Below are 144,179 nucleotides of genomic sequence, written 5' to 3' on the forward strand. Positions count from 1 at the left end.
GGAACTTTAAACCTGATTTCACCCAGCAAGTTTACATGGTTGTAAAGTGGCTATAATATGGATGTTACAGCAAAGCACCCAATTACATGAGAATAAATTTGCTACACTCTCTTTGTTAATGACTCCAGAAGGAAGTGGTTCCTTTATATGGGGAAATATTACGTTATAAAAATGCAAATCTCTATGACAATTACCATCCTGACGCCCTCAACGACACCCTGTCTCAACGCCGTAAACCGACTTAGTGCTGCACTTTACGACACCCGGTCTGAACGCCGTAAACCGACTTAGTGCTGCACTTTACGACACTCGGTCTGAACGCCGTAAACCGACAGTCCCGCACTTTACGACAGCTCCCAGCGACCCCCCAGTCTGAACGCCGTAAACCGACATAGTCCCACACTTTACGACGGCTCCCCGTCGCAGAGAGCGAGCGGAACGGTTTACGGCAACAGCTGAGGGACGGACGTGGAAGAGGGGAGTGGGATGGCGGCGGCGGAGGCGGAGGATGAGCGGTTGACGGTGGAAGGCGGCGGGAGCAGCAGTGGCAGCTGGTGAGGAGGGCGAATGAGTTACCGGGCCTTGGGAACGTGCCTGGAGATCAAAGGGGAGGGGGGGTCAGCGGCTGCTGGCCAACGAGCCCAGGGAGAGGGCTGGAAGCGGGTTGCGGGGCCGGCCCAATGTGACAGTCTCTTGGTTTAGTTCTGCGGGCCTTACTCCACGTCTAGGTCTCTTGGTTTAGATCTGCGGGCCTTACTCCACGTCTAGGTCTCTTGGTTTAGTTCTGCGGGCTTTACTCCACGTCTAGCTCTCTTGGTTTAGTTCTGCGGGCTTTACTCCACGTCTAGGTCTCTTGGTTTAGATCTGCGGGCCTTACTCCACGTCTAGGTCTCTTGGTTTAGTTCTGCGGGCCTTACTCCACGTCTAGGTCTCTTGGTTTAGTTCTGCGGGCCTTACTCCACGTCTAGGTCTCTTGGTTTAGATCTGCGGGCCTTACTCCACGTCTAGGTCTCTTGGTTTAGTTCTGCGGGCCTTACTCCACGTCTAGGTCTCTTGGTTTAGTTCTGCGGGCCTTACTCCACGTCTAGGTCTCTTGGTTTAGTTCTGCGGGCCTTACTCCACGTCTAGGTCTCTTGGTTTAGTTCTGCGGGCCTTACTCCACGTCTAGGTCTCTTGGTTTTGTTCTGCAGGCTTTACTCCACGTCTAGGTCTCTTGGTTTAGTTCTGCAGGCTTTACTCCACGTCTAGGTCTCTTGGTTTAGTTTTGCGGGCCTTACTCCACATCTAGGTCTCTTGGTTTAGTTCTGCAGGCTTTACTCCACGTCTAGCTCTCTTGGTTTAGTTCTGCGGGCTTTACTCCACGTCTAGGTCTCTTGGTTTAGATCTGCGGGCCTTACTCCACGTCTAGGTCTCTTGGTTTAGTTCTGCGGGCCTTACTCCACGTCTAGGTCTCTTGGTTTAGTTCTGCGGGCCTTACTCCACGTCTAGGTCTCTTGGTTTAGTTCTGCGGGCTTTACTCCACGTCTAGGTCTCTTGGTTTAGTTCTGCGGGCTTTACTCCACGTCTAGCTCTCTTGGTTTAGTTCTGCGGGCTTTACTCCACGTCTAGGTCTCTTGGTTTAGATCTGCGGGCCTTACTCCACGTCTAGGTCTCTTGGTTTAGTTCTGCGGGCCTTACTCCACGTCTAGGTCTCTTGGTTTAGTTCTGCGGGCCTTACTCCACGTCTAGGTCTCTTGGTTTAGATCTGCGGGCCTTACTCCACGTCTAGGTCTCTTGGTTTAGTTCTGCGGGCCTTACTCCACGTCTAGGTCTCTTGGTTTAGTTCTGCGGGCCTTACTCCACGTCTAGGTCTCTTGGTTTAGTTCTGCGGGCCTTACTCCACGTCTAGGTCTCTTGGTTTAGTTCTGCGGGCCTTACTCCACGTCTAGGTCTCTTGGTTTTGTTCTGCAGGCTTTACTCCACGTCTAGGTCTCTTGGTTTAGTTCTGCAGGCTTTACTCCACGTCTAGGTCTCTTGGTTTAGTTTTGCGGGCCTTACTCCACATCTAGGTCTCTTGGTTTAGTTCTGCAGGCTTTACTCCACGTCTAGCTCTCTTGGTTTAGTTCTGCGGGCTTTACTCCACGTCTAGGTCTCTTGGTTTAGATCTGCGGGCCTTACTCCACGTCTAGGTCTCTTGGTTTAGTTCTGCGGGCCTTACTCCACGTCTAGGTCTCTTGGTTTAGTTCTGCGGGCCTTACTCCACGTCTAGGTCTCTTGGTTTAGTTCTGCGGGCTTTACTCCACGTCTAGGTCTCTTGGTTTAGTTCTGCGGGCTTTACTCCACGTCTAGCTCTCTTGGTTTAGTTCTGCGGGCTTTACTCCACGTCTAGGTCTCTTGGTTTAGATCTGCGGGCCTTACTCCACGTCTAGGTCTCTTGGTTTAGTTCTGCGGGCCTTACTCCACGTCTAGGTCTCTTGGTTTAGTTCTGCGGGCCTTACTCCACGTCTAGGTCTCTTGGTTTAGTTCTGCGGGCCTTACTCCACGTCTAGGTCTCTTGGTTTAGTTCTGCGGGCCTTACTCCACGTCTAGGTCTCTTGGTTTAGTTCTGCGGGCCTTACTCCACGTCTAGGTCTCTTGGTTTAGTTCTGCGGGCTTTACTCCACGTCTAGCTCTCTTGGTTTAGTTCTGCGGGCTTTACTCCACGTCTAGGTCTCTTGGTTTAGATCTGCGGGCCTTACTCCACGTCTAGGTCTCTTGGTTTAGTTCTGCGGGCCTTACTCCACGTCTAGGTCTCTTGGTTTAGTTCTGCGGGCCTTACTCCACGTCTAGGTCTCTTGGTTTAGTTCTGCGGGCCTTACTCCACGTCTAGGTCTCTTGGTTTAGTTCTGCGGGCCTTACTCCACGTCTAGGTCTCTTGGTTTAGTTCTGCAGGCTTTACTCCACGTCTAGGTCTCTTGGTTTAGTTCTGCGGGCCTTACTCCACGTCTAGGTCTCTTGGTTTAGTTCTGCAGGCTTTACTCCACGTCTAGGTCTCTTGGTTTAGTTCTGCGGGCCTTACTCCACGTCTAGGTCTCTTGGTTTAGTTCTGCGGGCCTTACTCCACGTCTAGGTCTCTTGGTTTAGTTCTGCAGGCTTTACTCCACGTCTAGGTCTCTTGGTTTAGTTCTGCAGGCTTTACTCCACGTCTAGGTCTCTTGGTTTAGTTCTGCGGGCTTTACTCCACGTCTAGGTCTCTTGGTTTAGTTCTGCGGGCCTTACTCCACGTCTAGGTCTCTTGGTTTAGTTCTGCGGGCCTTACTCCACGTCTAGGTCTCTTGGTTGAGTTCTGCGGGCTTTATTCCACGTCTTGGTCTCTTGGTTTAGTTCTGCGGGCCTTACTCCACGTCTTGGTCTAGTTCTGCGGGCCTTACTCCACATCTAGGTCTCTTGGTTTAGTTCTGCAGGCCTTACTCCACGTCTAGGTCTCTTGGTTTAGTTCTACGGGCCTTACTCCACGTCTTGGTCTCTTGGTTTAGTTCTGCGGGCCTTACTCCACGTCTAGGTCTCTTGGTTTAGTTCTGCGGGCCTTACTCCACGTCTAGGTCTCTTGGTTTAGTTCTGCGGGCTTTACTCCACGTCTAGGTCTCTTGGTTTAGTTCTGCGGGCCTTACTCCACGTCTAGGTCTCTTGGTTTAGTTCTGCGGGCTTTACTCCACGTCTAGGTCTCTTGGTTTAGTTCTGCAGGCTTTACTCCGCGTCTAGGTCTCTTGGTTTAGTTCTGCGGGCTTTACTCCACGTCTTGGTCTCTTGGTTTAGTTCTGCAGGCTTTACTCCACGTCTAGGTCTCTTGGTTTAGTTCTGCGGGCCTTACTCCGCGTCTAGGTCTCTTGGTTTAGTTCTGCGGGCTTTACTCCACGTCTTGGTCTCTTGGTTTAGTTCTGCAGGCTTTACTCCACGTCTAGGTCTCTTGGTTTAGTTCTGCGGGCCTTACTCCACGTCTAGGTCTCTTGGTTTAGTTCTGCGGGCCTTACTCCACGTCTAGGTCTCATGGTTTGGTGCTGTGGACCTTACTTCATGTCTAAGTCTCTTCCTGTGTGGCAAATCATTCGTAAAAGTATTTTGTGGAAATTAAGAGTTAACAATCCAACAACATTTCAATATTTTGAAAGTACTGCCCGAACACAGTCTCAATGACTTCACAATTAGTGTTTTTCAGCACTTTTAAGAGTAATGAAGAACAAGTATTTAAATATTATTACATTTAAAGGATTCCTTCTTAAATTCAAGCCGTTTGAAGCATTTTAATAAATTGAGACAGAGGAGGTGTTTATATTTTGCTGACCTTGAATTTCTTTCTCAAAAATACTTTGAAAGGTATTTGATATGAGGAAGCATCGCTCCAGTCCATTTTTTTCTCGCATGCCATGTAAATTAGGTAGAAATAATTTGAATGAGCACATTGTGATAAGGAGCACAGAGTTAAGTGATGTTACACTTCCTTGAACCTACCATTTAATGTTGTACAAGAATGGATAAGTAATTATCTTATTTTTTTTTTGTTTTTTAAGAATTTCACAGTGATTGATTGTGAGAGAACGGTCATGTTGAGTGAGCACTGATGGACTGAAGTACTTTTTTTTCATGTCTGGGTAATATGCAGGGTTTTCTGCATGCACTTATGGGTTAATAATATTGCAGTTACTTTCCAGTGTGTCATCCATTGGTTGATCCCTGACCTTGTTATTCTGAAAACTTTGGTTTCTGCTGCTGTCAAGTATTTTAAACGCATTTGTCTGTGTTGGGTGAGAAAGAAGTGGGCTGCAAGACTCGTTAAATTGAGAAAAGATATTGCCAATGTTGTTTGCAATTGCATTTAGAGAGTGGTCATTTGAGAAGAAAAATTTCAAATCTCCAAAATTATGAAAGAATGAAATTTGAGGAAGTGGCAGAGAGAATTCAATGACATAAAAAGTCAAAAGTTGTTTGGATATTAGACTGTTTTGGCATGTTGCAGATTTTGCAGCGGTAAAGAACCGTGACACAGTCTACAGGTTGTTTGCATTTGTCTACATCTAATTTGATTAGTTTAAAACTGGTGTCATATTCTAATTTCATATCAATATGAAGAGGAATCTGTTTCAAATTGGATTGAATAATTGTGCAATTCCAATGGCATTCTTGACTGGTGATTGAACTTAAGACTTTACACCTATGCAATTTTTTGTCCCGTTTTATCTGCAAGTATCAAAGCATTTCACCAGCCTGCATCTTCCCAAAGTATGATACTGTCTTCCTCATTGTACTCTGTAATTGCAAGTTTTGTGATTTTTAAACCCACAATTAATATAAAGATTGTTAATTTACTGAATAGCTGTGTTCCCAGTCTTCTGGGGAGTTCCAGGTACACTTCTTTCAAATTTAAAAATCAACCATTTACTCTTATTGCTGATCACTGAGTCATTTTTCTATCCATTATCCCTGCTGTCACTTTTATTTCATGGACATCAATCTTGATAAACCTATCACTTCATCAAGCACCTTTTGAAAGTATGTATATATCTTTTTAATCAAATTTTCCTCAATCCATGGGATGAGCTGAAAATGAGTAGATGTCATACTGAAAAATTGAGAACGCTTCAGTGGAAGTCACCTGGACCATCTACAAGGGAATTGAGGATGTTAGGAAAGCATGGCAAAGTGGAATTGAGGTCAAAAATGGATTAAACCTGGTCATATTGATTGGCAGGCTAGGAATATTCCTTGTCTTGTTCTCTTTTTAACATTATTAAAGCCAAATTATCTTTAATGAAATCTATGCTGCCCTTCCCTAATAAATCTATCCATAACCAAGTTACTGCTAAAACTGGCCTTGATTATTGTTCCCTAAAATGGCATATTCGGAATCTTTTTCCGACTTCTGCTTGGTTTCAACCGATTCACAAATCTGAGGAAGGAGGCCCAAAATACTTTTCAAGTCCTTGACAAGTGATAAACATCTCCCATCACAATGCTTGAAGGTGATCAGCACTCTTGAAATGAGAATCTTGGTTACTTTTTAGAACCAATTGCATGAAATTTTGGATTTTATTTGTTTTTACTTCATCTGCAATTGCTTTTGGGTGTGCACTGCAAAGATGCACACTGAATATGGTTATTTCCTCTCACTTCCTCTTCAGCTCAAATATTCTATGATGCCTTGTGAACTTGTCACATGCGGTCTCTCACAATATTGAACAAATGTACCCATGTTCTGATTCTTCTATAACCAACAGGATTCTATTTCCATTAGTTATGATTTGTGACATTAACCAGTTATGCCAGTGGTCTATGTTCAGCACAGCAGATGGTCTGGTCCATGGCCATCTTTGTTGACGAGGTTGCGCTTATAATAACAATTGCTATTGTCGTTCATACATTGGAATGAAATTAATGAGGGAACCACACTAAGGGTCAATGAAAGCTGCTATAGGCTGTAGGGCATTACAGTTAAGAACACTGTTCTCATCGCCACATCTTTTACTATTTGTTTAGATGTGAAAATAATATTTTTGAATGTGCAATCACAGTTTATTTTTGCTGCTTTTGGTTCCACTTTTAGTTTCCTTCTGAACTTTCTATAATCAGCCTCGTTTCAATACGATATCAATATCTCTTAAAGTCTGCCTGCACTGCAAACTTACTCATGGATAAAGAAAGCAGCAGGGAACTACAGAACCGTCTTTAAAATACAAACAGTTTTAATACTTCATTTGTAACACTGATGGGATGGAGGGTGGCAACACTATGAAATATCAGCGATAGTCCTGATTCCCTTCCTCAAAGTTCAGACAGAAATGGGTCAGTTTATATAGTAAATTAGATCAAAGTCTACATATTGACTTCACATGTTCTAACTAATTGGAAACGGCTTTCACATTTGTTCACGGACTTCGAATTTCTTTGTTCATTTAGTGATGTCTCCAAAAACCTTTAATTACTTCTTACCTTCAATTACTCATTCAACACTGTCACAACTAATGTCTCCTACAGATGTAGACTGTTGCTCTTTCTTGAAATGAAAGCCATCATGACTGATTTATGTGACAGACTTTCTGGGGAAATGTAAACCTTGTGTTTTTTTTCCAGAAAGTTCACTCTTAGTTTAAAAAGTTCATCTATAGTTACAATCCCATAATCCTTAGCAATTAGAGTTGGCCACATACAATGTAAAAACTCTCAGAATTCTTTACATTGTCACAAAATAATGCTTAATTAACCACAAATCTTTTACCTATCTATGACTTTATATGTTTTACTTTGAATCTTTTTACTGTTTAAGGAACACTGGCTTTAATTCCCCAACTTTTCCTTCTCATAACAGTCCAGTGATACAGTATTTGGACCATTTGTGGTTTCATGTTTTCTAACCAGTCTTTGATTCTATATTACCTGAATGAGATCTGTTTTCATTCCATTGTAATTGGGTCTTTTTTGAATGAACTACTTTGTGGACCATTCTTTCCCATCTTTCAATGCTATATCTTAGTGCCTGTTCCCCCCTGCCAAATTTGTTTTGGCTCCACCCTCCACTTTGCTCTCATCTCCCCAGCACCACTCTAGAAAATCTTCCGATAGACACTTGTTGCCCATCAATTGCGCTCTCTCCATTCAGGGAGCGATCCACTTCCTCTATCACCAGACTTTAGTTCATTTTACTTTTTAATTAGAGGGTAATACTACTACTTGTAGGTTCCCCTAATAGACCCTCATGCTGACTTTAAGATATATTGTTCTTCCTTGATGGTAGCTAGGTTTGGAACATCCTTCCCAGAAACATCTAAAAGAGCTTCCTGCAGAAGAACTGTAGTGGTTCAATAAAGCGTCTAATTTAAGGGTAATTAAAGATGGCTAATATATGGCAAGGGGGAGGGGTGCTTAACCAATGATCTCAAAACTAGTGGATAAAACAACTGCAGTCAAATGAACCCTTTGTTTAATATTTCATCAAAAATACAATATCTCCAGCAATATCACACGTGATTCTACAAGGAGTGTCACCATTATTTATTAGTCATGTCGCAAGTGATGTTTAAATTACGCCCATCTAATTTTCATCAGGGTTCTGCCACAAAGGGAGTGCAAAAGCATTCACTCTGAATCACCATTGAGAATCATGCCTCTGGTCCCACATTTTAAGACTTTGAATATAATGAAGCAAAGGACTTCAGATATTTCCTTTGTGAATTCATCACAATTGCACCTGTCATTCTTGATTTACCTTGTGCCAGAACAATTGATGGGTTTGTGTGCAAAATAAATTCAGCGGTGGTACTTCAGAATCAGAATTTATTGATATGAACACGTCACAAAATTTGTTATTTTGCTGCAGCATCACAGTACAAATATTGCTATAAAATTATATTTAAAAATAAATAAATTAGTGCAGAAAAAGAGAAAGTAAGGTCGTGTCTGTGGTTTATTGTCCGTTCAGAAATCTGATGGCAGAGGGAAAGAAGATGTCCTTGTGCCATTGCATGTTCATCCTCTGACTCCTGTCTTCCCGATGGTAGCGGTGTGAAGAGGGCATGGCCTGAGTGTTGAGGCTCCTTTTGGATAGAGGCTGCTTTCTTAAGACACCACCTCTTGTAGGTATCCTTGATGGAATGGTGACTGAAGCCTGTGATGGTGCTGGTCACGTTCACAACTCTAAGTTTTTCTTTCTTATTCTGTGCTTTGTCACCTCCATACCAGAATGCTCTCCACCTGTAGAAATTTGCAAGTCTTTGGTGACATACCAAATATCCTTAAACTCCTCTTGAAGTATAGCTGCTGGTGAGCTTTCCTTGTGATTGTATTGAAATTATTTGGATAGCCATGGAATGATTAGACATAGTCATCGTGGCTTGGTGCGTGGTAGGTTGTGTTTAACCAATCTTGGTGTTTTTCCAGGAGGTTACCAGGAAAGGCTGTGGATGTTGTCTAGGTAGACTTTAGTAAGGTCTTTGACAAGGTCCCGCACGTGAGCTTCGCCAGGAAGGTTCGGACACCTGGTATTCATGGTGAAGTAGCTTTTTTCCAAGAGCTGAATTGGATAACACTAAGTACAGGGTGTTGTAAGAGGTGTTTTTCCAAACACAGGGTGGTGGATGCATGGAATGAGCTATCAGCAATGGTAGTTAAGGCAAAAACCATAGGATCTTTAAAGAGACTATTAGTTCATAACTAAGGAAAAATGGAAGTTATGCAGTTGGGAAATTCTAGGTATTTGCAATGTCAGCACAACACTGGGCCAGAAGGCCTGCTCTGTGCAGTAGATATATATGTGCCATGTCATTCTTATCTTGGGAGGCTGTCAGCAGTGGATTACCAAAGGAATTGGTGTGTGGAGCGTAGCTATTCATATTCAATTCAATTATTTAGATGAGGGGAACATGTAATACGGACATACCTTGTATAACACAGTTTTGAACAATGCAGGTTTTGATATAACATGGTCAGTCCCCGTCCCCAGGCAGTCGCCCCTCCCAAGCTGTCACCTTGACGTCGTCTTGAAACTTCAGGCCAAAGGCCTGATGATTTCCTGGCTATGTGCCTCTGTAGCCCCAAGACCGCCTTCACCCCCCACCCCCTCCTCACCTGATGGATCGCGCACGATGAGGGTTGCAGGCGGGGTTTGCCAGAGACAGGCGGAGGGAGCTGGAACTCAAGAAGTGCAAACTACATGAGACATTTTCTTCTACTTTTTATTTTTATTTTATTTTAAACTATATTTTCTTCAATAAACAATCTTCACTTATCGCCAATAGAGATCTTTGTCATTTTTCAGTTTTCTAGATCCCTTTTAAATATTTTACGTACATGTTTGCATGAGAATGCTAGGTAAAAGAATAAATAATTATAGGATTGGAATGTATCACATTAAAGTACTTTGTGATAGTGCTTTGAACAGTGCAGTTTTCCATCCCACTGAACTATTTTTTGGAAAGTATTAACCGTGTTATGCAAGGATCCCTGGACATTGAAGTTTACTGATGATGCAAAGCTGTATGGCAATGTGTTGTTGGAGTAAACAAAAAGTATTTGGGAGATCTGGACAGGCTATGTCTATTGGTAAATAGCTGGTTGATGAATATCTGAACAGAATGCAAGAATATTTCACTTTTTCCTAAACAAATAGATAGATGGGGTTTTGAGAGATTGAAAACGGTTTTGGAGAGTATCACCATAAAAATTAATGTGCATTCAGAGGAATGGTTAATATTTCATTTTTTTTGTGATTATTTATCGCACTATGAACCATATCAACCAATATATTTACAGATGTATCTCTTTAAATATTCACAGTGACATTTTCTCTTTTTTCCCCATCCCTCCCTTCCCCCTTCCCACCCCCCTCCAAACACAGTAAATATTGAACATATAAAATACAATAAAACAATATCTTTATACAAAAGAAAAACAAACAAAAAAGACGTATCATCTACTTATACACATTAAATCTGATCGTGTTATCTTCTTATCATTTTAGGTGGTGGTGGTCCGAGGTCTGCTCTTTCTGTTATGTTCCATATATGGTTCCCAGGTTTTTTCAAACATTTTCCTATACTTATAACAAAGTTCTCTTTTTTCTCCTTCTTCCCCTTCTCTTATCCATCTTTAAATCTTTATATATACATTATCTTTACTTTATATTTTTACATATTTTTGTATATTTTCTTGCCAGTCATCCTTCTTGTCACTCCTCCTCCTCTCTTCTCCTGTCCTGCAAATGTTCAGCAAATTCTTCGGCTTTCTTTGGGTCCGAGAACAGTCTATTCCATTCCCCAGGAATAAATACTTTGAGTACTGCTAGATTAAAGTTATACCCTTTCTTCCATAAGATTGTTTTCACCGTGTTGAATTCCTTCCTCTTCTTTAAAAGTTCGAAGCTTATGTCCGGGTAAAAAAATATTTTTTGTCCCTATATTCTAATGGCTTATTGTCTTCTCTAACCTTCTTTCTTGCCTGCTCCAGTATGTTTTCCCTTGTCGTATGTCTTAGAAATTTTACCAATATGGATCTCGGTTTTTAATGTAGTGGCGGTTTCAGTACTAGTGCTCGATGCACCCTTTCGATTTCTATTTTTTCATGTGAATCTGTCGTTCCCAGCACCTTCGGGATCCATCCTTTTATAAATTCCTTCATATCTGACCCTTCTTTGCCTTCTTTCAGGCCCACTATTTTTATGTTGTTTCACCTACTGTAGTTTTTCAATTTTTTGTGACAATAAATCTTGTCTCTAATTTTTTTTCACTCTCTTCCAACTTCCCTCTTAAATCATTTATCTCAATTTCTACAGCAGCTTCTTGTTCCTCCACATTTTCTACTCTTCCTTATTTCAGTCATGACCAACTCTAAGCTTTGCATTCTGTCTTCAGCTCTTTTCATTTTTCTTTTGATTGAACAAAGTTCTAATGATGGCCATTCATTTGTTCTTCGAAAAAGGCTTTATCTAAACTTTGTCCTTCTATTTTACCTTCTTTCCTTTGAAATTCTTGGTCTTCTTCCTCCTCTTCTTCTGTGTCTATCTATGTCTGTGTCATCTTCTTCGCTTCTCTGTATCTGTGTATCTTCATCCTTCTCTGGTGAGCTGCTTCTGTATCCTTGCTGGGCCTCCAGCTGCTGCGTCTCCTGTTGTTGGGCCTCCTGCTGCAGGTCGAACCATTGTTGGGCCTCCAGCTGCTGTATCTCCTGTTGTTGGGCCTCCAGCTGCTGTGTCTCCTGTTGTTGGGCCTCCAGCTGCTGTGTCTCCTGTTGTTGGGCCTCCAGCTGCTGTGTCTCCTGTTGTTGGGCCTCCTGCTGCAGGTCGACCTCTTTTGGGGCCTCCCGCTGCAGGTCGATCCGCTGCTGGACCTCCTGCCACAGATTGTTGCCCCTGCCAGTTGCCCCGTTGCCGCTCACCCTCTTCCAGCCCTTCATTCTCTTTCTCACCACTCATCTTCTTTCTTGCTTACTTCCCCCAGCCAAACGCCCCGATACTGGGCATCTCTCAGCTGGCCGCTCCTCAGCTGAGTCCCCCTCCCACTGGCGTTAACCTTTTCTTTTACTTGCACCCTGCGCATGCGCAACTCTTCACGCATGCGCAGCTGCACGACTCTTCTTGGCTCTGAGAGCCATTTTTGAAGTCCGCCAGTCGGGAGGACACCGCTCCTCTGGGGACTCACCAACTCCGGAGATCAGTCGCTCCTCTCCACGTTGGCTCTCTGCTCCGACGTGCAGGTAAGGCCTTCTTCTTTCTTCTCCAGTGATTTTCCTTCTTCCCTTTTCACTGTTATTCTTACTTTTCTCTTTTGGGACCCATCTTCTGTCTCTTCTCTATAACTTTATCTTTCTCTTCCTGTATTTTATGTTTATTGAGCTCTGTTTTTTCACACTTTTTTCTTTTCTCTGGAGAGGGTTGGTTCCACCTGACCAGCCACTACTCCATCACGTGACTCCCCATGTTAATATTTCAAGTTGAGAACTATAGAAATAACATTTATAGATACTGGCTGCTTCTGCATTTCTACTAAAACAAAATAAAAATTCTGTGGATCCAAGAAATATGATTTTAAAAATAATTCTGACAAACTTTCAATGCAATCAGGCAGTAGCTATAGAAATTACCTTCATATTTTCAATCTCTAATACTACTTCCACCTCTGGTTATCACACAATTATTATAGCTTTTCAAACTTCTACATGAAGAATTTGGCTTTGCATTAGGGCGGCACGGTTGACATTGCTGTTGGTGCAATGCCTTTACAGCGCCAGCGATCAGAACTGGGGTTTAAATCCCACACTGTCTGTAAGGAGTTTGTACATTCTCCCTGTATCTTCATGAGATTCCTCCGGCGGCTCTGGTTTCCTCCCACCGTTAGAAACCTACCAGGCATAAATTGGGCAGGCATAGTCTTGTGGGCTGAAATGGCCTATTACCATGCTGTACATTTAAATTTGTTTAAAAATTAAAATATTACAGTCACTGTTATAAGTGACATGAATATTGGACTAAATTCAGGACAAGAAAAAGGTCCAGAGAATTGTTAGCTTGACAATCACGGGCACCAGACTTAACTCCATTGAGGACATCTACAAGACATGGTATCTTAAGAAAGCAGTCTCTATCCTCAAGGACCCCACCACCCAAGCCATGCCCTCTCCACTTTGTAACCATCGGGGGCAAAAGGTCCAGGAGTCTGAAGACGAGCGCTCAATGGCACAAGGACAACTTCTTGCCTGCTGCCATTAGATTCCTGAATGATCAATGAACCAAAGAACTTTAACTTTTAATGCACTATTTTTAAAAATTATTTTTGAGAGTTTGTGTATATGGATGTTTGCTCTGTGATGACGCTGCTGCAAAACAATCAATTTCATGACTTGTTTGTGACAATAAATCCTGATTCTGAATTATTTTCTGGTACTTGTACTCCAAGGTAGTAGCATGGTTAGCGCAGCAGCCAGCACAATGCTGTTAGAGAGTCAGGGGTTCAAATCTGGCAGTGTCTGTACGTTCTCCCAGTGTCTGCATGGGTGCCCTGTTTTCCTCCCACCTTCACAACATACCAGGTTGTAGGTCAATTAGGTGTAATTGGGTTTAACAGCCAAAAGAGCCTGATACCAAACTGTATGTCTAAATTCAAATTAAAAAATTTTTTGTCATAAGTATTTTAACATGAGCCTACTGACAGCAAGATGTATTTTCACATTCAAAGATCAATTGTTGAGTTGCAGGTAAAAGTGTTCTGAATTCTATAAATAAATTCTTCAATTGATGATCAGCGAATTAGCAAGTTTCTATCTTTCACTTCTGCCTTAGGGATAAAGATCTTGCTGAAGCATTGGATGAAGGAGGCTGTGACTTGGAGACGCTTAGAAGCATAATTCAAGGGCGATGCATACCAGATGACCAAAGGGCGAAAGTGTGGAAGGTAAAAAAAAATAGTGTAGAGGTACTGCATTTTTAAGCTCATGCATTGGGATTTTTAATGCAGTTTGACTAAATTACTTCTGCAATTCATCTGGGGAAATAGTTGCTGTTTTCTTAGCTAAAACTACTGTTGAAATTTGGTGATAAGTAAAAACCAAAAGGTTAATTAGCTCTATTGTATCCTTGCGAACATTGGGCCCCAGTTCTTCTGCGCAAATTTAAAAAAATAGTGTAGAGGTACTGCATTTTTAAGCTCATGCATTGGGATTTTTAATGCAGTTTGACTAAATTACTTCTGCAATTCATCTGGGGAAATAGTTGCTGTTTTCTTAGCTAAAACTACTGTTGAAATTTGGTGATAAGTAAAAACCAATAGGTTAATTAGCTCTATTGTATCCTTGCGAACATTGGGCCCCAGTTCTTCTGCGCAAATTTTCTGCATGGTTTTCTACTACGTTATACAGACCAGAAGAAAATACTTTTAATTCCCAAGATGTGTAGATTCAGCCAGTCTCAGAAAGTGTGATGCTTCAGTGAGTCTCTGTTTAATGGATTACAAAAGGAGTAATAAGAATTTGTAATCAGTAGTTCATGTGAATGGACAAGAATACACCAAAGAGCCCAAGTAGATTGGCATATAAAGAACAGATGCATGGATGAGGTAGCTGATCATTTCCAACTGACCAGTTTGGTTAAACTTTGCTGTTTGTACACCACTTTTAGAGAGAACTGACACTCATTCGCTGCATTTTATACTCAAATACAAATGTTTTTGTTAATTTCATATTTAAATGCAATAAGTTTAATTGTTTTGAAGGGCTAAAACATGCTTTTTACTGGATGCATTAAATAGCGCTGAATCCCAAAAACTGTCATGTGTATTATCACAATGGTGATTTAATATGTAATATTTCTCCTCTTTTTGGAGAGGATGACTCGAGTTAATATCTCGTATGATTCTCATGACTTGTTTCTAACCTATGGACGCATTGTTCTTGTGCAAATTTGAGCAGCGACTGGAGAGAATTGCAGTTGGGAAAAAAAATACGACCCAAAAGAAGTGCGGCACGTTACCAAGACTCAATAGACTTATGAGGAAAGGTTGCAAAAAAATAGGATTTTCTCCCTTCTCAGTTGTTAGGGATTCTTGAAAGAAATTGGAAAAAAAAAGAGCCAAACATTCTTGAATAACCTGAAAAGGTTTGCCATTCAAGAGCAACATCAAGAAATATGTCTTGACTTAGGGTCTAGAAATAAAGAGGAACAGGGTTTGGGTTTTGAATTTATTACAGTAGAGAAGAAGAACATTCAGCCCCTGGATTTTACAGAGCTAGTAATCCCTTACTTTCATCCTGTAATCGGTGATCATATCTACTTTGATTCTCCATGTAGCAAGATCTAGGCAATTACCATCCACTGTATAAAAAGTCCTCCCTCGCCACCTATAGCTCAAAACTTAAATCTGTATTCCCATTGTCTTTCTGCCATCAAGAGAATGGGACAGATTTTCTCTCTCTACTTTACCCAAGCCTGTCATGATCAAAATGTCTCTGTCAAATCTCAGTTCAACCTCTTTTGCTCAAAGAAAGAACGTCTGCGTTTACTGACCAAGCTTGTTGCTAAACTACCTTATCCTTGGAACCATTCTGATAATTCTTTCCTACACTCTCACAAGAACCCTCAGACTTTTCTCAAACAGTAGAAACAAGATGTGTTTGCATTGCTATTGATTGTGACTGAACAGGATCTTAAGAAAGGTTCAATATAAACACCAATTTTGTCATCATCTTGTCCTATTATCCTTTCCCTATTATTCTCTCAATGCCCTGTCACCTTAAAAAGCTACGCACAGAAGAGTCAGAGATATATTGCGGAAATAGGCCTCAAACCAACCATCTGCCATTCATTCACACTAATCCTACATTATTCTCCCCACAATTTTATCACATCTGCCTAGATTCACCACTCATCCACAAATGGGGAAATTTACAGTGATCACTTAATTGACCAATTTCATTGACTTTGGGATAAAACCATAAAATATTACTGCACAGAAAACAGGCCCTGTATTGGTCCCTTTCCAGTTCAGATGCCAATCATCCCCCTGATCAGTACAGGTCCTACCTTCCCTGGAAGAGAGCCCAATGATCCAGAAATCTGAATCCTTCCCTTTTGCACCAGCTCTTTAGCCACATATTAAGATGCATTATCCTTCCATTTGTAACCTCATTAGCATGTGGCATGGGTAATCCTGAGATTGCAAACCTGAGGTCCTGTACTTCAACTTCACATCTGACTCCCTGGAATTCTCTTTGCAGGTCCTCATCACCCTTCCTGCCCACTTCAAAATACAAGATTCCTTTATTGTCATGTAATTAAACAGGTGTAATGTCTGTGGATTCACCTCCAGCACTTCGGCAACCACACAGACTTCGGCCTAAACCAAAGCTCCAGATCCAAACCTCCAACACGGACAGGAACCTTCAGCATTTGAGGACCTTCGGGGGGCCCTTCTTACCCTCAGCACCTTCTCGAATCATGGCTCTGGGAACTGGTTCCCATAAGCCAGTCTTCTGCAGCCTGTAGTCCCTGCGGGTCTCCTGACCACAATTCACTCGCAGACTGTGGGTCTCCCATCCACTGAGCCCCTTGCTGGTTCGCTGCCGTGATCATTTTCCTTGTTGTTTCCTCGACTTCTCCTTCTCAATGGGTTGTGTCCTTCCCATTACAGCAGCTGCCATTTTTTAAAATCGATGTAAAAAAGGCTTCCATTGAAACCCATGTGGATCTATTTAATTGTGGGATCTTGAACATTCATTGCTCAGCTCAAGACATATGTTCCATCCCTTGCCTTGTTTCTCTTTGATTAATTAATTTAGCATCACTTTCACTTTCACTTGACCTTTACTGTCTTTTCTAAAATTCCAACAGGATTGGCAAACTTTTAATAACTAACAGAAGGCTACTAATAACAGCTATAAGGGGAGTAAAGATGAAGTATGAAGGTAGCTCGTCAATAATATAAAGGAGTATATCAAAAGAATGCTTTTAGATTTAGAGTACTTTGGATCTGCCTTCACTGGAATACGTCAGCGACGTGGTGGAAATTTGAGAGATTCCGGGGCAGAAGTAATGTAGTCACTATTATTAAGAAGGTGGTTGAGGAGCTAAGGGTCGGGAGCTAAATAAGTCACCTGGATCGGATGGAATACATCTGAGGATTCTGAAAAAGGTTGCTGAAGAGTTTATTGAGGCATTAGTGATGATCTTTCAAGAATTACTGGAGTCAGGTATGGTTCCAGGGGACTAAAAAATTACAAATGTCAATTAACTCTTCAAGGGCAAGAAGCAAAAGACAGGAAATTTTAGGTTGGCTTTAGAGTATTATTAAGGATGAAAGTTTGCTGTACTTGGAAGCACAAGCTCAAATAGGCCAAAGTCAGCATTATTTCCTTCAGGGGAGATGCCCTAACCACTGTTTCTTGCCCAGGCCCGAGCCGCCATCCTTTGGAGTTCCCGGCGCCCTGACCGCAAACTCTCACCTAGGCTGCCTGCCCATCGGAACCCCTGACACCCCAACCACGGACTCTCACCTAGGCCTAGTCAACCCTCTAAATTTTACCCTAAAAATTGATCCACAAAATTCAACTATTACACAAGAATGTACAGTATGTGTACTGTTTGATTACTAAAACTAATACAAATTAGCAGTTTAAAAATTACACACACATATAAATATTATTATGTACATCTACTTCTTGTTATTTATATAAAAATTTTGTAACAAAATGTGCATGGAAGAGTGAAAACGAGTATGTAATTTTTTTTGTTTTGCAACTCTCAAACATCTGATGTTTATCTTATGTGTCTCTTGCATTAAGCAAGTTTGGCCACTCCTGACCTAGAGCATCTATATTCCATTTTCCCAGCTTCCCACCTCATCATTTTTACTTCAGATAATGCTACCTTCAATACCAATGCTTTCAAGATGTCTTCCTTCTTCTCAGTTACTAAATTAAAATGCAAATGTTAACTGTCTCCATAAATGCTGACTGTCCTCCTGAGTATTTCCAGCATATTTTGTTGCTTAAGTCTGCAGAATAATGATCTGGTTATTTGTCTCGATGTTTTTTTTAAAGTCTGCCATGTGTGCAATTTGTCTGTGTTTGCCGAGATTACAACTGCTACTGCATTCCAAAAGCAGTGCTAAATGAATCAAAAAAAAATTGTTTTCTGTGATGCTTTTAAATTTTAACTGGTTCTGCTTTTCAGATTTCACTTAATGTAGCGGGGAAAGTAGGTAGCCTGGGATCATGGGATGGATCTCTGGATCTGCCAGAACAAACATTAATTCAAGAAGATTGCCAAAACCTCATAGGTAATTAAGAAAATCCTATGATGTGCAGAATGTTTGTCTTTGCTCAAACTATTATAATAATTCTTACTGAGCATGGTTACAGGATGGAGATGGGAAAGTTGAGGTTTGATACTGGATGTCAGCAAAGCTGAAAGGAATTAAAACATTATTGATTGTGTTAATCTTGAGTTTTAAAGCCACAAGGATAGAGAAGAAAACAAAATATACAACACAAAACTCATTCAGAGCTATTCTTATATATGCAATAGAGTTCTGAATTTCATTTGTACTGTTTCCTAAATCTTTTTTTTTAATTTTTGGAAAGTTGGAGAAAGACTTTGTTGCCTTTGTTAGATTCCCTTGCCACTGAATTTTCTCTCATTCCCTGACAAGTTTCTAAAATGAAATCTGATCACTTCACCCAGCTGTATTCATGTGTTATTGAAGCCCTGTGCTTTGTTTTAACAGACTTGGCTATTACAATGGACTCTTCACTGCCTTGCATCTTTTAAATGTTTATCTGCAAGATTATCCAAAACTTCTGTCAATATTTAACTTTCAGCAGATCCCATTCTTCTGTTTTCCATGCAATTGGTGACTGACATTGCTTCATAACAGTCAGTGGCTCAATGTAAAAAATTTTCCTCCTTGTTTTCAAACCTTTTCATGGCATCTAATTATTCACTGTGGTATCTGCTCTAATTTCATGACCCTCTGAGATATTGGCCCTCAAATTAAGGCCTCTTGATTATTCCTATATTTAATTTCTTCCCCCATTTGTCAATGCCTTCAGATCCCAAAACCTTGGCCTTGATTTCCTGCTCTAAACTTCTACACTTTTTTAAGATCTGTCAAATAAAAATAAACTAGGTATGCTTAAATTCTGAAATAAAAATGGTAGATGCTGGAATTACTTAAGACACCATGTTGCATCTATGTAGAGAGAAACAGCTTGTTTTCATATTGACCTTGCACTGTTATATTTAGGTGCTTGCATTTCCTGTCTTTCAGAATCTTAACTCTTTCATTCACTAAAGGTCCTATTGTCTGGTCATAAATGCTCTATTTCTTGAATAGGAAGTAGAAATTGTTTCAGGATGTAAATAACCACAGATGATTTGTAGCTAGCAACATAACCAAAATATGTCATCCAGATTGTCCATTGATGAGATGCATGTGCTTGATGTTCTGTTTGACACATTGTACATCTTCTCTGTATCTGTTATGCATGCGACTATACTCGTTGAGAATCCAGTCCCAAATGTATTGAAATTAGCTCAGCACACCGACATTTCAGCTTGAAAATGATCTGTTCATTTCCATTGGCTCAGTCCACCAACATTTCAGTTTGAAAATGATCTGTTCATTTCCATTCTAAGAATCTTCTCATAATTCTCCATTCCCCCAGTTTTGTCTTTCCTTATGATGAAGCTTCAGCCGTCTAGCAGCTGAAAATTTTTTCCTTAACCTCTTGTGTCTTCGAGTTTTCAAGGTTCCTAAAAAAATGATTCTTTGGCCGATTCTTTATCCTAAGATTTTTATTTCTTGGCTCAGTGTCAATTTCAGTCTGTTTACACTTCTGTAAAGTCCACTTAGGTGATTTATTGCATTAGGTGTATTTTTAGTGTGTATTAGTTGATGATGATGATGTTTATTGTCCTACACATTATATAATCCACTGAGATTCTTATTTGCTGCAGCCTAACATGTAAAGAAAATCTATGTTAGTAAACTAATTAAATTAAAAGAAACAATACACACGATAATTTTTACAAATTAAAAATATGACGAGCGCTGTCAGATTAATGTATCAAAAGGAAGTTGAAGAATCTGATAGCTCTCCATGATGGTTTTCAGGCTTCGGTACCTTCTGCCCAAAGGTAGCAGTGAGAATAAATTGTGACCACGTTGGGGGGGGAGGGTGTCCTCTATGATGTTGGCTGTCTCCAAACAATTGAAAGGCTATAATGACAAAGCTAAAAGATCAAGTAATATCAATGTTATTAAGCTTTGTGCATTAATTTGCTTTCAGGAGAAAAATGTATCAACATTAAAATCAATGCAGATGTATCTTTCTCCTATACTTTCAGCTTTGAAATAACTATTTAATGCCCAATATAATAGTAAAGGGATCTTCATATGGAGCAATTGCCATCCTGTTAGATCCACTGGTTATTAACTCCATTGTTTATTTTAAATAGTTTTAAATGTGTTTTTTAAAGAGTAGATACTTTACAAATATTTAAATTTCAGGCAACCCAGCGGAATGATGTCTAAAATGTGATATATTTCTTCACATATATAGATCGTGTTTCAATGCCAGATGAGGAAAAGGCGCAGTTACTTTCAGATGTTGAATCTATAATCACATTTTACTGCAAATCCAGAAATGTCATCTATACCCAGAGTCTTGGCTGGACTGACTTACTTAAACCTCTTGTTCCACTTCGATTGCCACGCAATGATTTATACAATTGCTTTTATGCTATCATGAATAAATACATACCTAGGTAAGGAAATGCAGATGATGACTGAATTAATTTCCATGTATTGTGGCTTAAAGATACGATATCTCCTTTCTCTGAAAGCAATAAACTATAGATGCTGGAAATGTGAAATAAAAACAAGATGTTGGAAATACTCAGCAGGTTAGACATCTGTGGAAAGAGAAACAGTGTTGACTTGCAGATGATGCTCTTCATCAGAACCAAAAAAGTTATGAATCCAAATATTGTTTAGCAGAGAAGAGCAACGGTGGTGAGAACTCAGGCAGTATCTCAAATAAAATGGAGACCAGGAGGGATAGATAGGAAAAAACTCAAACTAGTCAGGTAGCATCTGTGTGGACAGAAATTGAGTTATGGTTACAAGTTCATTGTTGTTTTGTTTGTGAAAACTGGCCAGTTCTGATACTAACTGAAAGGCTGGTTATCTGATGTGGAGTCCCGAACTCTGTAACTCGCTTGGTTGGAAAACTGAGGTCATTTCTGTTTTCATGGATCAATATAAACACAAAATTGGATGTAAAATTAAAGTTACAGGCAACTGGAAGTTCAGTCATCCTTGTAGATTCAAATCAAGATATTCTGCAAAACCAATCTGGGTTTGATATCCCCAATATAGAAGGGTCCACATGAAAGGAATGTATTGAAGATGCTAAATTGGAAGAAATGTTAGTGAATTGTTGCTTCACCTGAGTATTTGGCTCTCTAAATGGTGGGAAGAGAAAAGTTTAAAAAGACAGTTGTTATACTGGAGTTGTGTGGGAAGGAGCTGTGGTGAGGAGAATGGACATTGATGGAGATGAAAATGTGAACTAGTGAGTCGTGAAGGGAAATTTCCCTTTAGAATCTGAAACCTCAGGGAAGGATATACAGTGCTCTACATAAAGTTTGGGACAAAGACATTTCTTTTCCTTGCCCATGCTCCACATTTGTCATCAAACAATTCACGTGTAATTGAAGTGCACATTCCAGATTTTATTTATGGTTGTTTGTAGACATTTTGGTTTGACCCTGTAGAAATTGCAGCACTTTTTTACATATTCCCCCCCCCCCCCCCCCCCCCACTTCATTTTCGGGCACCATAGTGTTTTTGAGCACTCAAGTATGTTTAATTGCCTCATAAGAGAGCTTGGCTTACCTCTAAGCTTTTGACCACCTTTGGAGTCTGTAGTTGCCATTTTTCAACATGAGGACCAGAGAAGCCTTTATGAGGCTAGAAACAAAAACCAGTGAGATACATTACCCAAAATGTTGCCACAATTGACAGTTTGGAACATCATTAAGAAGCAAGAGTGCACTGGTGAGCTCAGTAACCACATAGGGAATGGTATTCCAAGGAAGATCTCCACTGCTGATGAGAGAAGAATTCTCATGATAATGAGGAAAAATCTCCAAAAGTATGTCTGATAGATCAGAAACTCTCTTCAGGAGGCTGGTGTGGCTACGTCAATGACTACTCTCCACAGAAGACTTCATGAACAGAAATATAGAGGCTACACTGCAGGATACAAACCACAATAAAAGATGGCCATATTACAGTTTGCCAAGAAGTATTTAAGAGCCTGCAGAATTCTGGGAAAAGGTCCTGTTGGCAAATGAGACCAAGATTAACCTGCGATTGCAAGAGCAAAGTGAGGAGGCTTAAAGGAACTGAACAAGATCCAAAGCACACCACCTTTGGCATGGGTTGCATCTTGCAGTGTAGCCTCTATATTTCTGTTCATGAAGTCTTCTGTGGAGAGTAGTCATTGACGTAGGCACACCAGCCTCCTGAAGAGTATTTTTGTTCTGTCGGACATTCATTTAGAGATTTTTCTTCATTATAATGAGAATTTTCCGTCTTCAGCAATGGAGATCTTCCTTGGAATACCAGACCCTTTGCAATTACTGAGCTCACCACTATGCTCTTTCTTCTTAATGATGCTCCATATAGTTGATTTTGGTCATCCTAAGGTTCAGGTGATGTCTCTTACTGCGTCCTTCTCGCTTTTCAGCCTCATAATGTCTTTGACTTTCAATGCCAGAACTCTGGTCCTCATGTTGAGAAAATGGCAACTACAGACTCCATAAATGATCAGAAACTTGTAAGCAAGTTTAGCTCTCATATACCTGCAGCAATGAACCAATTAAACATACCCGAGTACTCACAAACACTTATAAAGTCCTAGGGCTCTATGTATTTAAAAAGAGCTGTAATTTCTACATGGTCAAACCAAAATGTATACAAATAACCTTGAATAAAGTTTGGAATATGCACTTTAATTACATATGAATTGTTTGATTACACATGTAAAATTGTGGAGCACAGGGGCAAATAAAGGAAAAATGTATCTTTGACCCAAACATGTTGGAGGATACTCTTATCTGTGATGGTGGCACCGGATTGAAAGTGGTGAAACATTTTTGGTGGACAGCTGCATTTTGAATGTGGAGGCTGGTGGTGTCACCAAAGGGAACCAGATTATATGGGAGAAGGAGGGATTGGAGCAGAAGTCGAATGCACAGTTGAAGGTATAATCAACTGCACTTGGAGAACCACGCTTCAGGAAAAAGAAAGTCATCCTGGAAGTGCTAATGTGGAAAGTTTCATCATCCAAACGGATACAATCAAGCTGGAGAAATTCCAACAGAATTTTTATGCAAAGCAAGGTGGGTGGAGCTGCAGACTGGATAGCTTGTTAACCTTCATCCCGGATGAAAAAAGATCATAAGTGGGAAGGACAGATGGAGGATGTGGAAGTGAGAGTATGATGCAATTATCAATGGGCATGATAAAACTTTCAGTTTCTGCACAAGTGCTGAGGCAGCACCAATACCGTCATCCCTGTCTGAAAATGCTGATCATTTTTGTAGCATCTTACCAATTTCTTTGTTTAGGATTAAAAAGATCCCACCTTGTGTACTTTCAGAAATGCCAGCTGGCACGATTAGCTGTGTGCCGAGTTGTGGTTTCGATTTAATTTTGAAACTAAAATGCCTTTTTTTTTTTGTTGCAGGGATTTTGTCCCCAATGGGCGACCGTTCCACCTCTTTAGGCTTCTCCTGCAGTATCACGAACCAGAACTTTGCTCTTTTCTTGACACAAAGAAGATTACTCCAGACTCCTATGCAATAAGCTGGGTAAATAGTATTTTAAAACTTGAGCAGCAGTAACACATTTGATATCCGTTTCAGTTATCTCAGTATCGTAATTACTGAAATCCATTGAAGGTAGTTCCACAAAAAGCTAGTTTTTGATAGAATTGAAATAATTGACTTTTCTTTCAATCTTACTTCTTGATATCATAGAATCTTAAAACCATACAGCACATAACAGGCCTTTATGTCCCACTAATTCCATTTGCCTGCATTAGGCCTGTTTTCCTCTTTTCCTTTCCAAGTACCTAGAAAAATACCTTTTAACAAATATACAGTAATGACAATTTCATTAAATAAATGTTAATGGTGACTTGAAGTAATTTTATATTTTTGGTGGAGTATTTGTAAAAAGTCTCTATTTTTATCCTTTTTCGAGCTTCCGTGGCTCGGCTACATTACTTTCACAGACTACTCTAAAACTGGTTAGTTAATATCGCATACAGGTCTTCCCACTGACACTCATAACTAAAATAGTGCAATTTACTTCCATAAACGGCATTATCATTATTAGTATAGAGTGATCTTTAAAGTTCAAAGTTCACATTTATCGTCAGAGTTCATGCATGACATCACATACAACCCTGAGATTGATTTTCCCGCGGGCCAGGCAGAACTTCTACTTATCAGAAGACCAAACTGTACTCAAGACAAAGATGCGTATATAAAAGAAAAAAGTATAAACAAACTGTGAAAAATAAATAAATACTTAGTAATAAATAATGTACAAAGTAAGAGTCCTTAAATGAGTCTCTGATTGAGTCTATTGTTTGGAAGAGTCTGATGCGGAGGGAATAGCAACTGTTCCTGAACATGGAGGTACAAGTCTTGTGGCACCTATACCTCTTTCCTGAGGCCAGTAGCAAGAACAGAGCATGTTCTGGGTTGTGTAGATCCTGGATGATTGCTGCTGTTCTCAAACAACAGCGTTCCATGTGGCTTTTCTCGATGGTACCTTTGCTGTGTATTGGGCTGTGCCCACTCCCTTTTGTAGGGCTTTCTGCTCAGAGTATTGGTGCCCCCATGCTAGGCTGTGATGCAGCCAGTCAACATACTTTCCATTATACATCTGTATTGTTACACCAAATGTTTGCAAACTCCTGAGAAAATAAAGGCATTGAAATGCTTTCCTCACGACAACATTAGTGTGTTGGGTCCAGGAAAGATCCTTTGAAGCAGTGACTCCCAGGTATTTAAATTTGCTCTACCTCTTGATTTCCCCAACAATCACTGGATTGTGCACCACTGCTTTTCCTTTCCTAAAATCTACAATTAGTTCCTTGATTTTTGGTGATATTGAGTGAGTGATTGTTGTTAGTACTCCATTCAGCCAAGTTTTCAATCTCCCTCCTTTATGCCGACTCGGTGCCCGTTTTTATGCAGTCCACTACTGTGGTATCACCAGCAAATTTGTAAGTGGTTGTTTGTACCAAGCCACACAGTTGTAGGTGGAAAGCAAGTACAGCGGGGATCTAAGTACGCAATCCTGTGGTGCTCCTGTACTGATGGAGATTGTGGAGATGTTCTTGTCAATCTGCACTGAATAGAGTCTACAGGTTTGGAAATCCAAATCAAGTTGCACACTGGGGCATTGAGTCCCAGGTCTTAGAGTTTGCTGATGTTTTGAGGGGATGATGATGTTGAATGCATTGTTTTTTAATTGAAAAATAATGTCAATAGAGAGCACGTTTATGTATGCATATTTACTGTCCAGTTGTTCTAGATTTTTGTGTAGAGCCAGTGAGATAGTATCTGCTGTAGACCTGTTGCTGCAGGAGACCAATTGGAATGAATTCATGTCGCCACTCAAGAGCTGATAGGTTTCAACACCAGTCTCTAAAAACACTTCATCATTGTGGATATGAGTCCAACTGGTTAGTAGTCATTTCGGCAGTTTAACACACTCTTGGGCACTGGTATGATTGAGGCCAATTTGAAATAGATGGGAACAAAGCCCTGTCAGAATGAGATATTGATGATGTTCATGAAAACATTGGCTAATTGTTCAGTACAGGTTTTTCAGTACTCAGCCGGATACTCCATCCTTGGAAGGAATATTGGTTATACCTGATGGTATGGCTTAAAATACTGCATTCATATTTTTACAGAAACTGTCAAATCTGGCTACATTATTTTTAAAATTTTTCACACTATGAACCATACTGACCAAAATACACACAAACATTCCCCTCTTGAATATATAGTGTCATTTTCTCCACTTTTCCCCCCTCCCTTCCCTCCCCCCTTCCCACCCCCCTCCAAACCCATTAAATGTTCAACATATACAATAAACCCATTAAACGATGTCATCACACAATGAAAATAAACAAGAAAATTGTGTCATCTACTTTTACACACTGGGTCAGTTCATTTCGTCTTCTTCTCATTCTATCATTTTAGGGGGTGGGGTCCGCAGTAGGCCCTCTCTGTTGTGTTCCATATACGGTTCCCAAATTTGTTGAAATAATGTGACTTTATTTTTTAAATTATATGTTATTTTTTCCAATAGAATACATTTATTCATTTCTATATACCATTGCTGTACTCTCAGGCTTTCTTCTGATTTCCAAGTTGACATTATACATTATTTTGCTACAGCTAAGGCTATCATAATAAATATTTTTTGCGCTTCATCTAGTTTGAGGCTTAATTCTTCACTTCTTATATTACTTAGAAGAAAGATCTCTGGATTTTTTGGTATGTTGCTTTTTGTGATTTTATTTAATATCTGATTTAGATCTTCCCAAAACTTTTTCACTTTCTCACATGCCCAAATTGCATGTACTGTTGTTCCCGTTTCCTTCTTACAGCGAAAACATCTATCTGATACTGTTGGGTCCCATTTATTTAACTTTTGGTGTGTGATATATAGCCTGTGTAACCAATTATATTGTATCATGTGTAACCTCGTGTTTATTATATTTCTCATAGTTCTGGAGCATAGCTTTTCCCATATTTCATTTTTTATCTTTATGTTTAGATCTCGTTCCCACTTTTGTTTGGGTTTATAGCTTATTTCATCATTTTCTTTCTCTTGCAGCTTGATGTACATGTTTGTTATAAATCTTAATTATCATTGTGTCTCTAATCATATATTCAAAGCTGCTTCCTTCTGGTAATCTCAGTCTGCTTCTCAGTTTGTCCTTTAAGTAGGTTTTCAGTTGGTGGTATGCAAACATTGTATCGTGAGTTATTCCATATTTGCACTTCATTTGTTCAAATGATAATAAATTATTTCCCAAAAAATTTTATATTTTTTTAATCCCTTTTCTCTCCCATTCTCTGAAGGAAAGGTTATCTTTTGTGAAAGGGATTAGTTGATTTTGCGTCAATAATAATTTTGGTAGTTGGTAATTTGTTTTTTTCCTTTCTACGTGAATCTTCTTCCAAATGTTGAGCAGATGGTGCAGTACTGGTGAACTTCTATGTTGCACCAGTTTTTCATCCCACTTATAAAGTATATGTTCAGGTACCTTCTCCCCTATTTTATCTAGCTCTATCTTGGTCCAATCTGGTTTTTCCCTTGTTTGATTAAAAATTGATAGATATTTTAATTGTGCTGCTCTATAATAATTCTTAAAGTTTGGTAGCTGCAAGCCCCCTTGTTTGTACCATTCTGTTAATTTATCTAGCGCTATCCTCAGTTTCCCCCCTTTCCATAAGAATTTCCTTATTATTTTCTTTAGCTCATTGAAGAATTCCTCTGTTAAGGGAATTGATAATGATTGAAATAGGTTATGTATCCTTGGGAAGATATTCATTTTAATGCAGTTTACTCTTCCTATCAGTGTTAGTGGTAAATCTTTCCAATGTTCTAAGTCATCTTGTAATTTCTTCATTAATGGCTGATAATTTAATTTGTATAGATGGCCTAGATTATTATCTAGTCTAATACCTAGGTATCGGATTGCTTGTGTTTGCCATTTAAATGGTGATTCTTTCTTAAACTTTGTGAAATCCACATTATTCATTGGTATCGCTTCACTTTTATTTGCATTGATCTTGTACCCTGATATTTCTCCATATTCCTTCAATTTCTTATGTAATTCTTTTATTGATAATTCTGGTTCTGTTAAGTATACTATGATGTCATCTGCAAATAGACTGATTTTATATTCCTTCTCTTTTATTTTTATCCCTTTTATTTTCTGTTCTTATCAGTCCTGCCAATGGTTCTATTGCTAAAGCGAACAGTGAGGGAGATAGTGGACATCCCTACCTAGTTGACCTGCTTAATTTAAATTGGTTCGATTATATATCCATTTACTGTCACCTTCGTCATTGGACCCTTATATAATGCTTTAATCCAATTAATATATTTCTCTGGTAGGTTGAACCTCTGTAATACTTTGAATAAATCCATTCTACCCTCAAGGCTTTCTCTGCATCTAAAGCAACAGCCACTGTTGGCATCTTATTTCCTTGTACTGCATGTATTAAGTTAATGAACTTACAAACATTGTCCGTTGTTCGTCTTTCTTAATAAATCCAGTTTGATCTAGTTTTACTATTTTTGGTCCACAGTCGACCAATCTGTTTGCTAATAGTTTAGCTATTATCTTATAATCTGTGTTAAGTAGAGATATTGGTCTATACGATGCTGGTGTTAGTGGCATGTTTTGTGTTTCTTCTCTCTGGTTCATTACTTCCAGGAGAGGAGGAATTAGTAACTCTTTAAATGTTTTATAGAATTCTACTGGGAGTCTGTCCTCCCCAGGCGTTTTATTGTTCAGTAGCTTTTTTAATATGTATTTCCTCTATTTCAAATGGTTTTATCAATTTGTTATGCAATTTCTTGCAATTTCAGTAGTTCAATTTTAGCAAGAAACTCATCTATCTTGTCTATCTGGCTACATTAATGCAGCAATCAAAAATGGGATCATTTCTCTCATTAGTAGTGGTATGGAGTATCGCAATGTTGTAATCCAGTTTAGAGCCAAATTAGTTAGAAATGCTATAAATGGAATTTACTTTATTCATGGACAAAGTACAAGACATTATTTTCTTTGATGAACTTTTTAAATTTGTAACCCTGAAATCTGACCAATAAGCTGTGGATTTGAAATTTTAATTTCATTTATGGAACACTCTTTTTCTTTTTAATTTGTTCTGAAGGGAGCAAGCCTCTTTGCAAGTTGCTGTAGCGAAGATGTTGCCCAAGTGATATGGGATGTGTATCTACAGCAAGCGGATCCTTTCCTCATTTTTTTCCTCATGCTGGTCATTCTAGTTAATGCAAAGTAAGTATTCCTGAATCCTTTGAAGTCTTGTTCACTTAACATTTAGATATATGTAGCACTATAGTGATTTTAAAAATGCCTGGTTCGAATTGATTAACTCCATCTATTTTAATTTGAACCTTAAACTTGTTTATTTAAAAGTAATGTATGTAAATTTCTTGAACTTCACATTAAATTCCATTAAAAAAACAATATATACAATGCATGATCCATTTGTTGTCACTTAATTTATTAAAAGTTATGGACTGATTTCAAATTTGATTATTCTCAGACCTAATTTGTCCGCACTTGAGTCTTCTTATTTATTTCACCTCCATGCCCTTGTCAATGGCATATCTTTTCAATTTTCTGCTCACCTGCACTGAATGTACTTTGCACAATCCATTCTCTTTCCCTTTCATGCCTGTACAACTCCTGACCACTCATTACTTTTGCCTGATGCTAATGCAATGTTTCACACGATAGTACTCCATTCACCTCTCCTCAGAAGAAAATGTGTAATGGTGTGGATCCTTTCCCCACCTGTCATTCCATATCTAACATTCCTTTCTTCCAGTATTTCAACAGTTCCCAATTTCATAACACTTTTTTAAACAAAGACCTGTTGGAACCTTTCCAGTCCACCTTTTGCCATACCTACAACACTTTCATCATTCTGGCATCCTTTGCAACCACAGTGAATTATCCCTGTTGCCAATTGATGATGTTACTGTGCAAGTCTTTGCCTTTCTTCTATTTCTGTGGAACTGACCTCCCACTCGTAACTGTCTCGATGTAGCCAGAATGTTGCATATTGCAAGTTCAGAATTAGCTCTTTTGGTGGCTGATTTCAAGTTTACTTCATTATTTTTAGCTTCATCCCTTCATTTATTCACATTATAGGAAACATCAGTGTTCAATTGGACCAAAAGCTGAGTTTTCAAACCCAAATTCCATCATTCCACTATGTTTGCAAGAAAAGCTTGAAGACATCAAATTTGTCACAGGAGATTTATTTCTGGTCATAGATCCCGCCGCCTTCATCTTTGTTCCTGCATTTTCTTTATTTGTATTTTGTTTGATGATGCAGTGTATTTCAATACTCACTCTTTAATTTCTTTCTCCATTCCAGTCTGTCATTTTATAAAGCTGTTAACAACCCTCTCTCGTTTTTTTGTTTTTACTTTGATTCTTCAAATTATACGGTGCTGTTAAGTTTTCTACGTTAAAGAAGGTATATTAAAGAAAGTGGGTTTTATATACATGAATTTCATTGCTGCGCCGTTGGTAGCCATCTATGTGCCTGCCTTGGCCAAAGTTGTAAAATTCTCTAAATATCTTTGCATATCTCTTTCCACATTCACCCCACCACTGAATTCCCACAATGTTCCATTAATATATCATCCTTTTCTTCCCCCTCAGAGAGATTGTTTTGTCGCAAGAAACAGAATGCAAAGAGGAACTCATTCGTAAGTGTGCCAAAATAGGCAATTTTTCTCTGACTTGAACTTGGAACTTAGAAATCAGTGATTCTCTGCATAAATCTACAATATACTGTCATTTAAAAAAAATTATGCCTACAATATTCATCTGAAAATTAATTTGTGTGATGTTTAGAAAAAGCCTTTTATTAGTAAAAGACATTAGAAAAGCAATCTAAAGCTGGGATTCTCTGTTACCGAGAATTTAAACAGAGAAAATCTGTGAGGTTGTTAGAATTTGGAATGCGCTACTACAGAAAATACCTAAAGAAAATACCATTGGTATATTTTGGGGCAAGCGATAATGGGGAGAAAGAAACAATATGTGGGTATAGTTAGAATAGGTGATAGGTGTGTTACACAATATGGAGGTTATATATGCACCAGTGGGAGTCAATTAGGCTAAATGATCTTTTACTGTAATTTTTGCAAAAAAAAAACCGGACTCTTCATCAACACTTCCAAATGGACAAGTGTAAATGGACTTCTTTCAGCCAGTTAATTAATTCTTGTTTTTATCCCATGTGCATCCATTTATTGTAACTTTTGTGGAAGTTGATGCACGTTTACCCTTATTGCACTGTAAAATTCTATAGAACATAGAACAGTACGGCACAAGAATACTTCCTTGAGCTTATATTGTCTGTGCCATACACATGTCCAAATCAAAAATCTCTGCTTTAATCTGGTAAATATCTCTCTCCCCACCTGCCCACTCCTGACTGTCTGCTTCATCTGTCTAATTAGAAGCCTCTTCAATGCTTCAATTGTATCTGCTTGCACAGCTGTTCCTGATAGCCTATTTCAGGCATCTACCACTCTCTGTGTAAAATATTTGCCCCTCTGTTTCATCGTTAAACTTTCTCCCCCTCACTTTAAACACCTATACTCGAGTTACTAGAGTCTAATATCTGATGCTTTTGCACCAGGCAAAAAATTCTGACAATCCAAGTTATCAATGCCTCTCATAATTTTATACACCTCTTTCAGGTCTCTCCTCAGTTTCCTATGCTCCCGAGAAAAGAATCCAATTTTGTTCAAATACTTCCCATCACTCGTACCCTAAATCAGGCAACTTCCTGGTAAACCTATTCTGTACCTCTTCCAAACTCTCCACATCTTCCTGTTATTGTACGACCAGAATTGCACTCAGTATTTCAAGTGCAGCTTTAATCAAAGTTTTTGTTCATCTGCAATGTGACCTCCTCACACATGTTTTGCAGTCAGGTTTTTCTATTAAACTCTTTTACTTCTTTTACTTCTCTTTCTCCTAACCCTAACATTTAGGGGCTCCGGGCAATACTCACAGCGACTCTGTTTGCGTTATGGCAGACATCAGTTGAAGTATATATGTATATTACATTTTCAAAGGAACCGATGAAATAACTTCAGTTTTTCACAAGCTTAATCTTTATAAATCATTTACAGCAATTGAAACATGAAGAAGAAAACAACACCAGTTTAAAAAATACATCAATTGCCTTTTCTCCAATGAATCTTACTTTATTTGTCGGTACCATCAGATAGTTCACTGCCAGCAAATGAAGTGCTGCTCACTTGGGGACCTGATTATTAGACTCAAGGTTGCCTCAGTAAGAGCGGCACATTCAGATGATAGGAGTAAATTGTCTTTTGCTTTATTTCAATTACGTGTTTTACTCCAGTCAAAAAAAAATAACATTGCACTATTTATAGGCATAGGATTTGATTTTGTTTTTCTCTACCGGTCAAGTACACTGTTATCTTCATTTAAAACAGGTGAAATGCCAGTGTTGTTTGCAGATCATATGAAACTGATTTTTTTGTGACTTTGGTATGTTGGTTGGGCAGAGCCACACCTTTGCCTCATTGTGAAATTGTAAAAGGTGCATGTGTGGAGCTCACAAGGGCCTAGCTTTTGACCTTCTCCAGTCACCAAAGTCCAAAGGCATTCTTGGATCAAGCTTGAAAAAAGCAGATGCTGGAAATATAAAATAATATTATTGTCTATTCATTTAATTGCTTTACACGTTATGGTCACTTTTTCCATGAACCCATCCTATTCAAGGTTTGGAATCAGTTGGGTTGCTCAGTGTGGTAATTAGATAATAATACGAAAACAAGAAAGGATACACATTTTGTGACAAAATGAGAGAATTTTCTGATAAATGTCTCCTTCATGCCCAAGATTAGGAGTATGTAGCTAAAATATTACATTTCTACTTAAAACTTTATTCCTGCAGTTGGCTGATTTGTCTTTCTTGCCGACTATTTTTAGATTGATGACAAACTGGTTCCTTTAAGTTGTATTGATCAGCTAATTGGTAAGGGATGTAGTTATGTTCATGATGCAGACCTGTTATATGGGCTGACTGCAAAATACAGGTTTAACTCTTAAACTGGGAGACTTTGAAAGTAGCTTTTTTTTTAAAATTATTGTGAGTGGATGATACAAATTTCCTGTGATGCAGTTGGAATAAACCCAACGTTTTTCTTTGGTGGGCCGTCTCGCTGTGGAATTGTGATTAAAATCACTTTGATTTTAATTGTAGATGCTGCTAAATCCACATTTTTCATAATTTGCAAGGATTCAAGACACATTGACAATATGTATATTTAATTCATTTGGATTTAGTTTGGCTCTTTCATCCTGTATTAATCCTTGAATGTATACCATCATTTAGATTGCGATATACACGTTACACAGATCTGTTTACTGTATAGACTATAACTAGCCATTCTAAACATGCCACTGTCTCACTGTACAAGTGAATATAAAAATACATGCATCAATCAATAGACCTGGACCAGGCTAAGTTTTGCCCAATGCAAATAATTGTTGACCCAAGCCATTCTATTCTATCAGTTTGTTTGTATTTCTTTCCTTAACTTAATTGACTGTTCCTTTTGGGGACATCCACAAGTAAAGGAACAAGAACACATTGCTTTATGAAATGAGATTCGATTTGCAAAAAATGTTCCACTGCCAAGATTGTTCTTCCTATTGTCCAAAATTGCTAGTCTACAGGTACCTGCCCTCCCTATTACCATCACTCACTGAGAAACATTGTGTCTGAGAACAATAGTTGAATTATTATCACTTTGCTTTGCTAAATTTCTCGAGCTGTTTGGAATGAAAAGGGCATTGTTAGCCAAAGTTTGTTTTTGGTAAGAACTATCACCAAAGCAGAAAGTCATTAGACCAAAGCAAATTAGCGATTATACTAGAAATCGGAAATAAAAGGAAATATTGACAGCTCAGACAAGCTCCATGAAGAAATATGTTGCTCTCTTCACCGCTAAGTTTTCCCCAATGCAGCAAATTTTCTCTATTATTAGAAAGGATGCAAAAGATATTGAATTGAATGATTCCTATGGAGAGAGACTTTAGTATGTTTGTAGATTGGAGAAGCAAATAAGTGATTTATTGACACAAGGGACGCTGGGTGCTGCAGTCTAGAACAGAAATGAGCTACTGGAGGAACTCGGCAAGACAGTCAATATCTGTTGAGGCAAAGGGGTGGCCATTATTTTGGGTCAAGGCCTTTCATCAGGACTGAGAATGTAAAGAGCCAATAACCAGAACAAGGATCTGAGGAGGAGGTGTGAGGCAGGAGCTGGCAAGTTATGGGTGGATCCATGTTAGGAGAGGCTGATGCAGCTTGGTTGGGAAGAGTGGAGATTGCAACAGAGACTGGGAGATAAGTGAGGCATCATAGGGATGGAATCTGATAAGAAAGGAAGGTGACAAGTGAAGCCAGATTAGGGAGTAAGGTGGGCAGATGGGTACAGTGAGGGGAGGGCATAAGGGTCCCATTTGGTTGAGCGGATGGAGCCAAATGGGGGAGGGGAAGGAAACTGGGTCTTGATGCCAGAAGGAAGAATTTGGTAAGAAAGGATTGTGTAGGAGGACCAGGGTGCATCAAAAGGTGAGAGGTTCTGGGTTTCCTGAAATTGGAGAATTAAGTATTTATGCTGTTGGGTTGGAGACCATTTAATGGAATATGAGGCAATATTCCCTTGCATTTTGCCTCACCTTGGCATTAGAGGAAGCAGAGGAAAGATCTCAGTGTGGGAATGGAGTGGATGAGGGGTGTAGGGAAGTTTGATGTCATGTAGGCAATTAGAAAAATAGAGCTTGAAATATAAAAAGGTCAGAAGAGGTTGTCCAAGAGGAGATTGGTGGAGTTGTGGACAATGTAGATGGTTATCAAAGAATACAACAGGATATGGATCAGTTACAGATACAGGCAGAGAAATTCCAGATGGAGTTTAATCCAGATGAGTGCAAGATCAATTGTAAGGGAAGGTATTCAGTTAATGGCAGAACTCTTAAAAGAATTGATGTGTACAGCAACCTAGGAATCCAGGTCAATAATTCATTTAAAGTAGCCACACAAGTATATAGGGTATTAAAGGAGGTGTATGGTATGCTTGGCTTCATTGGGTGAGGCATTAAATATAAAAGTACAAATTGGAAACAACATCTCCTCCCCACTGACTATCAACACAGGTGCTCCTCGAGGATGCATGCTTAGCCCACTGCTCTACTCACTCTCCCCCCATAACAATTCAAATGCTATCTGCAAAGTTAGCGATGACAGCAGAATCACCAATGGCAATGAGGGAGTGTACAGGAGGTATATAGGTCAGCTCGTTGAGTGGTGTCACAGCAACCTTGTACTCACCATTAGCAAACCCATGGAGATGAACGTGGGCTTCAGGAGGAAATCAGAAGGACACAAACCAGTCCTCGTCGAGGGGTCAGCAGTGGAGAGGATCAACAACTTCAAATTCCTGGGTGTCAGTATCTCTGAGGGTCTGTCTTGGAGCCTCCATGCTGATGCAATCACGAAAAAGGCTCGCCAGCGGCTACACTTTGTGAGGATTTTGAGAAGATTCAGTATGTCATCAAAGACTCTCGAAAACTTCTGCAGATGTACAGTAGAGAGCATTCTGGCGTTCTGCTCAGGACAGGAAAAATACTCCAGAGGGTTGATAACTCTGCTTGCAACATCACAGACACCATTCTTCACTCTATCGAGGACAAGAGTAAGAAAGCCACGTCTATCCTCAAGGACCCCCACACCCAGACCACGCCTTCTTCACTCTGGTACCATTAGAGAAAAAAATACAGGAGCCTGAAGACGAGCATTTAGCTTCTTCCCCTCTGCCATCAGATTTCTGAATGAACAATGAAACAGACACTGCCCCACTTTGTCTCTTTCTTGCCCTATTATTTTGAAATGTAGTTTATAGAAATGTTTATCCTGTGATGCTGCCACAAAACAATGAATTTTTTGACACGTCCAGGGCAATAAATTCTCATTCTGAAAGTAAGGAACTCGTGTTACAACTATATAAACTTTGGTTTGAACTTGAAATGCAGTTCTGGTCGCCGCATTACAGGAAAGGTATGGGGCCTTTGGAAAGGGAAGAAGTTTTCCGGGATGTTGCCTGGTTTAGAGGGTATGAATTATGGGGAGAGATTGGACAAACTTGTGATTTTTTTGTTTTTCTCTCGAGCTTAAGGAGGGTGAGGGGTGGCCTGATGGAAGAGTTTAAAATCATGAGATGTTGATAGAGATGACATTCAGAATCTTTTCCACAGAACAAAGGCATCACAAACTAAAGGATATCCATTTAAAGTGAAGAAGAGGAAGTTTAAGGGAGATGTGCAGGGCAAATATTTTACACAGAGAGTGGTAAGTGCTTGGAATGGGCTGCCAAGATTAGTGATGGAAGCAGATACAATACGTGTTTTAAGAGGATTCTAGATAGAGCCATGATCATGAAGGGGCTATAGGGATATCTTCCAAGTCCAAGCAGTAAAATTTTAGTTTGTTTTGGATATAATGTTCAAAACTGGCACTTGGGCTGAATGGCCTGTTCTTGTGTTGTGCTATGGTCTATTGTTGGTTGTCCTTAATCATGAAGTTTTATTAATTTCTAGCAATGTTAAATAAATCAGCAAAAACTGCATCTGCAGTGATATGCATCATATTTTTCATTGTCAGGCATTTGGCTATTAACTCAAATGGGAAACTTGCTACAGAGTAAGGACAGGTGTGTATGTGATTACCGTATATACTCGTGTAATAACTGATCCCGTCTAATAGTTGACCCCACTTTTTTTCTCCCAAAAAGTACATATTTTCTGTATGACCGCTGTAGAAGTCAAACCCCCACCCTATATCTTTGGCCTTGACCACCGCCCATCCGAGCTCTTGACATCCTGACCGCAAACCCTTGCCGTAGCCACCTGCCCATCTGAACTCCAAACCACCCGCCCATCCAAGTTCCCGACACCCCAACTGCTTACCTTTTCCTTGGCTGCCTGCCCACTCAGAGCTCCCGACATTGTTGCGGTCAAGTACTTAGCCTTGTCGGGAACATTGCCAGTCACCGCTATTGACGTAAGTGATGCAATGTCCTTGAGTAATAGAGCACATGTGTGGGTGTATGGGTGATGGTCAGGATCACCAGTGTGGCAGTGAGCCAATGAGAAGGTCAGAGGAGTTTGGCTGGGTGGTGTTGGGGAGTTGAAGAATGCAATGTGTCTAGTGAATAATAAAGAAAGTTGACTTCATGGTGTTTTGAAAGAAATGAGTATATTCTTTATTTTTTAGTAAGCTGTGATAATTCAGTGCCATTACAAGTCCTGACCCCGTGAGTTCACAGTACCATCTAATTTAAAATAGTTAGCAATGAGGATAAACCCCTGATAGGAGCAGTTGGGGAGGTCAAACTGAACATTCCCCCTTTTTTTTGCACCAGCATAACTCACGATCCTCGAAGTGTGTTTCTCTGGCCTCCCTGTGACAAGTCAGAAGATGAAGTGCAGTTTTCCTGTGGAGCGTCTTCCAGAGCAGATTGCCTGTAAAGAATCTCAGTGGATCTGGATGGTAATCTCCCATATGACATGTTTAAGGCGGCTATTCTGCGGAGTACTCAGCCATAAAGGGAGACTCGTATTTCCTAATTACCAATGGACGACAGCCTAGGCAATAGGCAACCATCACAGATGTTGAGGGGCTGGCACAAGCTAGCTGGAATAGACCCTGTCGAAGGTGATTTTTGGAAATAGAGGTTCCTTTGATGTTTACCTCGTCACGTTCAAGAGCATTTGGTGAGTGTATTTTGAATGTCCACCCTCGGTCAGTTGATGGATCATGCCGCCCTTGTTATGTCCACAACTTCCGCATTGAAGATGGAAGGATTGGCTTCTTCCCCTAGTCAATAGGAGCAAATGGAACGAGAATAACTGTTTACTGTGCCTCGTGAAGCACCAGCACCTTATGAATCATAGATGTTGGAGTAGCAAATGGTAGCACTGACTATGCAGGTCCAGACTTTGGACACGCAGCGGAATTTCCTTCCATCGACCTGGTAGGAGTTGTGGTGGTCAAGGATGTAGTAGAGGCGATGGACAGTATAATTGTTGGAAGCACTAGAGACTTGGAGGCAGAAGAGACAACGGCTGCCAATGGGCTTTATGAGTTTGACAATGTGATCGATCCCAGTAAACATGTTTTTGGGGCTGCTGATCTTATATTTTTGAGATATAGAGTTAAATAACATGGAATTTTTCCTGATGAATTGAAAGTGCGAGAGATTCAAGAATTTCCTACACCCGTCATGTTTGGCCAATTACGGTATTTTTTTGGCCATAATGAATTTTTATTGCCAATTCCTGCCAAATGCTGCGGTATCTCTATCACCCTTTACTGAACTACTAAAAAGATCCGATGTCCATGTTCAAGATATTAACTTTGGGAGATGATGTCGTATGTGCTTTCAGCGATGTTAAGACTGCGCTTGCGAATGCCACAATGTGTGTACTGTACATCAAAAGCCCAATGTCTTGCTCTCTCTTACTACAGATGCATCTGTCAGTGCTGTGGGACCAGCTAGAACAATGAGGAATTGAAACCTCTCGAATTTTTTTTTTCAGCCAAGCTGTCACGAGCTCAGGCAAACTACAGTACATTTGGTCGAGAACTCTTGGCAATCTCTCTTGCATTGAAACATTTCTGCTTTTTATTGGAAGGTCGTCCTTTCACCATTTATACAGACCATCAGCCTCTTGTGCACACTGCGAGTACATGCACACATTTCTATTCGCTCAGAGAAATTTGACACTCAGACTTCATCTTACAATTTTCATCAGACATATGGGACATCTGAAGAAAAGCAAATGCCGTGGCCAAATTCCCTATCTAGGCACGACATTGATGTCTTACATTCAACTACTGCCATCGATTTCACCACCATGGTTCATGCACAGCGCACTGATCCTAATCTCATCCGGTATCACTGGATCAATTCTGGTCTCCATCTTCAAGATGTGACCCTGGATGAATCGGTGAAAAATTAGTCTGAAGTTTTTCCACAGGAAGGCCTAGGCCTTTTATGCTGGCAGCTATGAGGCAGGAGATTTTTGAGTCTCATTGCATCCTGATGGAAGAGCATCAGTCAAATTAATTACAGAATATTTTACCTGGCCTCATGTTAAATGGGATGTTGGATTATGGGCAAGGACCAGCTTGCCATATCAATGCTGGTCTCCAGACATACAAAATTCAAGCTGGGGGATTTTGTTATTCTGGATTCCCATTTTCACTACATGCATCTCGACCTGATAAGTACTCTTCCACTATTTTAGGGATATACTTATCTGTTCACATGTGAAGACAGATCTACCAGGTGGCAGGAGGGCATTCCTATTACTGATATCTCTGCGGAGATGGTCACTAGGGCTTTTGTGGATCGTTGAATTTCATCTTTTGGCGTTCCAGTCACTATTATAATGGATCAAAGGTCTCAGTTCAAGTCAGCATTATTCCATGCTCTCACTAATCTTCGGGGCACTACCCGTATTCACACTCTGACTTACCATCTGCAGGCCAACGGCCTCATTGAGTGTTTCCATCAACAATTGAAGGCAGTATTAACAGCAGGTGATGATGCATCTACGTGGAACAAACGCTTGCCCATTTTCTCCTTGATGTGGTGATGCTATTAATGCAGATATTGGATCTTCAGCAGAGCTAGTATATGGCATTATGTTAACTTTGCCAGGCAAGTTTGTGAATCCAAATCCAAACAAAATGCTCTATGATCCAGCTAGTCATGTTGATCATCTTCGGGAAATCATGAGATTACTCCAACCTTCTCCTACACAGCAAGCGTCACCTGCAGTGTATGTGCTGAATGATTTACAACACTGTTCTCGTGTTCCTTTGGCATGATGCTGTTCACAAACCAATTCAGCCCATTTACAATGGTCCTTTTCAGGTCTTATGATGCTACCTGAAGACTTTTATGATCGATAAGAATTGAAAAGCTGACACAGTTTCCATCAACAGGTTGAAACTGGTCTATGTTCTGCGTTGGAGCCAATCAGAGGATCTGTCGCACCCTTGCCAGTCAGACCATGCAATGCCTGTTTGTCGGGCCGAACTGGAAGCCCTTTGGACTGTAACTTAATGGGACAATTCCATTCAGTCACCTTGCATGGCTCGGAGTCTGAGGAGGATGATGTCGCAGTCATGTACTTACCTTCGTTGGGAACAGTGCCAGTCGCCACTGATGACATAAACAAGGCGCCAAGTATGAGTAATAGAGTGCATGCACGGTGTGTTAAGCACCAGTATATGGGTGATGGATCTTCGACACAGGAGGAGGAGGAGGAGAATGAGAGCATCAGAATCACCCATGTGGCAGTGAGCAAACGAGAAGGTCCGAGGAGTTTGGATAGTTGGTGTTTGGAGAGTTGAAGAATGCAATGTTGTATCTAGTGAACAATAAAGTCGACTTCATGGTGTACTGAATGAGTTTTATCTTTATTTGTAAGCTGTTACAGTGTCACAACCGCGGACTAGAGCTCCAGATGCCCCAGTCACAGATTCTATCCAAGCCTCTGGCTGCCTGCCATCTGAGCTCCCGATGCTCTGGCCACAGACCGTCTCCTAGGTCCCAGCCGTCCGCCCATCTGAGCTCCCAACACTTAGCACCTGGTCCCGGCCATCTGTGCTCCTGACGCCACGAACGGCGCAAGTACTTACCATGGTCAAAAATAATAACCTTGTAAAAATTGACCCCGGCCTCCCCCCAAATTTGACCTGAAAAATTGGTCCCCAAACTCGAATTTTAAAGGAATTGGATAAAGTATCAGAAAAGCATAAATGGTGAAGGAAATTTTCGGATAATTTCCAGAAGTAATTTTTATTTGCCTATTTTAAGAAGATACATATCCTGTCACATAGGATTTTTATTATGTCTAAGTTGCTGCCATAACTATATTAATCATCAAGCCTATAAATGTAATTCACTAATTTTCCTGTTAGTTACTTCAAAGGAATCCATGCTTAAACGCGTTCTTCTCTCCGAGAATGATTTTAGTTCTTTTATTGATGCATGCTTTGACCTTCAGCTTCTCTTTTTGAGTTGTGTATTTGTAACTTGTAAAAATTATTTATTTTAGAATTTGAAATTTTTGACCTGCTGATTCAACTTGGCTTCAGTGAATCTGTGTCTGTAACGTGCCAGATGTGAGCCATAAATAACTAAGTAGATTTTTTTGTGATTAAACAGAATCTCTCAAATTATACTGGAGATCAGTGCAAATATATATTTTTTAGATTATCTGTTGATGTGATGATGGGCCCATATCACTAATTTTTTTGTCATAATGTGAAAATAGTGCAATATGTTTGTATTTCAGGTTCACTTGAAAGTGTTCCATGCAACCTAGAAACAGAAGATGTAGAAGATCTGTATTCATTGGCTCTGTATTATTATGCCAGAACGCCCGTTTCTTTTAGAAAGGTACATTCATTTTGAAAGTCCAATAACAGTAGCTTTTTAATTTTGATCAGTAAATGTCAGCTAAATATTTAAACAATATTAAAATGAAGCTGATTTTCTATAAATTATTTGTATGCTCTTTAAAAAAAAATAAATCTATAGAACATTACAGTACAGCGTGGGCACTTCAGCCCATGACATTTGTGTTGTCCTAAATAAAACTACTTCACTTCCTGCCCTCACAGCCCATAACCCTCCAGTTTTCATTTGTCTATCTAAGAACCTTTTAAATGTAGATATTGTACCAGCCTTCACCCCTGGTGACAATGCATTCCAGGCATCCACTACTCTGTCTTCTCTAAATTTTCCACCACTCACCTGAAACAGCCACTGTCACCCCAGTTAAATGGTTGTGGCTGTCCACTCTATCTATGTTACTCATAATCTTATAGACATCTATTAAGTTGCTTCTTATCCTCAGGTGCTCCAAAGAGAAAAGCCGTGGCCATTTCTCATAAGATCTGTCGTCTAATCCAGGCAGCATCCTGGTAAATCTCTGCACTCCCTCTAAAGCGACTACATCCTTCCTATAATGAGGCAACCAGAACGGAACACCATAGTCTAATTGTGGTTCAACCAGAGTTTGATGGAGCTGCAACATTGTGACTTACAACAACCTTCTACACCATCCACAACCCCAACCTTGGACTCATCTGCACACTCATTGACCCACCCTTCCACTTCTTTGTCAAGTTGCTTATTAAAAATAAAAACCACAACTTTAAACCAATAACATTTCATATTTTTAAAAAATATAAATTCAGGGACATAATCTTTTATCTGAAATTCTGAAAACCGAAACTTCCAAATACCAAACATTTTCTCCATGAACGTCATCCGTGCACCAAAGCTCACGTTTGGCGCCAAACATGACCCGACGCGACCTACCCCCGTCCAGTGCCCATGTGGTGACCTGGAGCAATGTGCATTTATCAGTGAGCATGAGATTATGGCAGTTTATTCAATGAAAGAGAGACTGCTTAGACAGAAATTTCTGTTAATGAAACGGATGACACTGGAAGAAGTTTCAGCCATGTGATTATGCCTGCACTTGTCTATCCTTACCTTGAGATAAGGGCGCCATTTGAAACTCCTCCAAATACCAAGTCGGGCTGAGCATGGATCCCTTTGGGGAGATCCCAAGTCCATCATAGCCCTTAGTTTTCACTTCCACCTTGAAAATTATGCTTGCATTGTTGTGCTTCCACCCATTTGCATACAACATGGCATGGTGGCGGAAGGCTCGGTGCGCCTACATGCCCATGACTGTAGGTGCGCCTGGGGGTGTGAGCAGCAGAAGCAGCCCCACTGCCAAACAAGAAACCACAGGCAGCACGTCACCATGCCGCCCACTTGATTTGAAAGTGCTTTCCAGTCAGAAAGATTAACATTCTCACAATTGTTAACCCCTCACCTGAAGCGGCAAGCATCCGTTCAGACCTTTTCATGTGACATCATGTGGCGCTGTGGAAAACACAGCTCAAAGGGTCCAGCTCTTGCAGTGAGTCTTTGTTTTGTGCAAATCTGAAATCAGCCCCAATTACTTAACGTACTGCCGTTACAATTATTCTATTATCCAAAAAATTCCAACAAGTGTCTGGTCCCAAGGGTTTCGAATAAAAGATTATGTACCTGCATAAGAATACTTATTGCAAGGTAAGAATTTTGTACTGATTTTAACAGCAACTCAAACTAACACGCAAAATGCCTTCAGTCACAAAAAAATCTTGTTTATCTGGGAAGGTGGACAATGTTTTTGTCTAAAGCTAAAATGTGAAAAATCAGTAGGTGATATCAAAAGATCAGAGATTATTGCAATAGCAAATTAAATCTGAGAATGACCTCTTTCTCCTCCGATATGTTAGTTTGTCCCTACACTCTTATGTTCAAACTTGTATATTATTTTCTCTCGCACAGCCAAGAATGATTTTAAAAAATTCTGAGAAAGCTGTTTACTCTGCATTTGAGTTTGCTATGCATTTTGCCTCCTATTTCTCTCATTTTTCTGTCTCCATGCTGGTTAACTGGTTATCTTTGCCACCTCGCATCACCTTGTTGCTTCATCTCAAATATGCAGCACTTCTGATCTTTTATCTTTGTCACATTCCACCCTAAATCTCTGTCATTTCTTGGTTCATTTTAGGAGAATTTTGAGCACAAAGTATACATCTAATTTTCACCTCCAAGGGAAATGGATGAAGGTCCCATAAGAGTTGTACATTTATTGTTTTCTATGTGTTGAGTGGATGTACTAATTATATTCTGTATTTGGGTGTTTTGTGTTCGCTGATTGTAGAAGACCATGAACTGCTCTGAAGCCAGCCACATCTTTGATTTAATTGTTGAAATACAATTGGGTAAAGATTGGAACTGTTGTAGAAACTGGGATGTTTCATTGGGAGAAGAAAAGGGAAGCATATTTCATATAAAATATGTATACGGGCCAATTGTATATCCTGAACTCGTACTTTAAAACATCTATCAACAGCGATGAGGAGAAATTTCTTTAGCCAGAGGGCCATGGATTTGTGGAATTCGTTGCCAAATACAGCTGTGGAGGCCCGATTTAAGGAGGAGATTGATAGGTATCTAATTAGTCGGGGTATCAAGAGATATGGGGAAAAGGCTGGAATTTTTGACTAGATGTGAGAACAGTTTAGCCCAGGGTGGAGTTGCAGAGCTGACTCGATGGGCTGAATCGCCTGCTTCTGTCTCCGTATGATTGGTTAGTTGGTGCTGTTCATTGGAAAAAATGTTTTCTCTCATACCTGGCACTGGGCCATGGAGGCAAATGTTTTCCTTCACTGCTGGTTTGCATTATAACTGAAACCTGAAGCCAAATCTTAAGCATAGCTCCATATAATGGCACAAATTTTGAACATATTGATGGGTCATTTATTTGCAGGAGTAAAATGCTTTAAGAAATGGCATGTTGGTAAATTTAATATTCTTTGAAGATTAAAAGATACTTTTTTTTCCTATTGCTGGTCTGTTTCAGTATTTACCTCAGCTACTGGGTCACTTTCAAGATAAATTGAAATTGTAGGTCCAAATGCATATTGACGTGATCAAGATTTCCAGAACTACATTCTGGAAAAAAACCTAGTCAGGTTTTGCAGGATAAATGTTGGCCAGATCCTGATAAAAATCCATCTTTCGTATTTAAAATTTAATTATCGAATATTTTGTATCTCCTTCAAAAGGCATATCTCTGTTTATAGTTTCAGCTGTTAGATAATGCACCACTCCTCGAGTCTCAAATTAAACTAAGAGCTTCAGTTAAGTGCAAGTATTTCTGGAGTACGGCTCGAACCCATAACTCCAAGGTAGGAGGATTACCAACAAGCCAAGAGAGACTCTTGAGAGTTGTAAATGCACATTGTTCAGATACAGAACTCTTCTAAATCTGATTTGAAACTACTTCTGACCCCAAATTTGAAAAGTTGAAAATGTCTGCATCACCTTGTTAAATAATAAAATTAATCACAAAAGAATAATAAAAAATGGGTCATTTTTTTAAAAAAAAATCCAAAGTGCGATTTGTCAATCACAGCACTTCAATTGCTTTCAATTCTCCACTCTTTTTTGTGAATCAGATGTTTGATATGGCTTCCAGTTCAATTCCAGACATTCCAGTACCACTCCTGCCATAAGCTATTGACACTGATTGTTTATGACTAATAACATTTTGTTTGCAGGATCACCAAAACCTATTTGGAAGTAATCTGCTGGGCCTGAAGGATGATGAACTGGATCTCAGCCAGGCTTTATGCTTGCCTGTTTCGGTATCTGAAATATTACAGGCAAATCATTTGCAAGGGGTAAGATTCCACAAGTAAACAGGCCAATCTATTGAAGCAAAATAATTGATTATTTACTGTTCAGTTGATTGATTGTTTGTGAAGTATCAACATTCCTTTTATAGAATTGTAATATCTTAGCAGGGATTACAAGTTACAAATCCAAAGATTGTAATATCTTAGTCACCTGCTGATCCTATAGATGAGAGAAACTGGAAGAAAAAGATCAGGTGTTGAAAACAATTCACAGATCAGGCAACATCAGCAGAACAAGAAACAGTGGGTAGAGATTCAGGTCGAAGAACTTCAAGAAACAGTGGGTAGAGATTCAGGTCGAAGAACTTGAAGAAACAGTGGATAGAGATTCAGGTCGAAGAACTTGAAGAAACAGTGGGTAGAGATTCAGGTCGAAGAACTTGAAGAAACAGTGGGTAGAGATTCAGGTCGAAGAACTTGAAGAAACAGTGGGTAGAGATTCAGGTCGAAGAACTTGAAGAAACAGTGGGTAGAGATTCAGGTCGAAGAACTTGAAGAAACAGTGGGTAGAGATTCAGATCGAAGAACTTGAAGAAACAGTGGGTAGAGATTCAGGTCGAAGAACTTGAAGAAACAGTGGGTAGAGATTCAGGTCGAAGAACTTGAAGAAACAGTGGGTAGAGATTCAGGTCGAAGAACTTGAAGAAACAGTATTCATTGGTCGAAGAACTTCAGCTAAAACTAACAAATGCTAGACGTCCAACAGATTCTTAGCAAATACAGAGACAGTGAAAGTAGACATGGGAGGAAAAAACAAAAGGGAAGATCAGATAATGTGAAGGCCCTGGTATAAATATAACACAAAGTAAAGGAGTGGTTATGAAATAATTAAAGAAGCAAAAGATAGGGTAAGAAGTTCTACTAATGGGAATACCAGAGTCATAACGAAATTGCTGCCCAAGAAAAAAGCAGTGACTGTTCATGGCAAATGTCACATGTTGCCACATTTTTCATAATTCTTTATTAAATGAAATGTTGTTTAAATAACTTTGTATCTCTAAATGTTATATTTATCTTCGTAGAGAAAAGCACCTTCACAACTAAAAAAATTTAATCTCTGACACAAAATGAATTCAGTTTTGCATATAACAGGAAAGCGAAAAGTTTGTCTTGTTTGTTTAGAAATGTAACCTCAGAATGGATATTGACTGTAGTTGCAGGTTGGTGCTGTAGTTTGATAAGATCGTAGAAAGATATAAATATTCTAAAAATGTAACGAAGCAATGAAACAGTTCAACAGCATTAGTGGAGAGAGAAGCAAAGTTCCATCAGAAAAATACCATGATTCATTGTTAGGATTCTCCACTATAATTTGCTGTAGGTTTATTTCTTCTTTACCCTTTCATCCCTTTAAAGGATGGTGTTCGGTTCTTTGTCGTGGATTGTAGACCTGCAGAACAATATAATGCTGGGCATCTGTCTACAGCGTTTCACTTGGATTCAGACCTGGTAAATGAAAGCTAAACGTAAAGTACTTGATAAGTGTATATTTAACATTATTGCATTAAGACTATTTGATATTAGATGAAATGATTGCATTTTATTTTTCGCTCCCTTGCAGAGGCTCTCTGAACAATGTGAGATACTGACCCGTTTTGCATTTTCAAATTCCATTAGATTTCTGCTGTGCCCTGATACATGAAAGTTTGAAAGGAGCTTTCAAAGGATAGTTACAAGTTAAAAATTACATCCTTGTATTGATCATTTGGGTTATTGGGTTCTTTTGATCTGCTTTGGAGAAAAAGAGGCTTTGGTGATTGATTTAAGGAGATGGTCCTGGTGCCAAACCAAACTTCATATCTGGCAAATGTTCCAATTTTTGAAATGTTGAGAGGATTGTTAATATAAATTGATCATAAAGGCAGTAAGTAGAGGAAGATTTGCAAGTTTTTGAATAATAAGAACAAAGTCAAAACACCAATGTACCATTTTACAATAATTCTGCAACTAAGAAGATATGAACATGAAAATAAGAGCAGAAGTGGACAATCTGTGGCTGATCTGGCTGTCAACTCCGTTAAATTTACCTGCCTTTTCTGCATAACCCTTGATAACTATGCAAAAATTTAACTGTCTTAAATGTATTTAATGATGTGGTCCCTACTGCTTTCTTGAACAGAGAATTCCACAGATGCACTACTCTCTGGAAAAAGCAGTTTGTATGTCTGTCCCGACCAGAGAACGCTGTTTTTTCGGGTTGTACTTGTACAATCAAATGACAATAAACTTGACTTGAATCTTGATGCTAAGTCCTCTGGTTCTAGTCTCACCTACCAGTGGAAATTACATTCCTGTCTCCATCTTATGTATAATTTTATGTTTCTATAAGATTCTCTTTCATTCTTCTGAATGACTCAATCTCTCCTCATAGGCTAACGCCCTCATCTTTGGAATCAACCTTGTGAACTTCTTCTGCACCACCTCCAATATCACTATATCTTTTCTCAAGTAAGGAAACCAGAACTGTATGCAATACTCCAGGTGCATCCATATCCTGTGCTTGTAAGACCATTAAAAAAAAGGAGCAGAATTAGGAAATTAATATCATTGCTGATGTATTTTTCATTTTAACCCATTCTCCTGCCTTCCCCACCATGTCCTTTGACACTCTTGCTAATCAAGAACCTATCAACCTCTTGTTTAAATATACCCATATATGCTGTCTATGGCAATGAATTCCACAGATTCACAACACTCCAGCTGAAGAAACCACTCCTCATCTCTGTTCTAAAGGGACGTCCTTTTATTCTGAGGCTGTGTCCTCAGGTCTGTTAGGTCTGCTTTGTTCATGAATGAGTGAGACAAACACCAGACTGAATCGAAATCAGGGTTCTTTGTTCTTTATTACCGGATTGTAACACTTGCGACTAACGATGTTAGCCGGAGAATGCATTCTGCCGTTATCAGCAAAATGGTGATTTTTTATACCCTTGGATATGTGCTTAGAACATCATCATATCATTACTTGTCCAATGACTAAAACTGTTGCTATCCTTTCCCTGCTAGCTTCCTGCCTCTCAATCCATCAATGTCTCTCTTATCTTGTAAGTACAAGGATGCATTCACATCTTGTTACTGCCCCGTACATTCCCATCTCATGATGTTTTACCTAACAGGAGTACAAGGACACCTCCCCTTCTTGTTACTGCCCTGTACAGGGTAACTCCCTACACATTCCCATCTCATGATGTTTTACCTTACAGGTCCTAGACTTCCTTGACTGAAAGCATCTTCTCCATATCCACTCTCCAGCCCTTTCAATATTTGGTAGGTTTTGATGAGATCTCCTCTCATCCTTCTAAACTTCAGCAAGTAGTCTCAGAGCCATCAAATGCTCCACATATGTCTAGAGAGGGATGACCATTATCCCCCTCATTGTTCACCTTAGCAATAGAACCATTGGCAGAACTGATAAGAATATAAAATAAAATGGATAAAAATAAAGGAGGAGTATAAAATCGGCTTACTTACAGATGGCATCATAGTATACCTAACAGAACAAGAGATATCAATAAAAGAATTACATAAGAAATTGAAGGAATATAGAGAAATATCGGGGTACAAGATCAACGCAAATAAAAGTGAAGTGATGCCAATGAGTAACGCAGACTATACAGAATTTAAAAAAGAATCACCATTTAAATGGCAAGCACAAGTAATCCGATACCTAGGTATCAGGTTAGATAATAACTTAAGCCACTTATACAAACTAAATTATCAGCCACTGATAAAGAAATTGCAGGAAGACTTAGAACATTGGAAGGAATTACTGCTAAAGTTGATAGGGAGGGTAAACTGCATTAAAATGAACGTGTTCCCAAGGATACAATACTTATTTCAAACGTTATCAATTCCCTTAAAAGAAAAATTCTTTATTGAACTAAAGAGAATAATAAGGAAATTCTTGTGGAAAGGGAGGAAAACGAGGATAGCATTAGATAAATTAACAGAGAGGTATAACCAAGGTGGTTTGCAGTTACCAAACTTTAGAAATTATTATAGAGCTGCACAATTAAGGAATTTATCAGAATTTTACCAGACAAGGGAAAAACCAGACTGGACTATGATAGAACTAGATAAAAAATGAGAGAAGGTACCGAAACATATACTTTATAAGTGGAATGAAAAGTTGGTGCAATATAAAAGCTCACCAGTACTCCATCATTTACTTAATACATGGAAGAAGATCCACTTAGAAAGGAAAAAAAACAATTACCAAATATCAAAATTATTATTGACACAAAATCCGCTAATCCCTTTTACAATAGGTAACTTTTCCTTTAGAGAATGGGAGAGAAAAGGAATCAGAAGAATATAAAATTGTTTTTTGGGAAATAATTTATTAACATTTGAACAGTTGAAGTACAAATATGGAATAACTCATGGTACAATGTTTGCATATCATCAGTTGAAAGCTTATTTAAAGGATAAATTGGGAAACAGATTGAGATTATCTGAAGGAAGCAGCTTTGAATATGTGATTACAGACACAATGATAATTAAAAGATTTATAACCAACATGTACATTAAGTTGCAAGATAAGGAAAATGATGAAATAAACTATAAACCTAAACAGAAGTGGGAAAAGGATTTAAACATAAAGATAAAAAATGAAACATGGGAAAAGTTATGTTCTGGAACTATGAAGAATACAATAAACACAAGGTTACGCATGATACAGTATAATTGGTTACACAGGGTATACATCACTCCTCAAAAATTAAAAAAATGGGACCCAACAGTATCAGATAGATGTTTTCGCTGTAAGAAGGAAACGGGAACAACAGTACATGCAATTTAGGCATGTGCGAAAGTGAATACGTTTTGGGAAGAACTAAATCAGATATTAAATAAAATTACAAAAGATAACATAGCAAAAAATCCAGAGATCTTTCTTTTAAGTAACATAAGTAGTAAAGAATTAGGCCTCAAATTGGATAAAGTGCAAAAAAGATTCATTCTGATAGCCTTAGCAGTAGCAAAAAAATGTATAATGTCAACTTGGAAAATGGAAGAGAGCCTGAGTATACAGCAATGGTACATGGAAATGAATAAACGTATTCCATTTGGAAAAAATAACATATAATTTAAAAAAATAAAGTCACATTGTTTGAACATATTTGGGAACCATACATGGAACATAACAGCGAGAGCTTGCCTCGGACCTCCACCCCCCTAAAATGATAAGAAGACAAAACGACTTGATTCAGTGTGTAAAAGTAGATGACGCATTTTTCTGGTTTATTTTCCTTTGTGTGAAGACATTGTTTTACGGTTTTATTGTATTGTATATGTTGAATATTTATTGGTTTTGGAGGGGGGTGGGAAGTGGGGAGGGAGGGTAGGGGGAGAAAAAAGGGAGAAAATGCCACTGTGTATATTTAATGAAAAACATTTGTATATATTTTGATTGATATGGTTCACAGTATGAAAAATATTTAAAAAATGCTCCACATATGTTAACCCTCTCATCCCTACTATCTCTCTATGCCAATGCCAGGTGACTTATCCACCTTCAGCCCCTTCAACTTTCCAAGCACCACCTCCTTGTTCATAGCAAATATCCACACTTTTACCTACTGACTCTCTTAAATTATTGTCTTCCATGGTGAAAATGGATGCAAAATACTCATTTATTTCATGTGCCATTTCTTTGTTCCCCATTATCACTTCTTCAGTGTCATTTTCCACTGGTCTCTTCTCCAATCTTTCGCTCTTTATATATCTGAAAAAACTTTTGATGTCCTCTTTTATGTTTTGGGTTAACTTAATATAATTCAATGTTTCAGCTATGAAAGCCAACATTCCATTTGCCTTCTTGACAAACTGACCTTTTGCAATTCATGCACAAGCACTCCCAAGTATTTGCACATAGGAAGCTGCAGTCTTTCAATGTTTAAATATCGACCTTCTATTTTTTCTTCCAAAGTGGATGACCACGCATTTACCAACATTGTACTCATCTGCCAACCCTTGTCCACTCACTTTTAACCTATCTATATCTTGCTGAAGACTCTCCACATCCCCATGCTCAATCCTCTTTTCCATTCAATTTAGTGTCAATTCACTCTCCTGGTACCAGCCCCTGTGGTACTCTACTCACCAATACAACTAGGGAAACACCCATTTATTCCAATTCTCTGTCTTCCATTTGTTAGCTCTGCCTTTTATTGGAGATATTTGAGTGAACATAAGTATTGTCAATGGGGAGCCATTTTCTCGAACATTATACAAAAAGTTATTTTCTTCAGCTTCTTAACAACTTTAGAAATTATTATAGAGCTGCATAATTAAGGAATTTATCAGAATTTTACCGGACAAGGGAAAAACCAGACTGGACTAAGATAGAACTAGATACAAAATAGGAGAATGATATGATAAAAAATGATATGAAGTTAAGATAACCATTTAATGATATGTTTTGGTTGAACATATCTGACCAATTTTCATTTTTATATACAATGTAATCTAAAATGTTTATACATATATATATATATGTATCTTACACAGTGTCTTGTAACGTTCTTTCAAATTTCCACAGATGCTGCAAAATCCTGCAGAATTTGCACTTTCAGTTAAATCTCTTTTGGAAGCACAGAAACAATCCATAGAATCGGGATCAGTAGCAAGTGGTGAACATCTCTGCTTCATGGGAAGTGGCAGAGAGGAGGAAGACATGTACATGAACATGGTGCTAGCTCACTTTCTTCAGGTGCAATATAACTTCGACATATTTTAAGCTCTAGTTCTCGCAATAAAATAGGAGTTAATACAAGAAATTTAAAATTCGTCGTCTACCGAATGCTTGGTATTGGAAGCAAAACAACCTGTCTGCACCAGTTTGTATAATATGTTGAGTTTTAAAAAGTCTTGTTAAAAGGATGTCCTTGATTAAAGACAATAAAATTCTTCATGATTCATTTTCTGTAAGATATGCACAGGTAACTGATATTTTTGGAAGCTATGTATATAACAACTGGAAATACTTTCAAGATACAGATATTTCTGTTTGCATTTGTCTATGTCATGCCAACAACCCTTACTTGACCCAATCTATGGTGATATTCAACGAGGAATTTTGGCATTTTAGGGTTAATGAAAACTTTTTTTTTAAAAAGTTTGTGATGAGAAATTAAATTTACTTTCCAATTCTGAGATCAAGCAACTAAACTCTGTGAATATGATATTAACATGGGTGGCAAGGTTAGCCTGATGCTATTACAGGGCCAGCAAACAGGGTTCAAATCCAGTGCTGTCTGTAAGGAATTGTACGTTCTCCCTGTGTCTGCATTGGTTTTTCTCGGGTGCTCCAGTTACCTCCTACCTTCCAAAACATATGGGGTAGTAGATTAATTTGGGTGTAATTGGGAAGCACGAGTTTAAATGGCCAGAATAAGTTTCTACTGTGCTGTAAATAAAAGTCTAGTCACACAGCTGTAGGAAGGATGCTAGAAAGGGTGCAGAAAATATTCCGGGACTGGCAGACTTGAGTTATGAGGAGAGGTCAGGATAGGCTGAGAATTTTCTCTTTGTGGAGGGGGGACTTCTTGAGAATATAATTATGAGGGGTGTAGATAAAATAAATAGTTATACTCTATTTCCCTGGGTAGGACAATCTAAATAAAACTAGAGGGCATAAATTTAAGGTGAGGGAGGAAACTTTAAAAGAGACCTTTTTTCATTCAGAGGACAGTCAGTATGTGGAATGAGGTTCCAGAGAAAGTGATGGTGGGCACAATTTTAACATTTAATATACATTTCTACAGGAACATGAGAAGGAAGGGTTAGAAACATATGGAGTAAATATAGGTGAATGGGACAACTTGGTCAGCATGGTCAAGTTGGACTGAAAGGCCTGTTTCCAGGTTGTAAAACTGACTTTCTGATCTTTTCCCTTTGACAATCAGAACAATTACAGCTATTGATCAATTTGTTGTATTTTAAACTTGCTAGACTTGATCATTAATTTTCCATTCCACTTGACCTGTAATAAATCTTTGAATAGATCAGATTATGTGTTTTGTTATTGTGTTCAATATTAAAATATAATTTTTGTTATATTCTAGAAAAACAAAGAATATGTTAGTATTGCAAGAGGTGGTTTCATGGGTAAGTGGTATACTTGTCTATTTGCTTGCTTTACGCAAACATTTCTATTTTCAGTTGAATTGCTCATTCTGGTTTCATGTAAGCTTTATTTTTTTTTATCAACCTGTGAGGTTCGTTCTGCTGTTACTGATGTGATGTGTGCCGTTAAAAAAAAATGTATGCAAAGTACTTAGAGTTAACTGACTGCAGTAAAGAGATTGTGGGATTGGTAATAATGATTTGATTTATTTCTGACAGTTTGATCATCTATGATTATAGATTTTTTTTAAATTTGGTCAGTTTTATGCCATTGCTTTGCAACCATTTCATTTAATCTTTTTTAAAGATGTACAGTTTTGACCTGCTTTCAGCTTTTGTTACCACATTTATGCTGTTTTACAGGTTTTAGTATATTGGCATGGTGGTCCAGTGCTCAACTTCATTTCTTGTCAGTTTGCATGCTGTTTTCTGATGGCAGAGCCTTCCTTCACTGTTTTACATAAAGGATTTTGCAGCATGAGAAAGAGCGAGCATTCAACAATTTTACAAAAAGTTGACTGTTTCACTATACACGTTGTGGTTTGAGCTGGCCAATATATTCATCAACTGTTTAAATTACTGATGAAAATTAAGCTTATTTCATATGTTGTGAAAGCAATAACGAATTAATGAAGATATCTGCCGAATTTTGTCAGTTTTCTTTCCGCCAATGTTATTCATATTTTTTATCTATGAATTTGAATTTTTTTCCGTGCTTAAAAAAAGGCGATAAATAAACATCAAATTTGAGTTTTTCATTATGATGGCAGAGGGGAAGTTCTTTTGTCCACATTTCTGCAGTTAAAGTGCATTAGTGAAAATGTTGTATTGCTGAGTCAATATAAGATCACAAGATAAAGGAACAGAGGAAGGCCATTTGACCCATCAAGTTTGCTCCGCAAATCTACCCTGAGCTAAACTGTTCTCACTTCTAGTTGCTCAATAGATACTAATTACTCCACCAGTCAATTTTTAAAAATTTATTGCATCTAGGTTTTTTTGATTCATTGAAATTATTGTCTCCAGAATTCCACATTAGTCAACAAAGTGGGTACATTCCAACAACTTTAGTGGAGAATGGAAAACCAACTGCTACAGCTTGGTTCTAATTGAAACTATTTACTGTAAATAAGAGGTGTATTTTGGATACTTGGGTGAATAATATGCTGCAGACGGAAGATAACGAGACAATTACTAGATAAAATTTATTGTTGGATTATGTTTTGAAGCTATTACTTTGAGGCAACCCAGAAACAGTGTTCATTTATAATCAGTGATGTTTTTGTGTGCAAATATGATGCAACTAAATTGCCATTTTTCACTGGTCAAGGTAAAATGATAAAATCTTTAATATGGGTGGATGTAATAAGTTTGCTGAATTGATTTCCCTGTCATTTTTTTTAATTCTTCCCAAAAACTACAATTTTTTTTTGCCTGAGCCAAGGACATAAAAAAATTCATATTTTCAAACTTGTAATGATAAATGTAAATATTTATATTATTCTGCCTTTCTAATTTTACAATCAGATAGTATTGTAAGATTCCTTATCCTACATTCTGGGTTTAATAAATGCATAACTCTCTTCTCACTAGCTGTAACTTCCCTTTACTTTAGAAATTAAAAATTATGCAAAACTTTGTGGGAAGGCTCTGGTACATTTGGTGTCCTTGGTTGCTACTGGAAGCTGCACCTTTCATAATTTCTCCCTAAATTTAGACCTAATCATCTATTTACTGTGGAGTTCAAGTCTGCCCTAGAACAACCTTTATATTTTCAGATGCAAGTATGGACAAATAATCTGCAGTGTGAATAATGTGCACTAATGTTTTATTGATTGATGTACTGACTAAGGAAGACATTAACAAATTATGCAATGTTTTTTTGAGATGCCAAGAGTTCAGTCACAGGTACAGTTGAAGGTTAAAGCTCTAAGCTACAGATGTCACATCATTATCCAAAAGTTTGTTTTACATTACGTGATCTATTTTGTAGAAATCATGTTATTTGTTGTGTTGTTTTTTTAATTTGGTCAGTCTTAAACATTTTGGAAGAGGTAATTTTACATTGACTCAAGAGAAAGGATATAAGAGACAACTATCCACAATATTCAGTTGGTGTTTAAAATTTGGTGCCTGCCCCATTGACCACCGCCAGTGGGCTGATCTCGCCTCCAACCGTGCATCTTGGCGCTTCACAGTTCGGCGGGCAGCAACCTCCTTTGAAGAAGACCGCAGAGCCCACCTCACTGACAAAAGACAAAGGAGGAAAAACCCAACACCCAACCCCAACCCACCAATTTTCCCCTGCAACCTTGTCTGCCTGTCCCACATCGGACTTGTCAGCCACAAACGAGCCTGCAGCTGACGTGGACATTTACCCCCTCCATAAATCTTCGTCCGCAAAGCCAAGCCAAAGAAGATAAACCATAGCCATTCTTTCCCCTAATAACACAGGCATGCAGAGCCCATAGGCATTATTGTGTCATTGCACTGGTTTACATCAGTTCATTCAGTGGTGCTTGAATTGAACCTTGTTCATTCTTGGATTCAGATTGTAAAGAGCGTTATCGTTTATTAGTGGAGTATACGGTTTGAATAGGTAACTATCACACTCTTAACCCAGAAATCAAAGTCTATATAGTCATAAATGGAAATGGGTCCTTTACTCAATGACATTGATAGCAAAACTTGAGTGGACATCTACACTAATTCCATATTTCTTCTTAACCCCCTGCATTTGTCCTGCCACACTGGGGCCAACTAGTTCATCTTTAGGATGTATGAGGAACTGGAGTGCCCAGGGGAAATCTGCACAACCACAGGGAAAATGTGCAACCTTCACACAACATCCCAGATCAGGACACAGGACTGACAAACCTCTTCACTGCTGTAGTCCTCACACACCGTCTAAATGTTCAAAGCAAGTTTTTTTATACATTAAGAGGTGAGCTAAAGGATCTCCACCAGTGCAGAGTTATCACTGTTGACTAATCCAATAGGAGGAGATGAGTAATCAGTTGCTTTTGACCATCCTGAGTGCCGAGAAATTAATGAGTCTTAGGCCTAATTTTTTTTAAAATTTGGACGAACAGCACGGTAACTGGGCCTTCTGTCCACAAGGCCGTGCCGCCCAGTTAGACCCTACAACCCACGGTACGTTTTGAAGTATCCCTCTGTTCAGTTCTGGCCTGGTCACCATGCTGATGGTACTCAGACCAGACCACTTTTCTTCAATTATTAGTTTCTGAAGACCTTTTTCTATCTCTTACCTTCAACTTTGTTGCACAATAGATTGAGCTCATTGGGTTGAGTGGGATACCTTTAGATTAGAATATAGGCTCCCTTTATAATAAAAAGCTGAATTATTTCAGTTGAAGTGGTTTGGTTTATTACATTGGGAAACTTTTGGACTGCTTCATTAATTAGATGTATTTACTTTGTTAGCATTTAAGGCACTTCAATAAGAAATTCTCTTTATTAAAAGTATGATTCACTCATTAATTATTTAAATAATTATCCATTGTATATTTTGGATTCACTAGAAAGCAGCATTGAAAGATTTTATAATTAACTGCATTAATATCGTTGTCATTTGTAATATTAAATCATTTTCTCACTTGCAATGAAGAAACAATACCAGTCATCAAATTTACATTTATTATCAATTAACCGCAATTGATGAGTACTCTATACTTGGTCTGAAAAAACTGAAAGGTTGTTCTAGTGAACACCATTTCCTTTATCAAGATTTCTGAAGATTATTTTTGGAAGGAATGTTAGGAGGTTTCCTTGACTATTGTGTATGAGATGCACTGTCTTGCAGCTTTGCAGCAGCGCCTTGTAGACATAAATGTAGATGGGCCAGAAAATGGCTACGGTCACTGGATTGTTAGTACATCTGGATCACGTGGAAGTATCTCTTCCTCTGGTGATGTAAGTACTTTGTCCTTATTTCACTTTTATTTAAACTAAGATTATTGCTTAATGATGCAGTACTTCAAGTTTCAGTCAAAATAAACCATGAATCCAGGATAGATTTAAAAAGTAAAAAAACTTCTTGCATTACAGTTGGATCATGGATGACGACAATGTGCAATAAATGCCTATCCAATTCTTTCACTCCAGAGTTAAAGGGCTGCCTTATGAATCTTCTGAATTGTTCTTTTGTTTGGTAAAGAACTAATACCGTGGTAATCTTTCATCAAATCTATGAATCATGTCAGAGCTACCACTCTTTGTTAAATTAGGATGCAGATTCAAAACAGCCTCTTATAATTTTGTGACCTCTAATACGTGATTCACTTTCAAAGAAAGAATGGAAAATAAACATCTTGTGGCCGATGTAGATTAGGCTTCAATTGATGCCCAGAAACAAATTGATTGAGACTTCAGTGGAATTGCTCATACAGGAAATCTCCGATATCTGGCACCTACGGGATTGCGGATGCAGAATATGCAAATTTTTCAGTTTGACTGGCACACCCTCTTTCAATGCTTAATACACCTGCATTAAGAATACACAGTTTAAAAGACAAAAGGCAGTGCCAAATGTAATTTGAAAAAAAAATCTGTATTGTAGTTCTTAATTATGTAAAGTTCACTTCACTTACAAAATGTAAATTTAAATTCCAACCACAGTTGCTTGCTCTGTAACAATGCTGCACTAACCATGCTACCATCATAATTAAAGCAGTCCCCCATGTTTACAGATAAAACCTTACTAATATACTTGAGACTAATAAAGATAAAGACTCTACTTGGCAGGGATAGGGATACACATTGGGAGAGTCGCCCCAGAGGCGAGTGGCATCAGCTGGCTCCTCATCCTGGGCACTGCCATTTTATTCAAAGATAACTCTATTGAAATTTTATTCAAACAGCTGCTGAGAGTGGGGCACTCCACTGGCTGAAGGTTTGCTCCCATCTTCACCAAGGGGTGGATGTTGGTTTGGAGAACATTTACAATGCTGGTTGCTTGAATTGCAGATACCGGGGATTTTACTGTATTTTTGGCCACGTACATGATGCTGTATGGCAACTTACAACTAAAAATTGTCAAATCTATTAAAATTATAGCTGGGGTGGTAGCTTTTCCAAATCGAATTTTATTTCCCATTGAATTTATCCAAAATCCCAAATGTCGTTCTGAATAAAATATTAATTTAAATTCCAACCACAGTTGGAAATTAATTTAAATTTATTTAATTTTAGTTACAGAATTTCTGCTTGATATAAAGTATCATTTTCTCGAATAAATATGAGTAATTTAATGCTTTGAATTATGAATGGTTTTTGAACATCTTTGTTGTATTATCTGAGTACCTAATCGATCATAAATTATAGAATGAATGACCAACAGCTATATAAAATTGTAACTATGTTTTAAAAGTTTAAAACTTCTAATTCCTATCTCATAGTTCAATCCAAATTTTTAATATGGCATTGACTTGCTAACAAATTGTAAAGCAAGCTCAATATAATGTGTCATATTTTGCATATTCTTTCATTGTATTTTATTGAATGCTTTTGCAGGGCGAGTCCCCGAATGGCTCAGGTGATGGTAGAGGAGTGAAGTCATTAGTCAACAAAATGACGTTTGCCCTGAAATCCAAATCAGTAAATGTAAAGGAGAAGGTGATCAGTTTCATTGAGAATACATCTGCACCTGTAGAGAGGTAATGTTGGAGTACACAGTTTTCCATATAAAGCATTATTGTATGGCCTGAAAATAGCTTACAGGCTGAGTTAAATAGCTGTTTCCTCTTCGGAATAATTTAAAAAGGGAAGTACTTTTTTATGACTTCCTTGATTAAAATTGCCAGTGGGGTAGAATTTCAATTTAATAGAACTAACGTTACCAATTTAGGAATCTGTTACAGTACTGAAGCAATTGGATCCAATCTGAGGGAGTGCCCCAAATGACACAAAAAAAACTGAAGGTGTTTAGAATGAGGATTATTTCTTTTTAATCATCTTCTCTCGTAGTTAAGTTTTGATTTTAATTTGTTTTTGTAGCTTTTTTTCCTTTTAAAATTTTATAATGTTTATTCTTCTATTATTATTTAACATAGAAAGACTTTTCATCTTCCTTGGCCAGAAAAGATGAACCTAGATTGGTAAGATGGTGTTCAGAACAGCTTGCCAACTTCTGGCCTGGTACTTCAGCATGTTGTAAAAGCTCTTTCTATTTCAGCCACTGTTACTTTGCTGCGGTATCCTCAGCCTTGAGCAACAACTATTTAAATTTCTCCTGGGGGGGGGTGGGGGTTGTGGAAAAGCCAGAATTGCTATTGCTTTTCCACATGCAGAGAACCTAAAGCATTTTAAGCTGTATTTCACCTTATCTGGCTCTTGCAAAGTACTTTACTGCAACGTTCGTCCTTCTGTGGTTAAGTTCTGCTTGACTCTTGCCCATCCCCTGAAGTGAGCAACCAATTCACTCAGTTCAAGGGCATTAAAAATAGGCTTTAAGTGCAAATTTTGGACTAGCTGGTGGTGTACACAGCCCGTGAAGCTCATTATTTTTGAAAAAAAATTCAGATTGTCCATCTTCAAGCTTAAGGTATAATACAGGTATAATGGAGTGGATGCAAGTTTGACTAGCATAAAATTGTATGAATAAATAGGTCTTTTACTGGTCGGGATGATATGGTGACGTGAACAGACGTTCAGTGTCTCTGAAGGGACTCTCCTTTGCTTTGCTTTCTCTTACTGTAAGTGGTGTTGGGCGAAATAACGATGACTCTGTGTCTGCCTCATGGTAGACTGAAAGAAATTTAAATGATACATTTTCTTATTACATGACAATGAAAATAATCTTTAATACAGTGATTGAAGCTGCGGCTTCAGCTTTTTTACAATTTATGCAAATGGATGGAATTGTCCAAGGTTTAGTGTTGCTAAATTTGCTGATAGAAAGATGATCAGGAATGTAAATTGTGAGGAGGATCTCAGGAAGCAATGGAGTTGGCAAAGGCACGGTAAATGGAATATGATGTAAGAAATGGAGAGAAAAATTAAAAAAAAAAAATTTTTTATAGTGCGAGATTGCAGGACTCTGAGATGCAAAGTGATCCATGTTTATGTAGGTACAGCCAGTAATGAAGAAAGCTAACAGAATGTGTTGTTTTTTTATTGCTAGGTGAATTGATTACACAATTAACGAGGTTATGCTTCACTTTAATAGGGTTTTAGCTGGATTATTGAAGTTCTGTGTCTAGTATTGGATTACATATTCAAGCAAGATTGTTAATATTTTGGAAGTAATTCAAAGGTTTACTGGACTAAATCTACAGCATATTATAGGGAAAGGTTGAATGAGCTTTCCCTGTATCCTTTGTAGTTTTGGGGATTTAACTGAAATACTAAAGATACTGAGAGGACTTGACAGGGTGCAAGTGGAGAGGATATTTTGTCTTGTAGATTCGAGAACTAGGAGTCACTATTTAAAAATAAAATAAGGGCTGCCCATTTAAGACAGATGTAGTGCAATTTTGTTTCTTTAAGCATGGTTTTTCTGCAGCTCACCTTTTGGCAGGGGGAGGTGTTGAAAGGGTACCAGCATTAGACTGGAATGCAATGTCAAGATTACAGTCCGATCCGCCATGCTGTTATTTGAATGGCAGATCTGGCAGCATGTTCATATCGTGTTCTTTGTCCCCGTGGACGTTGACAGTTTCTAAATGATGGTTCCGTGAGCATTTTAAAACATTCTTGAACACAAATGCATCTTGTAGATGAAGTTGAATTTTGTTCTTAACACTTTATCTGAACTCATTTATTCAGTCTAGTTTTCATTCTGTACGTAACCTTCTCGGGTTATCCATGGTCTTCGTTCTAAGATTCCTCTCTATCAATCGGAATACTAATTTCCCATAGAAATAGAACTAAACTAACTCTTGTATTTGAGATTGCAATGAACTCTTATTGAAAGGTAAAAGTCTTATTTTTCTGTGAAGCGAAACATCAAAAGGTTTAATTTCTTTCAATGACGGCGGGTTTATACATTAAATTTCTTTATTTACAACAGGGTGGAAGCCAATTCTGGCCATTGAAACCATACCAATCAATTAATCTATCAACCCTGTATGTTTTTGGAGGGTGGGAGGAAGCCAGAGCACCTGGGGAAAATGCACATAGGAGAACACACAAACTCCTTACAGTCAGACCGGATTTGAACCTGGGTCACTGGCACTGTAATAGCATCATGCTAACCATTTATTGTATTCATCTTTGCTTTTGACTCAGTAACCATACCTGCTTACCTAATTTTGCTATTTGTTACTACACACTCTATTTATATACTATATAGAGTTTAATCCAAAAATTGCAACTTGTATATCCACCCACTTTGCAGATGAAGAGATTATTTATTTTTTCATTTTAAATTTAAACATACAGCTTGGTAACAGGCCCTTTTGGTCCACGAGTCCGTGCTTCCCAATTACACCCAATTGACCTCCAACTGCCGGTATGTTTTCAAAAGGTGGGAGGAAATCCGGGTGAACGCACAGATTCCTTACAGATGGAGCAGGATTCGAACCCCAGTCCCAGTTGCTGTAGCAATGTTGCGCTAACCGCTACACCAACCGTTCCACCCTTGGGGGTGGGAGGGGGGGTGATTTCATGAAAAAAAAATTGGACTCTTCATTAACCTTTCTCTTGTATTGTTTTATAATTGTATAAAATATTTATCAGAAGAATGGGATAGCCAACCTTATACAGAGCTCCTGTTTTATTCTTGATTACTCTCAGCAGCCACAGAGGCATTTGGATTAAAAATAGAAACTGGTATGCAGTTAATAAAAGAGGGGGAATGCAAAGTTTTAGTTCATCAATACACTGGATAACCTCATGGAGTGATGTGTGCAATCGTGTCAATCTGAAGTCAGCTACTGAATCAATTCCAATGAGGCTTGTGGCTCAGGCAGTCCTCCAATTGTTTTATGATACGACAAAGTGCATTGCCATCCCATCAAATCAGACACGTACACTATGGTTTATTTCCAGATCACAAAGGCAGAGGATTGATAGGTTGATTGACCACTGTAAATTTGTAGACAGAGTGGTAGAATCTGGTGGCAATTGAGGAAAATGTGGACAAAAAAATGTTATTAATGTATAACTCGTGTTAATGGGAGGTTGACTGTTTATACTGACAATAATTTAAATATATCCACAATAAAGAAAACCCGGGTTTTAACAGCAATAAACTTGGCGCCTGCCTTTTTATTCTACTCTCCAACAGTCCCCAGTGGTCTCCCCTTCTACTCCCAGGCACACCCCTCATGCCACCCCCTGCCTACCTAACAGTGGCTGGCTTAGGTGTGCACGTTACTTCCTGCATACGTCACTCCAAATGAATATTTTGCAGTACCAGGCCCAGGTAAGTACACGCCCGCGACAGGTAGGCATGGACTGACTCAGTAGGCTTGCTGGCATGCCTATGACCATCATCAACTGATCAGATACAAAGTGTACTATAACAAATGAATGTTTAAAATCAAGTAGTATTTATGGAGATTGTTTGCTCAAGAGGGAAGATATAACAGTAGATACTTAATGTCACAAAGAATTGTTTCTAAAGTTATTAAAGCACAATTTGCTTTAATCTTTGATGAAAAGAAATAAATTTTATGGAAATGTGCATGGTTTTTGCCCTACTCCAGCAACGATTCTCAAAATTTCTGTCTCCAGCTCCCAAAGCATAACTGCTTGCATGTTGACGAGGATTCTGTGTTGTACACAAAACTTTCATTGTAATTAAATTTTGGAAATGACTGCAAATGTTTAGGTATACACACGCACAGCTAAATATATAAACCCAAAAGCTATGGTCGGTAAGTTCTTGCTCTTCCATGGATTCACGGTTCTCCAACCTTCCCGAGGGTAATCTTCATAAATCAGTGAACTGATAAGAACAAAAAGCATTTATAAACTAATCTTGTAGTAACATTCAATTTTTTTTTGTATTTAGTCACAGATTAAGGCATACTAAACCAAACCATAATAATTTTTCTGGCCCTTAAAAGCTAATTTAGTACTCTGTGTTTTATTAAAAATAATTTGTATCTCATTTTAAAAGGTCTTACTTTATTGTCTACAATAATTTCATGTTCGTCTTGTTATTTCATCAACTGTAAAATGCTTGAGCCCTGAATGAAAAAAATTGTGCATTTTGCTTCCAATCTGTGAGAGCTCTTCATTGGTATCGTCTGTTCAGCCTGCTTGATGATCTTTAACTGCTGTCAGCAGGATCTCTTCCAATTCCAAACATCAACTAAAATTAGCCAAGATGAAATTCAAGCCACAATGGTGGCATGATCTTAATTGGCATGTTCCTTCCAGGCCAGAGGCTAGAGTTGGCATTTTGTCATTGATGTCAAAATGTTTACATTTTGGTAAAAGTACAAAGTTGTCCAAATCTCCTGCAGCCTGAACCAACATTTAACATTTCTTGACCAAATATACGAATTCTAAAATACTCTGTCCTCTGTACAGTTTATTTATGTTGCTGTCGTAACTTTTTGTTACACAAAGCCTTCAGAATAGCCTGTGTAATTAAAAAGTTTGCAGTTTTCATTATGTAGGAATTAATTTGTTTTGTTGTATGAACTTTCTTTGGCTAAAGTACAGCACACTGTTTGGCTTTTAGTCAATTCTAACTGCTGACTGCTGCGTTTCCCCTCGCAGGCATGTGAGCAGCAGTGACAGGGTAGGAAAGCCCTATCGTGGGGTAAAGCCAGTCTTCAGTATTGGAGATGAAGAAGAGTATGATACAGGTAGTTAAATCTAATGTGGATATCTCTAGTTAATCACAGGTGGCTCAACTGGATGAATGGATCTATCTGGAAACACGCATGAGATTGCAGATGTTGGCATTGAAGCTAAACACAATCTGCTGGAGGAACTGACCATCAGTGGGAGAATAAGAATGGTCACTGTTTCGGGAGTCTGGGAGACTTGAGGGGTTTTGACTTGAAGCCTTGACCATTCTTTTTTCTTCCTATTGATGGTGTTTGATCCGCTGAGCTCCTCCAGAAGATTGTATTTAACTAATAAATTATTTGCTCTCATTTTTTTTAAATTATTTCCCTATAATCAAAATTTTACCTATCTTCTAGTTGAAGAAATGTAATAGTTAGATGGAACTGTGAAATCTCATTGCTCTCAATGAATTTTGGTCCGTGCATCTCCAGTGGCTGGCAGGAGACAGCTTCCTGAGACAATTGTATTTCTAGTGACACAACTTGGAAATTTAGCTCAGGATGGTAGAGAGATAAATGTTTCCACCCTATCACAGGTAAATCCCTTAAAAGTTGGGTTTGGTTTAGTGGATGCTTCCTTAGATATTCTTTTTTTTTTAAACTTTATTTAAAATTTTATGACATGAATAAAATAAAAATTACATTTAAAGAAATAATAAAAAATAAGATAATAAAAATTAGAATACTACATCATTAACCTACACAAATTAACCCCCCCCCAATAATTATAACACATTAATCATCTAATTTAAAATTAGTCCAACCCTCCCCCCAAAATAAAGAGTGAAGAATTAATTAACAATATTGTTAATAAAATAGAAAAAACCCCACTTACAAAAAAAAGGATAAAACTTAACAACAAAAAAAATTACTAACAAAAAAAATCAAAATTAAAATAATACCCTTAAACATATATTTAAATCAAACATAATACATGTATTTAACAAATGAAATCCACTTTAAAACTAAGTTCAAATATTAAAATCATATATCAACCACATATCTGTTATACAAAAAATCATAATTAATAATACATAAATACAGAATTTCCATTAATACCAAGTTTCCTTTATAATTCATCGAGAGAACAAAAACATCCCTTAGAAAAACAATCAGATAAACTTTTTATTCCCTTCCCCTCCCCTTATATAAAAAAGAAAAAAATAAGAAAAAAGTTCAAACTCTTATAAAATTCTCCATATTCTTCATTTATAACATCTTCAAAATTCTCTATCGAAATTAACTTAATTTTATTAAACTCTTCTCCCTCAATGTATTTGTACTTAATTTTCTTCTTTTTCTTCTTATCACCTTTCCCCTCATCTTCCTCTTCATCTTAATTCAACATCCTCAATTTTTGACTTATTATCTTCTGTGACATCATCCTCTTAAAAAAGAAAGAAAAAAGAGAAGAAAAAAAAACCCCAAAAAAAGAGAAAAAAAAGCCTCCTAATTCCCTCTCAATTACAATCAGAAAACCTTCCTTAGATATTCTTAACAAAACATGCAAATTGAAATTCACTATTAATCCTGTGTAATCAAATTGCCAAATTGAAAATGTTGATTGGTTGATAAATACAAGATTTAGTTATTTGTTCCCAATATCCTGCATTCATGCTACACATTTCAGGTATTTCTAGAAGTAAACCCTTGAACCATCTGAAAATATTGTATTAAGCATCTGTAACAAATCATGAACCAATGAATAACTTTTGGTTCTTTAAATGAAATTCCTTCATTGTTAGAATGTTGTCTTCACTTATTTGAATAGATGAAATTGATAGTTCTTCCATGTCCGATGATGAGCGGAAGGAGATGGTGAATATTCAGACATGGTTGAACAAGCCTGAAGTTAAATACCACTATCCATGTCATGAGATGAAAGAGACAGGACATATGTTTCCAAGGTATGCAATGAACAACATATCTGATATTTGTAAATTGTTCATAGTATTAAGTAATATTCAACTAGATCAAGACAGCTGCATCTTAAAAGATTTTAACTATCCATCCTTGTCATCCTTTGACAATAAATCATGAAGAAAGTCTTTAAGTTCTTGATTTAATATTTATGGGTGCCATTTTCTTTTTTAAAAAGCTTTTTTGGGGTTGGGGGGAAATTGATTACATTGGTCAACTTCATTGAAACTTTCTTTCCTGTTCTGATCCAAATGTGAATGTTATTTGTGATGTTGAAGGTCCTGGTTTTAGGAGATATTGGAAGATATTATTACAAATTTGCAGTATGGTTCCTTATGGTGTCAGTACCATCCCAGTGAATGTTCAGATGGCTTACACATGGATTTAATAGTCTGAATGATCTGTAAAACTTTCTGTAACTATACTATCGTTTTATTTAGCATCTAATGCAGAATTGAATGCAGTATAGTTTTTCGCCCTTCCAACATATGTAATTGAATTAAAGCAGCATTATAATGAATAATATTGCACCTTTTTAATCTTTTAGTCATCTAATGGTAACAGCATCACACATGTACTGTTTGCGACAAATTCCATCTCGGAAAGGATTTGCTTACATCCAATCACGGCAGGCCTTGACATCTATGGTAAAAATTACATCCAAGAAAAAGCACCCAGAGCTGATTACATTTAAATTTGGAAACAGTAATGCAACACCAATAGAGATTACAGCTGTAGAAAGGTAAGATTATAAATACAATTTAAGTTTGTAAATAAAAAATTGATTGGATATTCGTTGGAAGTAAATCAAATATTATGTATCACTTTATGGATAAACCTTAACCAACTCAATTTGCTTGCCCTCTCAAGAATTTTATTACCTTGTGTATCATCCAGGTGTAATTGGAAAATAATAATTGGAACACTTACAAATGCCATAATTTCACTCCTATAATGTGCATACACATGTAACTCTCATAAAATGTGAATTGTGTAAAATTACTTTTGTTTAACACGCACATGCATATTCCGACTGACAAAATCAATCTGAATTTAAATGAGATGAGGCAAAATACATCAGTATTTGCCACAGTTAATCTCCTGCAATTAACACACAATCAATTTAGCCCAGAGGTGTCAATCGCCCATTATGTAGATGACATCCAGCAACAAACACATTTACAAGCTTTGGAGAGGAATCAATTAAATTGATCGAAGACAGACTTCAGAGTTAAGCAGGATTTTAATTCTAATTTTGCCTCAAATCTGAGGCACTAGATATGTTAATCTCCTCCCTCAGGGGCGGGGTCTGGGTGATTGACATTGATAAGATGCAGTGACCAGAATGTCCTGTTTATAGGGATACCATAGCATTCAGTACAAAAAGATATTCCCAAGATCAAAATTTCCCATGCCCGCTATTGCATTCCCACGTTGGCTATAACATTCCCTCAGCCACTTTATTCTTTCATTGTCACTATAACATTCCCATGCCCGCTAAAAATTGCCAGCCTGCCTTTCCCACGGCCACCGTAAATTGTGCACATTCTTTCAATGATGCTATTATAATCCCACAACTGCTAGAACTTCCCACGCTTGTTATAAATTGCCAGCACATCTTTCCCACACTGCTATAAATTGTACGAGTGTTTTCAATGCCGCTATGGGTGTCTAACTTTTTATCCAGAATCGTCAGGATTGGACACCTGCGCTTGTTCAGAATCAGAATCTTCCGGATTTTGGAATCATTTTGATTTCGGTCCCTTTAAGCAAAATCTTACACCGAGCCCCCGCCATCTGTCATGCCCCCAAAGCCAGCTGTCCGTCAGCCCCACCACCACCCAGGGCTGGTGTCAGACTATTTTGCACCTTCGGCCAGGCTGAGCACAGGGGGCGGGGTTTGATGTGCACCATACTCTCGTCCAACTTGTCAATCAGGTGGAGGTCGGAGGCGACGGTATGGACCAGGAGATTGGCCAAAAAGGCGATCAGCATTAGCTGATTGGAGCCAGTGGCCAAGCGGGGCACAAGGCCATACACAAGGTGCAGAGCTGCAGGAGAATGAATGGGCCGTTGGGGTGGTGGATCCGAGTGCCAGCAGCTTTCAGGCACTCCACCGGCTTGTTGGGGTAGCCCTCATCAGTCGCCCATCCCTATCTAACTCCCAATGTGGCAGCCGGGGTACAACGCTGCTAAGCCCAGAGTTTACAGAGCGCCGCACCAGAGTGTGGCAAAGACTCAATGTGAGAGCAATGGCCATCTTCATTACCCATAACCCCCCCCCCATGTAGCTGGAACCGCTCTACCAGTGCAATTCCAGGTGCGTGATGTTTTATGGGTCAGGAAGACGGACATTGCTCCCACCTTGAGCCATCCGCCACCTGCTTCTCTCCCACCAGGTGCTAGGAGCCAAGAGTCAACTTTCCACCAAAGGTAAGAGAGGGTGCTCGTGGGGGTGGGGGTGGGGACTGGAGGGGTGGCTTCCTCTGAAAACTGAGAATTTATTATGGATAATTAATGCTACTTATGTGTAATGTCATCTACTGAAAAAAGTTCCGGTTTTTGGAATTCTGGATAAAAGGTTAGGCACCTGTATTCCCACGCTTGCTATAAGTTGCCAGTTCAACTTTCCAATGCCCACTATAAATTGTGCGCGTTCTTTCAACATGTCAAAATATTCTTATAGCGCGTGCAGGGGGTGCCTCGTTTATGAAATTCGTGTATAATGTATGCATTATGTGCATAAAAATACAGTATATAAAGTCAGGGAATCACAGTAAGGTGCACAATATTTCAGCGTTGTAATATGGACCACTTTATTCTATCTTTTTATCTCAATAGAGTGTGAGCTTACAGTGAGCCAGGGAATTAGTAGCTTTGTAATAATCATTTATGTGAAGTGCAGGATTATAATCATTGGGTCAAATTTAATTTTGCTCATTCATCCTGAGGCTGACCATAATATGAATTAGTTCAATATTTTGTTGATTGTTGTAAAAGTGCATTTTTTAACTTTCCTTTGGACAATTTTTTTAGACTACAAGTCTGTAATATGTAAAGTATATCAATTGTACATCGACACACTTATCACTACAAAAGAAGTCAATACTCTAGAATAGCTGGGGCTTTGAATGACGCTAGAGCTGGAAATGGCACAAGATTTCAGAGGGTGGCAGCAAATAAGCTGTTGCTCTGGTTTCACAGGGACTTGGCAGAAGTGAGGTGGAAAGTGAAGCCTTGCTAAATTGGGTTGGGTTAATAGAATGTGGGATGCAGATGGTAGACAAAGACTGTCCCAATATAGAGTCCCTCTGTCTCCCCAAAGTCAATAGAGGGCAGCACTGCTTGTTAGTATTTTAACCAGACAATATTGTTATAAACAGCAACCAAGACCAGAACACTTAGCCTTTTACATTAATTTTTGAAAACCCCTGATATATATGCAGTTAGTAACAATGCTGTCCCACTAATCACCTAAGAAATATTTGTAACTAATTTGATTTTTCCAAAAAGACCTTACCTACTCTACCTCTTTCACCTAAAATGCATGAACCTCAGCATTGATAATATGCCTTATGAATGCATATATTACCTTTAATTTACTATGAATAGTTTTGAAAGTGTCATCTCTCCATTCTTTCATGTTTTCATAGACTGCATTAATTTGCATTGTTTCAACCAAATTGATAAGATTTTTTTATAAAATCCTTTTCTATCCCACAGCAAGTTCAAGAAGTTATTGTGGGAGGGGAAGAGGCACAAACTTTATCAAAACTTTAAAGATATCAAACATTCATGTTCTTGGACCTTAAATAATTTAAGTTGATATATTCTAACAAGAATTTGTCTTGCAAATTACATCCAATTAAAAGGTCACACTTCACTTTTTGGGGGTGTCATTGATTTGGCCAATGCAGTGAAAGATTGCATGCTAGTTTTAATATGCTTGTACTAGCACTTGGTATAGAACAGTGGTTTTCATACTGCCCCCCTAAATTCACGTTCCACCTTAAGCAATCCCTCTGCCATAAATACTCTGTGATTAAGAGATTGCTTAAGGTGGTATGTGAATAAGAAGAAAAAAATTGAAAACCACTGTTTTAATCGTCCCTAATTGATTTGTTATGTGCACAGTTTCATAACTCCAAAGGAAATGGGCTGATGACAATTTTTCCTCAAGCAAAATATTTCACTAACAATTGGGTCTAGAACAGTGATTCTCAACCTTCCCTTCCCACCCACATCCCACCTTAAACAATCCTTTACTGATCACAGAGCACCGATAGCAAAAAAGGGTTTGCTTAAGGTGGAATGTGAGTTGAGGGGGGCACTTTGAAAACCTCTGATGTAGACAGAAACAAAGTTGGTCATTAATATGATTTCAAACTATCTTTAATTGTCTATCAAATACAAACATTTTTCTTTTATTCCCCCCCCCCCCCTTTCCCCACATAGGTATTTAATACCAAATGCAGGAGATGCCACTAAAGCCATAAAACAGCAGATCATGAAAGTCCTTGATGTACTAGAAAGCTGATCAAGAGACAAGATATTGCCTTCCAGAATTAGAGACTGGAACAAGAGTTTAAGATTTCCCCTTGGATAACAGTGATCCCATTTCTGAAAGTGAAACATCTGGGACTTGGCTCTTCATTTAAACCTTGATGCAGCCCATGTACGGCAACTTGAACAATTTTGGGAACAGCTTCTAAAAACGAGACTTCAGTTGAAGTTGGTGTTCAGATTGTTTGAATATTCTTAATTTATAATTGTTGGTGGGTTTTTTTTACCCCAAACTATTTGATTTGAAATGGTCTTTAATACCTGAAGTTATTCCCTTGAATTTAATCACTGAATAAAAATAATAGATTTTGTCTTCAATGTTTTTGTTTGAGTATATTAAATTATAAAGGATCTTTTAATACAGCATAAAAGGACTAAAATTATCTCTACTAGGCTTTCGGCATGAATATGCACGTTCCAGACATATGCAGTTCATTCAAGTTTTCTTGCTTTGAAATTCCTGATGCATCCTTTACCTGTGCATACTGCATTAATGTAATTTTCAGGAAACAAGTGTGAGCAATTTGGTGGATATCACTTCTGATAAACAGCTGTAAATAAGCTGCAAAAAAAAAATCTTAACTCGTAATAGAATTTGGCATTTACATGTTGAAGGGATAATATCAGGAATTTCTTGTTTACAACTAATTGCCATTTCAGAGTGTTAAACACAGACTTACTGCAGTATTACAATAGACATGTTTATAATACATTCATTGAACGGAAGTTGATTAATATGGCTGTTTTTCCCCTTGTTTAGCATCGATGGCTCCAGCCTTTTTGCATGGCACAATTATAAAAATCCTTTTGTTATCCAGAGTCTGTATTTTTAATAAAAGCAACTTGATCATCTTTTGTTTTCTCCTTGCACTATAATCAATAATGTAAATAAAAATTTAGATATACAATATTGTAACAGGCCATTTTGGTCCACTAGTCCACGCCACCCAATTTATATCCAATTAACCTACACCCCCTCCGGAACTTTTTGAAAAAGCTAGAACTTGTTCAAGCTTGTTCTATTGCAACAACTGGATTTCAATCATGCATTTCTAAAAGAGGGGAAAGAAACTGAAACAGGTAATGTAGCAGAAAAGTTGATCAAGACTAGATATCGCTGCCTGTATCAGTTTTTCATGGGAACTGAATAGAGGAAAGTTTCCAAATAATTTTAAAATAAATCAACTGAAGAACTGATTATTCCAAATCATGTGACAAGTTAGTGCCTTGTTGGACCAGCAGAAGAGTCACTCTGTTCAGGATTCCTGAAAAATCTGAGTATAGATTGGATCACACAACTTTGATTATGCGTGTTAATAGTTTACTGATCTTAATTCCCTCAGATCTTGGTGCTTGAGCAAAGCTTCACAACAGGAGCCATGCCACACAGCATGACAAATATATTCACAAAGAATCCCTTTAAATACCAAGTGGAAAGAAAGACAAGTTGTCCACTATTAATGCTTCTATACTCCAAAAGCAATTAAAATAATTCTGTTCTCATGAACATTACAAGATTGTCAAAGTTATTTGCCATAGCTCAATACTTGAGAAATCACAATATAGCTACAACCACCAACAGCGCATTTCCACTAATTGCTCATTCTCCACACAGGACAACAGGGAGAACTCCCAACCATCAGGATTGAACTTGGGTCTCTACAAGTTGCACCAAAATCTCTAGTCTACAGCAGTTGAGAAACCAGAGAACAATCCTGCCTAGTGAACCCAATGTTTAACTTTTGGCAGTTTGTGCAGTAGTATAGGCAAGGAGTGTTCTTTCAAAGAGTTCTTGGTGCCCATGTTTGTCAACACTTCAACTTGTTGCTGTATGTTGTTGGCGGAGGGTTCAGCAACCTGAAATCTCATCTTTGTTCTTGCTCCACAGATGCTACATGACCTGCTGCATCTGCAACCTTTTAGATTGTTACAATGAACAGCATGTTTGGAAAACTGACACACGACTATCCATCTTATAGCCAAGATCACCTGCTCCTGTTTGTGGATAGACATCAAATGGGCTGCTTTATCCTCTAGTATTGAAGTTTCATTTCGAAAATGAAATCTCTCTCCTTGATCAGAAACGGTCTCCATTGCACAAATGTTAGATTGAACCTAAAGTTAGTCTGATTTTTGGGGGAGCAGGGGATCACCTTTGATTGGAAGCTTCATTAAAAACAGTGGCTGCAGGAGCAGAGTGGGAGGCTGAGAACTGTTTAGCAGACTTGCCTCCAGCCACCCCATGGTCTTTCAGACATCCACCATCCTCGACCTCTATTTCCTCCAGGGCAGTGGATTCAGTGTATACTCCTTTCACAAAATGCTCCCTTGTTACAGTACTGATCCAGGCTACTCTGTGTGATGGCTTCCCCCAAATACAGAATTTCTTTCACTGATGCAGATAAAAGCAGCAGGTGCATAAGAACACTGCCACCTGCAGCTTCTACGAGAAGCATTGGATTTCCGACATGGAAATATATCACCAGTCTTTCATTACAGGGTCGAAACCAGCCAGTCTCAGGCTTTTTTGGCTATAGCCCCACCCCCTGCTCAAAGTTTATGTGCCCCCTTTGCTATGTAGCAGTCAAGTATTGGTTTCTCCCCTACTTCTCTCAAAGGTTGGGGATTTTTCTTCATTATGATGAGAAGTCATCAGCGAGAGAGGACTTCCTTAGCCTACCGGTCCCTTTGTGATTACTGAGCTCACCAGTACACTCTATTAATTATGTTCAACAATACTCATCATTTTGGAAATCCTCAAAGGCTTCTTTGACTTTCATTGGCACAAACTCTGGTCCTCATGTTGAAAAATGGCAACTACAGACTCCAAAGGTGATTAAAAGCTTCAAAGCAAGCCCAACTCTTATATGCCTGCACTAATGAAGCAATTAAATATACCCGAGTATTCTCAAACATCTGCAGCCAAATGAGCCCAATATTATGGTGCCCTGAAACGAGGAGACTATGTATAAAGCTGCTGTAATTTCTACATTGTCAAACCAAAGTGTACCAAAACCAAATAATCTTAAATGTGCACTTTAATTACGTGAATTGTTTGAAAATTTAAAACTGTGGAGCACAGGGGCAAATAAAGGATAAAAATGTTTGTCCCAAACATAGAGGGCACTGTATCTGTTGAAGTTTGCCAAGGTTTCCGATGACATGTCAAACCTCTGCAAACTCCTGAAGAAGTAGAGGAGCTGATGTTCTTTCTTCACGATGACATTGATGTATTGGATCCTGGAGGGGTCCACCAAGATAGCGATTCCCAGGGATTTAAATTTGCTCACCTTCTCCATCTCTGATTTCCCCCAGTAATCACTGGTTTTCCTTTCCTAAAGTCTGCAATAAGTTCTTTGGTTTTGATGACATTGAGTGAAAGGTTGTTGTTAGTACAACCAAGTTTTCAATCTCTCCTGTATGGGGGGGGGGGGGGGAGATGGGGCAGGAGCCCGCCTGGGTGAGAGAAGGGGGAGGGGGGCTCTACCCCCCGAAGCCACCACGTCCATTGCGGTGACCGTCTTGCCCCTGGGCGGGCTCGGTGGAGGTGACGGCGTCGCGGATCACGTTCTCCAGGAAGACCCTCAGCCGCCCCCCCCCCCCTCGGAGATCAGGCCGGATGCGCTTGACCCCGCCGGGCCGGGCCGGGCAGCGGATGGCCGGCTTGTGATCCCCTGGATGTTGTCGCGCCGCCCTGGTCCAAGCCTTTTGCCTCCTTCACCGCGGCTCAGCGACCGACTGAGAGAGCGCAGCCTTGGGAAGGGGGCGGAGAGCCGGCCGGAGCGGACCTGGGCGTGATCACCCCATGGCGTCATCGTTTGTCGTCACGTGATCCGGCGGGGCGCGGCCTTCGACTGCTGTGAAGTTGCCTTCGTTGAATGGCTGAAACTTCCAAGGGAAGCAACACTTGTCCGTCCAGAGGACTGAGGGACTCCATCCAGTGCACCCTGTTTGGTCACTTGTACGTCCAGAGGACTGAGGGACTCCATCCAGTGCACCCTGTTTGGTCACTTGTACATCCAGAGGACTAAGGGACTCCATCCAGTGCACCCTGTTTGGTCACTTGTACGTCCAGAGGACTGAGGGGCTCCATCCAGTGCACCCTGTGTGGTCACTTGTACGTCCAGAGGACTGAGGGACTCCATCCAGTGCACCCTGTTTGGTCACTTGTACGTCCAGAGGACTGAGGGACTCCATCCAGTGCACCCTGTTTGGTCACTTGTACATCCAGAGGACTGAGGGACTCCATCCAGTGCACCCTGTTTGGTCACTTGTACATCCAGAGGACTAAGGGGCTCCATCCAGTGCACCCTGTGTGGTCACTTGTACGTCCAGAGGACTAAGGGACTCCATCCAGTGCACCCTGTTTGGTCACTTGTACGTCCAGAGGACTGAGGGGCTCCATCCAGTGCACCCTGTTTGGTCACTTGTACGTCCAGAGGACTGAGGGGCTCCATCCAGTGCACCCTGTGTGGTCACTTGTACGTCCAGAGGACTAAGGGACTCCATCCAGTGCACCCTGTTTGGTCACTTGTACATCCAGAGGACTAAGGGACTCCATCCAGTGCACCCTGTTTGGTCACTTGTAGGTCCAGAGGACTGAGGGGCTCCATCCAGTGCACCATGTGTGCACCCTGTGTGGTCACTTGTACGTCCAGAGGACTAAGGGACTCCATCCAGTGCACCCTGTTTGGTCACTTGTACATCCAGAGGACTAAGGGACTCCATCCAGTGCACCCTGTTTGGTCACTTGTACGTCCAGAGGACTGAGGGGCTCCATCCAGTGCACCCTGTGTGGTCACTTGTACGTCCAGAGGACTAAGGGACTCCATCCAGTGCACCCTGTTTGGTCACTTGTACGTCCAGAGGACTGAGGGGCTCCATCCAGTGCACCCTGTGTGCACCCTGTGTGGTCACTTGTACGTCCAGAGGACTAAGGGACTCCATCCAGTGCACCCTGTTTGGTCACTTGTACATCCAGAGGACTAAGGGACTCCATCCAGTGCACCCTGTTTGGTCACTTGTAGGTCCAGAGGACTGAGGGGCTCCATCCAGTGCACCATGTGTGCACCCTGTGTGGTCACTTGTACGTCCAGAGGACTAAGGGACTCCATCCAGTGCACCCTGTTTGGTCACTTGTACGTCCAGAGGACTGAGGGACTCCATCCAGTGCACCCTGTGTGCACCCTGTGTGGTCACTTGTACGTCCAGAGGACTATGGGACTCCATCCAGTGCACCCTGTTTGGTCACTTGTGCATCCAGAGGACTAAGGGACTCCATCCAGTGCACCCTGTTTGGTCACTTGTACGTCCAGAGGACTGAGGGACTCCATCCAGTGCACCCTGTGTGGTCACTTGTACGTCCAGATGACTAAGGGACTCCATCCAGTGCACCCTGTTTGGTCACTTGTACATCCAGAGGACTAAGGGACTCCATCCAGTGCACCCTGTTTGGTCACTTGTACGTCCAGAGGACTGTGGGGCTCCATCCAGTGCACCCTGTGTGCACCCTGTGTGGTCACTTGTACGTCCAGAGGACTAAGGGACTCCATCCAGTGCACCCTGTGTGGTCACTTGTACGTCCAGAGGACTAAGGGACTGTATCCAGTGCACCCTGTGTGGTCACTTGTACGTCCAGAGGACTGTGGGGCTCCATCCAGTGCACCCTGTGTGCACCCTGTGTGGTCACTTGTGCATCCAGAGGACTAAGGGACTCCATCCAGTGCACCCTGTTTGGTCACTTGTACGTCCAGAGGACTGAGGGACTCCATCCAGTGCACCCTGTGTGGTCACTTGTACGTCCAGAGGACTGAGGGACTCCATCCAGTGCACCCTGTGTGGTCACTTGTACATCCAGAGGTCTGAGGTACTGCATCCCGAGCGCCCTTTGTGGCATTCTCTATATCAGAGAGACCAGTCACAGACAGGGAGATCGCTTCGCTGAGCACCTCCTCTCTGTCCGCATCATAGCGACCTCCCAGTGCCCAACCAAGTCAATTCCAAGTCACAGTCCCGCGCTCACGTGTCCGTCCATGGCCTTATGTAAAGTCCCACCCTGACCACCTGCGGATTGGAGGAACTACACCTTATTTTCCATCTCGGCACCCTCCAGTAGATGGCATGAACATTGACTTTATTGCCTTCCACTAGACCTGCTCACCTCTTCTTTCCCCCTCCCCCTTTCCAGTTCTTCCACCCACCCATCCATCCCTCCTCCTTCTCATTGCTGCTGTCCCCACCTATCATCTCCTGCCTTTGGTATCCCCACCCACTTCACCCCCCTCCACCACCTTCTTTTTTTTGGACACCTGCCAGCATTTTCTCATACTTTGATGAAGGGCTCAAGCCCGAAGCGTCGGTTGTTTATCTTTACCTTTGCTACATAAATGACACAGTTTGACCAGCTGAGCTTCTCCAGTGTTTTGTGTTTTTACTTCAACCACAGTGTCCACAAAATTTTGTGATTTACGGCTGAAACATGGAAGTCTACAGATGCTGTGATTGTGGTAAAAATGCACCATAATGCTGGAGGAACTCAGCCGGTCTCTCAGCGTCCATAGGAGACAAAGATATATTGCTGACATTTCTCACATCTCCCCTTATCATATCCAATTTATATCTTTTGTTGTTGGAACTCCGTCCCCAGCCAGTACTGTCTGTAGTCTGAGATTTCCTGGTTTTTTTTTCTCATTCTGCTTATTCCTTGAAGAAAGGTTCAGGCCTGAAACATCAGCAAAATATCTTTGGCTATTATGGATGCTGAAAGACCGGCTGAGTCCTGCCAGCAATTTGGTGTGTTTATTGAATGGCTACTGGGACGATTTGTTTCCAGTGTATTCATTGGCCACGGAGTCAATGAAGATTTTGTTTCCTGAACACTTTTAGGTATATTTCCCTATCACGTACCATTTTTTGGGGGATTTCCTGTCATATTTTAAGTCTACCTCAATCATGCAAAACGATAAAGTGCAACATGTCATTGAAAATTCATTTTCTGCATTCGCACTCGGACGTCTTCCCAGCTGATTTTGGTGCCGTCAGTGACAAACGTAGCGAAAGGTTTCACCAGGACAATGTGACCATGGAAAAGCGGTATCAGGGCCACTGGAATCCATCAATGCTGGTCAACTAGAGGCATCAGATGCTGAGTACAAATGTACAAATGGAAATCAACAGCAAAACATTTTTAGGTCAATTGAACTAACATGATGTGTCAGCGTCATTATGCGCTTAAACCTGCTAAATTCAATCAAAGTTCATTCAATATTTCTTCAACTTCCTACGTGATACAGCAAATCTGAAATTATCTTTGTGTTCAGCTTGAAGTTGTCTATTATAATCCCCAATGTTTTTTTCAGGAGGCAAACCTTTCGAAAAAGATTATTGTCCAGTGTTATCAAAAGTCAAGAATAATACAAGAGTGATAGCTGAAATTGGTTTGCTGTATGTAAGAAAATAGTTTGAGCATTTGTAAGCATTCAGTTGCCAAATTATCCAGATTACAGGAAATCGTGAGATGGGATATGGTGTGCTATTTAAGTGGGAAAATTATATTTGTCATTCAAAACGAAATAATGGTGTAACTTTCAAAAAGGAATTGGCGAAAATTTGGAGGGGAGATAATGCTACGGGAAAATAAGATGGGAATGGGATTATTTGGATTTCTCTAAAGAATGTTGACGGGACTGGGGGGGGGGGGGGCTTTAATTAGAAGGAGAAGCTGGATAGGTTGGACACCATTTATTTGTTTTCTAACTTCCCCGAACATCCATCTGTCCAACTTGGGGACAACATTTAAGAAACCATTTTAAATAATAGGATAATTCACATGACTATATATCTTAACACTGTTGTTAAATTTCATTGAATACTTCATCAATCTGTTGCTTCATTTGCTATTTTTCCAAGACCTTGGTATTAATTACACTTTCTAATTGGCCGTCATCTGTTTCTTGGGATTTTTCTCCTTAGTCCTATAATCATCCCAGTATTTTTTTTTGGATGCACCTTCTCCATATATGAATAGCGTTGTAGAGCAGAGGTATCTAGGTACCCTCTACCTTGTAAGTGGCATCACAGATAGAGTGGTTAAAAAGGTTTCTGGCATTTCATTAGTCGGAGTATTGCGTATAGAATTTAGGAGGTTCTGTTGCAGTTGTACAAGGAGTTGGTGAGGCCCCATTGTGTTCAGTTTTGGACACAGTGCTGCAGGAAAGATGTTGTCAAGCGGGAGAGGGTGTAGAGAAGATTTACGAGGATAACCTGAGTTATAAGGAGAGGTTGAGCAGGCTGGAGCTTTATTCCTTGGAGTGCAGGAGGATGAAGGGTGATCTCATAGAGATAGGAGAGGAATAGATCGGGTGAATGCAGAGGGATTCACTGAAGTCCTCATGTTCTCCAAAGACTTCACAGTGACCCTCAGGCTTTCCAAATGTTTCAGTGGGACCCTTGCACTCTCTGTAGGTTTCACTAGGACCCCCATATACTACAAAAAGGGGTCTCTAGGCCCTTCCTGTCTTCCAAAGGTTTCACAGATTATCCGGTGTCTGATGAAGATTTAGGGTATTCTGCATCCTCCAGCGTGTTAACACGGAGCTTCACATTCACCAAACAGGTCGCTGAAGGACTCTCAAACATTAACACACCCACAAGGACCCTCACTCTCAACCATCTGCTGGAGGGAGTCAGTGGGTTAAGTGACGACAGTGGGAGAGAAAGGATGCTCGTCGTTTGGTGCCAAAACTTTTTACAAGGCCTTAACTCGGATCCCCAAACCCTCCAAAGGATTCACAGGGATATTCACATCCTTTAGTAGATCGACTGAGACACTCGCGTCCACCAGTCCAGATGGTTCACCGACCAAAGGCTTTACTTTGTCGCTCTCCAATAATGACTGTGGCTGAATATGTAGGACTGCTTAAAATGAGTTCCCAGTATTCACAGTATTGAGAATAGTCCTGTACTTTATGTTGCAATGGTAAGATGCTTTGATGAAGGGCTCAAGCCCAAAACATTGGTTATGCATCTTTATCTTGGCTCTATTCTCTGTTTCACCTGCTAAACTTCTCCAGCCTTGTGTCAACTCTCAGTCCAGCCTGCTCAACCTCTCCCTATAGCTCAGGCTATCCTCGCAAATCTTCCCTGTTCCCTCTCCAGCTGAACAAACATCTTTCCTGCAGCACTGTGTCCAAAACTGAACCCAGTGGGGCCTCACCAACCTCTTATGCAACTGCAACATGACCTCCTAAACTCCATTGTGAATCACAAATATGGCTTGCAACGTAATTTTGGTCGGGGTAGGCAAGTTGGTGGTGTTGAACTCGAAGTTTGCAGAATCTTGGTAGTCAGTGGTGATTTTCACTTCTTTAATACTATAACAGAGTTTCCCTGTGACACAGGTTGGCTGGTGGGAGCGGTGGTCCCACCGGGAGGGCCGGCGGGTCCCACCGAGAGAGAGGGTCGGTGGTCCCACCGAGAGGACCGGTGGGAGCGGTGGTCCCTCCGAGAGGACCGGTGGGAGCGGTGGTCCCACCGAGAGAGAGGGTCGGTGGTCCCACCGAGAGGACCGGTGGGAGCGGTGGTCCCACCGAGAGAGAGGACCGGCGGGTCCCACCGAGAGAGAGGGTCGGTGGTCCCACCGGGAGGACTTGACTACAAGTCCCGGACCCTGCACTGAGAGTGAAACCGTAACGCTGGAGAAACTGTGCCGATTAAACAGGACTTCACTGATAACGTTTTGGGCTTGAGCCCCTTCTTCAATGTATCTTCTCCCTTTGCTACATAGTTTGAGCTTTGATCTTCAACTCCAGCGTCTCTCTGCTCAGCCCCGCCGGGTTAAACGAGCAGTCCCGAGCCCGCAGCGACGGGGAGGAACTACAAGTCCCGATTCAGGCATCGCCGGCTTCCGGGGAGTGACAGCCCAAAGTCGAAGGTGTTAAAGGGCAAGGCTGTGCACAGAGCGAGCTTTCTCCATGTCCGACAACATGCCCGGGCCGCTGACCAGTAAGTGCTGACCACAGCCATGCACGCTGTTTGTCGTGTTTTTATGTTGTTCTTTCACAGGCAGGGAGTCATCTCCTGGTTCATTCACAGGCAGGGAGTCATCTCCTGGTTCATTCACAGGCAGGGAGTCATCTTCTGGTTCATTCACGGGCAGGGAGTCATCTCCTGGTTCATTCACAGGCAGGGAGTCATCTCCGGGTTAATTCACGGGCAGGGAGTCATCTCCGGGTTAATTCACGGGCAGGGAGTCATCTCCTGGTTCATTCACAGGCAGGGAGTCATCTCCTGGTTCATTCACGGGCAGGGAGTCATCTCCTGGTTCATTCACGAGCAGGGAGTCATCTCCTGGTTCATTCACAGGCAGGGAGTCATCTTCTGGTTCATTCACGGGCAGGGAGTCATCTCCTGGTTCATTCACAGGCAGGGAGTCATCTTCTGGTTCATTCACGAGCAGGGAGTCATCTCCTGGTTCATTCACAGGCAGGGAGTCATCTTCTGGTTCATTCACGGGCAGGGAGTCATCTCCTGGTTCATTCACAGGCAGGGAGTCATCTTCTGGTTCATTCACAGGCAGGGAGTCATCTTCTGGTTCATTCACAGGCAGGGAGTCATCTTCTGGTTCATTCACAGGCAGGGAGTCATCTCCTGGTTCATTCACAGGCAGGGAGTCATCTTCTGGTTCATTCACGGGCAGGGAGTCATCTTCTGGTTCATTCACGGGCAGGGAGTCATCTCCTGGTTCATTCACAGGCAGGGAGTCATCTCCGGGTTAATTCACGGGCAGGGAGTCATCTCCTGGTTCATTCACAGGCAGGGAGTCATCTCCTGGTTCATTCACGGGCAGGGAGTCATCTCCTGGTTCATTCACAGGCAGGGAGTCATCTCCGGGTTAATTCACGGGCAGGGAGTCATCTCCTGGTTCATTCACAGGCAGGGAGTCATCTCCTGGTTCATTCACGGGCAGGGAGTCATCTCCTGGTTCATTCACGGGCAGGGAGTCATCTCCTGGTTCATTCACGGGCAGAGAGTCATCTTCTGGTTCATTCACGGGCAGGGAGTCATCTTCTGGTTAATTATGAGACAGGGAGTCATCTTCTGGTTCATTCACAGGCAGGGAGTCATCTTCTGGTTCATTCACGGGCAGGGAGTCATTTTCTGGTTAATTATGAGACAGGGAGTCATCTTCTGCTTCATTTACAGGCAGGGAGTCATCTTCTGGTTAATTATGAGAGGGAATCATCTGGTTAATTCAGAGTCATCTTCTGGTTAATTACGAGACAAGGAGTCATCTTCTGGTTCATGTTTGCTGTCATCTTCATGTCAATCATTATCAAGGTCAGAATAACACTGGTTCAAGGTCTGCTTGATCTGATTTCAACTAGTTTTTTAAATCAGGTAGTTATGTATTTTTTTATAATTCCCTTTCTCAATGGATGAAATTGGGGTTCACGTTTCTGCTGTACTTTGGCATGGATTCGATTGCCTTGGAAACATCAATCAGTTTGGCTTTCGAATCTTTCTGGTTTTGTCTCTATATCTTAGTGAAACAAAATAAGGTTCTTTGCATGGAGACACCAGAGAACCTAGAATCTGCAGATGGTGGCCAGAGGGTCAGGTTGCGTCTATGGAGGGAAATTGAGAGTCAAGACTCTTCCGTCAAACTTGATGAAGAGTAGGCTCAAACCGTTGTCCCTGAATCCCTCCAGCCACTTGATTTTATTGCCAATGTGTTTTGAAGATTCCTTCCCCTTTCAGCGGGGGTTGTTATTTATCAAGCCTCCCTCTTGCCCGCTCCCCACCAGGGGGGAATGGAAGTTGCAGAAGGTGGCTGCTTGACATGCATCAGGAGCCCTGTAATCTGGACTTGATTGACTGGGCATTGAATACAGAAATAGGGAGGTTATAGAACAATATAACAAACAGGCCCTTCTAGTCTGTGCCATATTGTGATTTTGTAGAAGACTGCATTTTCATGCAACGTCGAGGTCACTAGTGCAGCGGATTGTGGATGAGCGCAGTGGGAAGAACTGAGGCAGCAGGCTGTGAGCTCATTTAGCACAACTGATTTACTTTAAAGTTCACGCTGCAGCCTTTAAGGCTGTCTGGAGCCCACCCCTTGCGTCCCGGGACTCACGCCACACTGACGTAAGCACTTACGCGCACTTCTGGTCTGCTCCAGAAGAGAAGGACCCACGGTGCCATCTTTGCCACGGGTGACAAGTGGGCCCAGTTTGCTGCTGCAATTCTGTGCACCACCACAGTTCTGCCTTGTCCCACTGACCTGCACCCAGATCAGATCCCTCCCTGCAATGTCAAAATTGAGCCTGCATTTATCGATTCAACTGGCAGCTCATTCCACATTCCCACCATCTTCTGCATGTAGAAATTTCCTCTAATGTTCCCTTTAAACTTTCCCCCTTTCACCTTTAACCCATGACCTCTAGTTTTTAGCCTCATCTACCCTCAGTGGAAAAAGAAAACCTGCTTACATTTACTCTATCTATAACCAATCATAATTTTGCATACCTCTATCAAATCTCCCTTTATTCTCCATGCTCCAGAGAATAAAATTCTAACCTGTTCAGCATTTCCCTGTGACACAGTACTTCAGCTCCTGGCAATATCCTTGTAAATCGTCTCTGGATTCTCCCTACCTTATTGATATCCTTCCTGCAATTAGTTGACTAAAACTGCACACAATCCTTCAAATTTGGACTCACCAATGTCTTATAAAACTTCACCATAACATCCTAATCCAATGCTTTGATTTATGAAGGCTAGTGTGCCAAAAAAACCTTATCCCCTGTGATACAATTTTCAGGGAATTATGTATCTGTATTCCCAGATCCATCTATTCTACCACACTCCTCAGTGCCCTACCATTTACAAGTATGACCGACCTTGGTTTGTCCTTTCAAAGTGCAACACCTCACATTTGTCTGCATTAAATTCCATCTACCATTTTGCAACTGGTCCAGATCCCTATGCATGGTTCGAAACCTTTTCCTCACTGTCCACAGTACCTCCAATCTTTGTGTCATCTACAAATTTGCTGATCCAATTTACCACATTATCATCCAGATCATTGATATAGATGCCAAACAACAGTGAACCCTGAATCGATCCTTGAGGCACACTGATCCTTGAGACACACCACTAGTTACAGGGCTCCATATGAAGAGGTAATCATCCACTGCCACCCTCTTGCTTCTCCCATAAAGCCAATATCTAATCCAATTTACTACCTCACCGAGAACACCGAGCGACTCAATCTTTCTGGCTAACCTCCCATGAGGGACCTGGTCAAAGGCCTTACTAAAGGTCATGTAGACAACATCCTTTCCTTCATCAACTATTCTGGTAACCTCAAAAAACTCTACAAGATTGTTTAAACATGAACTACCTCGCACAAAGCTGCATTGACTGTCCCTTATCACCCCCTGTCTGACCATATATTTGTATATTCAATCCCTTAGAGCACCTTCCAATAATTTACCCACTACTGACATCAGGCTCACCAGCCTATAATTTTTACAGCCTTTTTTTTAAATGGCAGTACAACACGAGCTACCCTCCAATCCTCCAGAAACTCACCAGTGGCTAAGGACATTAAATATAGCTGCCAGGGCCCCCAATTTCTGCACTAACCACCCTCAAGATGTGAGAGAATACCTGATCAGACCCTGGGGATTTATCCACTTTTATTTTCTGATAGGAACATCCAAACTCTGTACTCTCAAAATTTCACTTCTGAAGGCCTTCCACTTTACAAGCACATCCTTGCCAGAAAACAACCTGCCCAAATCCACACTGTTTTGGATCCTTTCTTATTTCTTCAAAATTGGCCTTCCTCCAAATTAGAATTTCAACCCAAGGACCAGACAGAGCCTTATCCATAATTATCTTGAAACTAATGGCATTATAACCACTGGACCCAAGGTGTTCCCCTGCATACACTTCCATCACCTGGCATGTCTTCTTCCTTAATAGGAGATCCAGTATTTCACTCTCTTCAGGAAAGTTTTTTTAAATCAATATTCAGTGGTTCTCAGCCTTTTTCTTTCCACTCACATACCACCTTAAGTATTCCCTATGCCATAGGTGCTCTGTGATTAGTAAGGGATTGCTTAAGGTGGTATGTGGGTGGAAAGAAAACGTTTGAAAACAAATGTTTTAATTGTCCTTAATTGACTCATTATGTGCACGGTTTCATAACTCCAAAGGAAATGGGTCAATGACAATTTTTCTTAAGCAAAATATTTCAGTAACAATTGGGTCTATAGCAATGATTCTCAACCTTCCCTTCCCACTCATATACCAAATTAAGAATCCCTTACTAATCACAGAGAACCGATGGCATAGAGATTACTTAGTGGTATGTGAGTGGAAAGAAAAAGGCTGAGAACCACTGAATATTGATTTTAAAATACTTTTCTGAAAACTTGACAAACTCGAACCCATCCAGCCCTTTTACATATGGGAGTCCCAATCAATGTAGAAAGTTAAAGTCATTTCTATCACAAGTTTATGTTTTCTGCTGCTGTCTGCAATCTCCCTGCAGATTTGCTCCTCCATTTCTCCCTGACTATTGGGTGGTCCACAATACAATCTCATTAATGTGGACGTACTTTTCCTATTTCTTAGTTCCACCCATATAGCCTCAGTTGACGAGCCCTCTACTCTGTCCTGTCTGAGTGCTGTGCCATTTTCCCTGACTAGCAATGCCAGTCCTCCCCCTTTCACCCCCCCCCCCACTGTGTCAAAACACTGGAAGTCCAGAACACTGCCAATGTTGCCCCTCCAGCAACCAAATTTCACTTAACACCACAATGTCATAACTCTATGTGCCAATCCACACTCTAAGCTCGTCTGCCTTTTCTGCAACCTGCATTGAAATAGACACTCCTCAGAACATTATTCCCACCATACACAACCTTTGGATTCCTATCTTTATATGCCACTCCCACTTCATTTTCTGCTTTGTTACTCTAGTTCCCACCCCCCCGAAAATCTAGTTTAAACCCTCTGGAGCAGCACTACAATGGAGAGTGAAAACTTGGCTGAATGGTGCACCAACAACAACCTCGTACTCAATGTCACCAAAACTAAGGAGCTGATTGTGAACTTCAGGAAAGGAAAGCCAGAGGTTTACATTCCAGTGATCATTGGGGGATCAGAGGTGGAGAGGGTGAGTTAATTTAAGTTCTTGGGAGTCTCTATCTCAGAGGATCTTTCCTGGACCCAACACACCAATCGCATCGTGAATAAAGTACATCAACACCTCTACTTCCTCAGGAGTTTGAGGAGATTTGGCACCAGAAACCCTGGGAAATTTCTACACGGGTGAGGTGGAAAGTGTGCTGACTGGCTGCATCATGGTCTGGTATGGGGACACCAATTCCTCTGAGTATAAAGCCCATCAAAAGGTAGCTGACACAACCTGACATGTCACAGGCAAAAACCCACTATTGAGAACATCTTCAGGGAATGCTGCCGTCAGAGGGCAGCAGGAATCATCAAAGACCCTCACCACCCAGCACACGCTCTGTTCTTGCTGCTGCCATCAGGAAAGAGGTATCAGTGCCACAAGACTCGCACCACTAGGGTCAGGAACAGCTGTTACCCTCTACCATCAGACTCCTCAACAACAAACTCAATCAGAGGCTCGTTTACTTGTGCACTTTATTGATTTTCTTTTTATTCTCTCTGTATCCCAGTCAGTTTGTTTACATTTATTATCTGTTTAAGTTCTTGGTTTGCATATTTACAATGTGTACAGTTTTTTTTGCACTACCAATTAGTCATGATTCTTGCACGCCCACAGGTAAAAGAATCTCAAGGTTGTAAGTGATGTCATGCGTGTACCTTGACAATAAATCTGAAATCTGAGAGGTAAACTATCCAACCTTCCTTGGAAAAGAGCCATTTAAGTGAAGCCCTCCCTCCTACACTATCTATTTTGCTACATATTAAGCTGAATTATCCTCCTATGTATAACTTTGTTAGTGCATCAAGCTCCAGTTCCCTAACAAGGTTTGTCAGGAGCTGCAGCTGGATGCACTTCCCACAGATGAAGTTGCCAGGGATACTGTTGGCTTCTACTATCCACATACTGTAAGAGGAGTATATTTCCCTGTGACAGACAAAAAAGAAAAATAAGACAACCTGCCTTCTTTTCAGATCCTTTTGTTCCTCTATCGGGCTGTCTTACCTCAACTCATGCACCACTTCTTATCGCTAAAGGCTCTTGAGCCAAAGCCTCAACTCGCCACTCTAACTGGCCCGCTCACGCAATGGTCACTCCACTTCCACCTTTCACCTTTGTTAGCTGTCTCACTCTTGCTCCAACTCCCGCTTGCTGGAAATTTGTGCACCAACTTTTTTTTAAAAATTTTTTTATTTTTCACACCATAAATCACATTAGCCATGATATACACTATTTCTTTTTCACACATATACAGTGACTTTTTCTCCCCCCCCCTCCTCCCAAGCCACCCCCCCACCCCCCCCTCATCCATTTTAGGTATACAATCTAGGTTGCATTAAGCCAGTCAGACAATGTTGTCATTCAACAAAATTACACCAGAAATTCTACTGAGTCCATTCTTTTCTTTCCTTCTCCTTCCATCAACTTAGGTAATGTTTGTCCCCAGTAGGTTTTCGCTATTGTATTTAATGTAAGGCTCCTATACTTGTTCGAATATTTCAATATTATTTCTTAACCTATATGTTATTTTTTCTAATGGAATACATTTATTCATTTAAATTTAGTAGTTTCTTCCTTTTTAATTTGGTTATGTATTCCATTAATATTTAAAGACATATAGTTCAGCGTAGCCCTTTTATATTTTGTTTATCTTCTCTTTCCGTTTTTCCATCATTACCTTTCCTCCTTTTCCATTTCTGTTTTCTTATTTTCAACTCTTTATAAGACAACATTTCTACAACATCCAACATTTTCCTTATTCTCCTATTTCTATCTTATTTATCCCCAATCTCCCCTTCCCCTCCTGAGTTGTCCTTTATCCCTTGTCGGACAACCACATCTCCCCTCTCCATTTGGATTTGCGAATCCACTCGCAAGCGTCAACTGATTTTGCAGTGACCGCTATTTCCCCCCACCCCGCCTCCCCCAGAAAAGATTTCACTTTTCATATGTCACAAAGGTCACTCTTTTAATTCCCTCCTTATTCTCTCTATTCCATTACCTTCCCTTATTAATTCTTGTCTATACTATCTATATTTTCCTCTAAGTACAGATACATTCATGTATGCTCATTGTCTCTATTCACTCTTATACCTCTTTACCCGCATACATATCAATCGTGATCATTTTTACTCTCATTACCCATCTTCCTCCCTCAGTCTATTTTTGTAATTGTTCTGCAAATTTTCGTGCTTCTTCTGGATCCGAGAATAGTCTGTTTTGTTGTCCTGGAATAAATATTTTCAATACCGCTGGATGCTTTAGTTTAAATTTATACCCTTTCTTCCATAAAATCGCCTTTGCTGTATTGAACTCTTTTCTCTTCTTTAGGAGTTCAAAACTTATATCTGGATAAATGAAGATTTTTTGCCCTTTATACTCCAGTGGTTTGTTGCCCTCTCTTACTTTTTCCATTGTCTTCTCCAGTACCTTTTCTCTTGTAGTATATCTTAGGAATTTTACTACAATAGATCTTGGTTTTTGTTGTGGTTGTGGTTTAGAGGCCAATACTCTATGTGCCCTTTCTATTTCCATTTCTTGCTGTAGTTCTGGACATCCTAGGGTCTTAGGGATCCACTCTTTTATAAACTCCCTCATATTCTTGCCTTCTTCATCTTCCTTAAGGCCCACTATCTTTATGTTATTTCTTCTGTTATGGTTTTCCATTGTATCTATTTTTTGAGCTAGTAGTTCTTGTGTCTCTTTAGTTTTTTTATTAGATTTCTCCAATTTCTTTTTTAAGTCTTCTACCTCCATTTCTGCTGCTACTGCCCGCTCTTCCATCTTGTCCATTTTCTTTCCCATTTCTGTTAAGGTCATCTCCATTTTATTTATTTTCTCTTCTGTGTTGTTTATTCTTTTTCTTAAATCCTTAAATTCCTGTGTTTGCCATTCTTTAAATGACTCCATGTATCCTTTAATAAGAGCAAGTATATCCTTTATCTTGCCTTTCTTTTCTTCTTCTATTTCCCTGTACTCTTCCTCTTCCTCTTCTTCTTCCTCTGGGTTGGCCATCTGTTGTTTCTTTGGTGCCCTTTCCTCCTCTTCTTTCTTGTTTCTATTGTCTTCTGTGGTCTCTTCTTGCTGCAGGTGTTCTGCAGCTGTCGTTGCCGGCTGTGGAGGTCGACTCCCCAGCTGGTCCCCTCTCCCGTCGGTGTGTTTTTTTTCATTCGCATCGCGCATGCGCGGTTGCGCACTTTTACTCGGCTCTGCGAGCCATTTTTGTAGTCCATTATTTACCGACCTGAGGGAGCGGGTTTCTCTCTCCGCAGCGGGCCTCTTCGGACAGGTAAGGCCTTCACCTTTTTCCTCCTTTGTCTTCTCTTCCTCTCTTCTTACCGTTGCTTTCGATTTTTCTTTTTTTGTCGCCATCTTCTTTCCACCTTTATACTCACTTTTCTGTAACTTTTATTTCTGTGCCTTTGTGTTTTCCTTTGTTTTTCCCGACTTTTCTGGAGAGGGCTGGAGTTCACCGTCCGGCCACTACTCCATCACGTGACTCCCTCTTTTGTGCTCCAACTTTATACAATCTTGGTCATACCGCAGCTGAAGGACTGCAAGTAATACTGATCTCTTCCATACAGTGAGGATGTGAAATCTCTGGAAAGGGTGCCAAAGAGTTTCAGTGGAATGTTGCCTGGGATGGGTCAGTTCCATCATGATATTTTCCAAGATCTTGTGCACCTCTGCGATCTAATTTGGGCTCTGAAACACTTTCTTTCTGTCATTGTATTGTATTTTTGTGGCATGGAGCCAGGTAACATGCAACCATACCCCTCTTTCACCTCTCAGAATCCCCTTCACGCATTGTGTTTTCAACATGCATGATTGAGATGTAATCTGGGTTCTGGTTAATGGGGGTAAAACACAGGACTCTGTTGACACCGTGGTTAAGTGAAAAAAACACACAAATGCTGGAGAAACTCAGCAGGTCAAACAGTGCCTTTATGTAGCAAAGGTCAAGATATATCACCAACGTTTTAGGCTTGAGCCCTTCATCAAGGTTCCAGTTAATGGTTAGGGGTATTGTCTTCAATTCCAAGCACCAGGTGATTTCTTCTCTTCCATCTCTTCCACCCACCATTACATGTTGAAGCAAAATGACTGTTTCTATGTACATTAGAGGCAAGAGAGTAGTTTGGTAATGTTCGGTCCCTTGAGGGACCAGAGGTGTAATCTATGTGTGGACACTGAGGATGTGAGGGAGATACTAAATAAATACTTCTCAATGATATTCACCAAGAGAAGGATGTGGAGGGTGGAGAGTTGGGGGAGTGGTACACTTGTACTCTGGAATATGTCTGTGTCAGAAAGATGGAAGTATTAGAAATCTCAGCACACATTATTGTGGATAAATCCCCCAGGTCAGACAGGATGCTAAGGAGATGCTGAGGCTCTACTGAGATCTTTGCATCTTTATTCGCCATGTTTGAGGTACCAGAAGTTTCATTGTTATCAGGCTTTTACCTGCTGCTTTCTGAAGTCTCCTTCTCTCTCCTCTCCATCAGACTTCCATCGATTTTCCATTTATTCAAGATTTAGCATCGGTTTCTCTAAGTTAATTTTTGTCTGATTACATTTCTATGATCCTCGGAGATCTTGCAACAAGAGGGAGACTTTATAAATGCAATGTGTTGTTCATATTTTCAAAAAGGTTTTGAGCGATGTCCAATTATTAGTTATTTAAGTAATGAATTTCATGTTAATTAATAGAACAAATGCTGTTTGTAATCTCTCTGTGTTTACTTGGGAGGCTTCTTAAATAATAGAGATGCAAGATTCAAATAACAAGAGATTTTACTCACTGATGCCTTTCACCATCTCAGGAAACTGTTCACACACATACATGTACACACGCCCCATAGAGGTGGGAAGTGAAGAAGGGTGTATTCTTACGCGGTTACAAAATAGTTCACATTATCCTGACCAGTTAACACCGTTTCTGTTTACTGGCCTGATCTTTATACACAGGATAACTAAGTCTTCAATATCATACCTCATGTGCATAGAACAAGAGTTAACATTAACATGCAATATGACCCAACAATGGTAATAGGCAAAATAAATTCTAAGAACACTGTATTTAAAAACAAACTACTTAGAAATTGAAAGAAAACAACAGAGATAATAAAAAAAAGTAGCAGATACTGGAAATGTGAATTAAAAGGAGAAAAAGCTGGAACTACTCAGCAGATTAGGTAGCATCTGGAGAGCAGACCAGAGTTAGTGTTTCAGGTCAGGGACCTTTCTTCAGAAATGCTTGATTTTCTGTTCTCCTTTCAAATATCAGAGCGGCATTAGTTGTCCTTTACTTGGTTCCAATCGCAATTACAATTTGTATTTCTACCACACTCTTAACGTACTTCATTTGTCCCAAGGCACTTCATAGTAATCAAGTTAAATACAATAGACACAGATGTGGAGGAGAGGATATTAGACCAGGTGACCAAAAACTTACATTTTAATGGGGGGGGGGGTGGTGAGAGAAAGATGAAGTGGGGGAGACGATTAAGGAGATTCTAGAACTTGTGGCCTAAACAGCTGAAAACGGAATTGGCAATGTCAGGGAAAGGAAGTCAAGAATCAGTGGAATATGTCATTCTTGAAGGACTGTAAGGCTGCAAAAGTATAGAGTAACAGAGATGGGGAGTCAGGCACTGGTGAATCACTAGCAAGCGATAGATGGGTGAGATTTGGGGGAATTTATGGCACCAGCCTGGTGGGTAGTTAATAGTTGAATGACCTTGTTTAAACATGGCTTTAAATAATTGCAGCCTTTAACAGCTGAGTTACAAGTTGGCAGTTTACATGATTTAACATTATAGCATAACCATTGGTGGTGTGAACAGCATCAAGCTAGATTGACTGAGAGGAGGAGTCACGTGATGGAGTAGTGGCCGGACGGTGAACTCCAGCCCTCTCCAGAAAAGTCGGGAAAAACAAGAGAAAATACAAAGGCACAGAAATACAAGTTAAAGAAAAGTGAGTATAAAGGTGGAAAGAAGATGGAGACAAAAGGAGAAAAATCAAAATCAACGGAAAGAAGAGAGGAAGAGAAGACAACGGAGGAAAAAGGTGAAGGCCTTACCTGTCCGAAGAGGCCCGCTGTGGAGAGAAGACCCCACTACCTCAGGTCGGTAGAAAAAGAACTACAACAATGGCTCACAGAGCCGAGTAAAAGTGCGCAACCGCGCATGCGCGACTCCTCGCGCATGCGCGATGCGCATACAAAAAAACACACCGACGGGAGGGGGGACCAGCTGGGGAGTCGATCTCCACAGCCGGCAACGACAGCTGCAGAACACCTGCAGCAAGAAGAGACCACAGAAGACAATAGAAACAAGATAGAAGAGGAGGAAAGGGCAGCAAAGAAACAACAGATGGTCAACCCAGAGGAAGAAGAAGAGGAAGAGTATGGTGAAATAGAAGAAGAAAAGAGAGGCAAGGTAAAGGAGGTACTTGCTCTTGTTAGAGGATACATGGAGTCATTTAAAGAATGGCAAACACAGGAATTCAATGATTTAAGAAGAAGAATAAACAACACAGAAAAGAAAATAAATAAAATGGATATGACCTTAACAGAAATGGGGAAAAAAATGGACAAGATGGAAGAACGGGCAATAGCAGCAGAAATGGAGGTAGAAGACTTAAAAAAGAAATTGGAGGAATCTAATAAAAAAACTAAAGAGACACAAGAATTACTAGCCCAAAAAATAGATATAATGGAAAATTATAACAGAAGAAATAACATAAAGATAGTGGGCCTTAAGGAAGATGTAGAAGGCAAGAATATGAGGGAGTTTATAAAAGAATGGATCCCTAAGGCCCTAGGATGTCCAGAACTACAGCAAGAAATGGAAATAGAAAGGGCACATAGAGCATTGGCCCCTAAACCACAACCACAACAAAAACCAAGATCTATTGTAGTAAAATTCCTAAGATATACTACAAGAGAAAAGGTACTGGAGAAGACAATGGAAAAAGTAAGAGAGGGCAACAAACCACTGGAGTATAAAGGGCAAAAAATCTTCATTTATCCAGATATAAGCTTTGAACTCCTAAAGAAGAGAAAAGAGTTCAATGCAGCAAAAGCGATTTTATGGAAGAAAGGATATAAATTTACACTGAAGCATCCTGCGGTATTGAAAATATTTATTCCAGGACAACAAAACAGACTATTCTCGGATCCAGAAGAAGCACGAAAATTTGCAGAACAATTACAAAAATAGACTGAGGGATGAAGACGGGTAATGAGAGCAAAAATTATCACGATTGATATGTATGTGGGTAAAGACAAAAATAGACTGAGGGATGAAGACGGGTAAGGAGGGTAAAAATGACCACGATTGATATGTATGCGGGTAAAGAGGTATAAGAGTGAATAGAGACAATGGGCATATGTGAAAGTATCTGTAATTAGAGGAAAACATAGAAAGTATAGACAAGAATTAATAAGGGAAGGTAATGGAATAGAGAGAATAAGGAGGGAACTAAAAGAGTGACCTTTGTGACATATAAAAAACGAAATCTTTTCTGGGGGGGGCTGGGTGGGGGGAAAAGAGCGGTCACTGCAAAATCAGTTGACGCTTGCGAGTGGATTCGCAAATCCAAATGGAGAGGGGAGATGTGGTTGTCCGACAAGGGATAAAGGGCAACTCAGGAGGGGAAGGGGAGATTGGGGATAAAGAAGATAGAAATAGGAGAATAAGGAAAATGTTGGATGTTGTAGGAATGTTGTCTGGTAAAGAGTTGAAAATAAGAAAACAGAAATGGAAAAGGAGGAAAGGTAATGATGGAAAAACGGAAAGAGAAGATAAACAAAATATAAAATGGCTACGCTGAACTATATGACTCTAAATATTAATGGAATACATAACCAAATTAAAAGGAAGAAACTACTAAATTTACTGAAAAAGGAAAAAATAGATATAGCATTTGTCCAAGAAACACATTTAACTGAATTGGAGCACAAGAAATTAAAGAGAGATTGGGTAGGACATGTAACAGCAGCATCGTACAATTCAAAAGCAAGAGGAGTGGCTATATTAATTAGCAAAAATGTGCCATTTAAAATAGAAGAGGAAATAATAGATCCAGCAGGGAGATATGTTATGATAAAATGTCAGATATATTCAGAGCTTTGGAATCTACTTAATATATACTCACCTAACGAAGAAGATCAAAAGTTTATGCAAGATATCTTTTTGAAGGTAGCTAATATGCAAGGGAACATACTAATAGGAGGGGATTTCAATCTGAATTTGGATCCAAATATGGATAAAACGGGGAAAAAAATTAACAGGAAGAACAAAGTAACCAAATTTATAATTAAATCAATGCAAGAAATGAAACTTGTGGACATATGGAGGAAACAAAACCCAAAAGAAAAGGAATACTCATACTACTCGACTAGACATAAAACATACTCAAGGATAGACCTATTCCTGTTATCAGCCCACATACAAGGGAGAGTTAGGAAAACGGAATATAAAGCTAGACTATTATCGGACCACTCACCCCTGTTATTGGCAATAGAGCTAGAAGACATCCCTCCAAGAATGTATAGATGGAGATTAAACCCCATGCTACTTAAAAGACAGGATTTTAGAGAATTTATTGAAAAACAATTAAAAATGTACTTTGAAGTAAATACGGAATCAGTGGAAGATAAGTTTATACTATGGGACGCAATGAAAGCATTCATTAGAGGGCAAATAATAAGTTATGCAACCAAGATGAAGAAGGACTATAATCAGGAAACAGAGCAGTTGGAAAGGGAAATAATAAACATAGAAAAAAAATTAGCAATAAAGGAAGATACAACCAAAAGAAGAGAATTGGCTGATAAAAAAATAAAATATGAAACATTACAAACATATAAGGTGGAGAAGAATATAATGAAGACAAAACAGAAATATTATGAACTAGGGGAAAAAACACACAAAATCCTAGCATGGCAGCTTAAGACAGAGCAAACTAAGAAAATGGTATTGGCAACAAGGAAAAAAGACAAACAAATTACATATAATCCAAAAGAAATTAAGGAAAACTTCAGAGAATTCTATGAACAATTATACCGAACCGAAAACGAAGGGAAAGAAGGGAAAATAGATGAATTTTTGACTAAAATTGAACTACCAAAACTACAAATAGAGGAACAAAATAAATTAACAGAACCATTTGGAACAGTAGAAATACAAGAGATAATAAAAAATTTACCAAATAATAAGACACCAGGAGAGGATGGACTCCCAATAGAATTCTACAAAACATTTAAAGACCTAATAATACCGCCCCTCCTGGATGTAATCAACCAAATTGATGAGACACAAAACTTACCAGATTCATGTAAAACAGCAATAATTACAGTGATACTAAAACAAGGGAAAGATCCACTCTCACCAGCGTCATATAGACCAATATCTTTGCTAAACACAGATTATAAGATAATAGCTAAACTATTAGCGAACAGATTAGCAGAACAGGTACCGAAAATGGTAAATTTAGACCAAACTGGATTTATCAAAAAAAGACGCACAACAGACAATATTTGTAAATTTATTAACTTAATTCATGCAGTAGAAGGAAATAAAGCACCGGCAGTAGCAGTTGCTTTAGACGCAGAGAAGGCCTTCGACAGAGTAGAATGGAATTACTTGTTCAAAGTATTGCAAAAATTCAGTTTACCGGAGAAGTATATTAATTGGATTAAAGCATTATATAAGGGACCGTTAGCGAAAGTGACAGTAAATGGACATGTATCAAAGCAATTTAACTTAAGCAGGTCAACGCGGCAGGGATGCCCACTATCACCATTATTGTTTGCGCTAGCTATAGAACCACTAGCAGAATCGATAAGAAGAGATAATAATATAAAAGGAATAAAAATAAAAGACAGGGAATATAAAATCAGTCTGTTTGCGGATGATGTGATAGTGTACTTAACAGAACCAGAACTATCAATAAAAGAACTATATAGGAAATTGAAGGAATATGGAGAAGTGTCGGGATACAAGATAAACGTAAATAAAAGTGAAGCAATGCCTATGAATAACGCGGATTTCTCAAAATTTAAGGAGGAATCCCCATTCAGATGGCAAACGCAGGCAATAAGATACCTAGGTGTGCAAATAAACAAAAATCTAGGCCAATTATATAAACTCAATTACAATCCACTAATGAAAAAATTACAGGACGATTTAGAGCATTGGAAAGAGCTACCACTAACACTGATAGGAAGGATAAACTGTATTAAAATGAACATTTTTCCAAGGATACTATACTTATTTCAGGCATTGCCAATACAACTGACAGAAAAATTCTTCAAAGAGTTAAAGAAAATAATAAGGAGATTTTTATGGAGAGGGGGGAAACCGAGGATAGCACTAGACAAATTAACAGAATGGTATAAACAAGGAGGCTTACAATTGCCAAACTTCAAAAATTATTATAGAGCCGCACAATTAAGGTACCTATCAGATTTTTATCAAACAAGGGAAAAACCAGACTGGACGAGACTAGAATTAGATAAAATAGGGGAAAAGATACCTGAACACATATTATATAAATGGGACGAAAAATTGGTACAACATAGAACTTCTCCAGTATTACACCATCTCCTCAATATATGGAAGAAGATTCATGTAGAAAGAAATAAAATAAATTACCAAATACCAAAACTAATATTGACGCAAAATAAGCTACTCCCTTTTACAATAGACAACCTTGCCTTTAGAAAATGGGAAAAAAAAGGGATTAAAAGAATAGAAAATTGTTTTTCAGGAAGTAGATTCTTATCCTTTGAACAAATATAACGGGAGATACAGCGCTGGCATATTACCAACTGAGATCCTACTTGAAAGATAAATTAGGAAGCAACTTGAGTTTACCAGAGGGAAGTAACCTTGAATATGTGATTACAGATACAATGTTAATCAAAAGATTTATAAAAAATATGTATATTAAACTGCAAGAAAAGGAAAATGAGGAAACAAATGGTAAAACTAAACAAAAATGGGAACAAGATTTAAATATAAAGATAAAAAAGGAAACATGGGAGAAGTTATGCTCTGGAACGATGAGAAATACAATAAATACGAGGCTGCGTATGATACAATATAATTGGTTACACAGACTATACATTACACCGCAAAAGTTAAATAAATGGGACCCAACAGTATCTGATAGATGTTTTCGATGTAAAAAAGAAAGGGGAACAACAATTCATGCAATCTGGACATGTGAGAGAGTAGAAAAATTTTGGGATGATCTCAATCAGATATTAAATAAAATAACAGAAAACAATATACCAAAGAATCCAGAGATCTTTCTCCTAAGTAACATAAAAAATAAAGAATTTGGAATTGACTTGGAGGATGCACAAAAAAGATTTGTTAAGATAGCCCTAGCTGTAGCAAAAAAATGTATTATGTCAACCTGGAAATTGGAAGATAATTTGAAAATACAACAATGGTATATAGAAATGAATAAATGTATTCCATTAGAAAAAATAACATATAGTTTAAGAAATAATATTGAAATATTCGAACAAGTATGGGAGCCTTACATTAAATACAATAGCGAAAACCTACCGGGAACAAACATTACCTAAGTTGATGGAAGGAGAAGAGAAGAAAAGAATGGACTCAGTAGAATTTCTGGTGTATTTTTGTTGAATGACAACATTGTCTAACTGAATTAATGCAACCTAGATTGTATAACTAAAATGGATGAGAGGGGGGGGGGGATGGGGGGGTGGCTTGGGAGGAGGGAGGGGGGAGGGAGAAAAAGTCACTGTAAATGTGTGGAAAAGAAAAAGTGTATATCATGGCTATTGTGATTTATGGTGTGAAAAAAAAAAAAAAAAAAAAAAAAAAAAGCTAGATTGACTGATAGTTCACCAAAATAAATGCATCCAACATGCATTTATTTTAGTACATTTGTTCAAAATTGGTGGTCTCAGAATTGGTGTCATAACTAAAAATCATCACTAATCTCTGCAGTTCCAACCAAGATGCATTTGGACTCTCATTGAAGTAAGCCTGTAATTACTGTACTTAATTTCATGGTCTGGAGAGAGGTTTACCCGACCTTTGCTAGATATTGCATACTGTTATCTTTGCGAAGCAATTTTTCCGAAATGAAGGCATTTTCTCAGATTGAAAGAGTTGGTAGGACATGTAATGGATGTGATTTGGACTTCTAGAAAGCTTTCATTTAAGATCACACAAAGAAGTTAGTCCATTAGAGTACATGGAGTTGGTGACGTAGGTTAAGAATTGATCTTTGGAGTCCAGATTCAACGACAGTTCCTTACCTGTTGCAACCAGACTCCTGAATGAAACTCACAATCAGCCCTTTGCTTTAATTGACCTCCCTCTGCAACTCAGCAAATTTGAACTGTGCCTCACTTGTGCAGATGTGTGGCAGGGCTGCTCGCAAAACAAGGTTTATCTTGGTGGATATGACCATCAATGAGCAAGCAAATTATTCTCAGGTTGACAGGATGTAATTGATGGAGTAATGCAAGAATCAGGGCTTGGGACCCAATTATTAACAATCCTTATCAACTATTTGGCTGAGGAGAATATTATATTGGTTGTCTTTGGTTTGAAGAAGGCACGTTGATGTGCAGTTCATCTGTGGACACGTGGGTGACTTTGCAGTCCCAGTCTGGAGGCATGGAGTCTAGCACAATGGGGCCACTGGAAGCACGTTGTTGTAATATCTATGGCTGCCGCTCTGCCATGCCGTTCACGGCCTTCCACCAGGTTTTCGTGTAGGCTTCATCGCACAGGGCTCACCAACGGGACCTGTCAGCAGTCGCAGTTTCTCGGTCTCTTGGCTGGATGCCACAGTAGCGTAGGGCTTCCCTCACAGCGTCTTTATAGCACTTGCGTAGACGACCTTGAGGTCTCCTTCCGGTCTTCATTTCACCATAGAATAGCTAGCAAAGCATACGGTGGTCGTCCATTCTGACGACGTGTCCCACCCACCGCAACTGGGATCTGATGATCAGGGACTCAATGCTGGTGGACTTTGCGTGACCCAAAACCCATGCTGATAATACTGTAGGTAGGATTTTGGTTGTGAAGAGAATGTACGGCGGCATTAAGAGGACGTGGACAAGTGAACAAGTGAGAAATTGCAGATGAAATATAATTTGGACAAATATGACATTATCCATTTTGGTGCACTAAATGGAAAAGTGGGTGAGGCACCATCAATAATCACAAAAGATTGAAGTTGTAGAACTGACAGGTTTTATTAACTCTAGACTGGAATGACCATCAACCTCATTGACTGATCAAGGCAGAGTGGAATGGGGAGCATGCAAAGGGCTATGGGTAGGATTGGTCTCAGGAAGTGTGTCCAGCAGGCAGCAGCCAATCATAGCACAGCAATAGTTTACCACAGTGGGGTGTTTGTTAAATTGTAAGAGATTGAGTAGCATTGAACTTCAAAGGGACCTAAGTGGCAGTGTACAAAGTCACAGGTACAGTGAACAGATAGGAAGCATATGCAAGTTACCCTTTATTATGAGATGATTTGAAAGCTGGAGGGAGGAAGTTTTATTGTAGTTACAATGGGCCTTGGTGGGACAATCCAGGATGAGGAAGCACAGTTTCAGAATAAAGGGTAAAATATTTTGAACTGAGATGAGAAATCTCCACACTAAGGGAGGTGAATGTTTGGAATGCTTCTCTTCGAGGTGTGAAGTGATTGCTGCAGTTCTGGACACAAAGGGAGTCAAGAGCAATGCAGATAAAACTGGAAAAATAGAGTGAGGTGGAAGATAAGCCATTATCCTGATGAACGATAGGGGCTCAAAGCGTTGTTGGCATTTTTTCGTGAGCCTGTTTCTAACATTCGTGCAGTATATTGCAATGGTTGAGATCTCAAGTGACATAGGTAGGTTGTGAACACGTTATTTATTAACAGATGTTTGTTGTCTGGCTTTTTTTTTCCTAGAATTTCGTTTGGCACTTATTCAGCTCATGGTGTCACCCCTGAAAGCCAGTAACTACAATCGACTTGGAACATTTGTGAAAGAAGCAGCTTCAAGGGGTGCAAAAGTTGTAGCACTCCCTGTAAGTATTGGTAATAAACAACGCTGTTTCTATTTCACCTGTTGTGTCAATTAACCCTTCTGTGGCAAAGTTGCCATCAGACATGGCACCACAATGGGTGTCACCCCTGAAAGCCAGTAACTACAATCGACTTGGAACATTTGTGAAAGAAGCAGCTTCAAGGGGTGAAAAAGTTGTAGCACTCCCTGTAAGTACTGGTAATAAACAACGCTGTTTCTATTTCACCTGTTGTGTCAGTTAACCCTTCCGTGGCAAAGTTGCCATCAGACATGGCACCACAATGCCCGCAGAATTAAATTGGCATGGAGTGAGAGTATTTGCTTATTGCAGGGAATGTTTTGACCAACCTGGATGACAGGTTTGGAGAGGCAATGATACTGGAGATGCTCGATGTACCAACATTGAGGGTTATGCAAGCATTTGATGAACATTTTCTCACTTTTAACTTTTCTGTGTGTGAATGGAGAGGATCGATAAAATGGTGAATAAAATCTTCATTGTGGAAATCCCTCTGATAAGGAGTTAAGATCACACATAGACTGAGTTTTCTTTTCCCCTAATAACATCTTTCAAATAAAATCCAGATACTAATTGTTCAACTTCTTCATTTTTTTTTGTTCCCTGAATGGCTGGTTTTAAAAATGTTCTTGCCTCTTTAAATTACAGGAATGTTACAATTCTCCCTATGGAACAAATTATTTCCCTGAGTATGCAGAAAGAATCCCAGGAGAGTCAACTCGAGTGTTATCTGAAGTAGCAAAGGAGTTTGGGGTTTACCTTATCGGAGGTAAATATGGGGCATCTGTTGGAGAGCTTGATTCATTTCGATGAAGACTGCTTTAATTGCTGGACTCCATCTTGTGAAACAGAGTTTTGCTCATATGAATAGAGCTTGGAAGGACTATTTTCATGGTAAAATATTGGTCCTTTATGGAAAACTTGGTGTAAAGCAAACATTCAAGTGTTCCCCCCCCACCCCCACCCCCAAGTTAGTGGTAGGGAGAGAGCAATTGTGGAGCAAACTGAGGTGATTTTTTTTCCCCCATATACCTTGATTACACTGGTAAAATGTCCAGAATCTGAAATGGCATTTGTAATATTTATCCACAATATGAACCCCACAAGTGAATACTGTTGTTATGGTTGCCTGAAATTATATGACCCTCTTTGCTCCTTCAGTGAAGGTGATCATGAAAATATTGTTATGTATCATGTTTTCAAATGCGTAATCCTGCCAAGTTGCCCAACTCACAACTGATGTCAAAGGTCATGACATGGTTTGAGGAGATGATGCATTTGATCCTTTTTTAAAAAAATGTTTGGAGCACTAAGTGGAGATACTGTCTTTGAATAACAATTCAATCCAAGACTAGCAGTTTAACATGAAAACGTAAAAATCCATGTCTCATCTGAAGAAGATCTGAGAATTTTCCAGGTAATTAACAGCAGCAAATAATTACAGGGTATATCCTTGTGTTTTCATACGAGGTGTGTGGGACTGTTGTGGATATAACAACTGTTTGGGATACCTTACAAAACCAGATGTATTCACATTCATACTTCGAATTAACCAAAAATATTCAGAGAAAAAAAGCTGGGCAGCTTTCTTTATACTTAAGTTAGATTTGTAGAATTGTCTAATGCATCATGTTTCCCATTAGCCCTCATGAAATTGATTCCTTTGGTTGTTCCTGCAGGGTCTATCCCAGAGGAAGATGATGGCAAGCTTTACAACACCTGCACAGTGTTTGCACCTAATGGATCCATGTTGCTGAAATACCGCAAGGTCCACATTTTATAACAGACCACTGTGACTGGGTAGTGCAATGGATTGGAACATTTTTCTTCCAAAATTAGTCTTGGCTAAGGAGACGAAGTTTTCTTTTTGTTTCAAACACTAAGTTCCAAAATAAAGAGATGTCAAACGGTCTCCACCCATATTAGATCCCATGTTGTAGCACAAAAATGCATGGAAAATGATGGGCTCATTACTAATTTAATGCAAAATGTAAACAGCTTTTCTCTCCTTGAACATAACTACAGTAAAACCCCGGGTATCCAGCACCTACGGGGAGTGATAGACGCCAGCCAAGTGCATTTGCCAGTTGCTTGAGATTGCACATTGTGTGATTGGCTAGGGGACGCCAATTTTTAAATTTCGTATTTTTTTACCTGTGTATTTTCTGTGATTATTTTTTTTGCCGGTTGCTTGAATTCCAGACAACGAGGACTTAGCTTTACTTATTTATATTCCACTCGGTCTTGAAACTCACTTCTGAACAACTGAAGGTGCTCTTGGGGATTTGAAAATATATCGCGTTAGTTCTTCCTCTCCGTTAACCAAGGCCAACCTGGAGACGACAGAACTTGCAATCAGACGGTGCTCTAATTATTAGTGTCATTGCACCTCTCTGGCAGAATCGTTTTTACATTTTAAGGTGATTTCCTTGAAATGATCATTCAGGTAGGCAATCCTGCACACAATGTAAAAAGTAGCATCCAGTGTAAAAACAGGAAATGGTAGAGATACTCATCCGGTCAGGCAGCACCCGTGGAGGGAAAGAAGATTTCAGGCCCTTGACATTTCATTCCAAATAGTTTTCTCCACATCAAGCAGATCCTCGGAATATTGTCATCCTGAAATGCCACCTTTACTCACCCCAATGAAGATATGGGTTGGATTAGCAAAATAAAATCCATCACCAAAAATAACCGGGAACAGTGTGGTAGTATTTAGACAGCTGTAACGAAATTCAAAGCCTGTAGCTGTCAGTGGAAAGTCTTACAGAAATTTTGGAGCATTTGCCATAATGGGTTTGTATTCCACAAATAGAGGGACCTCTATAATTGGCAGTGGAGTGCAGTAGATTAGTGGTAACCCCGAACTGTTACCTTTTGAAACTGCAGATGTCAGAGAGCGTTTACTGCATTTCATTTTTCACAACAGGTCTGTAGGAAGGCTGAAATTGAGTACAACGTGAAAATTCTAAGATTTTTGCTAGCTTTTGCCAACTCTTATATCCACAGCAGAGACAGAGGCAGTTTTTGGAATTTTTTAAAAGCTCTGCCGACGCGTAGCAGCACCAGGACTCGTGTAGGAGTGGCTGATATAATTTATCATGTCGATTTGGAAAACATTTTCAGCAAACAGAACTGTTGACCAAGGAGGTCGTGACACTCGTCTGGGTGCCAAAGTGTTTTTTTCCAGAGAAAAGAGGTGCAGGTGGTGGGGGCAGTAGAGGGGAATGGGTCCATCATTCTGTTTTCTCATAGAAAGGAAAAATTATTCAGCGAATGTCATTTCTCCCCTTGCCTTTACTCCTTTCATTGTTCTGCATCATACCTTGAATTGTGACACTGCTATCCCCAAGTGTACACACCTCAGGAAGCATACATGACTGTTTGGCCCAACAACTTCATTTGACCCTCCTCCTTTCTTTCTTCATCCATTTCTTCAATCGTCTATTCTCTTCTCCCATATAATGCACGACAGCCTCCCCATAAATGCATCTGAACTCCTCACTTCCTGTGGTAGCGAGATCCACATTCTTAACAGATAAAGGCGTTTCTTCCGAATGTGTTGTTGGATCTTCTGGCTTTTAATGGAACTGCTGGAAACAAAGTTGTGATTAAAAAGCTGCTGGAGCAACAGGTTAAACTCCCCCGGTCCAGATCAACAGCAACTGCACTTGGCCTGTCAGTCCCATGGCATGAATCAAGAAGGATGTTTGCTGCACTTTTGTCTATAACAGTGATTCTCAACCTTTTTCTTTCCACTCACATCCCACTTTAAGTATTCCCTAGGCCATTGGTGCGCTGTGATTAGTAAGGGATGGCTTAAGGTGGGATGTGAGTGGGGAGGGAAGGTTGAGAACCACTCCTCTAGACCCAATTGTTAGTGAAATATTTTGCTTGAGAAAAATTGCCATTGCCCCATTTCCTTTGGCGTTGTGAAACCGTGCACATAACGAGTCAACGAGGTATAATTAAAACAGTGGTTCTCAAACTTTTTTTTAACACCCACATGCCACCTTAAGCCATCCCTTACTAATCACCGTGCACATAACGAGTCAACGAGGTATAATTAAAACAGTGGTTCTCAAACTTTTTTTTAACACCCACATGCCACCTTAAGCCATCCCTTACTAATCACAGAGCACCGATGGCATAGGGAGTACTTAAAGTGGTATGTGAGTGGAAAGAAAAAGGTTGAGAACCACTGATCTACAATCAAATAAATTTATAACTCTCAGAAATATCAATCCAGGTTTGACCCAAAAAATACGAAGCAAGAAAGCTTGTATGGGACACTGCTTTACGAAATAACTTGACACTTCAATACAAAAAGACCAGCACCATTTCAGGGCAGCCTGCATTTGCATTGATGAAAGCGGGCTCTTTTATGCTCATGTCAGAGTCATTGACCTGCATTTGGATGCTGTCTTTTGAAAAGCTGAATTACAGGAAAGCAAACTTAATACACGATGAAGGGTTCATAGGTTAACTGAAGTTCAATAGTCATGTTAAAGATCACTAACTCTCCCTGATATTTGTTTGAATTAGATTCACTTGTTTGACATAGACGTCCCTGGGAAAATCCGTTTCCAGGAATCTGAGACGCTTTCTCCCGGTAGCTCATTATGTACCTTTGATACACGTAAGTAAAAAGTTTTACAATTTGAATTCCAGTAGCATAAAATGATGGAAAATTGTTTTGATTTTAATATCAAAGCTATTGGATGTTGTCTTCAATTAAAGTAAGGTGTAGAGCCTACTCTATAGATTATATCTATCATTTTCATGTTGCTTTTAAACTAGATTGTTGGGATGAACTTTCTTAAACAGGAGTCTTCAGTAAGGAGAGGAATATAGCTAGCAAGAAATCAATGCCCGTGGTAATTGTAGGCAGCAATGGCAGATACTCAAACATTGATCTACTGGGTTTTTACTTAAATAACTTCTTGACTAAAGTAGAAAGTTTAGTCAATGTGTACCAAAGGCTAATGATTCATCCAGACCTCAGGTTCCCCCAGAAGGCCTGGAGGGTGGTGGTAGACACCCGGCCGTGAGGGTATCTCAGATGGAGGCCAAGGCAATCAGATGACTGTATTTCTCCATGACCCATGTTACTACCATCCTGACAGTCAAGCAATCAAGTAAGATATATAGGAGATTTAAGAAATTATTTTAAAAGGAATATATATGCATGTTGATTTGATCTATTGCTAACTGTTAGTCAAATTATTGCACTAGGGTCTGCAGGGTCCCAGGGTCTGCAGACTTTTTCGTTCAACTCTAACATCACAGTGGAATGTTTCATGATTTCTTTAACTTTGCCAGTTATCCACAACGAAATGCAGTTCTTCGTTTTAAAACTAGGCTTCCATTTTCGCTTTCACTTTCCCCGTTGAAAAAAATGACTCCGTGATCTCCACAAAATACCAGCCAGCATTAGAGAGCAGGATTCCCCAAACACTCAAGTAGCACATCAAAATCTCAGGTCTCTAGTAAAATGTGCCACAGGGGTCCCATCTTATTTTTTTTCTCTAATCTCTATTACTTTCTCCACACATTTACTTCTGGTGAAACACATAGGCTGCATCCCACAGTTGCCCCGGGAGATTCGGAGGAAACAGAGGAGAGTGAAACACGAAAGTCTGCAGACGCTGTGGTTGTAGTAAAAACCCAGAAATGCTGAAGGAATTCAGCAGGTCTCATAGCGTCCATGGAAGGTAAAGATATAGAACTGATGTTTCGGGCCTGAGCCCTTCTTCAAGATACAAGCAATTGTATTTTGTAAGAATCTACGTTCTACTGATGATTATTTAATTTAGACGTACAATACAATAACCGGCCCTTCCGGCCCACGAGATCGACAAGCCCAGTACGTTTTTAAAGGGTGGGAAGAAACCAGAGCACCTGGAGGAAACCCATGCCAATATGGAGAGGGCATACAAACCCTTACTGACAGCACTGGATTCTAACATGGCGCTGTAACAGCGTTGCGCTAACTGCTACCCTAACTGTGCTGCTCTATGATATACATTTATACACGCTTGATTTGAACTTCAAAATTAAAAACGAATTCAAACTTTTCATGCATTATAATCTTTTTCTGTGCAGCTTACTGCAAAGTAGGAATCGGGATCTGTTATGATATGAGGTTCACAGAACTTGCTCAGATTTACACCCAAAAAGGTAAGTAAATAAACAGTATTATTTTTAATTATACAGGTATGCCCCATTTTACAAATACTCACTTCACGAAAATTCACTTTTACGAATAAACCTGTGTTCGCTTTGACAAAAGGATTTGAATGAGTTTTTGCTTTTACGAAAATAGCCTCCAATAGTAATGAATTGGTCTTCACTCTACGCCAGTAGTTCTCAACCTTCCTCCTTCCACTCGCATCCCACTTTAAGTAATCCCTATGCCATCGGTGCTCTGTGATTGGTAAGAGATTGCTTAAGGCAGTATGTGAGTGGGAAGGGAAGGTTGAGAACCATTGCCCTAGGCCCAATTGTTACTGAAATATTTTGCTTGAGAAAAATTGTCATTGGCCCATTTCCTTTGGAGTTGTGAAACCGTCCACATAACGAGTCAATTAGGGACGATTAAAACAGTGGTTTTCAACCTTTTTCTTTCCACTCACCTACCACCTTAAGCAATCCCTTACTAATCACAGAGCACCGATGGCATAGGGAATAGTTAAAGTGGTAGGTGAGTGGAAAGAAAAAAGTTGAGAATCACTGGTCTACGCCATTTTGACTTATGAAAGGTTTCCTCAGAACACTCTAGTTTGCTAAAGCGGGGTATACCTGTCTACTCATTATTTTAAGTGAAGTGCTTCTATTATGTCTTCTAGATGAGAAATTAAATTGAGGGCTCTTCTGCTCTTGCATGTGAATGTAAAGGATATCATGGTCCTTCCAAAGAGCAGGAGTGCTCCTGGTTTATCAATCAACGTTTATTCTGAACAGCAATTGTTGATATGATCTTTCATGTTCTGTTCAATAGCCCTTACTGTGTGGAACTTGGCTGTAAGCATTTCTTATTTACAGAAGTATGTAAACAACATACAGGCTGAGACCACCCGCAAATTGGAGGAACAACACCTCATATTCTCTCTGGTCACCCTCCAACCAGATAGCATTAACATAGACCCAGCCTCCCATCTTGCCGATCATCTTTGTGGAAGAGATCGTGGTTCCTACATTGTCTTGGAATGAGGGGAGATTTTATCGAGGTGTACAAGATTATGAGAGATATAGACAGAGTGGATGCGAGTAGGCTTTTTTCACTTAGATTTGAGGAGATAAATACAAGAGGTCATATTTTTAAGATGAAAGGGGAAAGATTTAGGGGAAACATTTGGGGAAAATTCTTCACTCAGAGAGCGGTGGGGGTGTGGAATGAGCTGCCGTCTGGTGTGAATGCGGACTCAATCTTGAGTTTTAAGAATAAATTGGATAGCTGCATGGATGGGAGAGGCCTGGAGGGTTATGGAATGGGGGCAGGTCAATGGGACCAGCAAAAAATGCTGGAAGGGCTGAATGGCCTGTTTTCTGTGCTGTAGCGTTCTATGGCTACATTGGCAAACTCAGCACCCACAGAACTGAAGAGGAAACAAATCATCCTCAATCCAGAGGGACCACTTAAGAAAAAGGAATTGGCTCATTTATGCAAATATCACAGCCTTATTGTGATGTACATCAACTCCAGTTGGTTCTTGCATTCAAGCACTTATCTTAAAAGAAATCCAACATGCTGATTTATTTCTGATTTGTGGACTGTCCTCGTGAACCATTTAGTAAACAGAAAACTTTATATGAACGGGTTGCCTGCCCACCTGAAAAATAATGGCCTGCATCATCAGAAAAGTGGATTGGACAGTCACCGAGGCAGCCTGGGTAAGTGTTGCTGCCTGGCAGGGCAGTGAGCTACAGCTGGGAAATCTGGGAAAGATTGGGGAATCGATCTGAGGAACAATATCTGGTGGCTATTTCTGAATCACTACTATTGTTTTTTTCCCCCTAATCTCTCTTGAGCCTTGTCAAATATTTTCTTTGGTGAGGATTGGATTTCAAAAATCTAACATGAGGGTCTTTTCAAAGTAAATTGGAAATTATCTAATTGTATGTGATCCGCAGGCTGCCAGCTTCTAGTCTATCCAGGAGCTTTCAACATGACCACAGGCCCAGCCCATTGGGAACTCCTGCAAAGGGCAAGGTTAGCATGGAAAATTGAATGTGAGCTACCAGTGAGTATATGTGGATGGTCACTTTTGACCCCCTTCTCCCAGGTCCAGTGTGGGTGCTCTATTCTTCTGCAAACATACCATAAGGAATGGAGGACTCGGACACTTCAGTTTCCCCAGTACTCCTTTATCACACACAAGCTTGGTGGGAGGTCCATTAATCCCTCCCCCGCACCCCCCCCCCACTCCCCGAACATGCGCTTGTATACCCTGCCGCAATCTGACTTGGCCAATCATAAACCGTTTTCTCCCATGCGACAAGCATTACCCTATCAGCATTAAGTTACACACTATTTATCTGCAAATTGTATCATTATGTGAACCAATCTTGTAGCCAGATTCACCTTTCCTCGGGAAACTCCAGGCTGATGGAAATTTATTGGCCTGGCTGGGGTTGCCCAGCAACACAAGTCATGGGGCCTTTTCACTCTTTGAACATTTGTGACCTTCTGCCTTCATTTACAAAGCAGCAAGGCACATGAAGGCATGAATTAACACTGATCAATCTGCACCCATCTCCACCAGGCAGACCCTTACATCCACATATAACTAAGCAGAGAAAAAAAAAAGGATGTATTCAGCAGGTCAAGCAGTGCACGTGGAGAGAGAAACAGGTAGATACTGCCACTCCACAGATAGATACTGCCTGACCTGCTGAGTATTTTCAGCCTTTTGTTTTATTTCAGACTTTCAACATCTGCACCATTTTGTTGGAGACAATGTAGCGAGTTAATAGATTTTATTATCCAATCATTTAACATTAACCTTATTATCTGTCACTTCCATACTAATGAAAAAACTCCATTTAATAGTAATAGAATATAAATATTCTAGCAAAATCTTTAGAGTGGGTGAGATTAATACAGTGGTTCTCAACCTTTTTCTTTCCACTCACTTACCACTTTAATTATTCCCTATGCCATTGGTGCTCTGTGATTAGTAAGGGATGGCTTAAGGTGGTAGATGGGTAGAAAGAAAAAGTTTGAACACCACTGTTTTAATCGTCCCTAATTGACTCGTTATGTGCATGGTTTCATACCTCCAAAGGAAATGGGCCAATGACCATTTTTCTCAAGCAAAATAGTTTAGTAACAATTGGGTCTAGAGCAGTGGTTCTCAACCTTCCTTTCCCACTCACATCGCACCTTAAGCCATCCCTTACTAATCACAGAGCCCGGATGGCCTAGGGATTACTGAAAGTGGGATGTGAGTGGAAAGAGAAAGGTTGAGAAACACTGGATTAATATCTTTCTTTAAACACACATGGCAGATTAACTTGATGTTACATAAGCAGCTTGGTTACATTTAGTATAAGTAATTTTAAATGACTGAACACTGGAGAACTATAATTAAAACAGTAAATTCTAGGAGTTGAATATCTGGCAGTATCTAAAAAAAAAGTTATTCTTTAGTCGCAGATTTAGTCATATTTGGAAATTAAGGAACAATTTTCAAGGACATAAAAGAAGGTCAGGGCAGTGTGAGAGGAACAGGATCAGGAATGTTGACTGCTACCAAAAAGTTAGGTAAATAAGCAACAAAGCAACTGAACTGGCCCACATCCACCTCGTTCCTGCACCTGTTGTACGCGTTCTTGCCCTAAACAATGAAAAATTCCATTAAAATGCATTCAAGAATCTAATGACAGTGAGATAAAAGATATGCTTCTGACACAAGGAGAATTTTCCCATGGTAAAATATAGATTTAAGGTGAGAGGAAGAAATTTTAAAGGGGATCTGATGGAGAGATTATGTTACTGACACAGAGAAAGGGTGGTATCTGGTGTGCATTGTCAGAGAAGGAATCCGATTTAGTGGCAACATTTGAGAGGCATCGAAATTTGGTATGTGATAAAAGCAGCACAAAACTAAATTACACGTTCTTGTATTTGCAGAGCTGTTGATAACCAGGTGTATGTAGCAGCAGTCTCACCTGCGCGCAATGAGAAAAGTTCCTACGTGGCCTGGGGCCACAGCTCTATAGTGAACCCATGGTAGGTATTTACTACGGTCATTACAATGATGGAACTCATCTGGGCAGCACGGTTGACATAGCAGTCAGCGCTATTACAGCGCCAGCCACCCGCGTTCAAGTCCTTCGCTGTCTGTCAGTAGTCTGTACGATCTCTCCGTGTCTGCATGGCTTTCCTGTGGGTGCTCCAGTTTCCTCCCACCCTTCTAAATGGACTGGGGTGTGGTATAGGTCGATTGGGTTGCTCGTGAGCCGGAAAGGTCTATTACCTTGCTATATGACTGAAAAAGACTGTTTCAGGTCATCTACATTGAACTGCAGCATCCAGTTGCTTTTTCAAATGATTTCAATGTTTTGCCCACGCTGCTGTCCCCAGTGAATAGAACAGAAAGTTCATCAAAGCTGAAATTACCTTTCAATTGCTGATTCTCTTCTACTCTTGTGATTTAAAGTACACTTTGACTGTCATGTATTCCTCTCATATCACTTCTCAAACCGTTGTTTTGATGATGAGAAGCCTCCACTTTCTCCTTGCACCCCGTATTTCAAATACTAGGGAATTCGTTTCATTTCAACTTTGCCTCCAGTTGTTCAGAGTCTCTTCAATGGCTAGAACCAGTTATCAAAGTATGGACTGACCCGACTACAATTCGAGCAGAATTCCCCTAAATGTGTTTCCTGTCATTTCGGCTGTATTGTTTTTTAATTGACATTAGACAGATCATTCTCAGCCTTTAATTTATTGAAGACAAGAACATAACTGGGAGCAGCAGGAAGACCTGTTTTGCCATTCATGGTCTTTTCTGTGCTATCCGTGTACGTCTTTATTTCCCGAAGGTCCAGGAACCTACACGATTTCAGTACCTGGCCAGCACTCCACTATTCAACGATGGAGCCTCCACAGCCCTTCAGGATACTAAATACTGCAGTTTTACCACCCTCTGACTGAAGACATTTCTCATCCCAGGTCTAGATGGTCTTTATTCTGACCCCCGTGACTCCTGGTTCTAGACCGCAGTCAGGAGAAACATCCAATCTGTCACGTTTTGTAAGTTTCATTATCACCTCCCGCTCTGGAGAAAAAATGTATTGTGTACGCAATATCTCATCAAAGGGCAGCCCTGCTAGCCGGTTTCAGCCCAATGAGTATCCTTGCCCTTCCTCAATGGCGCTGTTATCTCTTCTTCTTAAAAAAAGATAAAAACCATACGCAAAGATGTTCTCTATATACAGTAAAATCCCTGGTATCTGTCACCTATGGGGATTGGAAGATGCCGGGTAAGTGTATTTGCCAGTTGCTTGAAATTGCGTGTTTGGTGAACAAACTGCTAGGGGGCACCAGTGTTAAACTCCTGTATTTTATTTTACATTTATTCTCTGCAATTTTTGGCCAGTTGCTTGATTTCCAGAAAACTGTATCTGCTTTATTTATTTTCAGGGGTGAGGTTCTAGCCAAAGCTGGTTCTGAAGAGACTATCATATATGCAGATATAGGTGAGATATATGGGTAGAGCAGAGCTGTTGAAAAGCTCGCATGTCTGATTAATAGTTAGGCACGAGATAAATTTTACGTCAAATTTTGTTGGTCTTGTTACCTGCACAATTTAAAGATAGATTGAGATTGTTGCGGAACATTTTCAGTCTTGAAAAAAAAATGGAACAGCCTGAAGCAGCAATCATTTCCTGCTTGCTCAAACTTTATTGTCTCTGTGGAATTGTCACTTTGTGATTAATTTAATTTTATTGACTTGTCTTATTGTTTTCTTTATGTCATTGGAAATTCATGCAGAATACTGGTTTAATTGCTTTGATTCACGTTTCTCAAGATATATAGAAATCTGAAACAAATTATTGATGAGAAATGCCATTTCAAAGCAGAGTACCACCCTGCTTTGCAAGGATAAATGTCATTGCCCTGTGTTATGAGCCTAGAGGACCCCAAAACCCAGCAGCATTAGATATTCACCAAGAGAAATGGTTACTTAAACAAAAGTTGCTTTTAATTATCTTTGAACATGAAAACAGAATCACACTTTAACTTATCACTCTTGTCTTAACTAACCTAACTTAACCCCCTTCTAATTCTAAGCGCACGTGTATGTAATGTATGTAAGTTCAGAAAAGTTATTTGATTCACCATCCAATCTCACTTCTCATTCCTCCAAGTTCACTGATTGCAGGCAATTCTTATACTGTGCACAGAATTTAACATTTACAAAGTTCGCCAGGCTTTGGTGCTTGAAAGGTAAATGGTTACTGCTCAGGAAGGTTCTTGTCAGTTTTCACAGAGAGATTTGTTGTATGCTGGACATCCACAACTGATTCCTTTTTAATAAGCCACTTCAGTGTCTTGCCGAAGAAACTTGTCCCCTCAGGGTTCCCTCAGGTCACCACAAAGTTCCTTTTTGTTTCCCTTATTCCAAGTGAAACATTAGACAGCCAATTCTCGCCTCTTGCATGAACCACAAGGGCTTTGACCAGACTGAACTAAGCATTCACAACCCGCCTTCCAAATGGGGTTTTCCACGAGCTTGCCCGCTTGTCCTGTTCCAGTCCCAGTTGCTGCTGCTGACTGTAACACTAGAACTGAACTCTCTCTTTCTCTGAGAGAAAGTCTGTTTGACTCTCTCTGCTTGCAAAACCACATGACCCTCTTAGTTCCCCTCCAGACAATCTGCGGCTCGGACAAGTTCTTTCATCTGTTGCCTTTTTTGTAAACAACAATCTATTAGTGAAGTCTCTTTAGCACTCTCCAAAGCTTTTGAAAAGGCTCTGAGGCCCTGACATGTCTAGCATTAGCCGAGCTCCAGTATTTTAAATAAGATCTGTTTTAAGGTGTTTGTATGTGACCTACACTAAAACCTGCCCCAATTTGTCTCCCAAAAACATATCTATATTCTGTTACACCTGAGAAGGAACTGAATTCAATCATTTTGAAATATTTTTACATATATAATACCTATTTTGATATGAAATACTGGTAGAAAATGTCTGGGTTTATGGTTTGCAGCTGTTAGCTTCTAGAACAGAATAACATTCACCTCAAGGTACAAGGAAACCCCATTTTTAAGCAAAAAACAAACTGCTGGAGGAAGTCAGTGGATGAGAAGCATCAGTGGGAGAAGAAAAATGGTTGACATTTCGCATCATAACTCTTCCTCAAGACAATCGTGATGTTCTAAAATCCCGAAAGGTCAACCATTCTTTTTTTTTCCTTTGATGCTTTGCAATTAATCAGCAGATTGATTTTCACTCCAGAATCCAGCATCTTCAGTCTCTCATGTGACTCCATTTATTAAGAAGTCTTCTATTTTGTAAGACATTGCATGATTTGATTGCCCAGAAAAAAATACTACATTCAAATTCTTTGCCTTTTATTTTTCTTTGAACAGATTTGAAATATCTTTCGGGCATTCGACAACAGATACCCATTCTCAAGCAGAAACGTCATGACCTCTACTGTATACAGGCAGTGAAAGATTGATAATGGCAGACCTCAGATTGATCAAGCCTTTGTGAGAATTAGGATTTAGACTATACAAATCAACCAATCAACTCAATAGTTTGTGTATAGACCTTAAAACCATTGGATTTAAGATTGTACATTCATGGGTTTTCTCTAGTAAATTTTGGATAGGAAGGTGCATTATCAATTTTAATTGACATAATCACCCGTGGTTTTAGAAGGTTGTTTATGAGTCTAAAGTTTCAATTACAGCTTTGCATTGTCTTCTTTTAATGAATACACTTTGCATAAAATTAAAATTGTGCCAATGCAGATAGATTGTCGATATTGCGTTACTTGACATTCCTTGGAGGCCCGCTAAAACAAAATTAACAATTCTTTAAAAATGCCTCTTATTTATGTTTTCAAGGTTTCATAGGAGTCTATAACTATTCTGTAATTCTTCATTCCTTTTGTACTACTCTTCTGGACCCTAGAGTGGTGTGTGACATGTGGAAATTAGGCTTAATTCTACTTTATCCAGAAAGTAGAGGCTTTCCTGACCGCTGCATCAACGTGCTTGTCACAGATCAGGCCACCGGGGATAATTATTCCTAAGAATGTGAAGTTGTCTACTCTTTCGATTTCATTCCAATTAATGGGGACATGGCTCTGTTCCCTGAAGTTAATGATTATCTTCTTCATCTTATTGACGTTGAGAGAGAGGTTGTTATCTTGGCACCATGCCACTAGACTTTCAGTCTCTCTCCTGTATTCCATCTCATTATCGATACCTGGCCTGCTACTGTGCTGTTGACAGCAAATTTAAAGATGGAGTTGGAACAGGTTTTAGGTGAGCGGTTGTGAGTGTGGAGAGTCTGGGTGCACATCATGAGGAGTGCCGGTGATGACTGTAATCGTGGAGGGAATGTTGTTACCCATCTTCACTGATTGTGATCTGTTAGATCTGTGGTTCTCAACCTTTTTCTTTCCACTCACATCCCACTTTTTAAGTAATCCCTATGCCATAGGTGCTCTGTGATTAGTAAGGGATGGCTTAAGGTGGGATGTGAGTGGGAAGGGAAGATGAGAATCACTGCTCTAGACCCAATTGTTACTGAAATATTTTGCTTGAGAAAAATTGTCATTGGCCCATTTCCTTTGGAGTAATGAAACCCTGCACATAACGAGTCACTTGGGTATGATTAAAACAGTGGTTTTCAACCTTTTTCTTTCCACCCACATCCCACCTGAAGCAATCCCTTACTAATCACAGAGCACCAATGGCAATAGGGATTACTTAAAGTGGAATGTGAGTGGAAAGAAAAAGGTTGAGAAACACTGTGTTAGACAGAGGCAGAGGGATGCACTAAGGCCATGGTCCTGAAGATTTCTAGGGAGATTACCAGAGCTGCAGTCTATAAACAATAGTCTGACAGAGGTTTGCAACCAGTTTTCAAATTTCGAATTCTTTAACCCACCAAAACCGAGCTGGCAATTTGAAAGAGATGCTGAGTTTCGCTGGCGCGTGCAGGACAAAGACCTTGCCAGACAACAGCCTGGAAGCTCAGAGAATCATGGTGTCCACATTATCCAAATGCTATTCTAAAACTGCATTGTTTTTAAACAGTATTCTCAGTTGATTCTAATCAGGAAAATGCCCAGTGCTGTGGGCATAAGAGTCTCGCCAAAGATGGAAACACACTGCCATATAATTAAAAAGTAGTACCTTTGGAAGTCCTTGACATTGGCTCTGCAACTCATGAAGTCTCAAGGCAACATCAGTCAGGGTAAGGAAGCCTCCTGCCCTCCTCAGGTGATGAATCAATGCAGAGATATGATGAAAGGTCACCAACACGAATCATTAATTCTACTTTTCTCTCTGCAGATGTCATGTGACCCATGGAGCATGTCCAGTATTTCCTATTTTTAACTCTCCATGTGTAACACACTCAGAAGCAGCACTGGCCAAATACCGAAAGACAAATGCATCAAACTCTATCTACGGCAGTGGTCGGAGATCTAGCATGAGGGGACCAACCTGTTATGGCCTCGTCGTTACCAGTCCAGCTATTGGCTAAACCACCATTGACAGAAGGTTGTTTTCATGAAATCCTGCCTTCAAACCGACATCCCCACTGTCATGTCAGCACTCTCACTGCATTAATTGTGATTGCATCAGAACGGATTGGGTATCCAAGGGTAGTTCATCAGTATGAATAGAACTGTACTTTCTCAAGCAAGAAGAATAGAATACAAGAGGGGAGATGTTGAGGCTTTATAAGGTGTGGGTGAGACCCCAGTTGGAGTATTGCGAGAGGGTTCAAAGGAGGTTCACTGGGATGATTCCAGGAATGAAAGGGTTATGAGAAGTGTTTGACAGCTTTTGGTCTGCATTCATTGGAATTAGGAGAATGGGGGGGGGGGGGGGGGGGGAGATCTCATTCAAACATTTTGAATGTTGAAAGGCCTGGACAGAGCAGATGTCAAAATCTTGTTTCCCATGGTGGGAGAGTCTAGGGCAAGGGCACAACTTCAGGATTGAAGGGCATCCGCTTAGAACAGAAACACAGAAGAATTTCTTCAGTCAGAGGGTGGTAAATCTGTGGAATTTGTTGCCAGAACCGGTTGTGGAGCTCAGGTAATTGGGTATACTTAAGACAGAGATCGATAGGTTCATGATTAGCCAGGGCATCAAAGGTCATGGGGAGAAGGCCGGGCAGTGGGGCTGAGTGAGAAAGTGGATCAGCTCATGATCGAATGGCGGGGCAGTCACAATTGGCTGAATACCCTATTTCTGCTCCTATGTCTTTATGGTCTTGAAAACATAACCTTATGGCCTGGGATACATGTCATTCATTGACGTCCAGCTAAGTAGCCAACCTGGTTGCTAGAAGAGTAAGGAAAAAGTAGCACAGTGCATGCCAAAAAATGAGGTGCCCAACTACAGCTTTAGTGCAGGACTGAAAGAGAAGGCAGAATGGAGTAAATCCAGCTGAGGGTTTTGACTGAAACTCCACAGTCCTTCCACATCGAGTCATGACAAAGTAGGATCGTTAAGCTTTTAAAAGGGAAGAGACTCCATGAATATTCCTGAGCCTTCCCACCATCTGATCAGTCTTCAGACAATCCAATTCAAATGATGGAAGAGTTGACAGCTCAGTCATGTGATTAGGCCGGAGGATTGGTTGTCAGTCGTTGGAACATTAGTACCAGGTTCTGCTTCATTTTTATAAAGGAATGGTCGGCCTCAATACTGGCCTCCATACTATAGAAAATCTGTGATCATAGAGGAGATTCACCAAGACGCTGCCTGGAGTGGAATGTTTCGATTATGTGGAAAGTGCAGAAGCTAGATTTGTTTTCCCTCCGGTACAGGGTGGCACGGTTAGCCCAACAGCGCCAGCTACCCAGGTTTGTATCTGGTGCTGTCTGTAAGAAGTTTGTATGATCTCCTCATGTCTTGTGGGTTTGCTCTGGGCACTCCAGTTTCCTCTCACCCTTCAAAACGTACTGGGGTTGTAGGTTAATTGGGCAGCATGGGTTCAGGAGCCTGAAGGGCCTGTTATTGTGCTTCACGTCGAAATACAAATAAAGATATGTATAAAGGGGACGTTATTGTGGTATATAAAATTAGGAATGTCGCCACAATAGATACATAGACAGCAGCATCATCACTGACAATAAGTTATTTTCTGTCTCCATCTGTCCCAGTTAAATGGTGAAATTTACTGCCCACAGAACAGTGTGCAAACCATGGCCAAATGGGTTGTAGAGCAGGGGTTCTCAACCTTTTTCTTTTCACTCACATCCCACTTTAAGTAATCCCTAGGCCATTGGTACTCTGTGATTAGTAAGGGATGGCTTAAGGTGAGATGTAAGTGGGAAGGGAAGGTTGAGAATCTCTGCACTAGACCCAATTGTTAATGAAATATTTTGCTTGAGAAAAATCACCATTTGGAGTTATGAATCCGTGCACATAACGAGTCAATTAATTACGATTAAAAAAGTGGTTTTCAAACTTTGTTTCCACCCACATACCACTTTGAGCAATCCCTTACTAATCACAGAGCACCGACGGCATAGGGAATACTTAGTGGTAAGTGAGCAGAAAGTAAAAGGTTGAGAACCTCTGCAGAGATTTGGAGACTGATCACTACTTTAAAGATCAATTAAGAGTGGGAGTTAAATGCTATAACAAAACTGTCAACCTATTGAAAAATTCAGAAGTTGATTTGGGTTCAATAACTGTACTCGCCTGGATTTCAGAGAGGACTGTAAAACCATAAATATAGTATTACCAAATGTGGGACTCAGAAGGCAGGGAGCTTTAAATACAATGTTTGGCAAAGTGCTTGACTATTACTCAGTGGCTAATAGAGGCTTTTTGAAAATCAGGACAATTAAGTAGAGTTGAGAATGCTTACGAAAGGGTAAACGTATTTGATAAATGTCCTGGAATTAGTTATGGACAGCATGGTTTGTTTAGCAGTTAGCGCAACACCTTTACAGCGCCAGTGATCGGGACTGGGCTTCAAATCCTGTGCTATCTGTAAGGAGTTTGAACGTTCTACCAGTGTATGGGTTTTCACCAGGGGCTCTGGTTTCCTCCCAGCATTTGAAATGTACCAGTGGTACATTGGGTGTAAATTGGGCAGCAAGAACTCGTGGACCGAAATGGCCGTTTATCTGGCTGTATGTCAGGGTGGGAGTCAACGGAATATGGCCCAGTCCTCATCGAGTAGTGGAACTTCAAATTCCTGGGTGTCAACATCTCTGAGGATCTGTCCTGGAGCCTCCATGTTTTTTTTAAATTTTTTATTTTTCACACTATAAACCATATTGATCAAGATACATACATTTTCCTTCTCAAATATATACAGTGTCGTTTTCTTCCCTCCCTTCCCTCCTCCCCTCCCTCCCTCCCTCACCTCCCCTCCCATTTATTTAAAGTTCAGAATATAAGATACATTAAACCCGTCAAACAATGTTGTCACTCAATAAAAATAAACAAGAAATTCCACTGAGTCAGTTCTTTTCATTATCTTCTCCTTCTGTCATTTTAGGTGGTAGATGTCCACGGTAGGTTTTCTCTATTGTGTTTCATGTATGACTCCCATATTTGTTCAAATATTGTAATGTTATTTCTTAAATTATATGTTATTTTTTCTAATGGAATACATTTATTCATTTCTATATACCATTGTTGTATTCTCAAGTTAATCTTCTAATTTCCAGGTTGACATAATACATTTTTTTGCTACAGCTAGGGCTAGCATAACAAATCTTTCTTGTGCTCCATCCAAATCGAGTCCAAATTCTTTGTTTTTTATGTTACTTAGGAGGAAGATCTCTGGGTTTTTTGGTATATTGCTTTTTGAGATTTTATTTAATATCTGGTTTAGATCTTCCCAAAATTTTTTCACTTTCTCACATGTCCAAATTGCATGAATTGTTGTTCCCATTTCCTTTTTACAGCGAAAACATCTGTCAGATACTGTTGGGTCCCATTTATTTAACTTTTGAAGTGTAATGTATAGCCTGTGTATCCAGTTATATTGTATCATACGTAACCTCGTGTTTATTGTATTTCTCATAGTTCCGGAGCATAACTTCTCCCATGTTTCATTCTTTATCTTTATGTTTAGATCTTGTTCCCATTTTTGTTTAGTTTTACCATTTGTTTCCTCGTTCTCCTTTTCTTGTAGTTTAATATACATGTTTGTTACAAATTTTTTGATTATCATTGTGTCCGTAATCACATATTCAAAATTACTTCCTTCTGGTAACCTCAGACTGTTTCCCAATTTATCCTTCAAGTAGGATTTCAGTTGGTAGTATGCCAACATTGTATCGTGAGTTATATTTATCCTTCATTTGTTCAAAGGATAATAATTTATTTCCCGAAAAACAATTTTCTATTCTTTTGATCCCTTTTTTCTCCCATTCTCTAAAGGAAAGGTTATCTATTGTAAAAGGGATTAGCTGATTTTGCGTCAGTATTAGTTTTGGTAGTTGGTAATTTGTTTTATTCCTTTCTACATGAATCTTCTTCCAAATATTGAGCAGATGATGTAATACTGGAGAATTCCTACGTTGTACCAATTTTTCATCCCATTTATATATGTTCAGGTATCTTCTCCCCTATTTTATCGAGTTCTAATCTAGTCCAATCTGGCTTTTCCCTTGTTTGATAAAAATCTGATAGGTATCTTAATTGCGTGGCTCTATAATAATTTTTAAAGTTTGGTAGTTGCAAGCCTCCTTGTTTATACCATTCTGTTAATTTATCTAGTGCTATCCTCGTTCCCCCCTTTCCATAAAAATTTCCTTATTATTTTCTTTAACTCCTTGAAGAATTTCTCTGTTAAATTTATTGGTAATGTCTGAAATAGATATTGTATCCTTGGGAAAATGTTCATTTTAACACAGTTTATCCTTCCTATCAGTGTTAGTGGTAAGTCTTTCCAATGCTCTAAGTCGTCTTATAATTTTTTCATTAGTGGATAATAATTGAGTTTATATAGATGGCCGAGGTTTTTAGTTATTTGTATACCTAGGTATCGCATTGCTTGCGTTTGCCATCTGAATGATGATTCTTTCTTAAATTTTGAGAAATCCGCATTATTCATTGGCATTGCTTCACTTTTATTTGCGTTAATCTTGTACCCCGACAGTTCTCCATATTCCTTCAATTTCCTATGTAATTCTTTTATTGATATTTCTGGTTCTGCTAAGTATATTATAACGTCATCTGCAAATAGACTGATTTTATATTCCTTGTCTTTTATTTTTATCCCTTTTATTTTATTTTCTGTTCTTATCAGTTCTGCTAGTGGTTCTATGGCTAACGCGAACAATAAGGGAGATAGTGGGCATCCCTGCCTTGTTTATCTGCTTAAGTTAAATTGTTTTGATATATATCCATTTACTGTCACTTTCACCAATGGCCCCTTATATAATGCTTTAAACCAATTAATATATTTCTCTGGTAAGCTGAATTTTTGTAGTACTTTGAATAAATAATTCCATTCTACTCTGTCAAAGGCCTTCTCTGCATCTAAAGCAACCGCTACTGTTGGAGTTTTATTTCCTTCTACTGCATGAATTAAGTTAATAAATTTACAGATATTGTCTGTTGTTCGTCTTTTTTTAATAAATCCAGTTTGGTCTAGATTTACTATTTTTGGTACATAGTTGGCTAATCTGTTGGCTAATAGTTTAGCTATTATCTTATAATTTGTGTTAAGTAAAGATATTGGTCTATATGACGCTGGTACGAGTGGATCTTTCCCTGCCTTTGGTATTACTGTAATTATTGCTGTTTTGCATGAATCTGGTAAGCTTTGTGTTTTATCAATCTGGTTGATTACTTGCAGAAGGGGAGGAATAAATCTTTAAATGTTTTATAGAATTCTATTGGGAATCCATCCTCTCCTGGTGTTTTATTGTTCGGTAGTTTTTTTTATTATCTCCTGTATTTCTTCTATTTCAAATGGTTTGGTTAATTTATTTTGTTCCTCTGTTTGTAATTTCGGTAGTTCAATTTTAGTTAAAAATTCATCTATTTTGTCTTCTTTCCCTTCGTTTTGAGTTTGATATAATTGTTTGTAGAATTCTCTGAAGTTTTCATTAATCTCCGTTGGATTATATGTGATTTGCTTGTCTTTTCTCTTTAATGCCAATACTATTCTCTTAGTTTGTTCTGTCTTAAGCTGCCACGCTAGAATTTTGTGCATTTTTTTCTCCTAGCTCATATTTCTGTTTTGTCTTCATTATGTTTTTCTCTACCTTATATGTTTTTAGTGTTTCATATTTTATTTTTTTTATCTGCCAATTCTCTTCTTTTAGTTGTGTCTTCCTTCATTGCTAATTCTTTTTCTATATTTGCTATTTCCCTTTCCAACTGCTCTGTTTCCTGATTGTAGTCCTTCTTCATCTTAGTTACATAACTTATTATTTGCCCTCTGATGAACGCTTTCATTGCGTCCCATAGTAGAAACTTATCTTTCACTGATTCCATATTTATTTCAAAGTACATTTTAATTTGTCATTCAATGAATTCTCTAAAATCCTGCCTTTTAAGTAGCATGGAGCTTAATCTCCATCTATACATTTTTGGTGGAAGTCCTCTAACTCCATTGTCAATAACAGGGGTGAGTGGTCCGATAATAGTCTAGCTTTATATTCCGTTTTCCTAACTCTCTCTTGCATGCGAGCTGATAACAGAAATAGGTCTATGCTTGAGTATGTTTTATGTCTACCCGAATAATATGAATATTCCTTTTCCTTTGGGTGTTGTTTCCTCCATATATCCAAAAGTTGCATTTCTTGCATCGATTTAATTATAAATTTGGTTACTTTGTTCTTTCTGTTAATTTTTTTCCCCAGTTTTATCCATGTTTGAATCCAAATTAAGGTTGAAATCCCCTCCTATTAGTATGTTCCCTTGCGTGTCTGCTATCTTCAAAAAGATATCTTGCATAAATTTTTGATCTTCTTCATTAGGTGAATATACATTGAGTATATTCCAAAACTCCGAATATATCTGACACTTTATCATTACATATCTCCCTGCTGGATCTATTATTTCCTCTTCTATTTTGATTGGTACATTTTTACTGATTAATATAGCTACTCCTCTAGCTTTTGAATTATATGATGCTGCTGTTACATGTCCTATCCAATCTCTCTTTAATTTCTTGTACGAATGCTATATCAATTTTTTCTTTTTTCAGTAAATTTAACAGTTTCTTCCTTTTGATTTGGTTATGTATTCCATTAATATTTAAAGTCATATAGTTCAACATAGCCATTTCATACTTTGTTTATCTTTCCTTTCCATTTCCTCATCATCTTTCCTTCTTATCCATTTCTGCTTTCTTTTTTTGAACACATTATAAGACAACATTTCTAAAACATAAAATATTTCCATTATTCTCCTATCTAAAATTCCCTTAACCCCACTATCCCCTCCCTTCTTGAATTGCCCTTTATCCCTTGTTTGGCAACCACATCTCCCCTCTCCATTTGGATTTGCGAATTCACTCGCAAGCGTCAACTGATTTCGCAGTGACCGTAATTCTTCCCCACCCAGCCCCCCCCCAGAAAAGATTTTAATCTTCATATATAACAAAGGTCACTCTCTTAATTCCCCCCCATACTTCCTTTATTCCCTTTCTTAGTTCTTACCTATACTCTTTTTTTATATATACATACACACATACATATATATACACCTACATACACACATACATATAGTTTGTGGTCATTTTTGTTCTCGTTACATCTCTTCATCTCTCTGTCTGTTTTGTAGTTGTTCTGCAAATTTTCGTGCTTCCTCCGCATCCAAGAATAGTCTGTTTTGCTGCCCTGGAATAACTATTTTAAGTACCACTGGGTACTTTAACAAATTTATATCCTTTTTTCCATAGGATCGTTTTTGCTGTATTAAACTCCTTCCTCTTTTTCAGGAGTTCAAAACTTATATCTGGATAGAAAAAGTTTTTTTGACCTTTGTATTCCAGTGGTTTTTTGTCTTCTCTTATTTTCCTCATTGTTTTCTCCAATATATTTTCTCTTGTTGTATATCTTAGGAATTTTACTAGAATGAATCTTGGTTTTTGTTGTGGTTGTGGTTTAGGGGCTAATGTTCTATGTGCCCTTTCTATTTCCATTTCTTCCTGTAATTCTGGTCTTCCTAGGACCCTGGGGATCCATTCTTTTATAAATTCTCTCATATTCTTGCCTTCTTCATCTTCCTTAAGGCCCACTATCTTTATATTGTTTTGTTCTATTATAATTTTCCATTATATCTATCTTCTGAGCTAACAGCTCTTGTGTCTCTAACTTTTTTATCAGATTCTTCTAATTTCTTTTTTAAGTCCTCTACTTCCATTTCTACGGCTGTTTCTCGTTCTTCAACCTTGTCCACTCTTTTTCCTATATCTGACATGATCATCTCTAATTTATTCATTTTTTCTTCTGTACTTTTTATTCTTCTTTTTATTTCACTGAATTCTTGTGATTGCCATTCTTTTACTGATTCCATATATTCTTTAAAAAAAATATATCCATGTACTTGCCCTTCCCTTCATCTTCCATTTCTCTGTGTTCTTCCTCTTCTTCTGAGTCCACTCCAGGATCTGTGTCCTTTACCTCTGTCTCTTCTGGTTTTCTTGTTGGTTTGTTTGTTTTATTTTATTGGGTATTTTTGGTCTTCTTATTTTTATTAGAAGTGTCTTGCTGCTGGTCTTCTTCCTCTGGGTTGGTCATCTGTTGTTTCTTTAATTTCTTTTTACTCTCTTCTTTCTTGTTTTCGTTATTTTCTATATTTTCCTCTTGCTGCTTTCTTGTGGTTGTCAATTTCAGCTGTGGAGATCGACTCCTCAGCTGGTCCCCCCTCCCGTCAGTGTTATTTTTGTCTTGCGCATCGCGGGGAGTCGTGGTTGCGCACTTTTGTTTGGCTCCGTGAGCCATTTTTGTAGTCCCGAGTTCGGGGCTTCAACTGACCTTAGGGAGCGGGGTTCTCTCTCCACGGCGGGCTTCCTCGGACAGGTAAGGCCTTCACTTTCTTCTTCCGACGTCTTTTCTTCTTCTCTTCTTCCTGTTGCTTTTGGCTTTTCTTTTTTCGCTGCCATTTTCTCCACACCTTCACTTTCACTTTATTTTGGTTTTTGTGTTTGTGCCTTTGTGTTTTCACTGTCTTTTTTTTACTTTTCCGGAGAGGGCTGGAGTTCCCCGACTGGCCACTACTCCATCACGTGACTCCTCCTGGAGCCTCCATGTTGGTGCAATCACGAAGAAGGCTCTCCAGCAGCTATACTTTGTGAGGTGTCTGAGGAGATTCAGTACATCACCGAAGACTTGTAAATTTCTACAGGTGTACCGTACAGAGCATTCTGGCTGATTGCATCACTGCCTGGTATGGAGGTGCCATCTCTCAGGACAAGAATAAACTCCAGAGGATTGTTAACTTAGCCTGCGAAATCACAGACCTCAGACTTCACTCCATTGAGAACATCTACAGGAGGCAGTGTCTGATAAAAAAAAAGCAGCCTCTATCCTCAAAGACCCCCACCACCACCCAGGCCATTTCCTCTTCACTCTGCTACCATCGGGGAAAAAGGTACAGGAGCCTAAATATGAGCACTCAGTTTAACCTACTATCCAAGAATCCCACCCTCCAAATAAAATCTTATGTATTTTCCAACGAACTAGTACAATGGTCCTCAACCTTTTTCTATCCACTCACATCCCACTTTAAGTCATCCCTGGCGCTCTGTGATGAGTAAGGGATGGCTTAAGGTGGGATGTGAATGGGAAGGGAAGGTTGAGAATCCCAGAACAGATCCTTGCGGCCCCTCCACTAGTCACGCCCTCCAGGCAGAATACTTTCCATCAACTACTACTCTCTGCTTTCTTCCTCCAAGCCAATTTTTTATCCATACAGCTAATTTTCCACTGATTCCATGACTCGTGCCTTTCTGGATGAGTCTCTCATGGGGGACCTTGTCAAATGTCTTGCTAAAATTGACATAGACCACATTTACCGCCTACCCTCTAACTTTTGTTACCTCCTCAAAAAACTCAAGACTCGTGAGGCACGACCTTCCCTTAACAAAGCCACACTATCCAAATGCTCATTGATCCTATCCTTAAGAAACCTCTATTAGTTTACACACCACTGGCGTAAAACTCACCAGTCTATCAATCCCAGGATTCTCTCTTTTTAAAAAACAAGGGACCACATTTGCCATTCTCCAATCCTCAGCACTTCCCCTGTGGCCAAAGCGGAATCAAAGACCATAGCGACTACCCTAGTTATCTCTTCTCTCACTTCCCACAACAGCCTGGGGTATATCACATTTGGCTCCAGACTTATTGATCTTGATGTTTTTAAGATCCAACATTTCTGCTTCCTTAATCTCCATTGTCCAGCACACAGGCCTGTTCAATTTTGACATCACCGTGATCAAGGACCTTATCTCTGGTGAATACTGACGCAAAGTATTCATTCAGAACTGCCCCACCTTCATTCTCGTCATCCTTCTGTTCTTCACATACACATTGGGGTTATCCTTAATCCTACATCCCAAGGCTTTCTCATGCCCCCTTTGAGGTCTATAGTCGGAGGATATGTGTGCTACTTGATCAATATGATGCCATTTTAGCAAGATAATTTTCCCCAATTGAATGTTCATGAAATCCTTTGTATCTACTCTATAACAGTACACAGTATTGCAACAAGTGCATTTTTAGTTACACCATTACATCTTATGCTATGTTCATGTAATAATATTGTTGCATTAGTTTCATCCACTTTAAAAATCTGTTCACCATAACTCTGATTTTTCTCCATTCAATGTTCAACTTAATAAACTATCTGATCATTAGAAGTCCCATCATTATGATCCTCAGACAGCTCCACCCAGTCTCGAACCTCCAGCCCAACAATCCTCTGAACTCTAATGCTCCTTCAGATCTGGCTAATGAAGTATCCTTGGTCTACCATGTCCCGTCAAGGGCAAATTCACCTTGGGGTCAGAAGAGTGAGAGAATATGAGGATAATTAATTAAGTAAGCCCCATGTTGAATATCAAGTTACAAAGTGGACTTCAAGGAAAACAAAAACAGTATTCATTCATCCTGGCCAAGAATGAGTCGAGTTGTGAGCAAGACAAGATGGATCTTTGGTCCTAAAAACTGCTGGAGGTCAGTTTGTGCAGTACAAGATGGTAAATGTTGCAATACACCACAAATGGTCCTCCAAATGAGTAGCATCAGCTCATATTTCAACAAGTGCACAATCGTTCTGGAGCAGTGTTCTCCATGCTCTCCAGCTGGAATGCTCCATTGACCTGTTTGTCTGCTGACAGAAGGTTCCTGGTGAAATCCAGTGTTGGATATAGGTTTCTGTTCAAATTGCTGTCTGTTTTATGAACTAGCATTGAACATCTGCAAGACATCACCTGCTTGGCACATCTTAGCAATGACGATGACGACCGCAATTTCATCAAAATTAAAAGACCGTGAGCTCCCACCCATCCAGAGGCTTGGATGATGGCGCAGCACTCCTTCAATAACACTGATCTATTGACAAGATGCTAAACCAGATTCCATCTACCCTTGACAGTTGGCGAAAGTCATTGGCCAGCATTTATTTTTTTTTAAATTAACAGATTTCATTACCCCAGTATTAAACTGATCACTATCGGAACCTTAATGTGCACAAATTGACTCTTGCATTTCCCAATTATTATAGTGACAACTTCAAATAATTAATTGGCTGCAATCTTCTTCAGAACATGGAGGATGTGAAAGATCGACATCTTTGCTTTTCTGCTTCTGAAGAATTACATACTCTGAAATGATTATTTCGTGGTTCTAGAGACAATGCCAAATCAAAGGATCATACACTTTGTTATTACTTGTCCATTGCATTCTTTACTTTTTTTTGTTTGAATATTGTTCACACTAACAATTTTCATTCCGAATGTAATATTTATTGGGTAATTTTACACTGTATATCATTTACAAAAAAAACTTAGTTCAATAACTTTTCCAGTGCAGTTTCCAACTTACTCAACAGCCATTCAATTCTTGGTAATATGGAATGCCTTTAAAGAATAGCACATGCTTCTATCTGGGGCCCTTTCCCAAAAAATGGTTTAGACCAGACAAAGAACCTTCAGCAGGATTAAATTCTAATTCACTGCAGTCACATCTGAATGGGGATATATACATTACAATGGAAATTTAAAAGCTTCTGTTCCAAGGCCAAACTGGCAAGGCCAACAATACATAGTCATGTGTCAACAGAAAAACAAATTGCAAGATCAAATTCTTCCAATTACCCACTTAAAAAAAAAACACACCCCAAAGCCTACAAATTTACTCAGGAACTTCCACCTAGACACAGAAATTTGATGTGGCTTGTTGTACAGCATATGGACATATATTTAAAAAGATCTTTTGTAAAAAATTTTTCTCAGCATAACTCAATTAGTATTGATGAACATAGGGAGCGTCAAAACTACAAACTCAAGTTGGATACGATAAATCTTTTAACCACTAGAATCAGTCTTAAATATCCAACACATCACTGTGTCGTCTCAACAGGCAAAGTTTAGCAATGTGAACAAAATTACAAACTTACTCATATGGCAGAAAATATGATCAGTCAAATTTTTGTTGATTTTGCTTATATTTATTTGTATATCACCACATACTTTTAAAGGGGAGCTCCAAACTTGTGCTGTACAACAGTCTTTTAAAAAAATCTTAAAATGAGAATTAAGTACAAGATGTTTATGTGGCCTGATTGTATAAAACAAATGTTTTGCAGGGTGCCACTTTATGAACCTCCTTGAGTGCAATTCATTTTGCACACATTCTTCTTCATCAACCACTGATGAACATATACAGATGACATTACCAAATATCACAAACATCACTGCGGAATTCAACAGTTTAGAAAAGGGCTCAGAGGCTTAACAGAAGGACAATGAGAAAGAATCGTGCTGTTAGTAGTGTTTTAAAATCACAGTGTTGGGGGCTTCAACCCATACTTCTTAGCAACTTCAGTCTGAGCATACGCAGCATCACAAAGTGAATATAGATGGGCCATCTCCATTTCTGACTTAGCCAGGTTGATGGCTTTGCTAAACATTTCGATAGCCTTCGCCAGATTTCCCCTGTAAACAGATTTTTAGAAAGAAATGCAAAGTAAAACTTGGATGAAACAAGAGTACAATTTGGGAAATTTAGAAATGACACTCAAATTTAAAAAGTGCAGATGCCGGAAATTTAAAAGAAAAACAGGGAATACTTAAAATATTCACCAGGTCAGGCAGTATCTGTGAAAAGAGAAGCAGAGGTTTGGGTGGGGGGGGGGTGACTGCTGCAGGGTGGGGGAAAGGGAGATGGGAGAGAGGAGAGGGATCACTGTTGTCACAGAGGGCGGGAGAGGAGAGGGGTCACTGCCGTGAAGGGGGGAAGGGTGGGGAAAAGGAGAGGACAGTGGTCAGGGGGTGACTGACAGCCAGTGGGGGTGGGTGGGTAATACCGATAGTTCCCGAGTGCATGACGCGTCACTTCCTGCATCATCACGGGGCTGGAATCCCTCTTAAATCACCAGGTTGGCGATTTAATAGGTTGATCCCCCTGCAGCTTAAGAGGTGCTGGAAGTACCTTTGGCCCAGTAATCACACCCGGGTCCCAGGAGGGCTACCCAGGGGTGCTGCAGCTTAAAAGTCCCTAATGTTCCATGTCAAAAAAAAAACCCTTTGATTGAGGACAAAGGGTTTTTTGTGAATTATTTACGAGTCAGATGCAAGAGGCACAAAGTTCATCTTGAGGGAATACAAATTTAAAATTACAAAGCCTCAAGTGGGACTTTAAATCAAGCTTTATATATATTGCTTCCAACAGTATGCAAAATTTTTACCATTAACACATGCATTAAGTTGGTGCAAAATAGGTACTATGGCTGGCAAAGATTTGGTGTACCGAGAGCTCTGTTTCAATCCACACTCTATAACCGCTGAAGTTGCACCAACCCACAGATTCAATATGCAGTGGGATTAGACTGAATAAGGAAATTTTAAACTACAATAAAAAGTTGCAAAATTGATCTTAAGTTCCCCAAATTTTAGGTGGAAGTGAGGGTGAATTGGCTACTTATCGGCTTGTTTCTGTGGAGTAACGAAGGCTAAGGGGTGACCTGATGGAGGAACACAGATAGGGTAGATAGAATCCATTTTCCCAGGTATATGCATTAAAGGAGGCGGATGCTATCTGGAACACATTACCAGTAGAGGTGATAGAATCACAGTATTTAAGAGATTTAGACTGGTACTTGAATACACAAGGGATAGGATGCAGATACAATATTTATTCAACATTTGACCAAAGTTTAGGAATTCTTCATTCGTGCCATGGGAATGTTATTAACAGAAAAAATGCTGCAGCTTTATGGCAATGCACAACAGCTTAGACCATCAAGAGATGGTCAATTAATGTCATCTATATTTCAAGGACATTATTCTTTTAACATCTGGAATCTTTTGTATTTTCACTATGCTTTTATCTGTTAGAACCAAGGCAGGTTTGAAAACTTGTTTGGTGGCAACTAGAACTTTAATTAACACCATCCAAAATGCAAGATTTCTTAGCATCAATCCTTTTAGAAACCAGGTTTCAAGCTAGTAAAATAAATAAATTACCTCTGGACTTCAATAGTACCCATGGTCTCATATGCAAAATCACATTTATTATCGATCTCTATGGCTTTGCTGATGAGCTCCAATCCTACATCCAAATCCTGCTTCCATTGAAGCTGAAGCAAGCTAAAATGAAGTACACACATTTCAGTAATTTTAAAGCACTGTATATGCTGGTGTATAAGACAGGTCTTGAACTATAAAAATGTCACTCCAAAACCAGGGCTCGTCTTACACATCAAGTATAAAATCCAAACCTTAACAGTGAAGTCTCACCACTCCCCCACACCATATAAAATCCGAACCTTAACAGCGAAGGCTCAGGACTCCCCCGTGGGGTCCATCCGCCCAGTCCAACTGCTGTCAACTCTGTACAGGCTTTAAACGCTTTGTTAAAGGACTTGATGGTGGTTTAATTTAAAGTATGCTCATAAAATTTAAACCTTTACTTGGCAATTTGCTTTTAAAATATTGTGATAGCATCACTCCACTGGTCAGTGGGTTGGTTGGTAAAGGACTATTGGGGCAATTAGACGGGATAACCTTATACAATGAGTCAAGGTCAAAACCTACATTTTAGATGGAAATTCAGGGGGTTGTTTTATACAGTTGACTTGTACGCTGGCAATTTACAATGAACATTTTTGGAACAAAAAGACACCAACTTTTCCCAATGCAAGACAACATCGGATCGAATTTTAAAAAAAAGTATGGAAGAACCACAGAGGATCAAAACTTTCCATGTAGTGTAAGCTATGCCAACCAGGGAGGTCTGCAGTTCTGTGCTTTCTGAACTGAGCCACGCAAAGACTCAGTTGTAGGCCACAGCATTCCTAAAACAGCACACACGCTTTAGATTGGTTGTAGCTCCTGAGGAGTCTATGACCAAAAACAAAAATCGAGAAGATGTCAAATAGGCCAAATTCACATAGACAGCAGTGGGTGAACATTACAGCTAGCTGCATCTTCTAAGCATTTTATTTTTGGTGAAAAAAAAATGAAATAAAGTAAAGGAAAGCTTTATAGGAAAGGCTAGCTTTTCATCCTGAATGTTATCTTCAGCTGAAATTCCATTTGGGCAAAGAGATAATGTTCTTCTGGCCCAACTAAGCTTCAAACACTAATTGTTACCATCAGGTGCTGACTTGCATGGAAAAACAGATCTGAATATGCAAAATGAAGAAGTCGAGATACAAATTAAATAATGAAAACTGTTTGGAAATTCACAAGTCACCAAAATCATCTGCAACAATAGAAGATTGGACAACCGGGCAGGACGATTAGCGTAGTGGTTTGTGCAATGCTACAGTGCCAGTGACCTGGCTTAGAATCCAGTGCTGTCTGTCAAGAGTTTTCCCCTTCTCCCCGGGTGCGCTGGCTTCCTCTCCACCATCCAAAACATACAGGGCTATGGGTTATTTTGGGGGTAATTGGGCACATGGATTTAAATGGCTGGAATCAACTTCTACCATGCTGTAAATAAAATTTAAATGTAATACTGCATGCAAAGCTGAGCAGAATCATGGATGAAGCCAAACCCCTGCAAGTCCACGGCAAACAGCTTCAAGGTGATTAAAAATAAATAAATAAATTCAGGTTTAGAAACTCTAATTTATACTGAATGTGGATTGTTTAGAACACCACTCCCCCCCCACCACCCCTACATCCAGTCATTAGGTAAACCAAAAGGGATTTGGTTGTGAAATACCGATTTTGTTGGGAATCTGTAATTTTAATGGAATGATCTTTGCATTTATACATTGACCACAACAAGATTAAAACGTTCATCTCTTGATTTTTGACATGAAAGAGCTGAAATAACTTTATCATTCAAATTCTTACTTGAATCTACAGACGACTTACCCTTTGTGAACGTATGTTGCTGCATTGTCTGGTTCCAGTTCAATGCATTTATCGTACATTTCATCAGCCTTACTAAAATGTTGTTGGTCAGTTAAAGCCTGGAACAAATTGTTTTTTTAATAAATCAGATGTTACATTTTTATTTAATGAACTATCCATGTACAAGACTACAAAGATTAACTTTCCGTATGTCGTTGAACCAGAAATAGAACTTTAATGACCATAACAGGTTTCATATCTTTAAGACGTCGCAAATGACTTCACATCCTGTTAAATTTTTTTGGCAATATGAGATAAATGAACAAAAATCATATTCTGGATTCATTTATTAGTGAGAATATCAAAGATATCTCTCATCTTTCCTGTAGTATAGTGGGATTTTAAAAAGACTTAAATTTAAGATATAGAGTACATCTCCGATTATCTGAAATGGTCACGACTGGGACTATGCCAGATAAATGTACGTGGTTTGTAAGTTAATTGGTGTATTTGGGGACCACAAGAGGCTGTTACAGTTCTGTATTTCTCAATTTTTAAAAAAAATCCTACACTAAGAGTAATAAATTGAAAGTCAGACATTTAAATGATAAACCAATGCTACTATATACAAATAGTACTGAAATGATCTTTGAATATTAAAATAGCCCACCTTTCAGCCTTGTGCTTCACTGTACCAAAAAGAAATACACATTCTATGCGGAAGGCTTACCTGTGCATATAATGCATAACCTTCTGCACACATGGGAAAATTTTTAATAATGTCTTCAAAACCTCTTACAGCTACTTGGATCTGCAAAGGATTGTTTCCAGTGTAGGCCTGACGATACTGGAAAAGAACGATGACAGATGTAACAGATACGGAATTGTGAACATTTTTTTGCTACAAGTGCAAGTGAAGGTCAATCAAGGACTGATATTAAACCACTATCATTTTGATTGCTCAATAGGATACATTTCAGTGTTTTCAGGAAAGCCACATTAACGGACTGAGGTTAGGGATTAGTGAGTCGATTATTATCCAGTTTATCAGGAGGTGGAATGAATACCATTCCTAAGATAAATCCCTTTTGGCATTGTGATCATTTTACATGATCATCTCCACATCATTTAGCTTTTACTTCTGCTTTGAATTGCATTGAAAACCAAAGCTTCTCTTTTGCAGAAGCTTGTGCATTACAGAAAGAAATACTGTATTTGCATTTGGTTTATGTGGAAAAAGGCAGTAAGAATACCAAAGTATGGGAGAAAGGGCAAATGGTTATCAGAAATGCCAGCCCTGAGAAAGGAAAACAGATGGAAGGCAAGACCATGGGCAAGGATGAGCTGGGAGAAATGCAAGGACGTAAAGCCAGTTAGTTGCCTAGAAGCAAATTTAAGGGGGTGAAAGTCCTGAAGGTTAATTCTATAGGTCATAGGTTGTTAGAGGAGATTGGGAAGTATACAGATAATAGCGTCACAGCCACTGGTGCATCAGTGTTCTCAAGTGCTTAGACTGACAAGACAGACATCTGCGATGTGAAATGTTACTCGGTGGCACACTAATGAACCAAGTCACAGGTGGTTATCAAGGAATGAGACTTGCACAATTTTGGGTTTGAGAGAACAAAAACATGGCTCATCTTAGTCTTTCTGAGCCAGCACCTGAATATGGGGACTATAGCTGAGGATGTACGGATGAAGTGGTGAGGCAGATCTGGGCTTCACCAGAACTAACCCTTTCGGTAGCACAAGAGGGCCCAAAAGTTGAAAAGCAAACCAAAACTGACTGAAGGCTGCACCAAATAAAATACCAGTTAATCAAGTATTATTCAGGGTTTATTAGTATTGATCTTGGGTCAGTTTGTATCCAAAGACAACTGTCATGTCCAGAGAGTCATTCAATAATGGAATTTACTGTAAATTAGAAATAGCCTGCTTACCAATGCAAAGCACTTCTGGGCCTGTGCTAGAGCAGAGTCTGGTCGCAGTCTAATACACTCATCAAAATCGTCAACAGCCTCTTCCACGTGGTCAAGTAAAATCTTCAACTACAATCAAAATGACCACATAGCAAAGTTAAACAATCTGATTTGACATTAAAATTAGTGAAGGCCATGGTGTCATCCACATGCCATTATTCCAACATACTAAATATAGAACAAAAATTCCTGGAAGATGCAATTTTGCAAGATGTATGGCTGGCTGGGGTGGAGGAGAGATGAGAAGAGTGGGAAGAGGGAAGGAAAAGGAATAAAATACTTTTTCCATGAACAGCTTCTCCCATTCATTCTTCAGACACAAAAAAAACAGCAAATGGAAAATAGGATTAACACCAATTTAGTTTGAGAGTTCAGTCCACTTTATCACAATTATAAGAGATGGGTAATAAATGCAGCCCTATCACTAACAAATGAAAATATATTTTACTTCGTTAAAGCTAAACAAAAAGTTCATTTTCCCCAATTAATCTACAAATTTGCTGATTACACCATCTTTGTTGGTTGGATCTGGATATGACGAGTCAGAATTTGGTTGGGTGGTGCAGGAATATCAAACTTACTCTCAATGTCACTGAGACAAAGGAGCTTTGTGTTTTAGTAAGGAGAAAACAGGAGTCCTTGCACCTGTCTGCATGAATGGGACAGAGGTGGGAGGGGGTTGGAACCTTCATGTTCCTGGGAGTCCAAATGCCAGAAGACCTCTGCTGGAGCCAGGACATTGAGGCATCCAAAAAGGTACACCAACTCTTCTATTTTATCGAGTCTGAAAAGATTTGGCATGTTGCCGAACACTATTCTAAGGTGAACTGTTGAAGGCATACTGACTAGTTGCATCACCGCCTGGTTTGGGAATTAAATGCCCAGAAATGCAGACTCCAGAAGTAGCAAACATTGCCAGGTCTTCAACTTCCCTATGCATGCCTCAATGGAGCAGCCAACCTCAAAAAAGTCCCACATAACCCTGATTACAACCACTTCCCACTGCTGGTTTTGAGTAGAAGAAACTAGCACCTGTTTTAAATTTAGATATACAACGCAGTAACGGGCTATTCGGCTCGCGAGTCTGTGCCGCCCAATTTCGAACTGTGGGACAAAACCAGGGGAAACCCACGCAGACACGGGGAGAACATGCAAACTCCTTACAGACAGCGCGGGATTCGAACCCCAGCCCCGATCGCTGGCACTGTAAAGGCATTGCGCTAACCGCTACTCCACCGGTTTCTTTCCAATGGTTATCAGGCTCTTAAATCTCCCCTTGTTAAACTAATCATGGAACTGCTCCTACATCACAAGAAAACTGTCTGCACTTCTGCTAAGTCCATTTTTTTTGCATAACTGAATTATTTATTCTCTTTCGTCTCCTTTTAAATTCAATTACGTATACTTTTTTTTTAAAAAAAAGTACCTGTTTGGCTGCAGCAAATAAGAAATTCAGTGTGGGATGTGTAGGAAATAAACTAGATGTCGTTATTTTAAATCTAATGAGTAGACGGCAATTGCTCGTGTGATTTCGACAGACAGAGCTCCTTACCTGTCCTCGATGGTGGTAAACATCAGCGTTTTGAGGATCAATATCAGCACCCGTGTTAAAATCTTGTTTTGCCAGCTGTGATCGTTGCTGCTGCATGTATAAGCTTCCACGCTTGATTAATGCATTAGCACGCAGCTTAAGGATAAATAGTAGAACATTATTTAAAGATTCCTTTGCTTGCATTTCAATTGCATGCTTCGCCACTCAGATTTGACGATGCTGAATGTTTAATAGACCATTCTACTGCAACATGTGACCCAAGTTCATGAAACTCATCATCTCAAGACGACTATGCAAATACCATTTTATTCATCCTAATTGTTTCTTCAAATATCATTAATAACTCCAGCTTGCTTTTAATGGCAACATATGCACCCAATTTGGACTTCACGCTCACGCCACATTCTCTCAAGTAGAACAGTCCTGCAGTGCAACCAGTGTAGGATGTAGAGTTCTCAGGTCAGTCCTCTCCCTGTGTTCTAGCTCCTATTCATCAATCTCGCAAACACATCAACTGACCACCTTCTATCAATGACTCAGGTCACATATCACTGAAGGAAATTAATGGCTGCATTACAATTTAAAACCACTGCAATGACCGTGAAGCAAAAAAAAAGTAAGCCTCCCCCCCCAACCCCGTATCGTCTTGAAGATTAAGCAAGTTGAAATATTCTTTCACTGCCCCAGATGCTGGAGTGGTCAATAATAACCTTAAAGAACTACAGATGACATTACCTTATTTTTACGCACATAAACACGCACAATTTATAGTGGACGTAGGAAAGTAATAGCAGCAATAAAACACAGGCATACAATTTACAGATGAACGTGGGAATTGGGTGCACAAAATGGCAAAATTTTGATCTTGGCAGTCTCAGGAATCTCTTTTTGGCCTTAGTACCCCTACACCCAACCCCAACCCACCAATTTTCCCCTGCAACCGCTGCAACCGTGTCTGCCTGTCCCGCATCGGACTTGTCAGCCACAAACGAGCCTGCAGCTGACGTGGACTTTTTACCCCCTCCATAAATCTTCGTCCGCGAAGCCAAGCCAAAGACCATGGTATACCAAGAAGCAGGATATTTTGGCTTGGGCAATGTTAATTGCCCAGACCTGTCCCCTGAGGGAGGAGATTAACATATCAAGTGCTTCTGAGACAACGGTCTCAAGATGGACCTTGCAGGAGGATATCATCTATATAATGGGCAATTGACACCTCTGGGGGGAGCGGGGGGGGGGGGAGTTGAATGGGTTGTAAATCACGGGAGATTAACTGCAGCAGATATTGGGACTATAGAATGTGTATCATCTTCAGTCTCAAGTAAATGCAAATTGCTCTTGCAAGTTGGAATGTGGAATACTACACCTACAAAGTATATGTACGGGCAAGCTGTACGAGAATATTTTTACGAAGTTTAAGATTTTTCATGCATTATATGCACGTGCGCACTCTACGAGTGAAAATACAGTAATTAGGGCAACATTATATTGTTAAAAATTCTACTGGGATTTTCTTAATAATCGAAGAACATTTTTAAAAATAAAAATTGACCCCATCTTTTATAAGCAAAAGAAATCTTATTTCTATACCGATGACATGAAAGCACCCACCTTTACATTTGCATCTTCCATACTAATAACCAGATCGAGGTCAGGTTGGGCAGCTGCTGCATTGCCTATTAGCAGGTAGAAGGTAGCTCGAAGCAACAAGGCTTCTGCCACATATTTTCCCTTTGTCTCGATTTCTTTTGTGCACTCGCTAATAATTTTGTCATAATTTTCTTCCTCCATGTACTGTTTTGCCTTTTGGTAGCCAGATCTGAAAAACCCAAACAGGTAGCCATGACAAACATAGCACTTTTAGAAGAGCATTTGTCAACCAGCAGAACTGCTACAAGTTTTCAGGAGGCCAAAGCATTTACCTGGCTCTTTTCTTCTTTTCCATACTTTTCCCAAATTTCCAAAGCAAATTTACCCACAGGGGATTTGTGAAAATGGAAATAGTAGCTCTGGCAAAGCTAAAAGTACTGTTAAACTGACCTTAAATTTCATTGCTGGGCAAAAGGACCAAGTGATCATTTAAAACAGTATTGTACAACTCTACTGTTTTATACACCCCAATTCTTAGCTGCAAAAACACATGACTGGGAATGGAAGGATTTCATTTACAACCATGAGCAATAAAGCCAGTATCAAAGAAATGTCCATTAACATCTGGTGTAATATTATTTTACTCAGATGGCAAATGGAATGAAAGATTCTGCAAGATTTTTTCCCCCCTCAAAATGTACTTCCTTTTATAATGAAACTACAATGTTGATGAATACAGGAAAATAAAAATGTATCAAGACTGAGACAGGATATGTTTCTCATAAAGACTGGCTTGGAATGAATTGTCTGCTTCAGGGCTTTAAGGATTTGTACAGTGGTAAAACAGCATAGGTACGGCAGCCCAATAGAGTCCTTGGTACCAATCATTCTCCATATTCCAATCAATATCCATGAGTTTTGGGTGATTCAACTATTAATTAAAGAGGACTTCAAAGGTCAGGTCAATTTATTTGTCACTAAAATGTTTTCAAGCTGCATCAATAAATTGCCAGTGACAGGAATCCGAACATTCTCATCCTCCAAACCAAAAGACACCGGAAGACAAATTTCTGCTTCCACAGGAGTGGCAAATTAATTTAACACAGATCAGGGATTAAAAAGATAATCTTTCTACTTGAACCACATCATGTTGTGAATTCATCCATTAACACTTGAAAAATGACATGACTATGCAATCACCTTCCTGTCCTCCTGACATCAGCAGTTTCACCCTCCTTGTCTTTGTCTTCATCAGGCTTTTCACCTTTGAGCAAAGGCTGTGAGATGATATCATCAGTAAATGAGTTAAAGTATGATTTGATGAACTGTGGAGAGGGCATCAGGGGCTCTCTATTCTATAATGGGAAAAAAATGAATGAGAAATTTCCTGTTCTGATAAAATACTTCAACTAGAAGCAACTCACAAGATTCTAAACCAGTGTAAAAGACACAAATATAGCAGCTATTAAAGAATTTTATTATTTAAATTTATTATTTTATTTCAAATTGTTGTTTTGCGTGTTTGTGTTTGCCTCTGGACCCGAGAACGCAGTTTTGCCAGGTTGTACTTGCATAATTGAATGATGGTAAATGTGAACCAAATAAAGTCATTTAACATCATTCTTTCAAACTCAAATGTTAGATAAATGACCTGCTTTCTGTCCTAACATAATGAAATTTTAATATTCTCTTTTCAAGGTAGTCATTGATAAGATCCTACAAATATTCTAGCCTTCGTACTTGTTTTAAAAACCTGCTGGCAGCACAATTTGCATGGGGACAGGAAATGGAAATACTGTACCTCTAGGCAATGTTTTATTTCTCTCAACCATAAAGCCCTGTAATTTTGGGTAACTTGATAAAGGATTCTTTCTTTGTTATATCTTACGTTCTCTATCATTTTTTCCTTCATTTAATTCATATTCGCCTTTTATTTTTTCCTTCTTAAAACACTGCCAAATGTAACAATTATACCCATACTTGCCAAAGTACTTAATTATGTTCCTCTATTGTGTTATCTGATGTGCTAACCACTACTTGTATTATCATTCACCCAGAAAACAGCATTAACCATGATTTTCGATGTGCTCTCTGCTAGAGCCAGTTATACAACTCGCAACAGTCAAGACAATAGTGGATTAACATACTTCTATATATTAAAAACCAAGAACATCCATGCTGTTTCTTCATCTGGCTTCTCCATCTCTATATTCGTCTTGATTTTAACCACCCCAATGCAGGTTTTTTTAAAAAAAATCAGGTTTGGATATATGTCATCACTAAACTTTTTGTGTCTATTAAAACAGTCACAAAATCTATTTCTGCTCCAATTTATTATGAATATTCCATCCTCAAAGTGATCCCTGTATAGTAATATTTTTACCTTGCCAACTGGGATGCTCTCACATCTGGCATTTATTGGGACTTGAGATCTTGAAAAGCCACATTGGACATTCGATGCAACTTGTTGGTGCTTTTTCCCTCATTCACTTTAAACTTACTGTTGTCAAACATGCTACGTTCTTTAAAGACGAGTCCTCTTCAGCAAGGAACATGCATCGAACTGGGACCCACACACCAGTGCCGAACATGATGTCCAAATCAAACTAAAACACTGCCATTTGTCCTTGATAGATATCCCTCCATCCTGCCACTGTATCTACTTCCACCATGACTCCCAACACCCATTCCAGGCATTTGTGTAAAATATTTGGGCCACACATCTCTCTTCAACTTCCTCCTTCTTACCTTAATTGCATGTTTTCTGGTGTGTGATGTTTTGCCCTGGGAAAAAGATTCTGTCTGTCTACCCTTTCAATACCTCTCGTGATTTTATAAGCCTTATTCAACACTTGAAAAAACAACCCAAGCTTATCCAATCTCACCACATAATTCATGAGGTAAAAACCAGGCAAGAATCGGATTAACCTCTTCTGTACCTTTCCAAACTCTCCACATCTGTCCTGTAATAGCACATACAGGACCACAATCTCAGGATTCCAATATTAGACACCGACTTGTGACTACCACAGAGCTTTAAATAGTTTCCCCTTTGTGCCCAGTTATGGAATGCACCTTAAAGCTCCACACCTTTACATATCTCCTCCCCCTCCCTGAATCCCCTCCAGTATCCCTGCAATACCATATACCGTTGTTCTTTCAAAATCCTTGTGCTTTTTTGAGGTTCCCATCTCATCCACCTACTTGGTAGCCATGATTAACCCAGCTAAAGCCTTATACATGTTTCAAAGTTCATGACAATAAAGGAATTTACTTAAAGCAAAACAGTACCATTGTGTACTGGTATTCTCATTCTGGCAGATTAGAAATGCAGATTGTTAGAAATAAATTCCAGACAACATTTCTCACCACAACCTTATATTTTTCTTTAGCTTTCTCCTTTCCAAGTTGTTTGAGGACTTTGTCAGCAAGCAGCATGCTTTGTTGATTTTGGAATCCTTCCAGGATACAAACTGCAGTAACATCTGAAAAATGTAAAGGTACTAGTTATAGTTTAAAGACGTCTTTGAAGTATCCCCCTCCCACCCCCTGCAATGAACAAGTCCTAATTTTTTTCAAATAATGCAGTACTTTTCTTGACATTGCTCTTAACTGTTTGCAATCAGAATCATCTTTTTATTTTAGTATGGAGAGATAAACACAAATATGTTGTGAACTGATACACAAGATAAAAATTGCAAGTATTTAATAGTTTAAAAAAAAACAAAGATCAGGGATTAAAAAGATGATCTTTCTACTTGAACTACATCATGTTAGGAGGACCTCAGTTTTCTTCAGGCTGACTTCCAGGCCAAACATTTTGGCAGTTTCCGCAAAGCAGGACGTCAAGCGCTGAAGAGCTGGCTCTGAATGGGCAACTAAAGCGGCATCATCTGCAAAGAGTAGTTCACGGACAAGTTTCTCTTGTGTCTTGGTGTGAGCTTGCAGGCGCCTCAGATTGAAGAGACTGCCATCCATGCGGTACCGGATGTAAACAGCGTCTTCATTGTTGGGGTCTTTCATGGCTAAAGATAAGCGTATACAGAGCTGTTGTCATACCCACACTCCTGTTCGGCTCCGAATCATGGGTCCTCTACCGGCATCACCTACGGCTCCTAGAACGCTTCCACCAGCGTTGTCTCCGCTCCATCCTCAACATCCATTGGAGCGCTTACACCCCTAACGTCGAAGTACTCGAGATGGCAGAGGTCGACAGCATCGAGTCCACGCTGCTGAAGATCCAGCTGCGCTGGATGGGTCACGTCTCCAGAATGGAGGACCATCGCCTTCCCAAGATCGTGTTATATGGCGAGCTCTCCACTGGCCACCGTGACAGAGGTGCACCAAAGAAAAGGTACAAGGACTGCCTAAAGAAATCACTTGGTGCCTGCCACATTGACCACCGCCAGTGGGCTGATAACGCCTCAAACCGTGCATCTTGGCGCCTCACAGTTTGGCGGGCAGCAACCTCCTTTGAAGAAGACCGCAGAGCCCACCTCACTGACAAAAGGCAAAGGAGGAAAAACCCAACACCCAACCCCAACCAACCAATTTTCCCTTGCAACCGCTGCAATCGTGTCTGCCTGTCCCGCATCGGACTTGTCAGCCACAAACGAGCCTGCAGCTGACGTGGACTTTTTACCCCCTCCATAAATCTTCGTCCGCGAAGCCAAGCCAAAGAAGACATCATGTTATGAATTCATCCATTAACACTTGAAAAGGAAGGAAGTTGAAGAGAGATGTGTGGTCCAAATATTTTACACAAATGCCTGGAATGGCTGTTGGGAGTCATGGTGGAAGTAGATACAGTGGCAAGATGGAGGGATATCTATCAAGGACAAATGGCAGTGTTTTAGTTTGATTTGGACATCATGTTCGGCACTGGTGTGTGGGTCCCAGTTCGATGCATGTTCCTTGCTGAAGAGGACTTGTCTTTAAAGAACGTAGCATGTTTGACAACAGTAAGTTTAAAGTGAATGAGGGAAAAAGCACCAACAAGTTGCATCGAATGTCCAATGTGGCTTTTCAAGATCTCAAGTCCCAATAAATGCCAGATGTGAGAGCAGCCCAGTTGGCAAGGTAAAAATATTACCATACAGGGATCACTTTGAGGATGGAATATTCATAATAAATTGGAGCAGAAATAGATTTTGTGACTGTTTTAATAGACACAAAAAGTTTAGTGATGACATATATCCATCAAATCATTTTAAATTTTATATAATTAGCACCAACTCTAGACAGGAAACTATAGCATAAAACCATCAAACTGGTGAAATAATGGTAGCTTGAATGAGGAAATCTACAATGGAGCTGGAAGAAGCTGCCATGTCAGGTCTGTGGGGAGGGAACGTCAAGGGCAAAAGCTGGACCTTTCCCACACATCTTGTTTAAATGATGATTTGGTTCAAAACACATTCTTCATCTCAATAAGCAGGAAGTAATTAATGGGTAAAAAGTTAAACTGCTGCAAGGCATTGTTGATGGCAGCATTCCATTTTTCTGCTACCAATCTGGAGAATAACAAATTATCCTGAACACACTCCAGAATCAAAAGTAAATCAATGAATCAAGATATTTTTCATCATAATTCTACAGTGGTATTTCCCCACTCCTATATCAAGTGCATACTGAACGAGGAAAAATAAACCTTTCAGGTCTTTCATCCATGCAAATTAGAAGTTCATTCTTTCGTCCTGGAAAAATAATGATGGCAAGGCCAGAAAATAACATAGAATATATGAATGCAAGTATACAGGTACTTGTAGCGGCTGCTACACACAGAAAACACCACTAGACTCTGTGGGGTTTCCAGTAGAACTGTTTATTTGAATTTTGCACACGCCCTTTTAAGACCCACGGGAGTTCCGCCCCGCACAGCAGTGACGTCATCACGAGGCCCGGCGCATGAGCTGTGGCATAAGCCACGAGGCGGTGAGCAAGCCCTGACGGCGCCATCTTCTGCAGCTGTACCACCAGCACAGCTGTACAAATGGGGCCAGTTCGCTCACAGAGATGTGAGCCGCCACACAACACCACCCCCCACCCCCCCCGCAAGAACCAGCTTACGCGTCCCACCGCTTGGGCGGCTGGCCCCTCTGTTTGGGTTGTGCCCTCTGCATGGGCTGGTTTAAATCCAAATGTGCCGACTTTATGTAAAAAGTTCCTCCCTGCCCCCAAATGTCCAGAGTGAAGGCTTTTCCCGACTGCTGGAGGACTTTGTATGGGCCCTCATACGGGCTCTGCAGGGGGGCAGGGTGCAGGCCGCGTCGGATGAACAAAAACTCCGCCGAGTCCAGCTCTCTAGGGACGTCCGTCGGGTGTTTGCCGTGGTGGGTTGGCAGTGAGAGCGTTAACGAGGCAAGCTTGCTGCGGAGGTCCGCGAGTAGTGTCGGGGTCTCACATTCTGGCTCGGCATCTGCTAAGAGAAACTCCCCTGGCAGAGACAGCGGTGCAGCGTAGACATGCTCTGAGGACGATACTTGGAGGTCTTCCTTCAGGGCCGTTCAAATGCCAAGCAGGATCGGGCCTCGTGCAGGTCTGAAGGGCAGTCAGGGGCAGCACACTCAACTCTGCTCCGGTGTTTACCAGGAAACACCGACCGCTGGTCTTGTCCACCATGTGTAAGAGGCTGTTCGAGTGGCCAGCTATCGCAGCCATCAGCGGCGGCTGGCCTGGTCGTTTCCCTGGTATGAGCGGGGTTGGCGGCATTTGCGGGCTTGTGCTCCCCAGCGTTGGTGATAGAAGCACCAGGTCAACTGTTGTTCTTCATTCTTCTGTCTGGAGGAAGGCTGTGGTCGGGTGGGTGCAGGGCGGGCGACCTGGTTCACGGTGGCCTTGTTCTCTCTCTTTGTCCTCCACAGTACATCGGCGTGGGCTGCGACCTTCCTGGGGTCTGAGAAGTCCTCGTCCGCTAGCAGGAGCTAGATGTCCTCCGACATTTATTTGAGGAAGGCTTGTTCAAACATCAGGCAGGATTTGTGACCTTCTGCCAGTGCGAGCATCTCATCCATCAAAGCACCATTGAGGTGCCTCAGCCTGGCCGCGCGCTGCCAACGGGAGAGTCTGAAAGTGCTGAGGAGGAGGGTTTTGAGGGTGATGTACTTGCCCTCCTTGGGAGGGTTGAGGAACAGGTTGTCCACTCTGGCCACCGTTTCTTCATCGAGGACACTCACCGTGTGGTAGAATATGGTGGAGTCGAAACTTTGCCTCCGCCTGCCCAAACCACGTGCGGGGCTGGTGGGTCCAGAAGGGAGGGAGCTTCACTGAGACGGCGCTGATTGCTGATGAGTCCGTGTTTGGAGACCAGATATCGTCTGGGCTCATCGGGGTCACCAATGTAGCGGCTGCTACACACAGAAAACACTACTGGACTC

At 39.8% G+C, this 144,179-nt stretch overlaps 3 protein-coding genes across 12 annotated transcripts in view; 2 read left to right on the forward strand and 1 right to left on the reverse strand.

Annotated features, from left to right (window-relative positions):
• The first annotated feature begins 444 nt into the window (after positions 1-444).
• Positions 445-71,496, forward strand: tbc1d23 (TBC1 domain family, member 23). 3 transcript variants are annotated; one of them, XM_069888709.1, is made up of 19 exons: positions 445-554; positions 13,778-13,889; positions 18,161-18,266; positions 20,551-20,755; positions 23,746-23,869; positions 29,000-29,124; positions 30,526-30,572; positions 41,290-41,393; positions 45,131-45,253; positions 46,625-46,717; positions 51,810-51,980; positions 53,335-53,377; positions 57,219-57,328; positions 58,928-59,070; positions 59,467-59,511; positions 64,088-64,176; positions 65,933-66,068; positions 66,629-66,823; positions 70,537-71,496. In XM_069888709.1, exons 1-19 carry the CDS (start codon positions 487-489, stop codon positions 70,616-70,618), a joined length of 2,121 nt encoding a protein of 706 aa, XP_069744810.1. In that variant the 5' UTR covers positions 445-486; the 3' UTR covers positions 70,619-71,496. The 3 variants fall into 3 exon arrangements, with proteins under 3 accessions (XP_069744810.1, XP_069744807.1, XP_069744808.1); XM_069888706.1 differs by lacking the exon at positions 59,467-59,511 and having other exon boundaries at positions 446-554; XM_069888707.1 differs by lacking the exons at positions 445-554; positions 18,161-18,266; positions 59,467-59,511 and having other exon boundaries at positions 13,802-13,889.
• Positions 71,497-79,952: 8,456 nt separating this feature from the next.
• On the forward strand, positions 79,953-113,961 carry nit2 (nitrilase family, member 2). 7 transcript variants are annotated; one of them, XM_069888717.1, is made up of 11 exons: positions 79,953-80,646; positions 81,847-81,981; positions 99,824-99,942; positions 100,609-100,729; positions 101,640-101,728; positions 104,506-104,599; positions 106,066-106,140; positions 108,094-108,172; positions 110,096-110,194; positions 111,611-111,666; positions 113,565-113,961. In XM_069888717.1, exons 3-11 carry the CDS (start codon positions 99,850-99,852, stop codon positions 113,654-113,656), a joined length of 798 nt encoding a protein of 265 aa, XP_069744818.1. In that variant the 5' UTR covers positions 79,953-80,646; positions 81,847-81,981; positions 99,824-99,849; the 3' UTR covers positions 113,657-113,961. The 7 variants fall into 7 exon arrangements, with proteins under 7 accessions (XP_069744818.1, XP_069744813.1, XP_069744815.1 ...); XM_069888714.1 differs by lacking the exon at positions 81,847-81,981 and having other exon boundaries at positions 79,954-79,987; positions 80,429-80,646; XM_069888715.1 differs by lacking the exon at positions 81,847-81,981 and having other exon boundaries at positions 79,970-79,984; positions 80,429-80,646.
• A 13,139-nt stretch (positions 113,962-127,100) lies between these two features.
• tomm70a (translocase of outer mitochondrial membrane 70 homolog A (S. cerevisiae)) overlaps positions 127,101-144,179 on the reverse strand; it is a 36,640-nt gene continuing 19,561 nt past the window's right edge. For both annotated transcript variants that reach the window (XM_069888710.1, XM_069888711.1), the window contains exons 4-12: positions 140,179-140,288; positions 138,004-138,158; positions 136,825-137,032; positions 135,214-135,348; positions 133,623-133,730; positions 132,413-132,529; positions 131,704-131,801; positions 129,844-129,966; positions 127,101-128,313 (exon numbers count right to left, since the gene is read on the reverse strand). In XM_069888710.1, the coding sequence (XP_069744811.1) occupies positions 128,160-128,313; positions 129,844-129,966; positions 131,704-131,801; positions 132,413-132,529; positions 133,623-133,730; positions 135,214-135,348; positions 136,825-137,032; positions 138,004-138,158; positions 140,179-140,288 (1,208 nt within the window). In that variant the 3' untranslated portion in view covers positions 127,101-128,159. The remainder of the gene's footprint in view (positions 128,314-129,843; positions 129,967-131,703; positions 131,802-132,412; positions 132,530-133,622; positions 133,731-135,213; positions 135,349-136,824; positions 137,033-138,003; positions 138,159-140,178; positions 140,289-144,179) is intronic.

Source organism: Narcine bancroftii, chromosome 7 (assembly GCF_036971445.1).
Source record: "Narcine bancroftii isolate sNarBan1 chromosome 7, sNarBan1.hap1, whole genome shotgun sequence".
NCBI classification, from domain to species: domain Eukaryota; kingdom Metazoa; phylum Chordata; class Chondrichthyes; order Torpediniformes; family Narcinidae; genus Narcine; species Narcine bancroftii.

What these genes read in the sequence shown, in the direction of transcription:
- nit2 (XM_069888712.1), top strand. Translation starts at nt 80,616, where the DNA reads ATGTCCGACAACATGCCCGGGCCGCTGACCA. An exon ending in CATGCCCGGGCCGCTGACCA is followed by an intron (nt 80,647 to 99,823) that starts GTAAGTGCTGAC and finishes TTTTTTTCCTAG; the next exon opens with AATTTCGTTTGGCACTTATT. An exon ending in TATCATATATGCAGATATAG is followed by an intron (nt 111,667 to 113,564) that starts GTGAGATATATG and finishes TTCTTTGAACAG; the next exon opens with ATTTGAAATATCTTTCGGGC.
- tbc1d23 (XM_069888709.1), top strand. Translation starts at nt 487, where the DNA reads ATGGCGGCGGCGGAGGCGGAGGATGAGCGGTTGACGGTGGAAGGCGGC. An exon ending in AAAGGGCGAAAGTGTGGAAG is followed by an intron (nt 13,890 to 18,160) that starts GTAAAAAAAAAT and finishes TCTGCTTTTCAG; the next exon opens with ATTTCACTTAATGTAGCGGG. An exon ending in GAAAAGATGAACCTAGATTG is followed by an intron (nt 59,512 to 64,087) that starts GTAAGATGGTGT and finishes TTCCCCTCGCAG; the next exon opens with GCATGTGAGCAGCAGTGACA.